We start from the raw sequence: 144,179 nt of genomic DNA, 5'->3' as shown, positions 1-144,179 counted from the left end.
AACACTAAAATGATGATGTTACATGTGGATGTAAAGTGCTCTGCTGGCGCACTACAGGTCTCATAACAGAAGGAGCACCATTGAACTTTTAGAGAGAGAATTTTGCTGGAATTGAAGTCGGGGGCCATGTGCATTTACAAACTTCCCATGGTGCCAGAACAGCAGAAGCCCCCACATGTGATACCATTTTGGAAACTACACCCCTCAAGGAACGTAACAAGGGTTACAGTGAGTACATTGACACCACACAGGTTTTTTGAACCGTGGGCCGTAAAAGTGAAAAATTAGATTTTTAACACTATAATTATGGTCTTACTCCATATTTTTCATTTTCACATGATGTAATAGAAGAAAATGGACCCCAAAATTTGAAGCTCAATTTCTCCCAATTAACCCCTTAGGGATTCAGCCCATTTTCACCTTAACCTCTTAAGGACCATGGACGTGTATACACATCCAATGGCCCTTAACCGGGTATGACGCGGGCTCCTGACTCGAGCCCGCGTCATACCACCCGGCCCCCAGCTGATTCCTGCAGCTGGGGGCCGGCGTTAATAGCCGACATGCGGGCGGCTGTTAACCCTTTAGATCGCCGCTTTCAAAGTTGACAGCGGCGTCTAAAGGTGCTTGTATTCAGCCCCTGGTGGTCCAGTGGGGTGGATCGCCCCCCCCGCAGCGCAATCGCGAGGGGGGGGGGGGCGCTTTGGTGGCGATCCACTCCTTCCACGGCGGCTCCGGCTCTCTGAATGATACAGCCTGACAGCCTCCTAAAAGTCCCCTAAGGGGACTAAAAGTGTAAAAAAAAAAAGGTTCAAAAAAGTTAATAAGAAAATTCTAAATCTTCATTTTCAACACTCGCATGTTCCTGTAGAGGCATTTTTTGAATTTTTACAAGGGGTAAAAGGAGAGAAATCCCCCCCAAAATTTGTAACCCAATAAGGAAATACCTCATATGTAGATGTAGAGTGCTCTGTGGGTGCACTAGAGGGCTCAGAAGGGAAGGAGCGGCAATGGGATTTTGGAGAGTGAATTTTGCTGAAATTGTTTTTTGGGGGGTGCATGTCGCATTTAGGAAGCCCCTATGGTGCCCGAACAGCAAAAAAAAACAAAACACATTGCATACTACTTTGGAAACTTCACCCCTAAAGGAACGTAACAAGGGGTACAGTGAGCCTTAACATCCCACAGGTGTTTGATGACTTTTCGTTAAAGTCGGATGTGTAAATTAATTAATTTTCAAATTTTTTTCACTAAAATGCTGGTTTTTCCCCAAATTTAACTTTTTTTTACAAGGGGTAATAGGAAAAAATGCCCCCCCAAAATTTGTAACCCCATCTCTTCTGAGTATGGAAATACCCCATGTGTGGATGTAAAGTGATTTGCAGGTGAACTACAATGCTCAGAAGAGAAGGAGCGCCATTGAGCTTTTGGAGAGAGAATTTGTTTGCAATGGAAGTCAGGGGGCCGTGTGCGTTTACAAAGCCCCCATGGTGCCACAACAGTGGACCCCCCCCCCACATGTGACCCCCTTTTTGAAACTACACCCCTCACAGAATTTAATAAGGGGTGCAGTGAGCATTTACACCCCACTGACATTTGACAGATCTTTGGAACAGTGGGCTGTGCAAATAAAACATTACATTTTTCATTTTCACAGACCACTGTTCAAAAAATCTGTCAGACACCTGTGGGGTGTAACTGCACAATGCACCCCTTGTTATATTCCGTGAGGGGTGTAGTATCCAAAATGGGGTCACATGTGGGGGGGGGGGTCCATTGTTCTGGCACCATGGGGGCTTTGTAAACAATTTCGGACACATTTTCTCTCCAAAAGCCAAATGGCGCTCCTTCTCTTCTGAGCATTGTAGTTCGCCCGCAGACCACTTTTCATCCACATATGGGGTATGTTCTTACTCATGAGAAATGGTGGTACACATTTTGGGGGGCTTTTTTCCCTATTTTCTCTTGTGAAAATGAAAAATTTTGGTTAACACCAGCATTTTAGGGAATTTTTTTTTTTCATTTTCCAATCCAACTTTAGCGAAAATTGTCAAACACCTGTGGGGTGTTAAGGCTCCCTATACCCCATGTCACGTTACGTGAGTGGTGTAGTTTCCAAAATGGTGTCACATGTGGGTATTGTGGCTAACTGTGTAAGGGTATATGTATATGTAGTGTTTTACTTTTTTATTTTGTGGTGTAGTGTAGTGTAGTGTAGCTTTTCAGAGTACATTCACAAACGGCAGAGGTTCGGAAAATTTTCTGCATCTCAAACTTGCAGAGAGAAACTCACTGTAAACCCCTGCCGTGTAAATGTACCCTGTACATTCACAGGGGGGGGGGGGAGGAGGGCAAACCTCCAGCTGTTGCAAAACTACAATTCCAATTTCAAGCATGTACGGTCTATCAGTGCATTCTGGGAGTTGTAGTTTGCAACCGCTGGAGGGACACTGGTTCCGAAACACAAATTTAGGTAACAAACTCAGTGTTTGTTTTGCATCCAGTGTGCTTTCAGCTGTTACAAAAAGCTACAACTCTCAGCATGCCCGGACAGCTGGAGGCATACTACTAACACTCCCAACATGCCCTTTGGTTGCCCGTGCATGCTGGGGTTGTGGTTATTCAACAACTGGAGGCACACTGTTTCACAACCAGTGTGCCTTCAGCTTTTGCTAAACTGCAACTCCCAGCATGTACGGTCTATCAGTGCATGCTGGGAGTTGTAGTTTGCAACAACTGGAGGCACACTGGTTGTGAAACACCGAGTTAAGTAACAAACTCCCAGTGTTTTGCAACCAGTGTGCCTTCAGCTTTAAAAACTACAACTCTCAGCATGCACTTACAGCCGAAGCGCAGTCTGGGACTTGTAGTTATGCAACAGCTGGAGGCACACTACTGCAACTCCCAGCATGCCCTTTGGCTGTCCGTGCATGCTGGGGGTTGCAGTTATTCAACAGCTGGAGGCACAAACTACCATGCACAAACTACCAAAGGGCATGCTGGGAGTTGTGCCTTCTGCTGTTGCATAACAGCCTTACTTCCTGCTGCTGAACAGTGAAGATCCTGCCTGCCATCACCGCCGCCTCCTCCGCTGCTGGAGCCCACATCCCACTGCCGATGCCTGGTATCGGGAGACCCACCCTTAGGTAAACACTCCCGGCACCTGCTCACACCTTTCGAAACAGGGGCGGAGCGGGTGCTGTTAGGGACACCCCCACAGCAGGCGTCCTGATCCCAGTGCCACCTCACTCCTGCTGCTAAAGGATGATAGGTGCCATCTCGGATGGCACCTATCATCCTTTTTTTCCGGGTCACCGGGGACCCGATTGACCCGGAATTGCCGCAAATCGCCAATCTGAATTGACACCCCCCCCCAGGCGGGATGCCGGCGAGCAGCAGGGACCGGAAATACTCGGTGTACAGGTACGCCCTGAGACCTTAAGGATCGGGGATGCAGGGCGTTTGCATATGACCTGCGTCCCCAAGAGGTTAAGAAAACACCCCATATGTGGACGTAAAGTGCTCTGCTTGGCGCACTACAGGTCTCAGAACAGAAGGAGCACCATTGGACATTTAGAGAGAGAATTTTGCTGGAATTGAAGTCGGGGGCAATGTGCATTTACAAACCTCCCATGGTGCCAGAGCAGCAGAAACCCCCACATGTGACACCATTTTGGAAACTACACCCCTCAAGGAACGTAACAAGGGTTACAGCGAGTACTTACACCTCACAGATTTTTTGAACAGTGGCCAGTAAAAGTGAAATATTTGATTTTTCGCACTATATTGATAGTGTTACCCCAAATGTTTCATTTTCACATGGGGTAATGGGGGACAATTTGTAGTGCAATTTTGCCTGAGAAATAAAATACCCCATATGTGGATGTAAAGTGCTCTGCAGGCACACTGCAATGCTCAGAATAGAAGGAGCACCATTGGGCTTTTGGAGTGTAAAAGTAAAAAAATTTGATTTTTAACACCGAACTGAATTGCTCATATTAACCAATTTATTTTTAGTTTCACAAATAGTTAGAGAAAAAACGCTCCACAAAATTTGTAGCCCAATTTCTCCAGAATAAGGAAATACCCCATATATGGCAGTACAGCACTATGCGGGTGCAAAACAGGGCTTAGGAGTGAGACAGCACCGATGAGATTTGAGGCCTAAAGTGGTGATTTGCACTGCAAAGGCCGAGGATCTGACATAAAATCTAAAAAAAAAAAAAACTGCAAGTGACCACAATTTTGAAACTACACCCACAAGGGGTACAGTGAGTACTTACACATGACAGGTTTTTTGAACAGTGGGCCATAAATAGAAAAAAAAAAAAATTTACACTAAAATGCTGGATTTAACCAATTTTTTACATTTTCACAAGGGTTAATGGGAGAAATTGGGTTACACATTTTGGAGGGCTTTTTCTCCTGACTATGGAAATATATCCACATATGGGTAACATGCTTGGCGGGCGCACAACAAGGCTCACTCAGAAGTCATAGAGGTCTGTTTGCATTTGAGGCCTATAGCATATCAGTAGCTGAGGGTTACATACATTCAGAGGAAAATACAAAAAAAGAAATACCCACATGTGACACTATTACAGAAAGTACATCCCCTGATGAATGGGTATAGGGGTAAAGAGGGCATTTTGAACGCACGGGTGTTTCCTAAATTTATTTTCCAGGAATGGATGAAGGGTAACATTTGAAATTTGCAATTTTCAACATATGCTCTGCTTCATCATTCTGTGAACAACCAACATGTGACTCCGAATTGTCGCATGGAAATACGACAGAGCTCATAAGGGAGAAATCTTTGCATTTGAGGCCGATGTTTCTTACAGACCTAACTGACATACATTCAGAGGAAAATGCAAGAAAGGAACACCTATATGTGTGCCTATTACCAAACAGTACACCCCATAGGGAAGGTGTATAGGGGTGAAATGGAGATTTGGAACAGACGGGTTATTCTGCCCAGCAGGTTTGAGAAACATTTACAATTTGCTTTCTGCCTGTCACTATATCTGAGAGTTCATTAGTGTGGTTAAGTTGTATTACACCTTGTTTTTCTTGACATAAGAATTCTGCCTTGTAGGTGGTGCTATGCATTGTGGGTTGTTGCAAGGCATTATGGGAAGAAGGGGCAGTCCTTAGTCTCCTGGACACAAGACCAGAGTTGCTCTAAATCTCTCCTTTCTAAAACTCCACCATCTGTGTAACAGCATATCTGGTGAGTAACTTACCTCTGTTACTAGGGCATTATATGTGTAGATGTTAGACTGTTAGCTAGCCATGCAATCCTATGTATAGGCAGGCATTTTGCCATGTGTTATGTAAGGTATGATACATGCAGTTGTTATATTTATACATGTACATATTGGGGGAAATTTATCAATGTTGGTGTAGGTAGAAGTTTTTTGTAGATCATTTTGGTTGGTCTCAATTTGGTGCAATTGCACAAAATTTACCATACTTGTGCAAGGCACATGATACATTTTGTGCAAAGTTCTAAATCTCCACACAGTTCTATTTGTACACCTGAGCTGCACCTCACAGGAAAAGTGGAGACAGGGATTTTGTTCTATTGCTTTGAGGCTCGGATTCAACTGAGGTTTTTTGTCCACCAGCAAAAACGCCAGAAAAACTGTCACAGCTTTTTCCTTCATTTTGTCAGTTTTTCTATTGTTTTTGCTGGTGTGTGGAAACAGTCATTTTTGTACCCTGTGGCATTTTTTTCACTGCCTTCATGGTAACACTCCATGGGTTGGATGCAGAGCGTCCACAGAGTGTAAGCAGGTAAGGAGTGATGTATAGCATATACATATACAGGTCATCATCGCAGTCTACTGAATCTGATGTAGTCCTCTGCATTCAGGTATCTGAAATGAGAAGAAAAGAAAAACAAGAAATATGGGTTAGTACATTTTTGCGCTCTCCCTTGGGGAGAGTGCACATAATGCATCGTGTTCTTAAACACGGAGCCTCCAATTGTTGCTAAACTGCAATTCCCATCATGGGGGGCTGTAGTTAAGCAACAGCTGGAGTCTCCCTGTTGTTTGGGAACACACTGCCAGAAAGGCTCTGTACCCATTATTCCAAAGGCATAATGAGAACAGAGTCAGGCCTGGACTATGTAGCTCTGCCCCCTAATGATGTCAGGAGTGAGACCCCCTTTTTATCTGTTCCTCTGCCCTTGGACTACTACTCCCATTATGGCACAGAGTCTGTCCCATAATGGGAGTAGTTGTAGTAGTTGACACTTGCACATCCCGCGGCTGCTGGACTCTTTTTGGACAGTTAGGACTACTACTCCCATCATGGACAGACTCCGTCCATGATGGGAGTTATAGTTCAGGGGCTGAGGTGCAGATGGTAGCAGGTCATTCTGCTGAGACCCACTGCAATCCGCATTTATTAAGTTAACAAACCGGCGGCACATTCGGCTCCACTGCGCACCCTGCCGGCTCCAGGCGGGGAATACTGTATACACTGTCATAATTGATAATCCCCGCCACCAGGAGATGGGAGCTCTGCTTGTTGAATACCGTGTTTCCCCGAAAATAAGACCGGGTCTTATATTAATTTTAGTCACAAAAACGCACTAGGGCTTATTTTCAGGGTAGGGCTTATTTATTTACCGTACAGTGTGTACATTGAACAACATGGCGGTTCCATGGTATTTAACGGTATTTACATCCCCCCCCATTATCATAATGTGATGCCCCCCCCCCCTCCAGTTCATCAGCCCAACGCTGCACCCCACATCGGGGGACTAATCGCATGTCACCCACGAGCGCAGCTCCTCTCCCCCTGCCAAATAATTATCAGCTGCTGTGCTGTAGTTTGTATTCCTGTGCCCGGGCTGCAAATATTAAAATACAAACTTTAACTTACCTTCGTCCTCTGTTCCCCCGCTGGTCCCTCCGCTGTTCTTGCTGCTTCCTGGTGTTGGGACGTCACAGAGCCTTCAGCCTATCACCGGCCGCAGCAATGTCCCGCCTCGGCCGATGATAGGATGAGCCGACTGTCATGTAAGAAGCCGGCCGGCTTCTTACATCACAGTGAGCTCAGTCTATTATCGGCCGAGGCGGGACATCGCTGCGGCCGGTGATAGGCTGAAGGCTCTATGACATTCCCATCCCCAGGACCGCAGCGAGAACAGCGGAGGATAGTGAGGCCAGTTCCTTAGCAACGGAGGACGAAGGTAAGTTAAAGTTTGTTTTTTAATATTTGCAGCCCGGGCATTGTCTAGGTCAGTGGTCTTCAACCTGCGGACCTCCAGATGTTGCAAATATTTGCAACATCTGGAGGTCCGCAGGTTGGAGACCACTGGTCTAGGTCTTATTATCGGGGGTAGGGCTTATATTGCAGCCCACCCCAATAATCCAGCTAGGGCTTATTTTCGGGGTAGGGTGTATTTTTGGGGAAACACGGTAGCTGTTCCCCAATCAGAGCTCCTGCCTCCCGGCAGCTGCAGCGGGTCTCTGGAGAATGACCTTCTGCGATCTGCCCTTCAGCCCCTGGACTATAACTCCCATGATGGGCAGAGTTTGGTCATGATGGGAGTAGTAGTCCTAATTGTCCCAAAGCTGGGGGACGTGCAAGAGCAGTTGTAGTACATGCTGAGGGATGGCACTTGCATATCCCCCGGCTGTGGGACTCTTTTGGGACAATTAGGACTACTACTCCCATCATGCAGAGACTCTGTCCATGATGGGAGTTATAGTCCAGTGGCTGAAGGGCAGATCGCAGCCGGTAATTCTCCAGAAACCCGCTGAGATCCACATTTATTAACTGCACAAGCCGGCGGCTTCACTGCGCTCCCCGCCTGCTCCTATACATGATGTCACATTTCATAATCCCCGCTGCCGGGAGATGGGAGCTCTGATTGGTTAATAGCTTTCCACCAATCAGAGCTCCCGACTCCCAGCGGTGGGGATTATGAATTGTGAGAGCTGTATGCAGGAGTCGGTGGGGAGCGCAGTGGAGCCGCATGTGCCGTCGGCTTGTACAGTTAATAAATGTGGATTGCAGCGAGTCTCTGGAGAATGACCCGGTGTGATCTGCCCCTCAGCACCTGGACTATAACTCCCATCATGGGCAGAGTTTTTCCATGATGGGAGTAGTAGTTCTTACTGTCCCAAAATAGTCCCGCAGCCGGGGGATTGCTTTTATGAAGAGGTGAGTAGAAGCCTTGACAGAGGAATGGCTGTGGATATAGTGTTTCTGGATTTTGCTAAAGCATTTGATACTGTCCCTCATAGACGTCTGCCAGGTAAGTTAAGGTCTTTGGGTTTGGAAATTTTAGTTTGTAACTGGATTGAACACTGGCTCATGGATCGTACCCAGAGAGTGGTGGTCAATGATTCGTACTCTGATTGGTCCCCGGTAATTAGTGGTGTACCCCAAGGTTCAGTACTGGGCCCGCTGTTGTTTAATTTATTTATCAATGATTTAGAGGAAGGTATTAACAGCTCTGTTTCTATCTTTGCAGATGACACCAAGCTTTGTAGCACGGTACAGTCTATACAGGATGTGTATAGGTTACAAGATGACTTGGATAGACTAAGTGTCTGGGCATTCACTTGGCAAATGAGGTTCAATGTGGATAAATGTAAAGTTATGCATCTGGGTACTAATAACCTGCATGCGTCGTATGTCTTAGGGGGGATTAAACTGGCGGAGTCACTGGTAGAGAAGGATCTGGGTGTACTTGTAGATCACAGACTACAGAATAGCATGCAATGTCAGGCTGCTGCTTCCAAAGCCAGCAGGATATTGTCATGTATCAAAAGAGGTATGGACTCAAGGGACAGGGACATAATACTCCCCCTTTATAAAGCATTGGTACGGCCTCACCTGGAATATGCTTGTTCAGTTTTGGTCGCCTGTACATAAAAGGGACACTGTGGAGCTGGAAAGGGTGCAGAGACGCGCGACTAAACTAATATGGGGCATGAAACATCTTAGCTATGAGGAGCGATTAAAGGAGTTACAGTTGTTTAGTCTTGAGAAGAGACGTTTAAGGGGGATATGATAAATGTATATAAGTATATTAACCCCTTAAGGACCGGAGGTTTTTCCGTTTTTGCATTTTCGTTTTTTGCTCCTTGCCTTTAAAAAATCATAACTCTTTCAAATTTACACCTAAAAATCCATATGATGGCTTATTTTTTGCGCCACCAATTCTACTTTGTAATGACGTCAGTCATTTTGCCCAAAAATCTATGGTGAAGCGGGAAAAAAAATCATTGTGCGACAAAATTGAAAAAAAAACGCTGTTTTGTAACTTTTGGGGGCTTCCGTTTCTACGTAGTACATTTTTCGGTAAAAATGACACCTGATATTTATTCTGTAGGTCCATACGATTAAAATGATACCCTACTTATATAGGTTTGATTTTGTCGGACTTTTGGAAAAAATCATAACTACATGCAGGAAAATTAATACGTTTAAAATTGTCATCTTCTGACCCCTATAACTTTTTATTTTTCCGTGTATGGGGCGGTATGAGGGCTCATTTTTTGCGCCGTGATCTGAAGTTTTTAACGGTACCATTTTTGCATTGATAGGACTTATTGATCACTTTTTATTCATTTTTAAATGATATAAAAAGTGACCAAAAATGCACTATTTTGGACTTTGGAATTTTTTTGCGCGCACGCCATTGACCGAGCGGTTTAATTAATGATATATTTTTATAATTCGGACATTTCCGCACGCGGTGATACCACATATGTTTATTTTTATTTTTATTTACACTGGTTTTTTTTTTATTGGAAAAGGGGGGTGATTCAAACTTTTAATAGGGGAGGAGTTAAATGATCTTTATTCACTTTTTTTTTCACTTTTTTTTTGCAGTGTTATAGGTCCCATAGGGACCTATAACACTGCACACACTGATCTTCTATGTTGATCACTGGTTTCTCATAAGAAACCAGTGATCAACGATTCTGCCGCATGACTGCTCATGCCTGGATCTCAGGCACTGAGCAGTCATTCGGCGATCGGACAGCGAGGAGGCAGGAAGGGGCCCTCCCGCTGTCCTGTCAGCTGTTCGGGATGCCGCGATTAGCCGCGGCTATCCCGAACAGCCCGACTGAGCTAGCCGGGAACTTTCACTTTCACTTTTAGCCGCGCGGCTCAGCTTTGAGCGCGCGGCTAAAGGGTTAATAGCGCGCGGCGCCGCGATCGGCGCTGCGTGCTATTAGAGGCGGGTCCCGGCTTCACTATGACGCCGGGCCCGCCATGATATGACGCGGGGTTACTGTGTAACCCCGCGTTATATCAGAAGAGCAGGACCAATGACGTACCGGTACGTCATTGGTCCTTAAGGGGTTAATGGCCCATACAAAAAATATGGAGAAAAACTGTTCCAGGTTAAACCCCCCCAAAGGACGAGGGGGCACTCCCTCCATCTGGAGAAGAAAAAGTTTAGTCTCAAGGGGCGACACGCCTTCTTTACCATGAGGACTGTGAACTTATGGAACAGTCTACCTCAGGAACTGGTCACAGCAGGAAAAATTAACAGCTTTAAAACAGGATTAGATACATTCCTGGAACAAAATAACATTAATGCTTATGAAGAAATATAAAATCCCATCCCTTCCCCAATATCGCGCACATCCCTACCCCTTAATTCCCTGGTTGAACTTGATGGACATATGTCTTTTTTCGACCATACTAACTATGTAACTATGTAACTACATCTACTCCCATCATGGGACAGACTCATGGGAGTAGTTGTAGTTTAGCAGTGTTGAGGGACGGCTCCTGCATCCCCCGAATGTCTTGGTAGAACATTTTCCTACGTGTCCTTTTTGATGGTGTATTTTAGCGTATAAAAAAACTTATTTGTGCCAAAAAATGTGTCTAAACAAAAAAAAAAAAAACACATGAGAAATTAGTATCCACTGCAAAATGCATTCCACAAAAAAATAGACTACTTGCTTTTTGCTCTATCAAAAATGATGCACAAAAAAGACGCAAAATAACTCACAAAGAAAAAGCTTCTACCACTAATGATAAATTTCCCCCATTGTTTGAATCCTTCTAGTTTTACCACTTATTACATCCTGTTGACCAATAAACCTGTTGAACTACAAAGAACAGTCCTCTTATTTGGAAGACAGGGATGGTTTATGCTGAATGTCAGATTACACACTGTGTGAACGTGTATGAAGACAGAATAGTAAAATAGATGCTAGTCACTTGCGATAGTGGATCTGACTATACGGAGCCATCAGCCCCGCAGTCCTACGCACATGATTGCAGCAGCTGCCACACAGTCAAAAGAAGTGAGAGCGTAGTCCCAAGCAAACACAACACGATCCAATCCACGCTGAAGTCCGTTCTCACCTAGACTCAGCCGGCAAAGAGTCATTAAGCAGCCAGCAACAGAAACACTATGTCCACTAGCCAGGCATTAACATGCAGGACAATGTCACGAGTGAGCCACTCTAGTAAATCCTCCATAAATGGCTGCTCTCGCCCGCGCAGAAGCTGAGGCTGCAAAAGTAAGGGCTTCATTTGCTGCACAAGAGATGCAACAAGACGTCACTGGAAAAAACTTGCAGCAGAGAAAGAAGCGGCAGCCACAATAGCCAAAGCAGAGTTCCTAGAAGCCATAGACTTTTCTGAATCTGAGAAACACAGCCAAGTACTTGGACCAGACTTAGATCAACAAGATCCAGCACAGCATGTCTCAGAATATGTCCACCAGCATCCCAAGACAGATGACAGCTATGATCCAGTATATCAGCCAGTGTACACAAAGTGTCAAAGACCCTACCTTGAATCACAGTACCTTGAGCAGGTCAGTGTGTGACAAAGCGATACTGACCACAACTACCGCTCTTCAGAACGAAAGCTACAACCTTCGCTTCGACTTAAAGGGAAACGCTTCACGTCAGAATGGTATTATACAGACTTCCCTAAGCCAGAAACTCTTAAAAGGTATGGTGACACACCACACACGCAGCATAACAACAGCACACTGGGTAGTATTGGCGCCAACCAAGCAGCCATGGACTTCGCTAAGTTCTCTGCTAAATGGGAACTGGTTCTCAAAGGACTTATAATGTTCTCCGATCGACCTGAGAACTACAGGTCATGGCGAGCATCCTTACAGAACGCCATACGGGATTTAGATCTTTCCTGTAGTGAGGAGTTAGATCTCTTGGTAAAATGGCTTGAAGGTGAGTCTGCTGAACACACCAAAAGGATCAGAGACATTAACATAAACCATCCAGGCAAAGGCCTAAAAAAACAGGGAAGATAAGAGTAGTATTCGACTCAAGTGCTAAGTGTGAAGGTGTCTCGCTAAACAATGTCTTACTGTCGGTCCAGACCTCAACAACAGACTTCTGGAGGTACTTCTACACTTCTGCAGAGATTTCGTAGCATTCATGGCCAACATATAACAGATGTTCCACTGCTTTCTTGTCAAGGAAGAACACAGAAACTACTTGAGGTTTTTCTGGTATCGCAACAACGACCCCAATGAGGACATCATAGAATACTGAATGAGAGTACACATTTTCGGAAAAAACAGTCCTTCCCCTGCAGTTGCTATCTATGGTCTCAGACATGCAGCCTGGGAGGGTGAAGCAAAGTATGGGTTGGATGTCAGATCCTTTTGTGGAAAAAGATTTATATATGGATGACTGTTTGAAATCTACACCCACAAATGAGACCACAGTCTCCTGAAAAGAGCTCAAGAGATGCTCGCTAATTTGAGGTTGCACAAAATCGCCTCCAACAGTCTTGAGTTAATGGAGGCCTTCTCACCCCAAGACCCCTCAAGTGGTCTAAAGGACCTGGATCTTAGCACAAACTCCCTTCCCATGCAGTGAAGCCTTGGTTTGTTCTGGGATTTAAAGGCAGACACATTCACCTTCCAAATCATCACGGAAGAAAAACCCTTCACACGCAGAGTCCTGTCTACTGTAAACAGCTTATATGATCCTTTAGGATTCGTAGCACCTGTTACCATCCAAGGTAAAATTATGTTAAGAGACTTCACTGCAGAAATGGCTTATTGGGATGATCCACTTCCCATGGAGAAAAAAGAACTGTGGACAGGTTGGAGGAAGTCTCTCGAAACTTTGTCCAACCTTCAGGTGGCACGACCATATGCTCCCGTGTCATCAAGTGAAGTCAAGATGCAAAGACTGCATATCTTCTGCGATGCTTCAGCCAAGGCAATTGCAGCCACAGCATACCTAAAGAGCATAGGCGTCAAAGAACAAGAACAATGGGTTTGTTATGAGCCGTACCAAACTGGCACTACTCCGTGAGCACACAATACCCAGACTGGAACTCTGTGCAACTGTGGTTGCAGTCAAGTTGACTGAACGTATAACAACAGGACTAAATCTGGAAATCGAGGAAGTAAAATTCTACACGGACAGTAAGGTAGTCCTAGGATACATTTGCAATGAAATGAGATGCTTCTACGCCTATGTCATCAATCGGGTGCTAAGAATCAGGAGATCCACTTGTCCTAAACAGTGGCACTATCTGTCCACACACCATGCAGACCTTGCGACTAGATCTGTCAAAGCAAGCCCCCTTAAGGACACAACATGGTTTACGGGGCCTGCATTCCTGTACCATTCTATGTTTTGCAACATCGAATCTGACTCGTTTGAATAGGTAGACACAGATGTGGATGAAGAAATACAACCTGAAGTATCTGTTATACGTACGGTGACCTCGGACCACCAACTCAAATCTCATCATTTTGCAAGGTTCTCCACCTGGATGTCACTTGTTCGTGCTATAGCCTGTCTTGTTCATGTAGCTCATACAAGTTAACATTACCTGTGAGCCAGAAGCCATGCAAAGGTTGGCATCACTGGCATTTACCATTCCAAATATGGAAAGGTCCAAAGACATAATAATTTGCACTATACATGGTGAATGGTATGCTAAAGAAATAGACTACCTCAGCAAAGGCCAAACAGTCTCCAAGGATAGTGCTTTGAAGAAATTGATCCCATCATTGACCAAAATGGGTTGCTAAGAATAGGAGGCCATCTATAAGAAGCCAAAGTGGAATTCAGGGAGAAACATCCTATAATAATTCCTGGACATCATCACGTCACGACTTTTCTCATGTGGCACCATCACGTTCAAGTGAAACATCAAGGCCGATTGTTTACAGAAGTGAATCTACGTGCTGCTGGACTATGGATAGTTGGAGCTAAGAGGTGTGTGAGCAAGCTCATCTTCAACTGCGTTACCTGTCGCAAACTTTGTGGCATGTTTCAGAATCCGAATATGGCCAGTCTTCCAACTGAGAGGCTCAGTACAGATCCTCCTTTCACCAATGTTGGTTTAGATGTATTTGGTCAGTGGCTACATGGCACACTAGAGCAGTGGTTCTCAACCTTTTTTGCCCAAGTACCCATTGACAGCCCATTCCCAAAAAATTGTACCCCCATATTAGAAACATTTTGTTGTGATTATAGTATAATTCATATGCTTTACTTTCCTCTATAACAGGCCCCCTGTTCCTCTCCCTATGTCCCCAGTCCCCTGATTTACAGGTGATGTCTTCTCTAACTGGAGTTGTTTACTTTTCTTTACTATCTGGCCTAGACCGCCATTAAGATTTCTCTCATACAAGACATCTCCATAGAACCAGCCAAACAAACATTTTAGGCTCCTTTCTGCAGTACAATACCCACCTCTTTACAAACTCCCCATGTTTATTGTCACACAGTAATAGTACCCGCTTTGCACCCCCATAAAGTTGTTAGGCCCCCTCTGTGCCAAATATAGCTGTAGGCCCCCAAACTGCCCCCATATATAGTTGTAGGCCAGCATACTGTCCCGTTTTGGTGCTCCTCTGGTCTGGGGACCTATTGCTATGGCTGATAGCAGTAGGTCCCTGGTCTGCAGAGGCAGTGGAGCAACAAAGATGATGGTAGTTACTGCCCACAGCAGCCCAGTGCCCACGTTTCCCCTTTACTGTCCTTCTGCTTCGCTCCTCGGTGCAGTGACATCAGCCTACCATTTCTTTCAAAGTGGTCCAGACCAGTAACCAATGGCTGTGGCTGCCATTACTGATTTTTTTTTCAAGTACCCCCTGGAGAACTACTAAGTACCTCTGGGGGCACTTGTACCCCAGGTTGAGAACCACTGCACCAGAGGTATTCACGCCAGGGCAGTCATGTTTACTTGTATGACCAGCAGAGCTGTCCATAGAGAAGTGGTTGAATCAATGGACACTTCAAGTTTCATAAATGCCCTACAATGTTTTATTGCCATCAGAGGGCCTGTGAAGCATATTCGTTCAGACAGAGGCACAAATTTTGTTGGGGCAGTGAAAGAACTTCAAGTTCCTTCCAACTTGGACACTACCAATGTGGAAAGATGCTTAACCCCTTGGGGACGGAGCCCATTATGACCCTAAGGACGGGAGCATTTTTTGCAAATCTGACCACTGTCACTTTAAGCATTAATAACTCTGGGATGCTTTTACTTATAAATTTGATTCCGAGATTGTTTTTTCGTGACATATTCTACTTTATGTTAGTGGTAAATTTTCGGCGATACTTGCATCCTTTCTTGGTGAAAAAGTCAAAAATTTCATTAAAAATTTGAAAATTTTGCATTTTTCTAACTTTGAAGCTCTCTGCTTATAAGGAATATGGATATTCCAAATAAATTATATATTGATTCACATATACAATATGTCTACTTTATGTTTGCATCATAAAATTGATGAGTTTTTACTTTTGGAAAACATCAGAGGGCTTCAAAGTTCAGCAACAATTTTCCAATTTTTCGCAAAGTTTTCAAAATCGGAATTTTTCAGGGACCAGTTCAGGTTTGAAGTGGATTTGAAGGCTCTTCTGGTTAGAAATACCCAATAAATGACCCCATTATAAAAACTGCACCCCTCAAAGTATTCAAAATGACATTCAGTAAGTGTGTTAACCCTTTAGGTGTTTCACAGGAATAGCAGCAAAGTGAAGGAGAAAATTCAAAATCTTCATTTTTTACACTGGCATGTTCTTGTAGACCCAGTTTTTGAATTTTTACAAGAGGTAAAAGGAAAAAAATCCTCTCAAAATTTGTAACCCAATTTCTCTCAAGTAAGAAAATACCTCATATGTCTATGTAAAGTGTTCGGCGGATGCACTAGAGGGCTCAGAAGCGAAGGAGCGACAATGGGATTTAGCAGAGTGAGTTTTTCTGAAATGGTTTTTGGGGGGCATGTCACATTTAGGAAGCCCCTATGGTTCCTGGACAGCAAAAAAAAACACATTGCACACTATTATGGAAACGACACCCCTCAAGGAACGTAACAAGGGGTACGGTGAGCCTTAAAACCCCACAGGTGTTTGACAACTTTTTGTTAAAGTCGGATGTGTAAATAAAATAAAAAATTCCACTAAAATGCTGTTTTTTCCCCAAATTTTACTTTTTTACAAAGGGTAATAGGAGAAAATGCCCCCCAAAATTTGTAACCCCATTTCTTCTGAGTATGGAAATACCCCATGTTTGGACGTCAAGTGCACTGCGAGCGAACTACAATGCTCAGATGAGAAGGAGCATCATTGAGCTTTTAGAGAGATAATTTGTTTGGAATGGAAGTCGGGGGCCATGTGCATTTACAAAGCCCCCCGTGGTGCCAGAACAGTGGACCCCCCCACATGTGACCCCATTCTGGAAACTACACCCCTCATGGAATGTAATAAGGGGTACAGTGAGCATTTACACCCCACTGGCGTTTAACAGATCTTTGGAACAGTGGGCTGTGCAAACAAAAAAATCAAATTTTTCATTTTCACGTACCACTGTTCCAAAAATCTGTCAGACCCCTGTGGGGCGTAAATGCTCACTGTACCCCTTATTACATTACATGAGGGGTGTAGTTTCCAAAATGGGGTCACATGTGGGTATTTATTTTTTTGGGTTTATGTCAGAACCGCTGTAAAATCAGCCACCCCTGTGCAAATCACCAATTTAGGCCTCAAATGTACATAGTGTGCTCTCACTCCTGAGCCTTGTTGTGCGTCCGCAGAGCATTTTACACCCACATATGGGGTATTTCCATACTCAGGAGAAATTGCGTTACAAATTTTGGGGGTCTTTTTTTCCTTTTACCTCTTGTGAAAATAAAAAGTAAAGGGCAACACCAGCATGTTAGTGTAAACATTTTTTTTTTACACTAACAGGCTGGTGTAGACCCCAACTTTTCCTTTTCATAAGGGGTAAAAGGAGAAAAAGCCCCCCAAAATTTGTAGTGCTTTCTCCCGAGTACGGAAATACTCCATATGTGTCCCAAAACTGTTTCCTTGAAATACGACAGGGCTCCAAAGTGAGAGAGCACCATGCGCATTTGAGGACTAAATTAGGGATTGCATAGGGGTGGACAAAGGGGTATTCTACGCCAGCGATTCCCAAACAGGGTGCCTTCAGCTGTTGCTAAACTGTTGCTAAACTCCCAGCATGCCTGGACAGTCAGTGGCTTTCCGGAAATGCTGGGAGTTGTTGTTTTGCAACAGCTGGAGGTTCCGTTTTGGAAACACTGCTGTACAATACGTTTTTCATTTTTATAGGGGGGACAGTGTAAGGGGGTGTTTATGTAGTGTTTTACTCTTTATCAGGTGTTAGTGTAGTGTAGTGTTTTTAGGGTACATTCACACTGGCGGGTTACGGTGAGATTCCCGCTAGGAATTTGCGCTGCGGCGAAAAATTTGCCGCAGGTCATACTTGAAGCAGGAAACTTGCTGTAAACCCGCCCGTGTGAATGTACCCTGTACGTTCACATGGGGGGGGGGGGGCAAACCTCCAGCTGTTTCAAAACTACAACTCCCAGCATGCACGGTCTGTCAGTACATGCTGGGAGTTTTAGTTTTGCAACAGCTGGAGGCACACTGGTTGGAAAACCTTCAGTTAGGTTCTGTTACCTAACTCAGTATTTTCCAACCAGTGAGCCTCCAGCTGTTGCAAAACTACAACTCCCAGCATTCACAGTCTGTCAGTACATGCTGGGAGTTGTAGTTTTGAAACAGCTGGAGGCACACTGGTTGGAAAATACTGAGTTGGGTTCTGTTACCTAACTCAGTATTTTCCAACCAGTGTGCCTCCAGCTGTTGCAAAACTACAATTCCCAGCATGACTGATCACAGAAGGGCATGCTGGGAGATGTAGTTATGCAACAGCTGGAGATACGCAACTACAACTCCCAGCATGCCGAGACAGCTGTTTTCTGTGTGGGCATGCTGGAATTTGTAGTTTTGCAACATCTGGAGTGCTACAATTTAGAGACCACTGAACTGTGATCTCCAAACTGTGGACCTCCAGATGTTGCAAAACTACAACTCCCAGCATGCCCAGACAGCAAACAGCTGTGTGGGCATGCTAGGAGTTGTAGTTTTGCAAGATCTAGAGGGCAGTATAGAGATCACTGTGCAGTGGTCTCTAAACTGCAGACCTCCAGCTGTTGCAAAACTACAAATTCCAGCATGCCCAGACAGCAAACAGCTGTCTGGGCATGCTGGGAGTTGTAGTTTTGCAACATCTGGAGGGCTACAGTCTAGAGACCACTATAGTGGTCTCAGACTGTAGCCCTCTAGATGTTGCTAGGCAACTACTCACCGGCTTCCGTCGCATCCGGGAGCCGTCCTCTTCTGCCGCACGCCGCCGCAGATCTCCGTCGCCGCCCGCCGATCCCCGTCGCTCAGCTGCCTCCGGAGGGGTAAGTGGACTCCGGTGCCGCTCCTCTTCATTTTCCCGTCCTGCCCCGCCTATTGTGGGTGGGCAGGACGGTAAAAATGAAAGTAAACCCCTCCGCCCCTGATCTGCTATTGTTGGTTGCGTCTAGACCACCAATAGCAGAGATAGGAGGGGTGGCAACTCTGCCACCTCACTCCTATTGCTTTAGGGGGATCGTGGGTGTCTTAGACACCCACGATTCCCCTTCTATTCCGGGTCACCATAGACCCGTAATGACCCGGAATCGGCGCAAATCGCAAGTGTGAATTCACTTGCGATTTGCGCCGATCGCCGACATGGGGGGGTCTAATGACCCCCCTGGGCATTTGCACGGGGTGCCTGCTGATAGATATCAGCAGTCACCCCGGCCCGGTCCCCGCCCGGCGCGCGGCGGGGGCCGAAATTCCCACGGGCGTATGGATACGCCCTTCGTCCATAAGTACCAGGACGCAAGGGAGTATGCATAAGCCCTTCGTCCCCAACAGGTTAAATGAACAAGGATGGACCTTTTATCCACCACATTCTTCTCACAAGGGCGGCGTCTGGGAAAGGATGATAGGGATAGCAAGGAAAATCTTGGATTCTACCTTCTTGCAGTTGGGGAGTATAAAACTCACACATGAAAGCTTGACCACCTTCTTGGCAGACGTTTCAGCTATCATGAATGCAATACCGTTGACTACCCTTTCCAGAGACCCTGAAGATTTTACCATGCTTACTCCTGCCATGTTACTTACACAAAAGACCAGCACTCTGAGTGCTCCTCTTGGAGATTTTAACGACTATGAGCTCTACAGATGACAATGGAGGCAGGTGCAAAGTCTTTCAAATGCCTTCTGGGACAGGTGGAGGAAACAGTATATCTCTACCCTACAATCAAGAAGGAAGTGTCAAACTAACAAGCCGAACATCAGACCCTGAGATGTCATGCTCATGAAAGACAACCAGTTGCATCAGAATGAGTGGCCATTGGGCCTCATCATCAACACATTCCCAAGCAATGAGGGGAACGTACGCAAAGTTGAAGTCAAAGTGTGGAAGCTTGGCGATTGCAAGTTTTATTCCTCAGGCCAGTGGCGGAACTTGTTTTGTTGTTTTCACCTGATCTACCTAGTAGTGGCGTCAGTTGATGCTAGGCGGGGAGTGTTCTGCCCAGCAAGTTTGAGAACCATTGCTTTCTGCCTGTCAATATATCTGAGAGTTCATTAGTGTGGTTACGGCACCATCTAGTGGTGTTAAGTTGTATTACACCTTTTTTTTCTTGATATAAAAATTCGGCCTTGGGTGGGTGGTGCTATGCATTGTGGGTTGTTGCAAGGCATTCTGGGAAGAATAAGGGCAGTCCTTAGTCTCCTGGACACAAGACCAGAGCTGCTCTACATATCTCCCGTCTAAAACTCCACCATCTGTGTAACAGCATATCTGGGGAGTCACTTACCTCTGTTACCAGGGTATTATAGTATCCAGAGCTGTGCAGTTGTTTGTCTTACTACTCAGGGAGTTAACTGTCTAGATGTTAGGCTGTTAGCTAGCCATGCAATCCTATGTAAAGGCAGCCATTTTGCCATGTGCTTCACTGTTATGTAATGTATGATACATGCAGTTGTTATACATGTACCTATACATATTGTTTGTATTATTCTAGTGTTACCACTTATTACAACCTGATGACCAATAAACCTGTTGAACTTCAAAGAACAGTCCTCTTATTTGGAAGACAGGGATGGTTTATGCTGAATGTCAGATTACACACTGTGTGAACATGTAGGAAGACAGAACACAGGTGTTGCCTAAATTTATTTTCGAGGAATGGATGAAGTGTAGTTTGGGGAAAATTCAGCATTCAGCAATCAGCATAATGCTAACATTTCCGAATGGCCTTGAACTGGGGACGTGTCATGGCCATACTGTAGAGCAGGGTCTGGTAGAGGACGTCTCCACTCCAGTATTGAAAGACACTGGTTTTTTTGACAAGGCCCATATGCAGCACAAGGCCCCAAAAGGTCCTAATTTTGGATGCATCAACTGGGAACCAGCCACTGGGCCTAGCCAAAACTGAGCCCGGGTTTGCAGCGTCGAACTGTTGGGTGTACAGCTTCGTCTGCTCAGCCATAAGATTGACAAAGTCGTCATTGAAATATTAACTAAAAATGTCTATTTCAGTGAACCCGATGATGTCAATCTTGATTCCTGGATCCCCAACAAACTCAGGAATATCGGGCTCGTGGTCCAGACAAGTTCACCAGTACGCGGCACCAGTGAACTTGGCTGGGGGTTTGACTAGTATGAGCGCCAGGGGGACTCAAATTAGCATGAGGCACAGGGTCAAGAGCAGAGGAGATTTGCGGCCTAGCATGGCAGCACTGCCTTAGTGGCTCATAATCACTAGATGAGGAGGACGAGGAAGAAATAAGGAAGGTGGGGTCTTCCTCATCCTCATTGGCGCTTTCAGAGTTGGAGGCAAGTAAGGAATATGCCTCCTCCGCTGAAAACACCCTGTGGACCATTTCCCTTCTCTAATGGGGGGTGAAGTATATGGATGTGTGGGGGGAAATTATTGGTGTGTGTGTGCTGCGTGTGGTTCAATAATACCTACCCTAACCCACCACCTAACAGAACAAAAATATAAAAATATAAAACTAAACTAAAAACTAAAAAAAAAGAAGAGTTTATTTTTAAAATTTTTTTTAAGGGACTTCTAGCGCAAAAAGCCCTGCTAAGAAAAAAAAAATGTGCTTACCTAATCAGTGGTGTGCGCAGAAGTCAGTGTGTGGGGGGGTCCGGCTACTCAGCCCAGAACAGTGGCTGGTGGCATGTACAAAGACCCCCACACTAAAGACCCGAAAAAAATGCTAAATCCTGAAAAAAACACCTTGAACAAAATATAATAAATCACTGACAGCGGTGGGGCAGGCCGCACACACAGGTACGGTCTGTCCACACTGGCCTGCTGATGGTGGCACGGACCGCCTAACTGGTGCAAAAAACGGTGCCAAGGGGTACTTATTGAGTACTGAGGAGGGGAGTCAGCAGCATAGGGCTCCATCCTGGTCACCAGATTACACAAATTGGGGATCAGAACGGAGAAACATGCTCCTTCCCCCTCCTCCCCATACTGCTGTGATTGGTGGGGTCACTACGACCGGCCAATCACAGCTGTCCTGGGGGGTAGCAACACTGCCACTTCTCAGGAGAGTACAGAGGGTGATTGGTGGTGTATATTACACCACTGGTCACCCTCCTTTTCCGGGTCACATGTGACCCCAATGACCCGGAATCGCTGCACATGCTTGGACGTCCGCTAAATGATTTCAGCAGGCATCTTGGTCCGTTCCTCGCCCGGCGAGCATCCGGGACCAGAATCACCGGAAACCGCCGGTCTGATTTGACAGCCGATTTCAGGTCTCAGGACCCCCTCGGCGATGTGCCGGGATGCCTGCTGAATGATTTCAGCAGGCATCCCAGTCCGGTCCCCAACAGGCGAGCGGCGGGGACCGGAAATCCGCAGGGCAAACCTGTACGCCCTGTGTCCTGAAGAGGTTAAAGGGTTTGCATGGGAACAGAAAACATGGCTGCTTTCTTCCAAAAAAAACAACACCACTACTATTTACTGGTTTCCTCTGGTATTTCAGCTCAGCACTACTCAAATGACAGCAGCTAAAATAACACCACACCTTGTCGACAGTTGTGGTACTATATATGAAAGAAAACTGCTGTTTTTCTAAACCTGTATAACCTCTTTAAAATTTACTATAAAATATCATCTACAAATAATGCAAACTTACTGACATTTCTCCTTTAAAATCCAGGGTCGTTCCAAGGCTGTTATGGAACTCGGATACTTCTCATCAGACTCAATGATCCAAACATTTATCATGCTTAGTGGAGGAAAACTTTCATTCCAAGGGTCCCTGATCCAAAACATTAAGGTTCAGTTCGAGCTGTAGACCAGAACAGGCGTGCCCAGCCAGAATAACATTTGCTGTAGAATATTTTCCATGATCAAAGCTAATATATTTAGGAAAAAGGTCAGCGAGTTTAGAAGTTCATAGGTTTGTTAAGATGTTTAGTTTCCTGCACAAGGAAAGGTTAGAGCAGTGGAGCTGCAATTTATACAAAGAACATAGCTAAATAACAATAGTTTGCACATTTCTAACATTAAAGATGGAAAATATAGCTCTTATATATACAATCTGTGGATGAACACCTATAGATTAGCCTGATAATTCAGATATCTAATCCATCAATCATGTGGTAGGAAATCAATGTAAAAGCATACAAACATACAAGTTCAGTGGAGGTTTAGGTAAAAAATGTGATCTGAGTGACATTCCCTACAAAGTGATAGTGAGTGTTAGTCAGGGTGGTCTGAGTAGATCACAACCCAGAAATAGATACTCCAACCTACTCATTTATGGTGTATCCACAGGATGAACCATAAATGTTTGATATGTGTGGGCCCCAGCTCTTGACCCGCATCTACATAAAGAGCATGGGTCCCTGAACCCCCTGCCATAAATGACTAAGGAATCCCTTCAGTAGATGGCCTCTCTGGTCACCACACCAGGTTTTACTTGCACAATATCCTCACCACTAATTCTGCTTTATACGGTCTATTCTAAATACAATATATTATGCTCAATAAACCTAAATATCTATAGTGCCTATATGTAATATATAGGTGCTTAACCCCTTGAGGACGCAGCCCTTTTTCACCTTAAGGACTGAGCCCTTTTTCGCAATTCTGACCACAGTCGCTTTATGCATTAATAACTCTAAAACACTTTTACCGAATATTCTGATTCTGAGAGTTTTTTTGTGACATATTCTTCTTTATTTTGGTGGTAAATTTTCATCGTTACTTGCATCCTTTTTTGGTGAAAAATCCCAAAATTTCATGAAAATGTTAAAAATTTAGCATTTTTCGTACTTTGAAGCTCTCTACTTGTAAGGAAAATGGATATTCCAAATAAATTGTATTTTTATTCACAAATACAATATGTCCACTTTATGTTGGCATCATAAAATGGACATATATTTACTTTTTGAAAAAATTAGAGGGCTTCAAAGTAGAGCAGCAATTTTCAAAAATGTCATGAAAATTTTAAAATCTGAAGGGACAGATGTTACAGAACTACAACTCCCAGCATGCCTGGGCAGTCTAGGCATGCTGAGAGTTGTAGTTGGCAACATCTGGAGGGCTACCGTTTGGGTACCACTGTAACAGTGGTCTCCAAACTGTGACCCTCCAGATGTTGCAAAACTACAACTACCAGCATGCCCAGACAGCCTTTGGCTGTCTGGGCATGCTGGGAGTTGCAGTTCTGCCTTCCTAGTGGTTGCCACAGTAAAGATCGCTTTACTTTCACTTTCATTCCCCCCCGTCGTTTCTCTACCTGAGCCGGGATCTCTGCAGTCTCCACGATGATCTTCGGTCCCCACGCCATCTTCAGGTAAGGTACCGGTCTCCATCTTCTCCCCCCGTTCTGCCCGACATCCACTGTCGTTTCCCTACCTGAGCTGGTATCTCTGCAGTCTCCACGATGATCTTCGGTCCCCACGCCATCTTCAGGTAAGGTACCGGTCTCCATCTTCTCCCCAAGTTCTGCCCGACTTCCAGGGGTGGGCAGAACGGGGGGTTGCCATGGCAAACCACTGTCCTGCACTGCCATTGGTCAGAATCAGTTCTGACCAATGGCAGGGGATAGGAGGAGATCACAGCACTGCAACATCACTCCTATCCCTCAGGATGATCGGGGCTGTCACTGACAGCTCTGATCATCCCTATTTTCCAGGTGATGGGGTCACCAGAGACCTGATCAGCCCGGAATAGCAGAAAATCGCATGTCTGAATCGACATGCAATTTTCTGCGATCGCCGACAGCAGGCATCCCGGTCCGGTCCCCAAACGGCTAGCGGCGGTGATCGGAATTCCCACAGGTGTAAGCATACGCCCCATGTCCTTAAGGACTCGGGATGCAGGGCGTATGCATATGACTGGCGTCCTGAAGAGGTTAAGGGTACGTTTTGCTGCTGATTTTCCTACACATTGACTTGAATGGGTAGAAAAATCAGCAACAGACAATTGGCAACAAAATATTCAGCAAAACATGCACATGTGAACGTATTTTAAAGGGAATCTTACAGCAGGGTCACCTGCACTAACCTAAATATACAGGTAGATAGTGGCCCTGATTTACTATTGTAAACACGACATGTTTTGTCGAGTTGTGCGCCAGATTCTGGCGCCTTGTGCAAGAAATTGTTTTGGCGCCAAAATTTGCACCAGAATTGAAAAAAAAAAACGGACTAAGGGTGCTTTCACACCACGTTTTCAGCCTACGGCTGCCGAATCCGGCTGGGGGAGGGGAAAACCATGCACTCCCGTACCCCAGCCGGACCGGCGCTGAAATCCATGACTTTAATGACTAATTTCTGCCCCGTATCCAATTTTGTGACTGGACCTAAAACTGTACTATACTACAGTTTTCGGTCCGGTCAGAAAACCGTGGCTGCAGTTACTCCAGTCGGCTCATTAAAGTCAATGGATTTCAGCGCCGGTCCGGCAGACATTGGCCAAAATCGTGTTGAGAAAGCACCCTAACTCTCCATTTTACTGAGAAAACCTGTAAAAGGGGCGTGGTCGCTGGGGAAAGTGGTCGTGGCTGCCAAAAGGGTCATCCCTGACATTTTGACAAAAACCCAACATATTTTCTAAGGCTTCCACAGAAAATGTAGTGGATTTGAGCTGAGGAAAACCCGACAGATCAGAGCATGTGCAAAAAAAGCAAAATGTAGGGAAAATTGCAAAGTGTAGGGAAACTTTCGTGGAAAAAAATTGTAGGGGATTAAAACCCACAAAGAAAACTACACAACATTCTTAGTTAATCAGGGCCAGTGTGGGTGATGCTGATTCAAACTCTTCATACCGGGTAAAAATTGGGACAGCTACTATTTTTTTTTTTACTTCTTAACTGCACTGAAGGCGGGCTGCTGAGTTATGTGCAAAACTTTCCCTCCCCCAAAATCACAGAAGTCAGACCCCTTGCAGTTAGACACTTATCCCCTATACTGTGGATAGGACTTAAGATTGTCTAAAGTGGAGTACCCCTTTAATGCTTGTTTTTCCTCTGACTGTAACTGATCAGTCGTTTAACTACTCCTATGGCCTGCTAAGTGACAATCGGTTGTGTCTAACTTTACCATTACATAGTTTCATTACACAGTTAATAAGTGTGGTAGCCCTTGGGGGGTGTATGGTAGTTTGGGTGTTGTTTAGGTAGATGAGGGGTTAAGGTTAACCCTATAGTTCGTGACGCCAGGCTGAGGGCTAGTATGCTGAGGTAGTTCTCCGGCCTATCGCCGCCCTTTCCAGTAACGATAGGTGCATACACAAAATGACTGAAGGTCCACAAGGTACTTGAACTTGGATAAACTTTACGGAAAGGCTTGCGGTACATCCAATGCACAATAACAGTCTTATGCAAACAGTCTCCATATAGTTCAGTGACTGACAGTTGTTGCGGACCTTGAATAGTAATACAAGTCTCTGAATTTAGGATAATTTGCGAAGATCCGTCCGGATTTAGGGGATAGATAAAGTCCGGTGATCTTGCAGAGTGCTTAGGGATTGATACACTCAGGATTCTGAATAGATCAGCCGTTGCTGCAAGGCTCGGGCCTAACTCACTGCGGAAGATAGCTGCGCAGATCCTGCTCATTTGACAACCCGGGAACAAGAGAGATGCTTACTGCTTGGCTGTGCAGGAACAAGAGAGAGAATCATGGCCGCCCCTCCCTTATATGGGCAGGGGCGGGGTTGTTTATATTGGTCCGAATATCTGTCACTCACCGTCACAAAGCATAGTGGGCGCAATACGTCACAGGGACCTCCAAAGGTCCTTAAGCAAAAACCATAGAGTTTACCTGATCACATGACCCGCAGGTCCTGCTACGCTCCGGACAGGTAATTAACTAGTTATATACATTAGTACTATTATATTTACATACATCCTGAATAAACTATTAGTTTAATGACTATCTAGATGAGAGGTGACAAGGGGCAAAATAGACAAAAAGGACCCGACATCCTAGGGACTCTGGCTATGGGGACCTATATACACAGGTACCGGATAGGATGCGGTACCGGGATACCACATAAGGTTAAAAAAAAAGAAGGATCAAGTTTAAAGAGGCACTGTCATTATGAAAAACTTTTTATATTTTGTAGTACTACTAATAAGAGGACTTTTTTAATCCCTTCATGACCCAGCTAGTTTTAGCCTTTATGACCTTTATGACCCCTTAACAACGAGCGCCGGAAATGTACGGCGCTGCTAAGTGTCACTTCGCGCACACAGCGCTGTACATTTATGGACCTCTGGACGCAGTGATCGGAATGGGATGACTGCTGATATCTATTAGCAGCCATCCTGGCATATCGCCCAGGGGGGTCCTGAGACCCCCCTTGTCGGCGATCGACGTGATTTGCTGGTCAATTCCCGATAGCCCAGAAAATAGGGATGATCAGAGCTGTCAGCGACAGATCCGATCATCCAAAAGGATAGGAGCGAGGTGGCAGAGGTGCCACCTCCTCCTATCCCCTGCGATAGGTCGATCAGCGAATCGCAGGGAAGGGGCAGGGGGGAGGGGGTCAAAGTTCAGATCCTTTGTCTGCCCGCTCTGGAAGTCCGGGCAGAGCGGGGCAAAGATGGCGGTGGCAACGGTTACCGAAGGGGGACAGCGGCATACAGCGGGGGACGGCGGCATACAGCGGGGGACCAGCAGCAGACAGCGGAGGACCGGCGGCAGCAGAATGCAGCAGTGAAAATCTGGTAAGTGATCTTCACTGCTGCATTCTAGTTTCACAACTACAACTCCCAGCATGCCCAGATAGCCAAAGGCTGTCTGGGCATGCTGGGAGTTGTAGTTTTGCAACATCTGGAGGGCTACAATTTTGAGACCACTGTATAGTGGTCTCCAAACTGTGCACTTCCAGATGTTGCAAAACTACAACTCCCAGCATGCCAAGACTGTCCAGGCATGCTGAGGGTTGTAGTTCGGCAACAACTGGAGGCACACTGTTTGGGGAACACTGCCTGTTTCCTAACTCAGTGTTTCCCAACCTGTGTGCCTCCAGCTGTCGCATAACTACAACTCCCAGCATGCATTGACAGACCATGCATGCTGGGAGTTGTAATTTTGCAACAGCTGGAGGTACACTGGTGCGGAAACACTGCGGTAGTCCATTACCTAACTTAGTGTTTCCCAAACAGTGTCCCGCCAGCTGTTGCATAACTACAACTCCCAGCATGCCCTGTCTGTCAGTGCATGCTGGGAGTTGTAGTTTTGCAACAGCTGGAGGTTTGCTCCCCCCCCCCCCCCCCCATGTGAATGTACAGGGTACATTCACACGAGCGGGTTTACATCAAGTTTCCCGCTTTAAGTTTAGCTGCAGCTAATTTTCAAGCACAGCTCAAACTCCTAGCGGGAAACTCGCTGTGAACCCCCGCCCATGTGAATGGACCCTAAAAAAACACTACACTTACACAAAATAAAGGGTAAAACACTACATATACACCCCCTACACTGCCCCCCCCCCACCCCCCAATAAAAATTAAAAGCGTCTCATACGGCAGTGTTAAAAAAACGGAGCCTCCAGCTGTTGCAAAATAACTCCCAGTATTGCTGAACAGCCATTGACTGTTCAGCCATGCTGGGAGTTTTGCAACAGCTGGAGGTACCCTGGTTGGGGAACATTGCTGTGTCCGTCCCTATGCAAATCCCTAATTTAAGCCTCAAATGCACATGGCGCTCTCTAACTTCGGAGCCCTGTCGTATTTCAAGGCAACAGTTTAGGGCCACATATGGGGTATTTCTGTACTCAGGAGAAATAGCACTAAAAATGTTGGTGTTTTTTTTTTCTCCTTTTACCCTATATGAAAAGGTAAAGTTGGGGTCTACACCAGCATGTTAGGGTAAAAAAATAAAAATGTTTACACTAATATGCTGGTGTTGCCCCATACTTTTCATTTTTACAAGAGGTAATAGGAAAAAAAGACCCCCAAAATTTGTAACGTAATTTCTCCTGATTACGGAAATACCCCATATGTGGGTGTAAAATGCTCTGCGGGCGCACAACATGGAACAGAAATGAGAGCGCACTATGTACATTTTAGGTCTAAATTGGTCATTTGCACAGGGGTGGCTGATAATTACAGCGGTTTTTGTTAAAGTTGTACGTGAAAATGAAAAATCCCTAAAATGCTGGTGTTACCCCAAAGTTTTTATTTTGACAAGGGGTAATAAGAGAAAAAGCCCCCAAAATTTGTAACACCATTTTTTCTGAGTATGGAAATACCCCATATGTGGATGTAAAGTGCTGTGCGGGCGCACTACAGGGCTCAGAAGAGAATGAGCGCCATTGGGCTTTTTGAGAGAGAATTTGGCTGGAATTGTATGCCATGTGTGTTTACAAAGCCCCCATGGTGCCAGAACAGTGGAAGTGCGACCCCATTTTAGAAACTTCACCCCTCACAGAATGTAAGAAGGGGTACAGTGAGCATTTACACCCCACAGGTGTCTGACAGATTTTTGGAACAGTGGTCTGTGAAAATGTAATTTTTCATTTGCACAGCCCACTGTTCAAAAAATCTGTCAAACGACAGTGGGGTGTAAATGATAAGTGCACCCCTTATTAAATTCTGTGAGGGGTGTACTTTCCAAAATGGGGTCACATGGGGGGGGGGGTCCACTGTTCTGGTAGCACGGGTGCTTTGTAAAGGCCCCCGATTTCTATTCCAACCAAATTCTCTGTCCAAAAGCCCAATGGCACTCCTTCTATTCTGAGTATTGTAGTTCCATACCATACACAGAAAAAATTGTGTTACAAATTTTGGGGGGGCTTTTTCTCCTATTACCCCTTGTAGAAATGAAAAATTTGGGATAACACAGTGAAAAAAATTAAAATTTTCATTCTCACGCCAAACTTTAGCGAAAATTCGTCAATCAGCTGTGGGGTGTTAAGGCTCACTATACTCCTTGTTAAGTTCCTTTATGGCCTATTATGGCACCATGGGGGCTTCCTAAATGAGACATGCCCCCCAACAACCATTTCAGCTAAATTCGCTCTCCAAAATCCCATTGTCGCTCCTTCCCTCCTGAGCCCTCTAGTGCACCCAGAGAGCACTTTACATCCACATATGAGGTATTTCCTTGCTTAAGAGAAATGGGGTTACAAATTTTGGGGGACATTTTTACCTATTATCCCTTGTGAAAATGAAAAATTTGAGGTTGTACCAGCATTTTAGTGAGAAAAATACTTTACATTCACATATGGGGTATTTCCATACCCAGCTGTCACGCCCCTTCCCATAGGCTTGCATTGAGGGGCGGAGCGTGACGTCACACAGGGGCGGAGGCGTGATGTCACACGTCACACGGGGGCAGCGGGACCCCCGCGATCAGGCATCTTATCCCCTATCCTTTGGATAGGGGATAAGATGTCTAAGCGCCGGAGTACCCTTTTAAGGTCAAAATGGGCTGTGTCTTTAAGGTGTTAAAGTATATTAGAAATATTTTTTATTTACCATAAGGATTGCAATAGCAAAAATGAGCTTTAATGAGAGTGACCATTTAAACATTCTTTTGCTTTTTTAGGACATTAGAAGGCTAATAATTTTATTAGAATTTTTTCAAATTTTCTATGAAGGTTCAAAATCACATTTTTTTAGGGACCACTTGAATTCTGAATATATGTGTGTGTGTATATATATATATATATATATATATATATATATATATATATATACATATATACACACACACACACAGACACACACACACACACACACACACACACACACACACACACACACACACACAGTATATACTCGAGTATAAGCCGACCCGAATATAAGCCGAGGACCCTAATTTCACCCCAAAAACCCAGGAAAAGTTATTGACTCAACTATAAGCCTAGGGTGGGAAATACATCATCCCTCCTGTCATCATCCAGACCCCCGTCATTAACACCCTCATCATCATTACCCTGTCATCATCCCCCCTTCATCATCACCGCCTGTCATCATCCCACATCCCCCCTTCATCATCACCGCCTGTCATCATCCCCCTGTCATCATCCCACACACCCCCTTCATCATCACCGCCTGTCATCATCCCCCTGTCATCATCCCACACACCCCCTTCATCATCATGCCTGTCAACATCCCCCTGTTATCATCCCACCCCCCCTTCATCATCACCGCCTGTCATCATCCCCCTGTCATCATCCCACACCCCCCCTTCATCATCACTGCCTGTCATCATCCCCCTGTCAACATCCCACACACCCCCTTCATCATCATCACCGCCTGTCATCATCCCCCTGTCATCATCCCACACACCCCCTTCATCATCACCGCCTGTCATCATCCCCCTGTCATCATCCCACACACCCCCTTCATCATCACCACCTGTTATCATCCCCCTGTCATCATCCCACACACCCCCTTCATCATCACCGCCTGTCAACATCCCCCTGTCATCATCCCACCCCCCCTTCATCATCACCACCTGTCATCATCCCCCTGTCATCATCCCACACCCCCCCTTCATCATCACCGCCTGTCATCATCCCCCTGTCAACATCCCACACACCCCCTTCATCATCATCACCGCCTGTCATCATCCCCCTGTCATCATCCCACACACCCCCTTCATCATCACCGCCTGTCATCATCCTCCTGTCATCATCCCACACACCCCCTTCATCATCACCACCTGTCATCATCCCCCTGTCATCATCCCACACACCCCCTTCATCATCACCGCCTGTCAATATCCCCCTGTCATCATCCCACCCCCCCTTCATCATCACCACCTGTCATCATCCCACACCCCCCTTCATCATCACTGCCTGTCATCATCCCCCTGTCATCATCCCACACACCCCCGTCATCATCCCACACCCCCCCTCATCATCATCGCCTGTCATCCTCCCACACCCCCCCTTCATCATCACCATCTGTCATCATCCCCCCCCCCTTTCATCATCACCGCCTGTCAATGTCTGAACAGTGGTGTTCAACCTGCAGACCTCCAGATGTTTCAAAACTACAACTCCCAGCATGCCCGGACAGCCATCGGCTCCCAGCATGCCCGGACAGCATCTGGAGGTCCACAGGTTGAAGACCACTGCTGCCTTCGTCATCATCCAGACCCCACACCCTTTAGTTTTGTACTAACCCCCCCGTGGCGGGAAGGAACGGTGAGCTGGTCCGGGCCATCTGTGCTGCAGGGACCGTCCGGTGGGGAGGGATAGTCGTTCCAGGCTGTCCATCTTCACCGGGGGGGGGCCTCTTCTCCTCGCTTCGGCCCCGGAATAGTGATGTTGCCTGGACGACGACGCACAGGGATGTTGCGCATGAACCTCCCTGTGCGTCGTCATCAAGGCACCGCCACTATTCCGGGGCCGAAGCACGGAGAAGAGGCCCCCCCGGTGAAGATGGAGAGCCCGGAACGACTATCCCTCACCACCGGACGGTCCCTGCAGCACAGATGGCCCGGACCAGCTCACCCTTCCTTCCCGCCGAGCGGAGGTGAGTACAAAACTAAAGGGGGAGGGGGTCTGGATGATGACGAAGGCCGCAGTGGTCTTCAACCTGCAGACCTCCAGATGTTTCAAAATTACAACTCCCAGCATGCCCGGACAGCCGATGGCTCGAGTATATACGGTATATATGCACACCACACAAACACACATATATACACAGTGGGGATCAAAAGTTTGGGCATCCCAGGTAAAAATTTGTATTAATCTGCATAAATAAGCCAAGGAAAGATGGAAAAATCTCCAAAAGGCATCAAATTACAGATTAGACATTCTTATGTCAACAAAAGTTAGATTTTATTTCCATCCTTTACACTTTCAAAATAACAGAAAACCCCAAAAATGCACAGTTAATATCTTGTACTGCCCCCTTTGGCAAGTATCACAGCTTGTAAACGCTTTTTGTAGCCAGCCACGAGTCTTTCAATTCTTGTTTGTGGTGTCTTTGGCCATTCTTCCTTACAAAAGTCTTCCAGTTCTTTGAGATTTCTGGGCTGTCTGTCACGCACTGCTCTTTTAACCCCTTAAGGACGCAGACCTTTTTCACCTTAAGGACTGAGCCCTTTTTCGCAATTAGGACCACCGTCATTTTACGAATTAATAACGCGAAAATGCTTTTACCGAATATTCTGATTCTGAGATTGTTTTTTTCGTGACATATTCTACTTTATTTTGGTGGTAAATTTTCGGTGTTAAATGCATCCTTTTTTGGTGAAAAATCCCCAAATTTCATGAAAATTTTGCATTTTTCTAACTTTGAAGCACTCTAATTGTAAGGATAATGGATATTCCAAATAAATTTTATTTTTCTTCACAAATACAATATGTCCACTTTATGTTGGCATCATAAAATGGACATACTTTTGCTTTTTGAAAAAATTAGAGGGCTTCAAAGTAGAGCAGCAATTTTCAAAAATGTCATGAAAATTGCAAAATCTGAAGGGACAGATGTTACAGAACTACAACTCCCAGCATGCCTGGGCAGTCCAGGCATGCTGAGAGTTGTAGTTTGGCAACATCTGGAGGGCTACTGTTTGGGCACCACTGTAACAGTGGTCTCCAAACTGTGACCCTCCAGATGTTGCAAAACTACAACTCCCAGCATGCTGGGAGTTGCAGTTTGGCCCCCCTAGTGGTTGCCACAGTAAAGATCGATTTACTTTCACTTTCAATTCCCCCCCCCCCCCCCACTGCCGATTCCCTACCTAAGCAAAGATCCAGCAGGCTCCAGCGAAGATCCCAGGTCCCCAGGCATCTTCTCCTGCAGGTATGGCCTCCATCTTCTTCCCAGAGCCCCTCGACATCCAGGGGCGGGCAGAACGGGGGGTTGCCATGGCAACCCCCTGTCCTGCACTGCCATTGGTCAGAACTCCGTTCTGAGTAATGGCAGGGGATAGGAGGAGATCGCAGCTTTGCGACCTCACGCCTATCCTTTAGGCTGATTGGGGCTGTTGCTGACAGCTCCGATCAGCCCTATTTTCCGAGTGATCGGGTCACCAGAGACCCGATCAGCCCGGAATTGGAGAAAATCGCATGTCTGAATTGACATGCGATTTTCTCCGATCGCCGACATGGGGGGGTCTCAGGACCCCCCTGGGCGATGTGCCAGGGTGCCTGCTGAATGATTCTGATGACTCTTCCAGGAAGACCATATTTGTACAAGTATCTCTTTATAGTGGAATAGTGTACCATAACTCCAGTGTCTGACAGATATTTCTGGAGGGATTGTGCAGTCAAATGGGTCTTGAGTTGTTTTTCTCACAATCCTGCAAGCTGTTCTGTCTGATATTTTTCTTGGTCTTCCAGATCTTGCTATAACTTCCACTGTTCCTGATGACTGCCATTTCTTAATTACATTCCGAACAGAGGATATTGACATCTGAAAACGTTTTGCTATCTTCTTATAGCCTTCTCCAGCTTTGTGAGTGTCAACTATTTTCAGTTTCAGATTTCTAGACAACTGCTTAGAAGAACCCATAGTGCTGATTGTTGGGGCAAGGTCAGATGAGTTTGGGCATTTAAAACCTTTAAGAGTGACATCATCTGATCTTCCCAGATGATGGTTGAGAACAATCCATGACACTGGCAGGTCTCAGCTTTGCAAAGGGGCAGTGCATGCTATAAATTCTGCAGGGTGCCCAAACTTTTGCAGACGCCATTTTTTTGTTTTCTGTTATTTTGAAAGTGTAAATCATGGAAATAAAATCTAACTTTTGTTGACATATTATAAGAATATCTAATCTGTAATTTGATTGGGGGACACACACCCCTCTGCTCAGGATCCCCATTGCGAAAGTTGCCATCGGCTAGTCAGATTTGACTAGCTGATAGTAGCGATCACGGTGAAGGCGGGGGGGGGGGGGGGGGTTCAACGAAACCACCCTAGGTCCCGAGTCAAGATGGCGGCTATTAGTGATAGCCACCATGTTACCGGGCGGCAGCGGACAGTATCTGCATGACGTACATGTACGTCATAGGTTGGGAAAACCTTCCCGGTCATGACGTACATGTATGTCATGGGTCGGGAAGGGGTTAAATATACATTTATTTAAAAAAAAATTACTAAAAAAATTAAAAATTTAAAATAACCGCCACTAGGGGTCATCTGTCTTTATGCAGACAGACTACTCTGTATTTTGCAGCATACTAAATACCGGCTGTAAAGTGTGTTGGTATCCAGTATAGGAGATCACCATTGGCCCACTACAGCCTTCATCTTCATTTTTACAATTAAAAGGGTTAAAGGGGTATTCCAGGCAAAAGCATTTTATCCCCTATCCAAAGGATAGGGGATAAGATGTCTGATCGCGGGGGGGCCCGCCGCTGGGAGCCCCCGCCGCTGGGAGCCCCCGCGATCTCCCTGCAGCACCCGCATGCTATGCGGGAGCTGCATCTCCAGTTGCGGAAAACTCCGGGTTTCCGGGACTGGGGACGTGACGTGACGTCCATTCATGTCTATTGGAGAGGGCGTGATGGCCGTCCCGCCCCCTCCCATAGACCTGAATTGAGGGGGCGTGGCATGACGTCACATCCCCAGTCTCGGAGGTTTCCGAAACTGGAGACGCAGCTCCCGCATTTAAGACATCTTATCCCCTATACTTTGGATAGGGGATAAAATGTTTTTGCCTGGAATACCCCTTTAATACATATGCACTCACAACCATCTTTCATTCTGTATACAGGGATGTATGAGGGCTAATTTTTCGTGTCGTGATCGGTAGTTTTTAATAGTAAAAAAAGTTTTTTAAGGGACTTTTTGATCACTTTTTATGAATTTTTTTCTGCTATATGAAGTGACTAAAAATACGCAATTTAGGACATTGGTATATTTTTTCCCTTTACGCCATTGACCGCGTGGTTTAATTAACATTATATTTAAAAAAGTCAGACATTTACGCACGTGGCAATACCACATATGTTTATTTTTTTTATAACAATATCTATTAATTAATTATTAGGTGGAGGGGAGGGGTTATACCCATGTATTAATTTTAAGATCTATATCAGGTGTAACGGAGATTCAAGTTAGGCCATTTAGCACTCCGCGGGCTTCTGGGTAAAAAAAATATTTAAATTAGCTCACCACACCACCTTCACAGGTAGTGTGTCCTGCAAAACAGCTCAGGCTCCATAGCCTCTCACCACAGCCAAGCCAGATCACCCTGCTCTGTACTGACGAGGGGCAAACACCCCGAAACAGCTGTCTGCAGATGGGTCCTCTTTCCTTCTGGAGAGAGTTCTGGCTTGGCATAAATCCCAATCAGTTCTGAGACTTCTTAAATGGAGCCTGAGCTGTTTTGCAGGACACACTACCTGTGAAGGTGGTGTGGTGAGCTAATTTAAATATATATATATATATATATATATATATATATATATATATATATATATATATGTGTGTGTGTATATATATATATATATATATATATATATATTATTTTTTTTCTCCCCATAGGGGACTATAACATGGAATCTTTTCATTCCTAACACTGATCAATGCTGAGCTGTTACACAGCATTGATCAGTGTGATCTGCACTTTGCTTTGCCAGGCTAGAGCAGCACAGAGAAGATCAGTTGGCACGGAGGCAGGTAGGGACCCTTCGGCATCATGTCAGGTGATGAGGACCGTGCGATTACCCGACAGTGGTCCCGATCACCCATAGCATACAACTGGCAACGTTAAATTGCAGGCTTTAGGTGCCACAATCAGCTTTGATCACAAGATCTAAAGTGTTAATCAGCTGTGGCCCCTGGCTGTTGATTCTAGCAGGGTGTCGTGCAATACTGAGCAGGATGACATCACAATCCTGTGCTGTAGCTGCCCCCCCCCCCCCTTCCCAGGACGTACCCATAAAAATATTAAGCCTTTCAGTACTTATCAGTGGCTGTATATTACAGATTAAAGGGGAAATCTGGTGGAAACAAGTGGAAAACAAATGTTTTCAAATCAACTGGTGCCAGAAAGTTAAACAGATTTGTAAATTACTTCTATTTTAAAATCTGAAGCCTTCCAGTACTTATCAGTTGCTGTATCCTACAGAAAAATGTGTGAAGTTCTTTCCAGTCTGACAACAGTGCTCTCTGCTGACACCTCTGTCCTTGTCAGGAACTGTCCAGATTAGAAGCATATTCCCATAGAAAACCTCTCCTGCTCTGGACAGTTCCTGACACGGACCGCAGAGAGCACTGTGGTCAGACTGGAAAGAACTTCACACATTTCTCTGAAGTATATATGTAGTATACAGTAGGTGATAAGTACTGGAAGGGTTAAGATTTTTTAATTTACAAATCTGTTTAACTTTATGGCACCAGTTGATTTGAAAACATTTTTTTCCCACAGGAGTTCCCCTTAAAGTTGTGTAGTTCTTTCCAGTCTGACCACAGTGCTCTCTGCTGTCCATGTCACTAAGGCTAGGTTCACACTACGGAATCTCCGGGCAGACAATTTCCGCCCAGAGATTCTGAGTGCGGCCAGTGCTGACTGAATCAGTCAGCGCTAGGACCGCGCAGACACTGCATTCTCCAATAGACTGCAATGTGTTCCGCAAGTATTTCTGCCTGAAGAATGAGCAACGCCATTCTTCAGGCGGATATTTCCAAGCGGATTTTCCATTCACAAATTCCGCTTCACAAATTCCGAAGTGTGACTTTGTGAACGGAAAACCATTCACTACACTATACATTTTAGTAAGCAGGATTTTTGCCTGCAATTTCAAAGCAGAATTGCAGTCGGAAATTCCGTAGTGTGAACCTAGCCTAACTATCCAGAGCAGAGGTTTGCTATGGGGATTTGCTCATAGCAAATCCTCACAGTTCCTGACAGACAGAGGTGGCAGAAGAGAGTGCGATTTACAAATCTATACAGTGCCCCCACCCCCCCCCCCCCGACCTACGATGGCCCCAACATACGATCATTTCAATATGTGATGGCCTCTCAAAGGCCAGCGCATGTTTAAGGCAGCATCAACAAACAATGCTTTTGTATGTCGGAGCCATCGCATAAATGGCAGCGCAGACTGGCAGCTTCAGATGCCGCTGGTTAGCCGTTTACGGTTCCCCCGTGTGCTGAGGTGACAATCACTTACATGTCCTCGGGGCTCCGGAGCGTCCTCTTCGGGATCCCCTGCATCGCCGGCACTCTCCTTCATTGTCATCACGTTGTCGCGCATGCTGTCCCATCTTCCAATAGGACGTGATGACGGCGACGGAGAGCGAGGATCCCAGGGAAGCAGAGACGTCCGGAGCGTCGGGGACACGGCGATAGCGATGGAGGGCGACATCCAGGGCAGCGGTGACGGGTCAGGAGCAGCGGGGACAGGTGAGTATAACTTCCTATACTTTCCATTGCACGGATCCCTCTACATGCGATGGTTTCAACAAACGATGGTTCCTTTGGAACGGATTACCATCGTATGTTGAGGGACCACTGTATAATGTTTTGGCACCAGTTTATTTAATGTTTCCACCAAAGTTAAATGCAGTGCATCCCAGCTATATGTCCCATCCTGTCAAAACAGGGATGCCAAGGTATACTGATACACTGCAGCGGGCCCTGTTCATTTCAGTGGCCCAAACACAGTCAGCTAGTATTTTATCAGCTAGACTCAATAGCGTGGTCTCCTTCACCACTGATCCAGCAAATAAAACATATATATGGCAAAATATGGCCAGAACTTGGTCACTAGCTGACTAGATTCAAGTCAATAAAGGGAATGGAGCTGACTGCAGTACATCCCATAATACAGAATCCTCCGTACAGCCAAGACTTAATGCTGCAGTGTGATCCTGGCCTTATGTCTCTCTTTTACTGTCTCCATTACATTCCATTTAATTTTACTGTATGCAAAAACATAGTATTGGGTATGCCAAAAAAAGTATATCTTATTGTGATAGCCTGGGGGAGCAGGGTATGGGGGAGTGTAGCTGTGCGGTGACTAAAGGGTGCTTATTACCCCTTGCTATTCGTGACGCCAGGGTGAGGGCTCCTCAGTAATGCTTGTCCTACCGCCACCCTTCCCAAGAGCGATAGGGAGGTAGATAATAATGGAATGTCCACAACCGGAGAGTTTGCTGAAACAGTTGTAACTTTTACTGAAGATTTTCTGCAAGCTTCATAACTGGAACAGTTGCTATACATGCAAGCTTCCTTTAGAGATTGACAAAGGTTGGGACTTTAGCAGTTTAGAGTCTTTAGGGTAATATGCGCTGTTCCACTGGATTTAGGGGATTTAGTTGCGGTCCAGTAGTCACGCTAGCTTTAGCGGGGGTAGTTTAGAACTCACGGTTTATTTCCGCTGAGGCCGGTAGGTTTTCAGGCCTAGCGTGGCTTTGCAAGTTGCGCAGATCCGTCCTGCTAGTCCGGCATCCAAGAGAGCAGCAACCCAAGAGAGCGATAATTGGCTACAGCTCCCTTATATGGGCAGGGGCAGGACTAGTGCTAATTGGTCCAATACTTGTGTCAGTCACCATTACAAAGGATTGTGGGCAACACGTGACCCAAGGACCTCCAAAGGTCCTCCAACATACTATAGAGGATATTAACATGGTCACATGACCGAAGGTCCTGCAACGCTAAACAAGGTAAGTACTATACATTATATTAAATATACGTTATTATTAAATATGTACATGTATTAACATTATAGAATTAGAGTAGAGAAGAGGCGACTAGGGGCTGTCCCACTTGGGGGACCCTACCTGAGCGTAGTTACTCTGACTTTGGGGACCACCACACTAGGTACGGTATGCAATACGGTACCGGGACACCACATTATGATCTGGTTTTGCTTTTTAAATTAATATTAAGTCAATAGGAAACTGATTATTCTGTATGCCATATGAAAAAAACCTCTAAATCAATATAAGGTGTAGGGGAAGTGCTATTTAAGACATAACTTTTAATATATGCTTGCTAAAACACACCAATATGTGCCAAGTGATTATACCCACATAAGAATAAAATCATGCGACACAGGATCTGTTAGGATCACCACCCATCTGGTGGATTTATCATGAATCAAATGTGTAGATACACACATTCAGACATGCATCTCTAATAGAAAATATAATTCTCAACGCGTTTCTACTCCAATCAGGAGTGTCCTCAGGAGAATATCTGAATAATAGAGATAATAGAAGTATCACATTTTTAAAAAAACGGTATTACTGAGTGACCCACGATACGGGGTGTCACTCAAAGGGTGTGATCTTTCCCAGCTGTAACAGGAGAATGTCGGCACGACCTAAAAAGAAGAAAACCAACAATACAGTCAGCCCAGTATACAGACTTGCACTAAATGTAGTTTTTGTAGGGCTGAAAGACTCACAGTCCTTGCCGTGGTTCCGGACACCTATGAATAAAATAATATATTCCTATCAATAAACAAGGTTCCGCTGTACCTGTAATGTAAATCTAGCATAACGCCGCTAGTATGCTGTACTCACTGTCAGCTGGTCTAGGTGCCGATCACAGGATCCCGGGAGGTGCGCAACCCGCAGTGGCGGGGAGCCGGTATAATTCAAACCGGCTGCGATGCGCTCACCTTCCGGGTCTCTCGGCGTCTGGCGTCATATCCTGGCGCCTACGTGTGACGTCGGCAGTGCCCGCCCCGCTCTGACGCCCACAGGGGGCGGGCGGAATGCCGAACTCACTACTATAGTTCAGGGCCGGATTCAGGTATGTATGGGAGTGATTTATTGCTAGTAATAGAGTATACTAACTCCTGTGTGACTGGTTATATGTTAATGAATGAACCAATGGGAATAGTAACAATAGTTGGTGTAGAAGTACCAAAATTGCAAATGACTCCTAAGAAGGGGTATATAAACAAAGGTGATCGTGAGCATGCCGCAGTGAATACGTGCCATTTAGAAATGAAATAGGCACCTGGTCCCTAAAGATAAGGGTACACATGCCACATGATCACGACCTTATAAACCCCTTGTACATGATGAAAAAATGCCCTAATTGGTCATATCTGAGAAAAAAATATATATTAATCCCAAAGGTTGGAACAGGAAAAACCCCAACCAAGAGCAGCCCATATACTCCTCTATTATATTATACTTCTTATTAAATTTATTTATATGTATAAGAAGTCAGCAGACGGATGTAGGGGACAACGCCCGAAAGAGAAATATTTTTAAATATTGGTCCCCCTTCTGATACAGGAGTGGTCCCCCTGGGATTCTAACCAAAATAGAGGAGGGATGTGGGTAATGATGGGGGCCTAGGGATCCTAAACTTGCCCTGCACTAACTTAGGCCCTATGTCCTAGGCGGTGTTATCGCCCTAATAAGGGCGGCCCCGCTCCCGTACCTCCTACTTGGCCTAGCTCTTACTAAGTAAGTATGGTGACACTAACTGGAAGACCCACTAGGGTCTCACCTAACTACCTATCCGTCACCAATGGGGGGGGAACCACATCACTTGCTGTAAGGGGACATCACAAAAAGGGAGCAAAACTTAATTGGTCATTGAGACCTCTAGGGTTCAATGTACCCATCTCAAAAATCCATCTACTCTCCCTTTGAAGGAGAAGTCTATCAAAGTTACCCCCTCTCGGAGACGGACGAATGAGCTCCAGTCCTAGAAACTTGAGTTGTGTACAGCAACCACTATGGACCAAATTCATGTGACGGGCCAGGGATGTGTCCCTCTTATGTTTGACATCACCAAGATGTTCCAATATCCGTTTTTTAAAAGGACGAAGCGTTTTCCCAATGTATCTCATATGACATGGACAAATAACCAGATAGATAACACCACTAGTATTACAATTAATGAAGTCACGAATCTTGTGCATCTTTCCTGTTCTCTCATTGAGAATCTCCCTAACTCTCAAAATGTTAGGACAGGCCTTACATCGTCCACAAGCATAAGTACCCTTCAAATTCGCCCTGTCCAACCAGGTGTTTCCTCCAGCGGTAGTCGGTGATAAGTAATTTGGCAGACTGGTTATCGGAGGCCAAGGAGGTATTCTCGGAGCGTGTGTACTCGCAGCCTAAGTACACGCCCTCCCTGAAAATTGCTCTTAGAGATCTTGTTACCTGTTATAAGGATTACGCTATTTCCTTTTGGGAAATCCAGACTTTTGAAAGTTATCTCAGACATAATATTGTTCCAAGAGGTCTCAGAATCCCAATTTTACCAGCACCTAGACTTAGGACTACAGCAGTCCTTAAAAGGTGGGAGTCTGAGGCTACGGCCACTTCACTCAAGTTCATTCAGATTTTGCTTGAGGAAGAGAAAAGTAGATTAACAATAGCAGAAAGCAAACTGAATGAACAGCGAGAAATAGTACTCAGATTCAAGGACGATCCAGAGTTTAACAACAAAGAGACACACACAAAAAACATATTAGAACGCTTCCAATATCAGCTAAAAGAAAGGAAGCACATACAGTTCATTAGAGATTTACAAGAATTCAGAGACAACAGAGCTTATTCTGTGTTATCCAGAGTTCCCACACCCCGTGAGTCAGAGACTGATATTTCTTCTTCAGATACCGAGCTAGGTGAAGGGGATAGAGGAACAGAGCGAGGTAGCCGAGGAGGTAACACCAATCGTGCACGAGGAGGTCGAGGTAATCCACGTGGACGGGGAAAATATAAAAAGAAATATAATAACTCAGAATGGTCAGAGAGGGATCACAGTCGAGATCCCTACCCCACCCGAGCCAGGGAACCCAGGATGTAAGTGACTCCAATGAATCAGCCTCTCTTCAGGTAATTAATCTGTCACAACAAAATTTGACTCCTGAACAAGTGGCGGTCCTCTCACGAGGACTTTCATTCATCCCGACTGTCCAATTTGACCTTTTCAATTGGGTGAGGGACCTCCACCTGTTTGGGCGTAAACTCAAATGGAAGAAATTCTTCAAGATGAGGGACAGAAAGGAGTGTATGGAACTAGGTATAGGTCTAAATGAATTGCCTGCGGCTAGAGACCTAGCATCACTACTGGAAGACAATCAAAGACCCGGAGGAGTAGGACCTTTTACTTCTTGTAAACTTAAAAGTAAAGTGTTTCCACCAGTGGGAGAGACTTCCTGCGTGGATGTGTTCTTGGATCTGGTGATACGAGATATTGAGAGCCTTGAAATTCCCCCCTTGCCTGCGGGCAGAACCAACTTCTCATATAATGAAAAACTGGCGATTAAACAACTTCAGCAGAATGAGCAGTTGGTTATTAAGTCAGCAGACAAGGGGGGTAATATTGTGGTTATGGACCGTACGCAATATATTGGTATGTGTAATAGATTATTGAATGATAGATCTACGTACGAAGTTATACCTTCTGATCCGACGACTAAATATAAAATTGAGCTTAACAAGATTCTTAAAGTAGCAAGAGAGAACAAACTCATTAATGATGCAGAATTTAATTTTTTGTCTCCAAAAACTGTCACTGTCCCCACCTTCTATGCCCTCCCCAAAGTCCATAAGGGGACCAATCCCCTTAGGGGCCGACCTATAGTGGCGGGCATAGGGGGTCTGGGACAGAATCTTGGTGTTTATGTGGACCAGATTTTGAGAGAGTTTGTATTTACATTACCATCCTACACCCGTGATACAATGGATCTCCTCAACAAAATTGAGGGGGTGCAGGTTGAGACTGGAGTACTATTGTCAAGTATAGATGTGGAAGCATTATATTCTTCTATTCCACATGACATCGGCTTGGCAGCAGTCTCGTATTTTTTATCACAGAGGGGTATACAACTGAGACCTCATAACGAGTTTGTTTTGGAGCTTTTGCGCTTTATATTGACACACAACTATTTCCTCTTCGACAGAAAATACTTCCACCAGCTCAGAGGGACCGCTATGGGGAGCCCTAGTGCCCCCAGTTATGCGAATCTCACTCTGGGCTGGTGGGAGGCCACCCAGGTTTTTGTCGAGGAGAGGGAATGGTTCAGTGAACGTGCCCTTATTTGGGCACGATTCATCGATGATATTTTCATCCTGTGGCAGGGCTCTGCCAATGAATTCGAGGAATTCTTGAGATTGCTCAACCGGAATGATTTAGGATTATCATTTACACATGAGTACCATGAGGCACATATTCCTTTCTTGGATATTTCTATTCATAAGACAACTGGAGGTAACTTACGTACCACTATTCATAGGAAGGGTACGTCCACGAACAGCCTCCTGAGGTGGGAGAGCTGCCACCCGGGACCCCTTAAAAGGGGCATCCCGAGGGGGCAGTATCTCCGCCTCAGGAGGAACTGTTCTGACAGGCAGGACTTCCTACGAGAAGCACAAGATCTAAGAAGGAGATTTAGAAACAGAGGATACCCTGACCACATATTAAGATCAGCCTATCAACATGCTTTGCACACTCCTAGGGAAAGCTTATTGACACCGAAGCAGACGGATGAGGGGGCACAGCCCTTAAGAGTTATTGCTACATTTGACCATGCAGCCCCGTTAATACGGAACATTCTCGTAAAACATTGGAGGATCCTACATATGGACCCTGATTTGAGTGATTCTATACCACTTGGACCACAGATCACCTATCGGAGGGGGCGAAATATAGGTGATCTGGTTACACACAGCTACTTATCACCGACTACCGCTGGAGGAAACACCTGGTTGGACAGGGCGAATTTGAAGGGTACTTATGCTTGTGGACGATGTAAGGCCTGTCCTAACATTTTGAGAGTTAGGGAGATTCTCAATGAGAGAACAGGAAAGATGCACAAGATTCGTGACTTCATTAATTGTAATACTAGTGGTGTTATCTATCTGGTTATTTGTCCATGTCATATGAGATACATTGGGAAAACGCTTCGTCCTTTTAAAAAACGGATATTGGAACATCTTGGTGATGTCAAACATAAGAGGGACACATCCCTGGCCCGTCACATGAATTTGGTCCATAGTGGTTGCTGTACACAACTCAAGTTTCTAGGACTGGAGCTCATTCGTCCGTCTCCGAGAGGGGGTAACTTTGATAGACTTCTCCTTCAAAGGGAGAGTAGATGGATTTTTGAGATGGGTACATTGAACCCTAGAGGTCTCAATGACCAATTAAGTTTTGCTCCCTTTTTGTGATGTCCCCTTACAGCAAGTGATGTGGTTCCCCCCCCATTGGTGACGGATAGGTAGTTAGGTGAGACCCTAGTGGGTCTTCCAGTTAGTGTCACCATACTTACTTAGTAAGAGCTAGGCCAAGTAGGAGGTACGGGAGCGGGGCCGCCCTTATTAGGGCGATAACACCGCCTAGGACATAGGGCCTAAGTTAGTGCAGGGCAAGTTTAGGATCCCTAGGCCCCCATCATTACCCACATCCCTCCTCTATTTTGGTTAGAATCCCAGGGGGACCACTCCTGTATCAGAAGGGGGACCAATATTTAAAAATATTTCTCTTTCGGGCGTTGTCCCCTACATCCGTCTGCTGACTTCTTATACATATAAATAAATTTAATAAGAAGTATAATATAATAGAGGAGTATATGGGCTGCTCTTGGTTGGGGTTTTTCCTGTTCCAACCTTTGGGATTAATATATATTTTTTTCTCAGATATGACCAATTAGGGCATTTTTTTCATCATGTACAAGGGGTTTATAAGGTCGTGATCATGTGGCATGTGTACCCTTATCTTTAGGGACCAGGTGCCTATTTCATTTCTAAATGGCACGTATTCACTGCGGCATGCTCACGATCACTTTTGTTTATATACCCCTTCTTAGGAGTCATTTGCAATTTTGGTACTTCTACACCAACTATTGTTACTATTCCCATTGGTTCATTCATTAACATATAACCAGTCACACAGGAGTTAGTATACTCTATTACTAGCAATAAATCACTCCCATACATACCTGAATCCGGCCCTGAACTATAGTAGTGAGTTCGGCATTCCGCCCGCCCCCTGTGGGCGTCAGAGCGGGGCGGGCACTGCCGACGTCACACGTAGGCGCCAGGATATGACGCCAGACGCCGAGAGACCCGGAAGGTGAGCGCATCGCAGCCGGTTTGAATTATACCGGCTCCCCGCCACTGCGGGTTGCGCACCTCCCGGGATCCTGTGATCGGCACCTAGACCAGCTGACAGTGAGTACAGCATACTAGCGGCGTTATGCTAGATTTACATTACAGGTACAGCGGAACCTTGTTTATTGATAGGAATATATTATTTTATTCATAGGTGTCCGGAACCACGGCAAGGACTGTGAGTCTTTCAGCCCTACAAAAACTACATTTAGTGCAAGTCTGTATACTGGGCTGACTGTATTGTTGGTTTTCTTCTTTTTAGGTCGTGCCGACATTCTCCTGTTACAGCTGGGAAAGATCACACCCTTTGAGTGACACCCCGTATCGTGGGTCACTCAGTAATACCGTTTTTTTAAAAATGTGATACTTCTATTATCTCTATTATTCAGATATTCTCCTGAGGACACTCCTGATTGGAGTAGAAACGCGTTGAGAATTATATTTTCTATTAGAGATGCATGTCTGAATGTGTGTATCTACACATTTGATTCATGATAAATCCACCAGATGGGTGGTGATCCTAACAGATCCTGTGTCGCATGATTTTATTCTTATGTGGGTATAATCACTTGGCACATATTGGTGTGTTTTAGCAAGCATATATTAAAAGTTATGTCTTAAATAGCACTTCCCCTACACCTTATATTGATTTAGAGGTTTTTTTCATATTGTTTATGCTGGGAGGCAAATTGACCCCTTGTAGGTCTATACAGTATTTTACATACTGCTTACATTATTTTATTCTGTATGCCATACAAGCAGCATCGATTTTTAGTATCCATTAAAGTATGTTTTTTTCCTATAAAATGTATATGTTACACAGACAGCAGTGGCACAGTGTCAATGCAGCCTTAGGGTATGTTCACACTGTGTAATTCCCGCTGAATTACGTTTTGTGAACATAAACATCAGCGTGAATGGGTCTTCCGTGAGACCCGTTCACACTGCGGAATTTCAGAGGTGGAATTGTCCGCCGCTGAAATTGTTCCGTGCAAAGAAAGAACATGTTCATTCTTTGCGCGGAAGTCCGCGAACACTGCATAGCTGTCAATGGTGATGGCGCAGTGCCGCGCGGTCCTACCGCCGAAGTATTGCGGCGGCGGCCGCCAGAATGAAATCTCCGCTCGCGGAGATTCCGTTCACAATCCATAGTGTGAACATACCCTATGGCCATGTTCACACAGCAGAATTTCCCTGCGTAAATATTCCGCCCCGGAAATTCCCCTGAAGCAGAATCCCATTGATTTCATTGGCTTCTGCCGCACCGTGCACACGGCAGAAACATCTGCACCTGAAATCTGATTTTGGCGTCTGCAGCAACAATAAACATGTTCACTATTTCTCCGGATTCCGCTCAGAAATCCTATTGCCGACTACGGAGACGACACTTTTTCGAAAAAGTCCTACTTCTGGCAGAGCGTGGAAATTTTGCGAAATTTCTGCCTGTTTTTTTTTTAGGCAGACATTCCTCAAATTTCCCGCTGTGTGAACATAGTACTAGGAGGATTACAGTGAACTATGGTGTGTAATCCCAATGAACATAATGGGACAAATGGTGTATTACTATTACAAGCTGTTTACCAGTGTTTCCCAACCAGACTGCCTCCAGCTGTTGTAAAACTACAACTCCCAGCATGCCTTTGGCTGTCCGGGCATTCTGGAAGTTGTAGTTTTGCAACAGCTGGAGGCACCCTGGTTTGGAAACCCTGCTGTATACACATGTATTCTGTTATGGAATACACATGGACATAGTATTATTTTCTTGTTGTATAGTATATCCTGCTACTGGTTTCCAGACAGTGAGTGGAAACGTTGCCGTTCTACAGTACTGTATATAAAAACGTATGGCAGGTGTGAACCTGACCGTACGGGGGCGCCCGTGCTGCGCTCTTCATGAGGTAACTTGGGGCACACATGCGTTGTAGTAAACGTCGCACTGTATTGCTCCTCGTGAGACAACGTAGCGCCTGATTCCTCGCGACTTCCTGCGTCACGGCTCCGTAATGTGTCTGCCCGCCCCGTGTGACAGGAAAACAGGAAGGAGGAAGCGATGTGAGGCCGGTGTTGTGTCTGTTGAGGAGGCGACCAGAACGGAGTCAGAAGCGGCCCCGGATTGATGAGTCCTCCCAACCAGTGAGTATCTGTATAGAGTGTGATATAGCGGCGGCCTGCAGGGAGCGCTCTGTGTGAGGGGGCTGCTCGCAGGCTGTGGGGTCCCTCATTGACCCCTGCTTCAGGAGCGGTAACGCGCTGTGTGTATACAGTCTGAGAGATGGGTCCTAGCACTGTGCTCACTAGAGATGAGCGAACTTACAGTAAATTCGATTCGTCACGAACTTTTCGGCTCGGCAGTTGATGACTTGTCCTTCATAAATGAGTTCAGCTTTCAGGTGCTCCGGTGGGCTGGAAAAGGTGGATACAGTCCTAGGAGACTCTTTCCTAGGACTGTGTCCACCTTTTCCAGCCCACCGGAGCACCTGAAAGCTGAACTAATTTATGAAGGATAAGTCATCAACTGCCGAGCCGAGAAGTTCGTGACGAATCAAGTTTACTGTAAGTTCGCTCATCTCTAGTGCTCTCTATGAACAAACAGGAGAGCTCTGTGTGACTCCAGGCAGCTGGTGCGGTCAGGTGGCATACACCACTTCATGTTACCATAAAATATACTGCCAAACCGGAAAAAATATCCATTCTTGTAGTCTCTGTCATGTTTTACTACTAAAGAATTAACCCCTTAACCCTCTAAGGACGCAGGGTTTTTCCGTTTTTGCACTTTTTTTTTCTTCACAACTTTTAAAAATCATAACCCTTAAATCAGTGGTCTTCAAACTGTGGCCCTCCAGATGTTGCAAAACTACAGTTACCAGCATGCCCGGACAGCTGTTGGCTTTCCGGGCATGCTGGGAGTTGTAGTTTTGCAACATCTGGAGGGCCACAGTTTGAAGACCGCTGCCTTACAGTTAGCTCCTACAGACTCATATGAGGTCTTTTTATTTTTATTTATTTACTTTTGCGCCACCAATTCTACTTTGTAAGACATCAGTAATTTTACCCAAATATCTACAGCAAAACAAAAAAAAATCAATGTGCAACAAAATTTTGAAGGAAAAAAAACCCAAAAAACATTTAGTAATTTTTTTGGGGGCTTCCGTTTCTACACAGTACATTTTTTGGTAAACATGATACCTTCTCTTTATTCTGTAGGTCCATACGATTAAAATGATCCCCTACTTATATAGGTTTGATTTTGTCGTACTTCTGGAAAAAATCATAACTACATGCAGGAAATTAATACATTTAAAAATGTCATCTTCTGACCCCTATAACTTTTTTTGTTTTTCTGCATACGAGGCGGTATGAGGGCTCATTTTTTGTGTCGTGATCTGAAGTTTTATCAGTATCATTTTTTGTTTTCATAGGACTTTTTGATAGTTTATTATATTTTTTATGGTATTAAAAAGGGATTAAAAATACGCTATTTTGGACTTTGGAATTTTTTTTACATGTACACCATTGACCATGCGGTTCATATTTTTATAGTTTGGACATTTACACACACGGCTATAACACGTTCATGTTATTTACATTTTTTTTTTTTTTTTTTAATGGGCAATTGATTCAAACTTTTATTAGGGAAGGGGTTAAATCATCCATTTTTTTCCCACTTTTTTTTTGCAGTGTTAGAGCCCCCCATATGGGACTATAGTTAGTTTTATTGGTGTATTTGCTTCTTAATGATGTTTGGAATTGTGTTGTATAATCTATATATATATATTTTTTTTATAGTGTCAGAGGACCATTTATCCAGCACAAACTCTCTTTATGGGCCGCCAGACACCAGCCACTCAAATGAAGAAGAACCTCTCATAGGAGAGCACCAACTCAAAAAATACTGTTCTTCTAAGCCAGTGGACCATTATAATGGGACATATATTATATTTTTTATACTGGGAGTGGGTTCCTCACTCCCCTGGAATTTTATTTGCACGGCAAAACACTATTGGATATACAAGCTCAGGAACTGTTCAGATTTCCCAGTCATAGAGAGTTCAGATAGTTCGGACTTGGGTGTAAGTATCACTTAATATTTATGTGACACCTGGAGTAATTTTTCATTGCATTTTTATTGAAGGGGTAAACTGGCGGCTTCAGTTACAGCAAATTGCACACAGAAAAAAAAACCTCCAGTGTACCCTCCGATCTACGATGGCCCCAACATATGATCAAATCGACATACGATGCTTTTTTATGTCAGGGCCATCGCATTAAGTGCTATACGGCAGCGCAAAATGCTTAAGCTGCTGCCGGATAGCAGCTTAATGTTCCCCGCGTGGTGCGGTAAGTATTACTTACCCCTCCACGATGCTCCGGGTCCAGCGCTGGTCTTCCGGTGTCTTCTCGGCCCTCTCCGATGACGTCCATACGCTGCTGCGCACGTCATCCAATGGGAATGGCGTATGCAGCGGCGTAATGACGTAGCTACGCAGGCCCAGTAAGGCCTTGCAGAAGACAGCGGAGGACCGGAGAAGACAGAAGAGGACCGGAGAAGACAGAAGAGGACCGGAGAAGACAGAAGAGGACCGGAGAAGACAGAGGAGGACCGGAGAAGACAGCGGAGGACCGGAGAAGACCAGGAGAGCCCAGCGGAGGTCACCATCGGGAGCGGCGGGGACACCATCGGGAACGGCGGGGACAGGTGAGTACAGCTTCTTATACTTTACATTGCACGAATCCCTCAACATACGATGGATTCGACAAACGATGGCTCGTTTGGAACAAATTACCATCTTATGTTGAGGGACCACTGTACCTTATTTTTCACATATACCAGAAAATATTTGCTCACAAATCAAAACATGGTGCTGATCTTGAAATCCACAACATGATCATTCTGTTCTAGACATTCTTTAGATTTCTACTGTGCAATTCCCTGTGTACTGGTGTTTGGTTCCCGTAATAATTAGCAGAAATGTAAATGGGGCTCCAGGCTATATTACAGAATATACCAAATACGTAATTATATTTTCATGTTTAATATATATGCTACAAAACTGTAAATTAAGCCTTGGCTATATTTCTAGGTGCAACAGTATGCTAGCTATGTTATAGTCTGCTGTGCCATATGCCTGAGGTTTGTTTTGCACAGCAGCATTATATATATAATATATATATATTTTTTTACCTCAATGCTTTACTTTCTCCCTTTTTATACAGTACTGGGAGCGGGGCCGCAGTAACCAGGCATGGCCACTATGCCGTGAGCTGAGCCAACTGCTTCCGGCCCTGTTTGGAGTACATATGATCCTTAACATATGCCATCAATGTGTGGAATTGGAAACACCTTTAAAGTGGTCATAGTTTGATAGAAAAAATATTTGGTTATCTCCCAGTTATGGCTGAACAAAGCAATATTCCCAAATATTGAGGGAAAACAGTAGTGGGTATCTCAGCAGTTAAGCGCCAACAAGCTAAATTGTATCATCTTTTCATAGGAGATGGGTCATTTATGACATTCAGAAGTGAACTGCCAGATTTTAGGGAATAGGAAGATCTCCAGTATAAGTGCTGCTTTATATTCATTGATTATATCCTGTTGAGCGACATCTGACGTGAGAAGTGGCTGTCTGGTTTCTCAGTCACTAAAGAAGCTGTGCTGTTGTTGTTATGGGTAGAACTATAGAACATTTGACATTTTGGAAAATATGCTTATTATTAGTTGGTAATATAGAGGTTGTTCGAAGCTTTATTAACCCTTCGAAAAAATTATTCAAAACTAAACTGATATACAGAACAAAATGGACCCGATAAAAACCTTAAAGGGGTACTCCGGTCCTAGACATCTTATCCCCTAACCAAAGGATAGGGGATTAGATGTATGATTGCGGGTGTCTGGCCACTGGGAACTGTCCAGAGTACGAGCAAATCACCATAGCAAACCTTTCATGCTCAGGACGGTTCCTGAGACAGACAGACAGGTGTCAGCAGAGAGCACTGTGCTCAGACAGAAAAGAACATTTCAACTTCAGCAGCTGATAAGTACTGGTAGGATTAAGATGTTTTTTTTAATAAAAGTAATTTACAAAACTGTTTAACTTTCTGTAGCCAGTTGATATGAAAAAAAATAGTTTTTCACCGGAGTACCCCTTTAAAGGGGTTGTCAAACAAAAATTCTTATAACCTATCCCGGAACAGGCCCCGGCTCTCAGAGAGAGTGCACACTGTAGATGGCACATGCTCCATTAATTTGTAAAGGAGTGCTAACGACAAGAGTTCAGCACTCGGCCCCTTACTGGAGATAGAGGATAAGTCAATTTTCGCTGGACAACCTCTTTAACCCCTTAAAGAGGTATCTTGGCTCTTCATATTTATATTTTTTTTAAATCAACTGGTGCCATAAAGTTAAACAGATTTGTAAGTTACTTCTATTTAAAAATCTTTACCCTTCCAGTACTTTGTAGCAGCTGTATTCTACAGAGGAAATTCTTTTATTTTTGAATTTCTTTTTTGTCTTGTCCACAGTGCTCTCTGCTGACACCTGATGCCCGTATCAGGAACTGTCCAGAGCAGGAAAAAATCCCCATAGCAAACCTATGCTGCTCTGGACAGACAAGAACAGAGGTGTCAGTAGAGAGCACTGTGGACAAGACATAAAAGAAATAAAAAAAAAAAAAGTATTTCCTCTGTAGAATACAGCTGCTAAAAAGTACTGGAAGGGTAAAGATTTTTTAATAGAAGTAATTTACAACTCTGTTTTAACTTTCTGGAATCAGTTCATTAAAAAAAAGTTTTCCACCGGAATACCCCTTTAATTCAAAATTTGTTACTTTCAAAAAGTGGAAAAAAATTAAAAAATAGCGTAACCCTGGTCTTGCCACAGCTACTTATTTTTTTTGTCTTCAGCCTGCTTCTCAGACAACCACTTAGAGTAGGACCTGCCTGTTTAGCCAGTCACTGGCATCTGTGTCCCTTCTTGGTCAGTTATTGGCAGGTCAGCAGGTCCTGATCCAAAGCTCTCATTATGAGCAGTGGAGGACTGGAGAGAAAAAAAAGAAACACTTGTGGGTGGACCCTGTAAATTATATATTTTTTTTGTTTTGACATTTTTAAATCCTTTATTCATTATTTTTTTAAGAGCTGGTATACCACTTTAATAATGATACAGTCATTTTTCGTGTTTCCTCCTAAGAGCTATAACTCTTACCAACTGAGTTGTATGAGGGCCTGTGGAGTTATTAATGGCATCCACCATAAAATAAAATGCAAAACAAATTGTTTTTTTTTAAATTGCACAATTTGGTGGGGCATTTGTTTTTTCACAATGCAATAAAATTCCATGATAACTTTTTTCTGTGGGTACACAATGAACAGTGCCAGGCTTATGGCACCATTCACTGTGTAAAGTGGGGCGCTGATCGGTAGGGCATGCCAGGTGGAAACCTCCTGTAAGGGGTTAAATAGATTCTTCCTATACAATGTAAGGATTTAAAGGGGTACTCCGGTGGAGAACAAATGTTTTCAAATCAGCTGGTGCCAGAAAGTCATAATGATTTGTACATTTCTTTAATGAAAAATTTTAATCCTTTCAGTACTTTTCAGCTGCAGTATACTACAAAGAAAGTTGTGAAGTTCTTTCCGGTCTGACAACAGTGCTGACACCTCTGTCCGTGTCGGGAACTGTCCAGAGCAGGAGCAAATCCCCATAGCAAACCTCTCCTGCTCTGGACAGTTCCTGACATGGACAGAGATGTCAGCAGAGAGCACTGTGGTCAGACTGGAAAAGAAAACTACACAACTTTTTCTGTACTCTGGACAGTTCCCGACACGGACAGCAACTGTACTGGAAGGTTTAACATTTTTAGATAGACATAATTTACAAATCTGTATAACTCTCAGGCACGAGTTTATTTGAAAACTTTTGTTTTCCACCAGAGTATCTCCCCTTTAAATTCATCTGACTGCTTACCAGGTACCGTTCTGTAAATGTAAAGCTTTACTTTTTTCATAATATAAAAGCGTAACTTTTGATTACAAAAAATAAATGATAAAAATCCTTCATTCCTAGGGCACCTGTATTATATTAGAGCATAAGCCTGATGTGTAAGGCTTTGTCCACATACCGTATATACTCGAGTATAAGCCGAGTTTTTCAGCACGATTTTTCGTGCTGAAAACACCCCCCTCGGCTTATACTCGAGTGAACTCCCCCACCCGCAGTGGTCTTATACCTGCGGACCTCCAGAGGTTTCAAAACTACAACTCCCAGCAAGCCCGGGCAGCCATCGGCTGTCCGGGCTTGCTGGGAGTTGTAGTTTTGAAACCTCCGGAGGTCCGCAGGTTGAAGACCACTGCGGCCTTCAACATCATCCAGCCCCCTTTCACCCCCTTTAGTTCTGAGTACTCACCTCCGCTCGGCGCTGGTCCGGTCCTGCAGGACTGTCCGGTGAGGAGGTGGTCCGGTGGGATAGTGGTTCCGGGCTGCTATCTTCACCGGGGAGGCCTCTTCTAAGCGCTTCGGGCCCGGCCTCAGAATAGTCACGTTGCCGTGACAACGACGCAGAGGTGCGTTCATTGCCAACGTACTTCTGCGTCATTGTCAAGGCAACGCCTCTATTCCGGGCCGGAAGCGCGGAGAAGAGGCGCCCCCGGTGAAGATAGCAGCCCGGACCACCTCTTCACCGGACCACCTCCTCACCGGACAGCCCTGCAGGACCGGACCAGCGCCGAGCGGAGGTGAGTACTCAGAACTAAAGGGGGTGAGAGGGGGGCTGGATGATGTTGAAGGCCGCAGTGGTCTTCAACCTGCGGACCTCCGGAGGTTTCAAAACTACAACTCCCAGCAAGCCCGGACAGCCGATGGCTGCCCGGGCTTGCTGGGAGTTGTAGTTTTGAAACCTCTGGAGGTCCGCAGGTTGAAGACCACTGAGGGCGAATGATGAGAAGAGGATGATGAAGGGGGGGTGTGGGGATGATGAAGGGGGGTGGGGATGATGAAGGGGGGGGGGGGTGTGGGATGATTACAAGGGGATGATGAAGGGGGGATGTGTGGGATGATAAGGGGATGATGAAGGGGGGATGTGCGGGATGATAAGGGGATGATGAAGGGGGGATGTGTGGGATGATAAGGGGATGATGAAGGGGGGATGTGCGGGATGATAAGGGGATGATGAAGGGGGGATGTGCGGGATGATAAGGGGATGATGAAGGGGGGATGTGTGGGATGATAAGGGGATGATGAAGGGGGGATGTGTGGGATGATGACAAGGGGATGATGATGAGGATGTTAATGACGGGTCTGGATGATGACAGGGGGGGATGAGGTATTTCCCACCCTAGGCTTATACTCGAGTCAATAACTTTTCCTGGGATTTTGGGTTGAAATTAGGGGTCTCGGCTTATACTCGGGTCGGCTTATACTCGAGTATATACGGTAATAATAATTTTTTTTGCCTTTGTTTAACATATATGCCAGGAAAAGCTCCAACATATATGTTATATGTATAAAGTGGGGGTACACTTTCCTCAAGTCTGGGCTTGATTGTCACCAATAAATGGGTGTATATAAAATATATGTAAAAAATGATGTAGATCTAGTGAATTAATTTAAAACAATTTATTATTACAATGATAGTGCTTGTGGTGTCCTTTGTGGGGCCCTTACATCGGACTTGCCACAATAAGCAAGGTAGTGAATGTTTAAAATAATTCATACAATGAAATAATATACAGGGTAAAAAAGTGCTGGTATCCCAGAGTGGCAAATAGTCTGTATCGCTTATAGATGTATGCATGGAGATCGTGCCTTGTATGGTTGATTACAAATAGTCTGAGTAGCAGTGTCTCTGTATAGCTCGTATCTGGTCAGGATACTGCATGCGGCAGCTTGTTGGTAAGGTGTTAAAATCAATGCGCTCTATGGCGCTGGGGTTTCCTTGTGTGTATCCCACTCTACCCTGGCGGCACAGGGATAGAGTCTCTTAATTGTAATCCTGTGGGTGCATGAGGCTGCGTTCTGCAGTGCTGGAGGTCCCTCAAATGTTAAACACTACCCCGGCGGCACAGGGAAAGTTTTGAGTGGATTTGGGGATTTGGCACACACTGCCTGGGTTCACACTATGATTTGTAACTACGGTTCCCGTATACGGCTGGGAGGAGGGGGGGGGGGGGGCTTAATCGTGGTGCCCGCACTCAGCCGTATTCGGGAACCGTATTTAATGCATGTCTATGAGCCGACCGGAGTGAACCGCAGCCTCCGGTCGGCTGCTTTTTCGGCCGTATGCGGTTTCAGACCGTAGGCAAAAACGCGGTCGACCCCTTCACCCTCCTGTTTTTTTATTTATTGTACCACTGTAGTCAGATATTTTCCTAACTAAGGCTAGGTTCGGATTGCCGTTGTGCTCTGTTTGGCTCTTAATATATTAACATGGTATTTTACAGGAGTTGAGCAGAAAAAAAAGATCGTCCGTACAGTATTATTTTTTTTTTTTTTTGTCTCCACTCAACTCCTGTCCTTCCATGTGACAAAGCTTCCTTTAGATGAGCACAGAGTATTGACAGAATGCATGATGCTGTAAATATCCCCTTGCTGGAGAATAATATTTGGGAGTTTTTAGATATTTACATCTGATGCTAAATATTTCTCACCTTTACTTTAGTTACTTTGAAAAATAACATAACATTTCTGTATATAGATGTACAGCTATACTGAATGATATTAAAGGTAACCTTGAGAAGTTTATCTTCTTTCCATTGTACTAAGTGAAGGAACGCGAACGCTCCGATAGAGCAAAACTTGGACCATTTGTATTTTCCACAAGAGTGGTCCAGAGCTCCACTACTGGGACAGAGTGTGCTGCAGAAAAAAAGCTACATAAACATATAATATAGTGAATGCACAGTTATAATTGCATTTTGTCTAGAAGTGGGGGTTTATACAGCAATTTACTTTGACAGCAAATTGATGTTGACCTAGGACAAAGGTGGCGCCCATGCAGATTAATGCATGACCAGATCACATCCTTTCACTCACATAGAAAGAGTCCAGAGCAGGGGACCACCCTATTGTAATACAGTTTAGGGATTGGAATTAGCTAATTGGCCAATCCAGTCTCTGTGGTAATCAATTATTTTTCCAAATTCAACCAGGGCAACGTCTGCATGGAGTTTGTATGTTTTCCCTGTGTTTGCATGGGTTTCCGCTGGGTACTCCAGTTTCCTCCAACACTCCAATGAAAACATAGGGAGTTAGATTGTGAGTCCCAACAGGGACAAGGACCAATGTGATAATCTCTGTACAGCACTGTAGGGTACGTTCACACGTACGCAGATTTGATGTGAAGGATTTTCTACTGCAAATCTCAATGTAAACTAAATGACTGAGCACAGCTTCTAATCTTTAGTTACAAATCCTGTGCATCAAATCTACACAGGATCCTGTACGTAATTGACCAGGCCTTTATATGTAAATATAGTCATGGTTGAGTAAATGGGATATGTTGTTGGGGGGTTGACAAGATATATGCAGTGGTGTGAATGTTTTCCATTGTACAGATTTATTGTGTTTGTGCATTGCAATATGATTCATACAAGGATATGCACATCCCAGAAGCTTCTTAAGTTTTCTACATAGTGTTCAATAGTGCTCACATATTCTGCAGCACTGCACACATATTGGGATCAATAACATGAATTTTCTTTTTCCTGACTTAAGAGAAAAGTGAATCAAACAGGGTCTTGGGCTTTGTCTTCCAGCCCTGGATTTAAAGCCATACTAGTATTAAGTCAGAACACAAAGGCAAAATTTAGCACATGAACTAAAACATTACTGAACATATTCCTATTGCTTAGGACAGATTGTTATTCCCATAATGAAAATTGTTTATGACCTTTTATGGTTCATTTAACTTTTATTACGTCAATAGCCAGCGTTAAGAAGCATGTTCCTGTTATTCAGCCTGTCTCAAACAGTAGGGCATTCAGAAGTCTGGGACAGATCCCTTCACTGAAGTCTTCTCCCTCCCCTTGTCAGCTGCCTACGCACCACCATTTCTTGAGATGGCCAAGTTGTTTAGTTTAAGATATTATGTAGGCCAGATGCATAATAATGTATAGTCCTAATAAAAATAATTGCTAATGTAACATAGTAATATTAAAATGTCAATTTCTCTTGTCATTTTTTTCAACCTTGAACTATGTAACAATAATTTTCTTAACCTTTTGTCTTCCAGGACTACTTTGAGAGTTACTTTTCCATTGCCACAGCAGTACCATCAGTGCCATGCCTCATATTAAATTTCTACCTTGTAAACAGGTAAAGTCTACATAAGCTGGATCTGACATTTTATTACTTTTGTTTTTGTGTTCCCAAAGATTTTTAAACAATAAAAATGATGGTGACATTTGTGGGCTCAAACACAACCGGATGGTCCACTGCACAATGAATGCCAACAGGTCCCAACAGATCCTATTGATTTTAAAGGGGAACTCTGACAAAAAAATGTGCCATGCTGCCCTGGTTGCCATAATAATAATAATCATAATAATTTATCCCTAGATGATTGTCTGATTTCCATTTATTCGCAGGATTTAAACAGAGAAAAAAATACTGCTTGCAATTTTTTTTCTTATCTCATGCCTTGCTATTTTGTGGCATTCTGCAAGCGGAGCTCCACTGCAGATATGAGTCTAACCTTAACCCCTTAAGGACCAGGACAATCTTTGTTTTTAAGTTTTTGCTTCTTCTCCTTTGCCTTTCAAGAACCATAACTTTTATTTCTTTATCCACAGAGCCATATAAGGGTTTTGTTTTGCAGGATTAATTGTACTTTGTAATGGCACCCTTTTATTTTACAATTAATTATATAGTGCGAAATCAAAGAAAAATTGTGTGGAATGAAGGCGTGCTGGATTAGCAGAATTACTATGGCAAGCACTTTACCAGGCCTCTGGCTGCCATAGTACATTATTACATTGCATGGGTAGTGATTGGGCACTTAACAGGAGCGGCACTTGTAATTTAGCCTTTTTAATGCTGCTATCGATAACCACATTTAGGGGTTAAATGACCAACAGCACCCACCATCTGTAAAGCGAGTTCGGCTCCTAAGGGACAAAAGTGTGCAGCCATAGTTTTGCATTTTCAGCTCAAGGTAAAGAATATAAGTGAGATGTTTATCAGAAAATTATAAAGTAAAAGAAAAGTTTCCTAGTCTTGTTTTCTTTCTGTGGTTTATTTCCCTATTTACCTCTTTGGAGAGCACCCCATCTTTCCTTGCAGTTTTTGATAGGTTTGTATCCCAGACAGCTCATTATCTGCACTGATGGTAAGACATGGCGATGCACTTAGACCTGGATCTGCATTCCCTCAGCACAGGTTATTAACATCCTGCGGCTGTCACAGGAAAAAATGTCTTAAAATAGGTATTGAGCCCAGAAGTGCAAGGAGGGGGCTTAAAAATAACACCTAGTAACAGTGTCATTGCGCAAAGCAGCAAATCAAGATATGGCCTAAAGTTTTTTTTTTTTCCCTATACACAACATTACAAGAAAGAATTGTATTTATTTACTAGCTATAATTGACTGTCATTAAAATGATGGAAGTGTCATTCTGTGCCCAGGCACACACTGACTCACAGAAAAGGTAAGAAAATGTAATTACCATTTAACTCCTTACTTAATGGTAGGTCCCAGCTAAGAGAACACATATCTTACAACAGCTCAGACAATCATAGAGGAATACCTAAAAAACTGGTTTGGGTGCAGTATAGGTGTGCGACCTCCTTAGACCACAGCTTTATGGATCTATTTAGAGCTGAACCAAAGTTGCGTAACTTTGTAAATGGTGTTAATCTCTAGTATTGATCTTGATTTATAGTGTCTATGATAGTTCATGGCCAAAATACTGTCTGTATATTCTACTGGTTCTTGTTGAAAGCAGTTTACATGCAGATCCCCTGCAGTTCAGCTGTTGTTCACATGAATAGAAGGAAGAATAAAAGGTGACACCATTACATAGATATGATGTGAGGAGGCCATTTACTGGTCAGAGCTCCCCCTCTCACTCTCCCTGCACGTTAACCTCTGCACATGCCACAAAGAGTGCCTAGAAAAGTCCATAGGAACGCCTGCATCGGCCACAAAAATTGCCTAGAAAACTCCACAAAAACATTAAAGAGAATCTGACAGCTTGAAACCCATGCAAAATCCAATATACCGGGTTAACGTGAGGATGAAGAACTTTAAAATATTTCTCTTTTTGGTGTCTTCTGTGCAGAGTTCTGTCCTTTTTTATTCATATTTCGCTTTGGCGTGCGATGGAGGCGGGGAGCGGGCTCGCCCATCTGACCTGCCTCATAAATATTCACTCCCTGGCCTACTCCTTCCATGAATATTATCTACAGTGGGGAGAAAAAAGTATTTAGTCAGCCACCAATTGTGCAAGTTCTCCCACTTAAAAAGATGAGAGAGGCCTGTAATTTTCTTCATAGGTATACCTCAACTATGAGAGACATAATGAGAAAAAAAATCCATAAAATCACATTGTCTGATTTTTAAAGAATTTATTTGCAAATGATGGTGAAAAATAAGTATTTAGTCAATAACAAAAGTTTATCTCAATACTATGTTATATAGCCTTTGTTGGCAATGACAGAGGTCAAACGTTTTCTGTAAATCTTCACAAGGTTTTCACACACTGTTGCTGGTATTTTGTCCCATTCCTCCATGCAGATCTCCCCTAGAGCAGTAATGTTTTGGGGCTGTCGCTGGTCAACATGGACTTTCAACTCCCTTCAAAGGTTTTCTATGGGGTTGAGATCTGGAGAATGGCTAGGCCACTCCAGGACATTGAAATGCTTCTTGCAAAGCCACTCCTTTGTTGCCCGGGCGTTGTGTTTGGCATCATTGTCATGCTGAAAGACCCAGCCACGTTTAATCTTCAATGCCCTTGCTGATGGAAGGAGGTTTTCACTCCAAATCTCACGATGCATGGCCCCATTCATTCTTTCCTTTACACGGAACAATCGTCCTGGTCCCTTAGCAGAAAAAACAGCCCCAAAGCATGCTGTTTCCAACCCCATGCTTCACAGTAGGTATGGGTGTTCTTTGGATGCATCCTTTCTCCTCCAAACATGTTGAGTTTTTACCAAAAAGTTTTACTTTGGTTTCATCTGACCATATGACATTCTCCCAATACTCTTCTGGATCATCCAAATGCTCTCTAGCAAACTTCAGACGTGCCCAGACATGTACTGGCTTAACTCCTTAACGACGAAGGATGTATATTTACGTCCTGCGTTGGCTCCCTCGATATGCCGCGGGGTCACGTGGTGACCCCGCCTCATATCGGGTCGGTCCCGGCGGCCATCAACGGCCGGGACCGGCGGCTAATATAGGACATCACCGATCACGGTGATGCCCTGTATTAAGCCTTCATACGTGGCGATCAAAGTTGACCTCCGTGTCTGAAGCGAAAGTGAAACTATCCCGGCTGCTCAGTCGGGCTGCTTGGAACTGCCGCAATGAAATTGCGGCGTCTCTAACAGCTTACAGGACACAGGGAGGGACCCTACCGGCCTCCTCGGTGTCCCATCGGCGAACGGCTGCTCAGTGCCTGAGATCCAGGCAGGAGCAGTCAAGCACCGATAATACTGATCACAGGGATGTTAATACATGCAAGTGATCTGTGTAAAAGGTCAGTGTATGTAATGTTATAGGCCCCTATTGGGGCTATAATATTGCAAAAAAAAAAGTGTTAATAAAGAACATTTAACCCCTTCGCTAATAAAAGTTTTAATCACCCCCCTTTTTCCATAAAAAAAATAAGTGTAAATAAAAATAAACATATGTGCTATCGCCGCATGTGTAAATGTCCGAACTATAAAAATATATCGTTAATTAAACCGCATGGTCAATGGCGTACACGTAAAAAAAAATTCCAAACTCCAAAAAAGCTTATTTTTGGTCACTTTTAATACCATTAAATTAATACAAAGTGATCAAAAAGTCCGATCAAAACAAAAAGGGTACCGCTAAAAACTTCAGATCACGGCGCAAAAAAATGAGCCCTCATACCGCCCTTATAGGGGTCAGAAGAGGACATTTTTAAACGTATAAACTTTCCTGCATGTAGTTATGATTTTTTCCAGAAGTACGACAAAATTAAACCTGTATAAGTAGGGTATCATTTTAACCGTATGGACCTACAAAATAATAAGGTGTCATTTTTACCAAAATATGCACTGCATAGAAACTGAAGCTCCCAAAAGTTACAAAATGGCGTTTTTTCTTCGATTTTGTTGCACAATGATTTTTCTTTTCCGTTTTGCCGTGGCTTTTTGGGCAAAATGACTGTCATTGCAAAGTAGAATTGGTGACGCAAAAAATAAGCCATAATATGGATTTTTAGGTGGAAAATTGAAAGGGTTATGATTTTTAAAAGGTAACGAGCAAAAAAACAAAATGCAAAAACTGAAAAACCCTGCATCCTTAAGGGGTTAAGCAGGGGGACACGTCTGGCGCTGCATGATTTGAGTTCCTGGTGGCATAGTGTGTTACTGATGGTAGCCTTTGTTACTTTTGGTCCCAGCTCTTTGCAGGTCATTAACTAGGTCCCCACCCTTGTGGGTCTTGTGATTTTTGCTCACCATTCTTGTGATAATTTTGACACCACAGGGTGAGATCTTGCTTGGAGCCACGGATCAAGATAGATTATCAGTGTCTTGTATGTCTTCCATTTTCTAATAATTGCTCCTACAGTTGATTTCTTCACACCAAGCTGCTTGCCTATTGCAGATTGTCTTCCCAGACTGGTCTGCAAATTTTGTTTCTGGTGTCCTTCGACATCTCTTTGGTCTTGGCCATAGTGGAGTTTGGAGTGTGACTGTTTGAGGTTGTGGACAGGTGTCTTTTATACTGATAAGTTCAAACTGGTGCCATTAATACAGGTAAAAAGTGGAGGAACGTGGAGAAAGTTACAGGTCTGTGAGAGCCAGAAATCTTGCTTGTTTGTAGGTGACCAAATACTTATTTTCCACCATAATTTGCAAATAAATTCTTAAAAAATCAGACAATGGGGGAGATTTATCATTGCTTTTAGAGCATTTTTTGTCTATGTTCAGGCGCAAGCAGCATATTTTGAGACTTTTATGCGCCTTTTGATATAGACAGTTTCACTCTCTTTGCTTACCCATAGAACTTTTTCTTTATGACTATGCAGTGGTCACTTATTTATCATTTGCGACTTTTGTCAAAAGTCGCTATTTTGTGCGCAAAGGTAAATTTTTAGGCGCAAAGCTACTCCACCTACCAGTAGGCGTGAGAATAATTTCTACCTTCCACAATTAAACCTTTAACCCCTTCCCGCAGAATCCCGTCTATAGACGGCGAATTGCACAGGTCCTTTGCGCATTCCGCCGTCTATAGGCGGCATTCAGTTAACCCGGCGATGCACGTCATCGCACAGGTTAACTGGCAGAAGTCCCGCTTTTACCAGCGGGGGACAACTTCTGCTAGCCCCACCCCAGGGCCAGGGATCCACCGATATCGTTTTTTTTTTAGGGCTGATACAGATAATCTGTGACCTTTCAGGCCGATAACATACCGATATTGTGTGCCTCCAGCTGTTGCATAACTACAACCCCCAGCATGCATGGACAGCCAAAGGGCATGCTGAAAGTTATAGTAGTGTGCCTCCAGCTGTTGCATAACTACAAGTCCCAGCATGCTCTTCTGTCACTGCATGCTGAGAATTGTAGTTTTGCAACAGCTGGAGGTTTGCCCGGCTATGCACTGACAAGTACTTGCCAGTGCATGGCCAGTATTTGTCAGTGCATTCGCATACCAACACTCAACCCAGGCCTCTGGTTGTTGGTCTGACTCTTTTTTTTTTTTCTTTAGAAACTGTGTACGTTAGACAACTTTTCACGCTAAAGAAGAGCTGCACCATATTCATCATTATGCTGCACATTATTGATGAATAAGGCGCACGCTAGTCAAAGTATAGACAAAAGGTGGAAATTTGATCTAAAATAGACCTTTCTTGATAAATCTCCCCCAATGTGATTTTATGGATTTTTTTTTTCTCATTATGTCTCTCATAGTTGAGGTATACCGATGATGAAAATTACAGGCCTCTTATCTTTTTAAGTGGGCGAACTTGCGCAATTGGTGGCTGACTAAATACTTTTTTGCCCCACTGTATGGGGAGTTTCCCTTAAACGTGAAACATTGTATAGACATAATATATAACAGTTGATAAATGAAAGTGTTAAGTACACTGATTGTATGCTTCAGTTCTCTTCTTTATTAGGGGACCGTGTGTTGCGATTCTCTGCTATATCAAAGGGCCCCTTCTTCTCGTGGAAAAGAGGGTTCACATTCCAATAGATGTATGACTTTTGGGTGATTGTTGGTGTGCGTAGGACTCTTGCCCCTATGGACAGTCATTTGTAAATGCTTTTACTTGCCATACAAATAAGTCTCGCTAAACAATTTTTTTTTTTCTTCTAGGATTTCATCTCAGACCAGAGTACTGTCATCCTTAGTTGTCATGCTGCTCATGTTTATATTTACCACAGTGCTGGTTAAAGTAGATACTTCATTCTGGACTCAGCAATTCTTTGCTCTAACTTTGATATGTGTAGCGATTCTCAGCGGAGCATCAAACATCCTCACGGCTAGTGTTTTTGGTGTAACAGGACGTTTCCCAATGGAACACTCCCAATCATTAATATCTGGTAAATATTTTTTTTTTATATATATATATGGAAATGTGGAGCATTAAAGTAGCCATGTCATGAGATAACACAAAAACATGTCAAAAATGTTGATCAGTTTGGGGTTATTTCGTCAGACCTCTGCCAATTACCAGAACTATTCAGGAGAAGCATACAGTTATGTGCTTCACTTTCCAGCTCTCTGTAATCTCTGTCTCACTGCACAAGACAGGATCCATTATAAGTCTATCTATGAAGCTTGTCTCATGCAACGAGATGGAAAAGGCAGTGACTTGGGGTGAGCAAAGCATAACCGTGTGCTTCTCTTGGTATGTGGGGATGTGAACACTCACATCCTCGCGGTCAAAACCTGCAACATGTCAAAAGTGTTTTTTTTTTTTTTTTTTTTTTTTTTTTTTTTTTTTTTTCTAGCAGTGAAAACACAAACCTATAAATCAGTTTACTGCAGCAACTCCAAAAGTGTAGAGGTCAAGTGATTTGGGCATAACCTGTTTGAAAAGTACAGAGGGTGCTAATGTGTATGCATATAACCCAAGATACTGCAGTGTTCTCTTGGATAAGCTTAAACAGCTGATCCAGTTGAGGTGCTTATATTTGTACTTCTACTGATCAAAGATTGGTGGCCTTTACTAATAAGCCATCATTTTTGAAACCTGCATAACCCCTTTAGGTTTTCACTTACTGGAATAGGGTTGCAGAGCAGCACCTTATCCACCTGCAGTGAATGGGATGCGATGTTACACCAGACTACAGCCCCCTCGTTCTTAGGATTTTAGGGGTTCCTAGAGGACAGACCCATTTGGATCATGAAATGATGACATAAGTTGGGAAACCCCTTTCATGGGAATACTAGTATTAATGTGTCAGAAGAGAGAAATCATCTTTTAGATCTTTACACCTAAAAGAGCAAGTAAAATTTGATAAAAATTTGTAGCGTTCCCAAATGATACTGACCACACCTTCTCATGTGCAAGTAATACACTGTTCAAAAAAATAAAGGGAACACTTAAACAACACAATGTAACTCCAAGTCAATCACACTTCTGTGAAATCACACTGTCCACTCAGTAAGCAACACTGATTGGCAATCGATTTCACATGGTGGAAATTATAGGCAATTAGCAAAACACCTCCCAATAAAGTAGTGGTTCTGCAGGTGGTGACCACTTCTCAGTTCCTATGCTTCCTGATTGATGATTTGGTTACTTTTGAATGCTGGCGGTGCTTTCACCCTAGTGGTAGCATGAGACGGAGTCTACAACCCACACAAGTGGCTCAGGTAGTGCAGCTCATCCAGGATGACACATCAATGCGAGCTGTGGCCAAAAGGTTTGCTGTGTCTGTCAGCGTAGTGTCCAGAGCATGGAGGCGCTACCAGGGGACATGGAGGAGGCCGTAGGAGGGCAACAACCCAGCAGCAGGACCGCTACCTCTGTCTTTGTGCAAGGAGGAGCAGGAGGAGCACTGCCAGAGCCCTACAAAATGATCTCCAGCAGGCCACAAATCTGGATGTGTCCACTTAAACGGTTATAAACAGACTCCATGAGGGACCGACGTCCACAGGTGGAGGTTGTGCTTACAGCCCAACACCATGCAAGACTTTTGGCATTTGCCAGAGAGCACCAAGATTGGCACATTCGCCAATGACACCCTGTGCTCTTCACAGATGAAAGCAGGTTCACACTGAGCACGTGACAAACGTGACAGTCTGGAGATGCCGTTTAGAACGTTCTGCTGCCTGCAACTTCCTCCAGCATGACCGGTGGGGTGGCATTTTTTTTGGGGGGGGGCGCCTCACAGCCCTTCATGTGCTTGCCAGAGGTAGCCTGACTGCCATTAGGTACCGAGATGAGATCCTCAGACACCTTTTGAGACCATATGCTGGTGTGGTTGACCCTGGGTTTCCGTCTAATGCAAGATAATGCTAGAACTCATGTGGGTGGAGTGTGTAAGCAGTTCCTGCAAGAGGAAGGCATTGATGCTATGGACTGGCCCGTCCGTTCCACAGACCTGAATCTGATTGAGCACATATGGGACATCATATCTTGCTCCATCTGTTACACCACAGATTGTCCAGGAGTTGGCAGATGCTTTAGTCCAGGTCTGGAAGGACATCCCTCAGGAGACCATCCGCCACCTCATCAGGAGCATGTCCAGGCATTGTAGGGAGGTCATATGGCCACGTGGAGGCCAAACATACTACTGAGCCTCATTTTGACTTGTTTTAAGGACATTACATCAAAGTTGGATCAGCCTGTAGTGTGGTTTTCCACTTTGATTTTGAGTGTGACTTCATATCCAGACCTCCATGGGTTGATAAATTTAATTTCCATTGATAATTTTTGTGTGATTTTGTTGTCAGCACATTCAACTATGTAAAGACAAATGTATTTCATAAGATTAGTTCATTCATTCAGATCTAGGATGTGTTATCTTAGTGTTCCCTTTATTTTTTTGAGTAGTGTAGTTGATAAGAATGCGCAGTTCCTAAATGATACTGAGTATACCTTCTCATGTGCAAGTAATTTTTTTCTATAATGTTTTAAAAGCAAACTCTTGTCACACTTGCCTATAAGTATAATGGTGTGTTTACATTTCACATTTTTATTGTATTTCTGCCACAGATATTCACCTTTTTTTATTTTTTTTTAAATCTTATTCCCCACAACAAAAATGCTATGAAAACACACGACCAGACCCTGGCCGCACACAGAAATATAATTTTTCATCCAGAGAGATTTCTTCATGGTACTCATGTTACACATAGTCACAATGCTGTTAGTTTTGCCATTTGAGCATTTTTCGTGATTCAAAGAATTATTGTGAGGAAGCAAAACTAGGTAAAGAAACCTAGAGAAACATGTTTTCCTATATTGAGCAACACAGCTGGTAGCCACAGCCTCTTGTTTTGGTGATAGCCTCATATTAACCCTGTCAGTGCACTCTGCGTGTAACTTGGTCCCTGAGACATGGCAGTGATTTCATATTTTCGGCGCAGACTTTTAGCTTGAATGGTTGGAATATTATTAAAAACAATGTTTTATTTTTACTTTTGTTACCACCATATAATAGAAATTTGTTGTCTAGAGCGGCTCTGGTTAGTTTATCGTGACCTTCCGTTGCCTGTGCTATGTTATTATTTTGTTCAATATTCCTTAACCCCTTTAGGACCCATGACGTACAGGTACGTCATGAGTCCGCTCCCGTTCTATAACGCGGGGCCACGGTCATAGCGGGTGTTAGAGGCCGGTACCCGTGGCTAATAGCGTGCAGCACTGATCACGGTGCCGCTCGCTATTAACCCTTTTAGACGCGGCATTCAAAGTTGAACGCCGCCTGTAAAGTGAAAGTAAAACTATGCCGGTTAGCTCAGGGAGCTGTTCGGGATCGCCGTGGCGAAATCGCGGCATCCCGAACAGCTTACATGACAGCCGGAGGGTCCCTACCTGCCTCCATGCTGTCCGATCGCCGAATGACTGCTCAGTGCCTGAGATCCAGGCATGAGCAGTCAAGCGGCAGAATCATCGATCAGTGGTTTCCTATGAGAAACCACTGATCAATGTAAAAATCTGTGTGTTCAGTGTTATAGGTCCTTTATGGGAGCTATAACATTGCAAAAAAAGTGGGAAAAAAAGTGAATAAAGATCATTTAACACCTTCCCTAATAAGTTTTGAATCACCCCCCTTTTCCCATTTAACAAAAAAAAAAAAAAACTGTGTAAGTAAAAATATGTGGTATTGCTGCGTCCGGAAATGTACGTATTATAAAAATATATTGTTCATTAACCCCTTAAGGACAATGGACGTACTCCTACGCCCCCGTTTCCCAGTCCTTAAGGACCAAGGATGTAGGAGTACGTCCTGTCCATTCCCGGCCCCCCGCCATTAGCCGGAGGGGAGCCGGTGCCCGAACGATTTCAGCAGGCATCGCGGCATATCGCCCAGGGGGGTCATTATGCCCCCCCATGTCGGCGATGGCCACAGATCGCTGGACAATTCAGTCCAGCGATCTGCGGCGATATCGGGTCTCCAGTGACCCGGTGACCCAGAATTACTGGCAGAGACGGCCCCGAACAGCCATAGCCAGCAGGCGTGAGGTGGCACTGGTGCCACCTCACGATCGACCTGATTCGTCGGCCGGTTTACCGGCCGACCAATCGGGGCGCGATGCTCCGGGTGTCACTCCCGCAACCCGCTCCGCCCCTCTCCCGTAGGACGTGAGCGGGTGCGGAAAGAAGACCCCTGGTGCTGGAGACCCCGATCCCCGGGGTCAATGTTGGGATCGGGGCCCCAGGAGCAGCGACAGCGGCGGCGAGGGACTGACCTGATGCGGCGTGGAGCAGCAGCAGAAGGTGAGTGACAGCCTCCTGCTGTTGCTAAGCAACAGCTCCCAGCATGCAAAAAGGGCATGCTGGGAGCTGTAGTTATGCAACAGCAGGAGGCAGACCACCACAACTCCCAGCATTCTCTTATGGGCATGCTGGGACTTACGTTTTTTTCTATGGAAAAGTGTACCTTCAGCTGTTGTATAACTACAACTCCCAGCTTGCACAATCAGCTAAAGTGCATGCTGGGAGTTGTAGTGGTGCATCTGCTGGTTGCATAACTACAACTCCCAGGATGCCTGTTGGCTGTCGGTGACTGCTGAGAGTTGTAGTTTTGCAACAGCTGAAGGCACACTGAGTTAAGTAGCAAACCAGTGTGTCTCCAGCTGTTGCATAACTACAATCCCCAGCATCCCCAGCCATAGTAGTATGCCTCCAGCTGTTGCATAACTTCAAGACCCAGCATGCCCTTCTGCTGTCCGTACATGCTGGGGGTTGTAGCTTTTGCAACAGCTGAAGGCACACTGGTTGCAAAACACTGAGTTTGTTACCAAACTCGGTGTTTCACAACCAGTGTGCCTCCAGCTGTTGCAAAACTACAACTCCCAGCATGCACTGATAGACCGTACATGCTGGGAGTTGTAGTTTTGCAACAGCTGGATGTTCCCCCCTCCCCAATGTGAACGTACAGGGTACACTCTCACATGGGCGGAGGTTTACAGTAAGTATCCGGCTGCAAGTTTGAGCTGCGGCAAATTTTCTGCCGCAGCTCAAACTGCCAGCGAGAAACTACTGTGAACACCCGCCCGTGCGACTGTACCCTAAAACACTACACTACCAAAAAATAAAATAAAAAAAACACTACATGTACACATACCCCTACACAGCCCCCCTCCCCTCCCCAATAAAAAAGAAAAACGTCTGGTACGCCACTGTTTCCAAACGTAGCCTCCAGCTGTTGCAAAACAACTACTCCCAGTATTGCCAGATAGCCACTGACTGTCTAGACATGCTGGGAGTTTTACAACAGCTGGAGGCCCCCTGTTTGGGAATCACTGTAGAATACCCATATGTCCACGCCTATGCAAATCCCAAATTAGGCCTCAAATGCGCATGGCGCTCTCACTTTGGAGCCCTGTCGCCTTTCAAGGCAACAGTTTAGGGCCACATATGGGGTATCACGGTACTCGGGAGAAATTGTGTTACAAATTTTGGGGGGTATTTTCTGCTATTACCCTTTTTAAAATGTAACATTTTTGGGAAATCAAACATTTTAGGTAAAAAAAAATTTTTATTTTGTTTTTACATATGCAAAAGTCGTGAATCACCTGTAGGGTATTAAGGTTCACATTACCCCTTGTTACGTTCCCCGAGGGGTCTAGTTTCCAAAATGGTATGCCATGTGGTTTTTTCTTGCTGTTCTGGCACCATAGGGGCTTCCTAAATGCGGCATGCCCCCAGAGCAAAATTTGCTTTCAAAAAGCCAAATGTGACTCCTTCTCTTCTGAGACCTGTAGTGCACCAGCAGAGCAATTTTCACCCCCATATGGGGTGTTTTCTGAATCGGGAGAAATTGGGCTTCAAATTTTGGGGGGTATTTTCTGCTATTATCCTTTTTAAAAATGTAAAGTTTTTAGGAAACCAAGCATTTTAGGTAAAAATTTCCAAAATGGTATGCCATGTGTTTTTTTTTTTTTTTTTTTTTGCTGTCCTGGCACCATAGGGGCTTCCTAAACGTGACATGCCCCCCAAAAACCATTTGTCGCTCCTTCCCTTCTGAGCCCTCTACTGCGCCCGCTGAACAATTAACATAGACATATGAGGTATGTGCTTACTCGAGAGAAATTGGGTTTCAAATACAAGTAAAATTTTTCTCCTTTATCCCTTGCAAAAATTCAAAAATTGGGTCTACAAGAACATGCGAGTGTAAAAAATTAAGATTTAGAATTTTCTCCTTCCCTTTGCTGCTATTCCTGTGAAACACCTAAAGGGTTAAAACGCTGACTGAATGTCATTTTGAATACTTTGGGGGGTGCAGTTTTTATAATGGGGTCTTTTATGGGGTATTTCTAATATGAAGACCCTTCAAATCCACTTCAAACCTGAACTGGTCCCTGAAAAATAGCGAGTTTGAAAATTTTGTGAAAAATCGGAAAATTGCTGCTGAACTTTGAAGCCCTCTGGTGTCTTCCAAAAGTAAAAACTCATAAATTTTATGATGCAAACATAAAGTAGACATATTGTATATGTGAACCAATTTTTTATTTTGAATATCCATTTTCCTTACAAGCAGAGAGCTTCAAAGTTAGAAAAATGCAAAATTTTCATTTTTTTCATCAAATTTGAGGATTTTTCACCAAGAAATGATGCAAGTTACCATAAAATTTTACCACTAAGAAGAATATGTCAAGAAAAAACAATCTCAGGATCAGAATGATAACTAAAAGCATTCCAGAGTTATTAAAGTTTAAAGTGACAGTGGTCAGATTTGCAAAAAACGCTCTGGTCCTGAAGGTGTAAAATGGCCTGGTCCTTAACCCCTTCAGGACGGAGCCCATTTTGGCCTTAAGGACCGGAGCGTTTTTTGCACATCTGACCACTGTCACTTTAAACATTAATAACTCTGGAATGCTTTTAGTTATCATTCTGATTCCGAGATTGTTTTTTCGTGACATATTCTACTTTAACATAGTGGTAAATTTTTGGTGAAATCCTTTTTTGGTGAAAAATCCGTAAATTTGATGAAAAATTTGAAAATTTAGCATTTTTCTAACTTTGAAGCTTTCTGCTTGTAAGGAAAATGGATATTACGAATACATTTTTTTTTGGTTCACATATACAATATGTCTACTTTATATTTGCATCATAAAATTGATGAGTTTTTACTTTTGGAAGACACCAGAGGGCTTCAACGGTCAGCAGCAATTTTCCGATTTTTCACAAAATTTTCAAACTCAGTATTTTTCAGGGACCAGTTCAGGTTTGAAGTGGATTTGAAGGGTCTTCATAGTAGAAATACCCCATAAATGACCCCATTATAAAAACTACACCCCCCAAAGTATTCAAAATGACATTCAGTCAGCGTTTTAACCCTTTAGGTGTTTCACACGAATAGCAGCAAAGTGAAGGAGAAAATTCACAATCTTCATTTTTTACACTCACATGTTCTTGTAGACCCAATTTCTGAATTTTTACAAGGGGTAAAAGGACAAAATTTTTACTTGTATTTGTAGCCCAATTTCTCTCGAGTAAGCACATACCTCATATGTCTATGTAAAGTGTTCGGCGGGCGCAGTAGAGGGCTCAGAAGGGAAGGAGCGACAAGGGGATTTTGGAGAGTACGTTTTTCTGAAATGGTTTTTGGGGGGCATGTTACCTTTAGGAAGCCCTTATGGTGCCAGAACAGCAAAAAAAACCCACATGGCATACCATTTTGGAAACTAGACCCCTCGGGGAATGTAACATGGGATAAAGTGAACCTTAATACCCCACAGGTGTTTCACGACTTTTGCAAATGTAAAAAATAAATAAAAAATTTTACCTAAAATGCTTGTTTTCCCCCAAAAATTTTATTTTTAAAAAGGGTAATAGCAGAAAATACCCCTAAAAATTTGAAGCCCAATTTCTCCCGATTCAGAAAACACCCCATATGGGGGTGAAAAGTGCTCTGCTGGCGCACTACAGGTCTCAGAAGAGAAGGAGTCAAATTTGGCTTTTTGAACGCAAATTTTGCTCTGGGGGCATGCCGCATTTAGGAAGCCCCTATGATGCCAGGATAGCAAAAAAAAACCCACATGGCATACCATTTTGGAAACTAGACCCCTCGGGGAACGTAACAAGGGGTTAAGTGAACCTTTATACCCCACAGGTGTTTCACGACTTTTGCATATGTAAAAATTTTTATTTTTTTTTTACCTAAAATGCTTGTTTTCCCAAAAATTTTACATTTTTAAAAAGGGTAAAAGCAGAAAATACCCCCCAAAATTTGTAACACAATTTCTCCCGAGTACGGCGATACCCCATATGTGACCCTAAACTGTTGCCTTGAAATACGACAGGGCTCCAAAGTGAGAGCGCCATGCGCATTTGAGGCCTAAATTAGGGACTTGCATAGGGGTGGACATAGGGGAATTCTACGCCAGTGATTCCCAAACAGGGTGCCTCCAGCTGTTGCAAAACTCCCAGCATGCCTGGACAGTCAACGGCTGTCCGACAATACTGGGAGTTGTTTTGCAACAGCTGGAGGCTCCGTTCTGGAAACAGTGGTGTACCAGACGTTTTTCATTTTTATTGGGGAGGGGAGGGGGGCTGTGTAGGGGTATGTGTATATGTAGTGTTTTTTACTTTTTATTTTATTTTTTGTGTTAGTGTAGTGTAGTGTTTTTAGGGTACAGTCGCACGGGCGGGGGTTCACAGTAGTTTCTCGCTGGCAATTTGAGCTGCAGCAGAAAGTTTGCGGCAGCTCAAATTTGCAGCCCGATACTTACTGTAAGCCTCCGCCCATGTGAGTGTACCCTGTACGTTCACATTGGGGGGGGGGGGGACATCCAGCTGTTGCATAACTACAACTCCCAGCATGCCCGTTGGCTGTCGGTGACTGCTGAGAGTTGCAGTTTTGTAACAACTGTAGGCACACTGGTTATGTATCACTGAGTTTGTGACCTAACTCAGTGTTTCACAACCAGTGTGCCTCCAGCTGTTGCAAAACTACAACTCCCAGCATGTACGGTGCATGGTGTACGGTGACTGCTGAGAGTTGTAGTTTGCAACAGCTGGAGGCACACCGGTCGTGAAACACTGAGTTAGGTAAAAAAAAACTCTGAGTTTCACAACCAGTGTGCCTTCAGCTGTTGCAAAACTACAACTCTCAGCAGTCACCGACAGCCAACGGGCATGCTGGGAGTTGTAGTTATGCAACCAGCAGATGCACCACTACAACTCCCAGCATGCACTTTAGCTGTTTGTGCAAGCTGGGAGTTGTAGTTATACAACAGCTGAAGGTACACTTTTCCATAGAAAGAATGTGCCTCCAGCTGTTGCAAAACCATAAGTCCCAGCATGCCCATAAGGGAATGCTGGGAGTTGTGGTGGTCTGCCTCCTGCTGTTGCATAACTACAGCTCCCAGCATGCCCTTTTTGCATGCTGGGAGCTGTTGCTAAGCAACAGCAGGAGGCTGTCACTCACCTCCAACGATCCTCGCCGCACAGGTCAGTCCCTCGTCGTCTCCGCCGCCGCAGCTGCTCCTGGGGTCCCGATCCCAACAGGGGCGCCGGGGATCGGGGTCCCCAGCACCGGGGGTCGTCTTCCCGCACCCGCTCACGTCCTCCGGAAGAGGGGCGGAGCGGTGCGGGAGTGACACCCGCAGCAGGCGCCCTGATTGGCCGGCCGGTAATCCGGCCGACGAATCAGGGCGATCGTGAGGTGGCACCAGTGCCACCTCACCCCTGCAGGCTCTGGCTGTTCGGGGCCGTCAGAGACGGCCCCGAACAGCCAGTAATTCCGGGTCACCGGGTCACCGGAGACCCGATTGACCCGGAATCGCCGCAGATCGCTGGACTGAATTGTCCAGCGATCTGCGGCGATCGCCGACATGGGGGGGCATAATGACCCCCCTGGGCGATATGCCGGGATGCCTGCTGAACGATTTCAGCAGGCATCCGGCTCCGGTCCCCAACCGGCTAGCGGTGGGGGCCGGAATTCCCACGGGCGTATGGATACGCCCTCGGTCCTTAAGGACTCGGGATTCAGGGCGTATCCATACGCCCTATGTCCTGAAGAGGTTAAGGGGTTAAATGGCGTACGGGCAAAAAAAAGTCCAAAATAGGACTTATTTATAAATTTTTTCATGATATAAAAAGTGACCAAAAATGGTAACGCTAAAAACTTCAGATCACGGCGCAAACAATGAGCCCTCATACCGCCCCATACGTGGAAAAATTAAAAAGTTATAGGGGTCAGAAGATGACAATTTAAAACGTATACATTTTCCCGCATGTAGTTATGATTTTTTTCCAGAAGTTCGATAAAATCAAACCTATATAAGTAGGGTATCATTTTAATCGTATGGACCTACAGAATAAAGATAAGGTGTCATTTTTACCGAAAAAATGTACTGCATAGAAACTGAAGCCCCCCAAATTTACAAAATGGCGTTTTTTTTTTTATTTTGTCTCACAATGATTTATTTTCCCGTTTCGCCGTAGATTTTTGGGTAAAATGACTGACGTCATTTCAAATATGAATTGGTGGCACAAAAAATAAGCCATCATATGGATTTTTAGGTGCAAAATTGGAAGAGTTATGATTTTTTAAAAGTAAGGAAAAAACAAAAATGCAAAAAACGAAAAAAAAAAAACGGGTCCTTAAGGGGTTAAAAGCCAGGCATATGTTGTATATAAATTTTTACTGGTAGATTGCGGTGTTCTGATAAAATATATGCTATACATTTTTTTGCAGTTTTGTGATGTGATTGAAGGCTAAATACTCTAATTTCCTAATATCATAGCTTCTGTAGTAATTATTCATGGGTAATTTATTCATAGTTCCATTAATAACTCTGTATTGTGGAATTTGAATTCAAAGAGAATTGTACCATAACAGCCAATTTTTATATATGTAGCTTGATCCTTATGTCATACTTCCTTCAGAATTTTGTTATCCTACCAAAAGTTGATAAGAATTACCGTAGTGTATTCACATGTCAGAATTTCAGCATGCGGAATTCCTCGTCAGATTAAAGCCCAATAGACTTCAATGGGATTCTGCACTCCCATTCCCACTTCAGAATTTCTGCATGGAATCCGCACCCATTCTGCACGAAATCTGCACAAGAAACCACCCAAATTAATGCGGGCGCGGAATTGCTGAGGATGTGCAGAAATTCTGCCATGTGATTATAGCCTTAGAGTGAGATAGGAGTTTGGCTGCAGGATCAGACTACACTGGGTTTGTTTGTAGTCTTACCTTGGACACCATTAGTTATAGACACAAACCAATTGATTTCCAATCGACCCCATTTAAAATATTTAAAGGGCTACTCCAGTAGTAAACAAAAGTTCTCAAATGAACTGGTGCCAGAAAGTTACAGATTTGTAAATTTACTTCTGTTTGTTTAAAAATCTTAATCCTTCCAGTACTTATCAGCTGCTGTATTCTCCAGAGGAAGTTGTGTAGTCTTTCCAGTATAACCACAGTGCTTTCTGCTGACACCTCTGTTTGTGTCAGGAACTGTCTAGAGCATGAGCAAATTCCCATAGCAAACCTGTGTTACTTCGGACAGTTCCTGGAAAGAACTATACAGTTTCTTTGTAGTATACATCTGATTAGTACTGGAGGGATTAAGATTTATAAATAGAAGTAATTTACAAATTTGTACAACTTTCTGGCACCAGTTGATAACATTTTTGTTCCACCGGAGTACCCCTTTAAACAATTTTGAACTTTTTAGAGGTTATTTCACAGGGAGGGGGAGGCTGAGCTAAAAGCATCATCTATTTCCTTATCTATCTAATGGTGTCACTTTTCGATTCATTACTGTCTGCGATGATGAGGAGGGCACTGCTGGAATGTGATCTGTACAGAGAAGGAAGTCTTAGCTTAGTTCTAGGCTTAGTAGGCAGAATAAAGACTGCAACATTTTTTAAATGTAGATCATAAATTCTTAAAATGAAGGCTTTTTTTATTTTTTCACACCATAGGCCTTTTTTTGCTAATACATTCCCTTTTAAACAAGTGGCTAGGATTCATTGTATGTTTATTTATGTCCAACAGTGGGGTAAGTCTGCGCTTAAAAATTATTAGTAAAGTTGTGAAGCAACATACCTGGAATGGCACTGATGGGCAGAAGAAGCAGGGCAGCCATTGGCATGTAGTATGTCCTTGCAGTCATCCGTGTGTTTTTCTAATGACAAAGACTTTTCTGGGATCAGCTTCATTTGCATGTCTGATCAGTTAGTAATACATTTTTATGAATGATGAGTCCCCTGCAGGATTTTATATGGTGTTGTTTTGTTCTGTGCTTCTATTCTCACTCCTACATTTGTCAAGTCAACAGACACTTAGATTATTTATTATTTGTAAATCTCTCCCTCAGGAAAGAAATGGGACATTTTAATGCATTTGTTTTAGATTTTGGCACGCCTCATATTTGCCCCATGTTGTGAATATTTATATATATATATATTTTTAATGACTTCAAAAATAAAATTCCCTGGAAAACAGAAGCATTTCTATGCGGGCAGTCATATAAATATCTATGATCCATATGTGTGTAATGGTAGGACCTATTTAATATACTGTATAAGAAGTCATTAAATAAGCTGTACTTAGTAGCTACCTTTGTAACTGTCCTAACTCAAGATAAAAAAAATATATATATATACATGATGTATAAATGCCGTGCATGGTCTATGTCCGAATACTGGAGATAAGTGAATTGCGGGTTATATCCCATTGTAATGATCTCCTGGAGTGAGGAGAGCTGTCACGAGGCTTCAGTCATCGGTTTGTGGGAACAGCCTAATAAATAAAGCTATTAAATAACTTTCCATGCACTTGATGTTAGCTGTTTTACATTACTGTTATAGCGCTCTTAAAATAGTTTAATATAATATTTTTAACACTAAAACTGTTTTCCACCAGGCACTTTTAATAGAAATGTACAGTATTTAGCAATATAGTGTAGGTTGAGCAGTTTCTACGAAAATTAATAGAATCATGTAACAACTACTACTGATACATACTTCAATGCATCATTTACTTGAAGGACTTGCCTCTCGTATCTAGAACACTTCCCCATGTGATACAACACAATGGAATTTTATCATTACATAATTTGGTTAAAAAAACCTCTTACATGACTTGCGCCACATTTATAGACATTTTATAGATAATATTTTTGCCTCATACTAAAAAGAGACATGACTTATCTGAAAGATTGTGTGGCTTTACATTTCATGGTTATGTAAGAATGCCTATGGTGTTTTTAAGGTCACAATGTGCAGCTGGGAATATATATGTGATGTATGCTATCCCGGTTTACAGTTAAAGGAGATGAAGCTGAAAGATTCTTCCAGGAGTTATAAATGGTAGATACACACAAAGGTGCTCGTTGGTTATTGGTTGCAGTTCGGATCATTTACAGATCATAGATATTAAGTAATTGACTCAGTACCTGGTGATCAACAGCAGAAGCCCAGCAGGAAGTGACAACCAGGCCAGGATTATAAAAACATCCCATCCCAGCAGCGGCATCTAGGTGGGAGCTCATCCAATATCACCCCGCGATTGTGACTGCTGGAGCTAATAGCTGCCATGGCAGCTGGGTGGCTAACATAGGCTCAAGGCATGCCATGGCTATATGACTTAGCCACGGCATAATACATTGCCTGTCACCTTAACACCTTAACGACCCAGCCCATTTATACCTTAAGGACCCAGCTATTATTTGAACATCTGACCACTGTCATTTTAAGCATTAATAACTCTGGGATACTTTTACCTTTCATTCTGATTCCGAGAGAGTTTTTTCATGACATATTCTTCTTTATGTTAGTGGTAAATTTTCGCTGATACTTGAATAATTTCTTGGTGAAAAATTCCAAAATGTGATAAAAAAAATTGAAAATTTAGCATTTTTCTAACTTTGAAGCTCTCTTGAGTAAGGAAATGCCTCATATGTGGATGTCAAGTGTTCGGGCGCAGTAGAGGGCTTAGAAGGAAAGTAGCGACAATGGGATTTTTGAGAGTGAATTTTGCTGAAATGGTTTTTGGGGGGCATGTCACATTTAGGAAGCCCCTATGGTGCCAGAACAGCAGAAAAACCCCACATAGCATACCATTTTGGAAACTAAACCCCTCAAGGCATGTAACAAGGGGTCCAGTGAGCCTTAACACCCCACAGGTGTTTGACGACTTTTCGTTAAATTCGGATGTGTAAATGAAGAAAATTTTTTTTCACTAAAGTGCAGTTTTTTCCCCAAATTTATCATTTTCTCAAAGGGTAATGGGAGAAAATGCCCCCCAAAATTTGTAACCCCATCTCTTCTGAGTATATAAATACCCCATGTTAGGATGTAAAATGCTCTGCGAGTGAACTGCAATGTTCAGAAGAGGAGTCACATTTAGCTGAAATGGTTTTTGGGGGGCATGTCGCATTTAGGAAGCCCCTATGGTGCCAGAACAGCAAGATAAAAACATATGGCATACTATTTTGGAAACTACACCCCTCAAGGAACGTAACAAGGTGTTTGGCGACTTTTGTGAAAGTTGGATGTGTAAATGAGAAAAAAAAAATTCACTTAAATGCAGTTTTTCCCCTCAAATTTTACATTTTCACAAGGGGTAATAGAAGAAAATGACCCCCAAAATTTGTAACCCCAGTTGAGTATGGAAATACCCCATGTGTGGTCATCAAGTGCTCTGCTGGCGCACTACAATGCTCAGAAGAGAAGGAGCGCCATTGAGCATTTTGAAAGAGAATTTGTTTGGAATGGAAGTCGGGGGCCATGTGCGTTTACAAAGCCCCCCGTGGTGCCAGAACAGTGGACCCCCGCACATGTGACCCCATTTTGGAAGCTACACCCCTCGCAGAATTTAATAAGGGGTGCAGTGAGTATTTACACCCCACTGGCATTTGACAGATCTTTGGAACAGTGGGCTGTGCAAATGAAAAATAAAATTTTTCATTTTCACGGAGCACTGTTCCAAAAATCTGTCAGACACCTGTGGGGCGTAAATGCTCACTGTACCCCTTATTACATTACGTAAGGGTTGTAGTTTCCAAAATGGGGTCACGTGGGGGTGGGGTCCATTGTTCTGGCGCGCTAAGGGGGCTTTGTAAACACACGTGGCCTTCAATTCCGGACAAATTTTCTCTTCAAAATCTCAATGGTGCTCCTTCTCTTCTGAGCATTGTAGTTCGCCCGCAGAGCACTTTACATCCACATATGGGGTATTTTCTTACTCAGAAGGAATGGGGTTACACATTTTGGGGGGGCTTTTTTTCCCTTGTGATAATAAAAAACTTAGGGCAACACCTGCATTTTAGTGATATATTATTATTTTTTTTTTTCATTTTCCCATCCAACTTTAATGAAAATTTGTCAAACACCTGTGGGGTGTTAAGGCTCACTATACCCCTTGTTACGTTCCGTGAGGGGTGTAGTTTCCAAAATGGTGTCACATGCGAGTATTAATTTTTTTGCGTTTATGTCAGAACCGCTGTAAAATCAGCCACCCATGTGCAAATCACCAATTTAGGCCTCAAATCTACATAGTGCGCTCTCACTCCTGAGCCTTGTTGTGCGTCTGCACAACATTTTACGTCCACATGCATTACAAATTTTGGAGTTCTTTTTTTGCTTTTAACGCTTGTGAAAATAAAAAGTATGGGGCAACACCAGCATGTTGGTGTAAAAATTTTTATTTTTTTTACACGAACAGGCTGGTGTAGCCCCCAACTTTTCCTTTTCATAAAGGGTAAAAGGGAAAAAAGACCCCCAAAATTTGAAATGCAATTTCTCCCGAGTACGGAAATACCCCATATGTGACCCTAAACTGTTTCCTTGAAATACGACAGGAAGTGAGAGAGTGCCATGCGAATTTGAGGACTACATAGGGATTGCATAGAGGTGGACATATGGGTATTCTACGCCAGTGATACCCTAAAAACACTACACTAACACATAATAAAAGGGTAAAACACTACATATAAACCCCCTTAAACTGTCCCCCCCCCATTAAAAATGAAAAATGTATCGTACTGCAGTGTTTCCAAAATGGAGCCTCCAGCTGTTGCAAAACAACAACTCCCAGCATTTCCGGACAGCCACTCACTTTCCAGGCATGCTGGGAGTTGTTTTGCAACAGCTGGAGGCTCCGTTTTGGAAACACTGCCGTACAATACGTTTTTTATTGGGGGGACAGTTTAAGGCGGTGTGTATATATAGTGTTTTACCCTTTTATTATGTGTTAGTGTAGTGTTTTTAGGGTACATTCACACTGGTGGGCGTTTACGGTGAGTTTCCCGCTAGGAGTTTGCTCTGCGGCGAAAAATTTGCAGAAAACTAACTGTAAACCTGCCCGTTTGAATGTACCCTGTACATTCACATGAGGGGGGCAAACCTCCAGCTGTTTCAATACTACAACTCCCAGCATGTACTGACAGACCGTGCATGCTGGGAGTTGTACTTTTGCAACAGCTGGAGGCACACTGGTTGGAAAACCTTAAGTTACCTAACTCAATATTTTCCAACCAGTGTGCCTCCAGCTGTTTCAAAACTTCAACTCCCAGCATATACTGATCGCCGAAGGGCATGCTGGGAGATGTAGTTATGCAACAGCTGGAGGGCTACAGTTAGAGACCACTGCACAGTGATCTCCAAACTGTGGCCCTCCAGATGTTGCAAAAGTACAAGTTTGGCCGTGCCGTCCATCTTCGCTGCTGGGACCATCCAACTAGTGATGCTGGAGCGGAGAAGAGGGCCTCCCGGTAAAGATGTACGGCCCAGACCGGCTCACCCTCCCCACCGGAATGCGGACGGTCCCTGCAGCTACTAAGCAACATGACCGATAGAAAATTGGGGAGGTGAGTAGACAATGAGGTGAACCTATATGATGACAGAGGGGCGGTCTGGATGATGATAGGGGGAATATAGACTGGGGGGTGATGATGCCAGGTGGGTTACTCGGGGGGTGATGAAGACGGGGGTCTGGATGATGACGGGGGGGGTTGACAGGGGGGGTCTGGATGATGACAGGGGGGATGATGTATTTTCCCCCCTAGGCTTATACTCGAGTCAATAAGTTCCCAGGTTTTGGGGGTAAAAGTAGGGGCCTCAGCTTATATTTGGGTCGGCTAATACTCGGAGTATATATATGGTAATAAGGTATACATACCTCAAAATTGTTAGTTTATGAAAGACAACTCAAGCTATTGTACAACTGCATCATCCACAATAAAAAAAAATTATGCTTTTTGAGATGATTTAAAAGGGGTTAAAACATAGTTGCCTTGATAATACTCATTAAGGGAATATCTACAAACAGAGCAGTCCTTTTTACAGTACTTGAGCTTTCATAGATTCGGTGGATTAACAGATTAACAAACAAGAAAAGGAATCAAACTTCACAGATTGACAATTCTTCTTTTCAATGCCTAATACTAAATGTACTAGTATAAGAGGCACTTCTACTAATATTTATTGTGTTCAGTAGAATTGAGTTTAATTCACTATAATGAGCTGTAGTGATGAAGAAAAATGTAAGGGTTTTCTAATCCCACTGCAAAAGTACTTGTCACAAAAAAAATAAAAAAATAAAAAAAAGATGTCTAGAATAATATAAAAAAAAAATAGCTCATCATGAAGAGGGATTACGTATCTGTATGTTAGCATGCAAAACTTTTGGTACATTCAGGATAAAAGCAGCCTCAAATAAATCGTGCTGAGAAAACAAGTATCCATTTTTTTTTTTTTTGGTTATTTTTTGCTTATTTAAGGATTGGCTGGAGACTGAACAGTGAGGAAAGGATTCTGGTGAAGCAAGCTGCCTCTTAGCTAAATCAGCCTAATCTCTGCTTCCAAACCCACTTGTGTTTCTTTTGCAGTAAGCATTCAATAAAAGATTACACAAAATAGATGTTTCCTTGGATATATTGGGATTGTTTTATTTTTAAGGCCTTGTTAAAGAGAACCTGTCATCAGATGTATAACGTGCCGCAATGGGTTCTATGTGGTAAAATGTTCTTTCTTACCATCCCCTGGAGACATATGTGCAGGGATGGTGGGGATATGAAGTTAGAAAGTCCCCCCCCCCCCCCCACGGCCCCATAAGTACCTATACTCACCCAGTCCTGCTGCTCCGGCTGTAAACACGTCCCCTCAGCATGATTGATAGCCCGGCCATGCCCTGTATCATTCCGTCTGCTTAGGCAGAAAAGCAGTGATGCGGGCTGTCAATCACACTGAGGAAGTGCGATTGCAGCGGGACTAGGTAAGTATAATACGCTTAAAATTAAGCATAAAATATGCTGTGGATCTGTCCATGTGAACCTACCCTTAAAGGGGTTCTCGGTGCTTACACATCTTATCCCCTATCCAAAGGATAGGGGATAAGATGCCTGATTGCGGGAGTCCCGCCGCTGGGGACCCCCGGGATCATGCACGCGGCACCCCGTTTGTAATCAGTCCCCGGAGCGTGTTCGCTCTGGGTCTGATTACCGACGACCACAAGGCCGGCGGCGTGTGACATCACGCCTCCGCCCCCGTGTGACGTCACGCTCCGCCCCTCAATGCCCCTCCGCCCCCTCCCATAGGCTTGCATTGAGGGACGGAGCGTGACATCACTCAGGGGCGGAGGCGTGACTTCACATGCCACCGGCCTTGTGGTCTTCGGTAATCAGACCCGGAGCGAACACGCTCCGGGGACTGATTACAAACGAGGTGCCGCGTGCATGATCCCGGGAGTCCCCAGCGGCGGGACTCCCGCGATCAGGCATCTTATCCCCTATCCTTTGGATAGGGGATAAGATGTGTAAGCACCGAAGAACCCCTTTAAGCAGTGTTCTCCTCATCATTGCTTGTAGGATTAGAGAGAAAGGTGAAGCCAGTATTTAGGGAAGATAGGATCAAGCCATTATTAATAGGTAATGGTCAGAGCGCAGCCTCTCTAATTGTAAGCTTCTCTTTTAAGAACATTAATGCATAGATTCTGCACATTTCCACTATAGCCTCTTATTTTCATATGTTACGCCACAAAATAATATATATATTTTTTTTTTTAGGCCAGGCAATGGGAGGCACAATCAGTGCTTTGGCAGCCATTTTGGACCTGTCCATAGCATCTAATGTTACAGATAGCGCTCTTGCTTATTTTCTAACTGCCGATGTCTTCATTCTTATATGCATTGTTGTGTATCTGATCCTTCCCAAGATAGAGTACTCCAGGTAAGATTTTAATGTTGTACCATATCAGTAAAGCATTAGGATTGAAGTGTTGCCTGCATGTATGAGTGGTGATCGTGTTTTCAATAGGTTTTCACTGTTTCTTCACTGTAATTGGAAGATAGGCTGAATCCAGATACTTGACTGATTAGGATATTCTAACCGAGAATCCATTCCACTGAGGGTGACATTGAAATAAACATTAAACCTTGGAATGACTGATGATGTTAAATCTTTACAGTTTGTTTACTATTTGCTTTCAATAAGCACAACATTAATACCATATAGTTAGTTCTCAATACATTATAGCACTTTGAGTGCTGGGGAATTACTTTCCATGTTGAAAAGGTTTTTTTAGGGCCCTGTGCAGTTATCAACACCTAATGTCAAAAGAAGCAGCATTCTTTACATTAGTAATTTAATGGTGCGTGTAGCAGTACCTTGCATGTAACACAGCTAGAGAGCACTGGTAGAAAAAAGTGCAGTACATGTAGCACAGGTAGAGAACAATACAGTGCATGTACCACAGGTAAAGAGCAACTCAGTGAATGTACCACAGTTGTAGAGCAGTGTATGTAGTGTAGGAAGAGAGTAGGGCTACACGATATATCGCAAAAGCAATCGAATTGCGATTTTTGCTTTTTGCGATCTAGCTTTACGCAAGGGGGAGGAGAATGTGGCAAGGGGGGAATGTGGCAAGGGGGGAATGTGACAAGGGGGGGGGAGAATGTGACGGGGGGAATATGACAAGCGGGGATGTGACAAGCGGGAGGAGAATGTGACAGGGGGGGAGGAGAATGTGACAAGGGGGAGATGAGAAATAAGCGGTGGGCATAAAATGGGTAGTTAAATGTGAAATGGAGGCGATTGGACATGAAATGGGGGGATTTCACAATTTTTTTTACATTTTTTTTATCGCATTGCATCGCATATCGAAATCGCTCATTTTCCCCATATCGTGCAGCCCTAGTAGATAGCAGTTCAGTGAATGTGGCATAAGAGTACAGTATATGTAATACAGTGCATGTAGCTAAGGTAAAAAGGAGTACAGTATACATAATGTAGGTAAAGAGAAGTCCAGTAAATGTAGCACAGGTGTAGAGCAGTACAGTTTATACAGAAGTATTACAATATACATTAGTAGATTGTTGGTTGTAGTCTTTAAAGTGTTACTGTCATTAGTAAGAAAATTTAAAAAAATGCTTAAATCAGTGTAGTAATGTGCCCTAAGACCTGTATTAGGGTGTTTCATCTTTCCAAAGATGTGATTTTCATATGACTTTGCTTACACCCCTAGTCTCAGTGATGTAAAAGATATATATATATGCAAAAATTTCCTCAAGATTGGATAATGTTTAGGGGTTGCACACATTGATCACTTTTATCTCCAAACTAGCAAAATTTCTAATATTAAAGGGGTAGTCCAGTGGTGAAAAACTTATCCCCTATCCTAAGGATAGGGGATAAGTTTGAGATCGCGGGGGGTCCGACCGCTGGGGCTCCCTGCGATCTCTCTGTACAGGGCCCCGGCTCTCCGGCCAGATAGCGGGTGTCGACCCCCGCACGAAGCGGAGGCCGACACGCCCCCTCAAGACATCTCTATGGCGGAGCCGGAGATTGCCGAAGGCAGCGCTTCGGCTCTGCCATAGAGTTGTATTGAGGGGGCGTGTTGGCCGCCGCTTCCTGCGGAGGTCGACACGCCCCCTTCCCGCGGGCTGTCGGGGCTCCGTACAGGAGATCGCAAGGGGCCCCAGCGGTCGAACCCCCCCGCAATCTCAAACTTATCCCCTATCCTTAGGATAGGGGATAAGTTGTTCACCACTGGGTCACCACTGGACTACTCATTTAAGTGCTTTGTACTAATGGGCTTCTAATGTATTTTTTCAACCAAACCAATGAGAACCAAAAGAGTAATTTGGCTGCTAGAAAAGTTTCCTAGTGGTGAGTTTTTAGGAGCTCAATTCCCTTCAAAGGAACAAGTACTTTTCATTTTTATTTACCATCACAAGGAAATGAAAAAAAACCTTTTTGGGTGCTGCTAAATCTACCAATACTAAACTACAGGAAGTGTGAAGGAAAGCAAATATCCCTGTTAAGACGGAGGAGAAAATAAGTTCTGGTATACAGAAGCTGTACAAAGAATACCAAAATCTGGGTGAAGAGAAAGTGAGAAACACGAATAAAGCAAATGTGAAATGGGGAATTTGGAAAGTGTATCCCAAGAAGATAAAGAAAGCGTATCCCAAGAAGATAAAGAATTTCTTAGGTCACAAAGAGAAGATCGTATGAGTTTGTCAATTAGTGGAGTAGACAAGGTTTTTTCCTTGAAAATAAGAACTGTGGGGGAGATTTATCAAAACCTGTCCAGAGGAAAAGTTGCTGAGTTGCCCATTGCAACCAATCAGATCACTTCTTCCATTTTTAACAAGGCCTCTGCAAAATGAAAGAAGCGATCTGATTGGTTGCTTCAGGCAAAGTAGCAACTTTTCCTCTAGACAGGTTTTGATAAATCTGCCCTTAAGTGTACAAAAGACAAAAATGATTAATATAAGAATAAACATTACAAAGCTATCACTGAAATCAATAAGACAGTTATACTGGAAGACTCGTCTCCATCATCATCAGCACCTAGTGACGAAGAGGCAGAGTTTTCGCCTCCAGCAACTATAAAATTACGTTTACGTAAACCTCTTGATTAGACACTCACGTCTACTTGGGATTGAGAACAGCCATGTGATTGCTCTTAAGGTGGTCAATAATATGGCAGAAAGAAGAAATGCTCTGATAAAAAAAAAAAAAGTTTAATGAATCGGTCAGGGGCGAACAACAAAAACAATTCTTGTTGAGGGTAGTCATGCATCACAGAAAAGTCGTAACCAAGCGAACAAAAGAAGGGATTGCATTGTTCAACATTGATTAATATAACACCTGTTTTTCATATTATACTAACTATTAATCTTAGTGTCTAGTTTTAATATTATTTTAACTTTGATTTCTAGTTTTCCCAATAAAAGTAATTAACATTGAAAAATGTTATTTATTGCCAACTTTTACAAAACTGATCAAAGTGTGCAACCTCTAAATATAATCAAATCTTCTTGAAATTTGTCATATATATATATTGTATCATTGAGACTCTGGGCATAAGCAAAGTCTGCAAAAATTTAACATTTTATTTTTTGCCTTACAAAATGAAACACCTTAACCTGTATGCATAATATTATGTGTTAATGTGTAATATTTAAAATACCTTTTGATCTATGTATTGCTCTGATGAGTCTGTATTATTCTGGGAGGTCGGGGGGGGGGGGGGGGGAGGGCATTTTCCCTGGTGCGTGATGAGCTCCTTCCCTCTCCCCTGTTATGAGGTCTGCACAAACATTTTTCCATTTGCAAAGTTTTCTACCTAAATGTGTGCTTTTTATAACCCTAAAGCAGCCATGTGGAACCTATATGGTGCATATACACAAGAAATAGGTTTATAAAATGTTGTATATATAAGTAAGCACTATTCCTTTTAAAAATATATTTAAAAAAATAGTGAGGGATATATATCTTATATACTGTTACAGCATAAAAGACCATGTGCATATGTAAAAGCAAAAACTGAAGACTGTATCTGTCTCAGTATAATATCCAAACACACCTATATATGAAAAAAAACTAACAGGTAAATGTTCGTGATAGATAAAATTGGCAAAAATCAACTGCACAAATCGAGGAATCAATTCACACTGTCACTGGTATTTCTTTGTGCGTTAAATATGGTACTTGAGGATGATGGAACATTTTTCACAATCCTTTGTTGTAAGTCCTTCAGTATCCAGAAGTCTATATGTGTATAGATGATTATCCATGATGCAAGAAGGGGGAATAGCGGGAGACTGCCCGGCTGGGGGCGTCTCTATCGCGCTACACGCTGCTGAGAAGCTGCCTCGTTGACTATTCTTTCCAACGCGTTTCAGAAACTTAGATCGGTTTCCTTTTTCTGGGAACAGCCGAAGGAAACAGATCTAAATTTCTGAAACACGTCTCCTGCTACTCCCCCTTCTTGCATCGGGGATTATAACCATTTATACACACACAGACTTCTGAATACTGGAAGACTTATAACAAAGGATCGTAAAAGCATATGTCCTACTTTTATATAAATCTGTTGCAAAGTGAAAACCACAGGCCGAAACTCTTGAGTTTCACTCTAAGATGACTTCTGACACAGTTTGGTCATGCTTGTTCCTTCAGAAACCAAAAGAGAAGTGTAATTCACAGACAAGAACAAATGAGCATTTTTACAGACAGATGACTAAGCAGTGTTTCTCAATAAGCAGCATCTGAGCCAGCTTTATAGAGGTGCTGAACTCAAGCACAAAGACTATCAGGGTTCTACAACTGTGTATATGTATGTATATGTGTGTAATATATATACATATATACACAGTGACTTGCAAAAGTATTCACCCCCTGACTTTTTTTGTATTTTGGTACATTACAGCCTTAAGTTCAATGTTTTGTTAATCTGAATTTTATGTGATGTATCAGAACACAATAGTCTAAGTTGGTGAAGTGAAATGAGAAAAATATAAATAAAACTATTGTTTAGAAATAGAAAACAGAAAATTGCCATGTGTGTATGTATTCACCCCCTTTGTTAGGAAGACCATAAAAAGCTCTGGTGCAGCCAGTTACCTTCAGAAGTCACATAATTAGTGAAATTATGTCCACCTGTGTGCAAGCTTAGTGTCACATGATCTGTCGTTACATATACACTTTTTTGAAAGGCCCCCGGACGTTGCAACACCTAAGCAAGAGGCATCAGTAACCAAACACTGCCAAGAAGACCAAGGAAATCTCCAAACAAATAAGGGACAATGTTGTTGAGAAGTACAAGTCAGGGTTAGGTTATTATCCTGTTAAGGACCCAGGGCGTACCTGTATGCCGAGTCCGCTCCCGATCTATAACGCCGCGTCTAAAATGAAAGTGAAACCATGCCGGTTAGCTCAGGGAGCTGTTCGGGATAGCCACGGGGAAATCGCGGCATCCCGAACAGCTTACAGGACAGCTGGAGGGTCCCTACCTGCCTCCTCGCTGTCCGATCGCCGAATGACTGCTCAGTGCCTGAGATCCAGGCATGAGCAGTCAAGCGGCAGAATAATCGATCTTTTTATTCACTTTTTTTTTTCACTTTTTTTTTTTTTGCAGTGTTATAGCTCCCATAGGGACCTATAGCACTGCACACACTGATCTTTCACATTGATCACTGGTTTCTCAAAAGATACCAGTGATCAATGTGAAAGATCAGTGTGTGCAGTGTTATAGGTCCCTATGGGACCTATAACACTGCAAAATAAAAAGTGGAAAAAAAAAGTGAATAAAGATCATTTAACCTCTCCCCTATTAAAAGTTTGAATCACCCCTCTTTTCCCATAAAAAAAAAAGTCAGTGTAAATAAACATATATGGTATTGCCGCGTGCGGAAATGTCCGAATTATAAAAATATATCCTTAATTAAACCGCACGGTCAATGGCGTGCGCGCAAAAAAAATTACAAAGTCCAAAATAGTGCATTTTTGGTCACTTTTTATATCATGAAAAACTGAATAAAAAGCGATCAATAAGTCCTATCAATGCAAAAATGGTAACGATAAAAACTTCAGATCACGGAGCAAAAAATGAGCCCTCACACCGCCCCATAGGCAGAAAAATAAAAAAGTTATAGGGGTCAGAAGATGACAATTTTAAACTTATACATTTTCCTGCAAGTAGATATGATTTTTTCTAGAAGTCCGACAAAATCAAACCTACAGAATTAGGGTATCATTTTATTCGTATGGACCTACAGAATAAATAGGTGTCATTTTTACCAAAAATTTACTGTGTAGAAACAGAAGCCCCCAAAATGGCTTTTTTTTTCCAATTTTGTCTCACAATGATTTTTTTTTTCGGTTTCGCTGTAGATTTTTGGGTAAAATGACTGTCACTGCAAAGTAGAATTGGTGGTGCAAATAATAAGTCATCATATGGATTTTTAGGTGCAAAATTTAAAGAGTTATGATTTTTTAAATGTAAGGAGGAAAAAAACAAAAATGGAAAAACTCTGGGTCCTTAAGGGGTTAATACAGGGATATTCGTTTAAAGGGAAACATGTAAATGTGTTGGAATGGCCAAGTCAAAGCCCAGATCTCAATCCAATCGAAAATCTGTGGTCAGAGTTAAAGATTGCTGTTCACAAGCACAAACCATCCAACTTGAAGGAGATGGAACAGTTTTGCAAGGAGGAATGGGCAAAAATCCCATTGGTAAGATGCGGCAAGCTCATAGAGACTTATCCAAAGTGACCTGGAGCTGTGATTGCCGCAAAAAGTGGCCCTACAATTACTTAGGGGGGTGAATAGTTATGCACATTGAGGGACATTTACTAATCTTTTACTATGTAGTCTGGTTTTTACCCTGTTTTTTTCTACTTCATTTTTGACTATGTGCGACAAATTTGCTAAATTGTCACAACCTTAATAAGTTTGGCGCACGTAGGCAAAAGAGGGAAATTTACTTCACGTAGTAGAAAAAATAGTCTGTTCCTTTTTCCTGCTGTCTGAATAGGTTTGGCTGCTAGGTTTCCTTCTGGATCTTTTGTTTTTGAGGATTTTTTTGCTTTTCCACCACATCTAAATAATTCAAATTATTGTGTTTTTATTGAGAGTTCCTGAGAGCAGATTGGGGAAAACTTTAGAGAGTGCATTTGTGATAAAGTACAGGAAAGGTTTAAAACCCTGATACCAACATATTTGGCCCTGAACGCCTTTCAAAAAGAGTAATGGACGTTTTCCTACTACCTAGGTAGGCTGGGTAAGCTAAGAATTACCTTGGGTACATTTAGTCGAGTTTTTTGCTTAGTGCAACTTTTTTGCGACTGTCGCACGTAGTAAATACGTGACCACTGCAAGTCAAATTTGGAAACCTGCTTAAATAATGCGGGAAACTGAAAAATGCACTTCTTGATCTCCAGAACAAAAGTCGCACGGGAAAACCCGTAGGCGCAGTAGCGACAATTTTGCGACAAAAATAGTAGGAAAAATCTGACTAAAAGGCTTAGTAAATGTCCCTCATTGACTTTTTCTGTTATTTTGTCCTATTTTTTTGTTTCACAATAAATAAATAAAAAATGCATCTTCAAAGTTGTGGGTATGTTCTGTAAATAAAATTATCTAAATCCTCAAACAATCCATGTTAATTCCAGGTTGTGAGGCACCAAAATACGAAAAAAGTGAAGGGGGGTGAAAGGCACTGTGTGTGTAATTATATATATATATATATATATATATATATATATATATATATATATACACTGTACATAAGGCAAAATAACATCAATACTGTCGCCATTGTAGCTTGTATAAATGTGAGCGTACCACTAGGACAGGCACTTCGTATATTGCCATATCATAGCTTAAATGGATTGATTGGTTGGTTGAACATCCTTGTTTTACTCCATTGAAATATGGCATCCATGCATACAGTGCATAAGTGGAACAGGTCAACCTGAGCAAGCAACTCTCAGATGGTAGTTGCTAGTGGCTGCATAAGCAACTATTATCTGCCCTCCCCCCCCCAAGGTGTCAGTAAGGCTGCTTTGCACAGCATTATCTTTGTAGTGTGGCTTCATTGTGCCAATTACTTCACTACTATGACACACACCACTGTCTGCATTATCCCTGTGTATGAGGAAAACCAAAGTAAGTTTTTCAGGTTCTGCACCTCCTGCTGAAAAGTCATGATGAAGTGGGCCCTGTTCCAAGTATTGCTATGGGGTCCCAGTTCTGTCAGGTTTCAGTTTTTTACCATGTATAATTAAGAAGTACATTATACGTTCACCTATGGAAATACTGGCAAGACAGAGCATTACACCACGGTGAACTGGGTTTTACAGTTGTCAGTTTCCAGGGAACCCCTTACCACTACTTTCTTACTGCATTCTCTCACTTTTGGAGGACATAACTCTAATATTACACCTGATAAGAAATATGCAGGAGAGGAATGTGTTTACATGTAAAAATGTAGAAAACAGTAGTTCATTTATCTTAGAACAGGTGTACAGTCTTTCAATAAAATAGGATTTAGTATTTTTTTTTTTTTTGCTGAATTTCAATAAATATTCTCAAATTAATATATTTTTTTCTGTAATTGACTCCTCTTCATCAAATTATTCTTTTGAGTCCTAGAGCTTTACTGGGGAGTAGAGGGAGAAACCCGCTGTAGTTCATTTTGTTGTCAGTAGATGGCATTACACTGCTTCTCTGCTAAAAATATACAGTGTGAAGAGCGAGGGAACTGAATCTTTGTAACGTTTTGCACTTTTGAATTCATACTTGTCTCACTTCAGTGATAATAATGAACTGCTCAGATATAATTGTATGACTCATTATACACTGCTCAAAAAAATTAAAGGAACACTTAAAGGAGAACTTCGGGATTGAAAAATGTATCCCCTATCCTAAGGATAGGGGATAAGTTTCAGATCGCGGGGGGTCCGACCGCTGGGCCCCCCCCCCGCAATCTCCCGTACTGGGCCTCGGCTCTCTGGTTAGAGAAGGCGTGTTGACCACCGCACGAAGCAGTGGCCGACACGCCCCCTCCATACACTGCTATGGGAGAGCCGGAAATTGCCGAAGGCAGTGCTTCGGCTCTCCCATAGCAGTAAATGGAGGGTGCGTGTCAGCTGCCGCCTCGTGCGGTAGTCGACACGCGCTCTCTATGCAGAGAGCTGCGGCCCCGTATGGGAGATCGTGGGGGCCCCAGCGGTCGGACCCCCCGCAATCTGAAACTTATCCCCTATCCTTAGGAAAGGGGATACATTTTTCAATCCCATAGTTCTCCATTAACCTGTTGGGGACCATGGACTATGGATATGCCCTTGCTTCCTGGTACTTAAGGACAAAGGGCAGACCTGTACGCCCATGGGAATTTCAATCCCTGCCGCTAGCCGGACGGGGATTGGAACAGGATGCCTGCTAAAGTCATTCAGCAGGCATCCCGTGCAAATGCCTGGGGGGGGCATCAATTCAGATCGGAGATTCTGGGCTGATCGGGTCTCTGTTGAGCCGATAGCACAGAAAATAGGGTTGATCGGAGCTGTCAGAGACAGCCCCGATCATCCTAAAGGATTGGAGCGAGGTGGCAAGGGTGCCACCTCTTCCTATCCCCCTGCGATTGACTGAGCAGGACTAATCGGTGAATTGCAGGGCATGGGCGGGGGTGAACGTTCATTTCCCCCACTCTGCCCGCCCCTGGATGTCGGCGCAGAGCAGGGAAGATGGCGGCAATGTGCAGGGGGCCTGTGGATGCAGCGGGGACTGCCGGCGCCGGTTACCTGGCTTCACGCGGGGGCCATGGACCGGCGGCTGACAGGAGGCACAGGCAAGTGGAGGCAGTGGCGGCGGTTTCCCAAATGCAGTAGTGAAGATTGCCCAAACTGTCCAGGCATGCTGGGAGTTGTAGTTCTGTAACATCAGTTTGGGGACCAAGTGGTCTCAAAATTGTTCTCCTTCAGTTGTTGCATAACTACAACTCCCAACATGCCCTTCAGCTGTCTGGGCATGCTGGGAGTTGTATTTAGTATTGCAACAGCTGGAGGCACACTGGTTGGGAAACACTGAGTTAGGAAACAGACAGTAGTGCGGAAACACTGCGGTAGTCTGTTACCTAACTTGGTGTTTCCCAATCCAAACCAGTGTTCCTCAAGCTGTTGCATAACTACAACTCCCAGCATGCATGGTCTGTCAGTGCATGCTGGAAGTTGTAGTTTTGTGTACAGGGTACATTCACATGGGCAGGGGTTTACAGCAAGCTTCCCGCTTTAAGTTTTGAGATGCGGCAAATTTTCCGCTGCAGCGGGAAACTACCCGTAAACCCCGGCCCGTGTGCATGTACTCTAAAAACACTACACTAACCCTAAATAAAGAGTAAAACACTGCATATACACTATACCCTTACACTGTCACCCCCACATAAAAAGGAAAAACATCTTGTACGTCAGTTTTTCCAAAACTGAGCCTCCAGCTGTTGCAAAATAACATCTCCCAGTATTACCGGACAGCCTTTGACTGTCCAGGCATGTGGTGAGTTTTGCAACAGCTGAAGGCACCCTGTTTGGGGAAAACTGACGTACAGTATTTTTGGTGGAGGTGGCAAGTGAAACGCTTGCATCCAGGTACACCCCTATGAAAATCCCCAATTTAGGCCTCAAATGCGCATGGCGCGCTCTCACTTCAGAGCCCTGTCTTATTTCAAGGCAACAGTTTAGGGCAACATATGGGGTATCTCCCCTACAAATTTTAAGGGGCTTTTACCCCTTATGAAAAGGTAAAGTTGGGATCTACACCAGCCTGTTAGTGTAAAAAAAATTTTTTTTTTACACTAACATGCTTGTGTTGCCCCATACTTTTCATTTTCATAAGAGGGAAAAGGAAATTAAAGACCCACAAAATTTTAAACACAATTTCTCCTTAGTACGGAAATACCCCATATGTGGACGTAAAATGCTCTGCGGGCGCACAACAAGGCTCAGGAGTGAGAGTGCACCATGTACATTTGAGGCCTAAACTGGTGATTTGCACAGATGTGACTGCTGGTTACAGCGGTTCTGACATAAACACAAAAAAAATAATTACCCACATGTGACCCCATTTTGGAAACTACACCCCTCACGGAACGTAACAAGGGGTATAGTGAGCCTTAACACCCCACAGGTGGCTGACAGATTTTTGAAACAGTGGTCCGTGAAAATGAAAAATTTAATGTCAAACGCCAGTGGGGTGTAAATGCTCACTGCACCCCAGGGGTGTGGAAATTTAAAAAAAAAACTACTTGTCCAAGGGACTAAAACGGAACACAATCTACTTGTCCCTCAATAAAATCTACTTGTCCTGGTAGATGAAATAATTTCAACCAAAATAGTCTGATCCCCCCACTAGACCACCAGGGATGGATATAAGATCCTTTAGACACTGCTGACAGCGATGATCTAATGGGTTAATAGGTGATCGCAGCATGTCAGGATATTAGCGGCCGGAGAGCTGTAGATCCTTTTACACCAGAGCCAAGCCCAGAAAAGTCTAGATGTAACTTTTCGATCACCTTATAAAAAATTTCTCATATGAAGTGACCAAAAATTAGCAATACTGGACTATTATTTACATTTACACCGTTCACCGTACGGTTTAATTAACATTATATTTTAATAGTCTGGACATTTCCACATGTAGCGATACCACTTATGTTTATTTTTGTACATTATTTTTATTTAAAGAAAATTGGACACTTTTATTAGGAAAGGGGCTTATTCACATGTATACGTACTTAAAATATTTTAATCACTATTTTTCAGTCTCAATAGGGACTTATGTGTTACTGGGGGGGGGGGTGTCTGCTTCTCCAGTTTATGTGGTGCATTTTGTGTCAGAAAATGCTGGAAGTTGCATTTAGTTACTAGATAACTACAACTCCCAGCATGCCCTGATACAGCCTATGGTTCTGTGGGTGTTGCAGCATGTTGCACTGTATAGTACAGTTAAGGTTATTGTGGGACATGCTGGGAGTTGTAGTTTTGGTTTGTGTCAGCTGCAGAGCCATAGGATGTGTCAAGGAATACTGGGAATTGCAGTTAGTAACTACACCACCCAGCATGCCCTGATGTAGCCTATGGCTCTGCAGCTGACCCGAACCAAAACTACAACTCCCAGCATGTTGCACTTTATAGTTCTACAGTTTAGGTTATGGTCCAACATGCTGGGAGTTGTAGTTTTGGTTCGGGTGTGTTTGTGTGCATCCGTGGGGCTCTTGGTCGTCGGCTGAGTATGAAGGGGGCGGGATTCTGGGGGTGCAATTTAGTGCGGATGCCACTAAAAATAAATAAAATTAGATGGCACAACTGCCCTAATGCCCGACGTGACAGTCCGCTCCTATACAAAACATTCATGCATACACATATCATACATGCACCAGCCACTGCCCCCATATCATACATACACACACCCCCGCCACTGCCCCCCCCACATTATACATTACATACACACATACTACATATACACCATGATCACCCTACATATACACCATACATATGCACACATCATACATACACCTGCCGCTGCCCACCCCACATCATACATCACATACACACACATCACACATTACATACACATCACATAGACAGACATCATACACACATCACACATAGACATCATACACACATACACTCACACCATACATATGCACACATCATACATACACCTGCCGCTGCCCACCCCACATCATACATCACATACATACACATCACACTTAGACATTATACACACACATCATACATTACATACACATCACACATAGACATCATACACACATCATACATTACATACACATCACACATAGACATCATACACACATACACTCACACCATACATATCCACCAGTGTTTCCCAACCAGGGTGCCTCCAGCTGTTGCAAAACTACAACTCCCAGCATGCCCAGGGCATGCTGGGAGTTGTAGTTTTGCAACAGCTGGAGGCACCCTAGTTGGGAAACACTGATATACACCATACATATGCACACATCATACATACACCTGCCGCTGCCCCCCCATCATACATACACTCACACCATTCATATACAACCACCCTTCCTGCCGCCGCCTGTATTCTCGGTCTCCTCACCTGATCCGGCCATGAATGGACATCAGAGCTGTAGTCCCGGCCGGTGTGAGGTGAGATTTCCGTCCTCCCCCTCCCCCTTCCCCCCCCCTGCTCTGTGTTTTCCCCGTGCAAACAAGCAACCTCCCTGTGGTGGATTAGGTCCTGTGGAGACAGATCAGGGGGAAGGGGAGGGATAGAGCTGTGTGCAGGGGATGGAGCTGTGCACGGAGCTGTCTACATCCTTTCTCTCACCCTGCTGTGTCTTCTGAGCTGCGTCCTTCATCCTCCGGGAGGGGAGATAAGGGGGCTCTGCAGTCAGCTGGAGGCCGCCGCCCCCTCCATACACTCTGAGCCCGGTGTGAGGTGGAGACTTCCATCGGCTCCTGCGCCTCACACCGACATTAAAGAAAAATAAGGGGGAAGTCGCTCTGTCCCTGCTAGCCCGATACAGGGCTAAATCTATAAACAATTCACCTGCCTGGCACCCAAAACTACTTGTCCCGGGCGTCGGGCTATAGGATTTCCACATCCCTGCACCCCTTGTTATGTTCTATCAGGGGTGTAGTTTCCCAAATAGTTTGCCATGCAGGGTGTTTTTTTGCTGTTCTGGCACCATGGGGGCTTCCTAAAATGTAATATGCCCCCCCCCCCAAAAAAAAACAAAAAAAACATTTCAGCAACATTTTCTTTCCAAAAGCCCAATGTCGCCCCCTCCCTTTTGAGCCCTCTAGTGCACCTGCAGATCACTTTACATCCACATATGAGGTATTTCTTTACTTGAGAGAAATGGGGTTTAAAATTTTGGGGGTGCATTTTCACCTATTACCCCTTTTGGGGTAACATCAACATTTTAGTAAAAAAAATTAAAATTTTCATTTTCACGTCCAACTTCAACGCAAAGTCGTCAAACACCTGTGGGGTGTTAAGGCTCACTGTACCACTTGTTACATTCCTCAAGGGGTGTAGTTTCCCAAGTAGTACACCATGTGGGGTGTTTTTCGCTATTCTGGCACCATAGGGGCTTCCTAAATGCGACATGCCCCCCAAAAACCATTTCAGCAAAATTATCTCTCCAAAATCCCATTGTCGCTCCTTCTCTTCTGAGCCCTCTAGTGCGCCCACAAAGCACTTTACATCCAAATAGGAGATATTTCCTTACTCGAGAGAAATTGGGTTACATATTTTGTGGTGCTTTTTCTCCTTTTGCCCCTTTTAAAAATAAAAAATATGGGTCTACAAGAACATTTTAGTGTAAAAAATGAAGATTTTGAATTTCCGCCTCCACTTTGCTGCTGTTCCTGTAAAACACCTAAAGGGTTAACAAACTTTCTGAATGCCATTTTGAATATGTTCAGGGTGCAGTTTTCATAATGGGGTCCATTATGGGGTATTTCAAACATAAAGACCCTCAAATTCATTTCAAAACTGAACTGGTCCCTGAAAAAGTCAGATTTTTAAATTTACTTGAAAAATTGGAAAATTGCTGCTATACTTTTTGAAGCAATCTGGTGTCTTCAAAAAGTAAAAACATGTCAACTTTATGATGCCAACATGAAGTAGACATATTGTATATGAGAATCAATATATAATTTATTTGGTATGTCTATTTTCCTTACAAGCAGAGAGCTTCAAAGTTATAAAAAATGTGAAATGTTAAAATTTTTCATGAAATTTTGAAATTTTTCACCAAGAAATGATGCAAATATCGACGAAAATATACCACTTACATAAAGTAGAATATGTCCCCAAAAAAACTCTCTCTGAATCAAATTCATAAGTACAAGCATCCCAGAGTTATTAATGCTTAAAGTGATAGTGGTCAGAATTGCAAAAAATGCTATGGTCCTTAGGGTCAAAATGGGCTCGGTCCCCAAGGGGTTAAACACAATGTAACTCCAAGTCAATCACACTTCTGTGAAATCACACTGTCCACTCAGAAAGAATCCCGGATTGACAATCAATTTCACATGCTGTTGTGCAAATGGAACAGAAAACAAGTAGAAATTATCAGCAGTTAGCAAGACAACCCCAATAAAGGAGTGGTTCTGCAGGGGGTGACCACAGACCACTTCTCAGTTCTTTATGCTTCCTGGCTGATGTTTTGGTCACTTTTGAATGCTGGCAGTGCTTTTACTCTAGTGGTAGCATGAGGTCTACAACTCACAAGTGGCTCATCCAGGATGGCACATCAATGCCAGCTGTGGCAAGAAGGTTTGTTGTGTCTGTCAGCGTAGTGTCCAGAGCATGGAGGTGCTTCCAGGAGACGGGCCACTACATTAGGCAAGGAGGCAAAAACCCAGCAAGGAGGACCAGGAAGAGCCCTGCCAGAGCCCTGCAAAGTGACCTCCAGCAGGCCAAATGTGTATATGTCCACTCAAACGGTCAGAAACAGACTCCATGAGGGTGGTATGAGGGCCCGACGTCCATAGGTGGGGTTTTGGCATGCAGGATGTTTGGCATTTGCCAGAGATCACCAAGATTGGCAAATTTGCCACTGGCACCCTATGCTCTTCTCAAATGAAAGCAGGTTCACACTGAGCACATGTGACAGATTTGACGGAGTCTGGAGACGCCGCGAAGAATGTTCTGCTGCCTGCAGCATCCTCCAGCATGACCGGTTTGGCAGTGGGTCAGTAATAGTGGGGGGTGGCATTTCTTTGGGGGGCAGCACAGCCCTCCATGTGCTTGCCAGAGGTAGCCTGACTGCCATTAGGTACCGAGATAAGATCCTCAAGCCCCTTGTGAGACCATATGCTGCTGTGGTTAACCCTGGGTTCCTCCTAATGCAAGACATTGCTAGACCTCATGTGACTGGAGTGTGTCAGCAGTTCCTGCAAGAGGAAGGCATTGATGCTATGGACTGGCCCGTGCTGTTCCCAAGACCTGAATCCGATTGAGCTCATCTGGTATATCATGTCTCACTCCATCCACCAACGCCACGTTGCACCACAGACTGTCCAGGAGTTTTAGTCCAGGTCTGGGAGGACATCCCTCAGGAGACCATCCGCCACCTCATCAGGAGCATGCCCAGGTGTTGAAGGGAGGTCATATGGCCACATGGAGGCCACACACACTACTGAGCCTCATTTTGACTTGTTTTAAGGACACTATATCAAAGTTGGATCAGCTTGTAGTGGGGTTTTCCACTTTGATTTTGAGTTTGACTCCATAGCCAGATCTCCATGGGTTGATAAATTTGATTTCCATTGGTAATTTTGTGTGATTTTGTTGTCAGCATATTCAACTATAGAACCTATATAGATGCACCAAACTGACACAGTATTATGAATAAATATAAATCTTTATTATAATCAGATAAGATAAAACATGATAAAAAATCAGCAGCAGTTAGAAAGAAAACGACTCCGAACACAGATATTAGATAATGTCCAATAGGCACATGGAATGGCACATAAGTATAGGTATACAATACTCAATGAAAAGTGGACTTAAAAGCAAGCCACAATATATATATATATATATATAAAGGATACACCTAAAGATGCCTCAGTAAACCCAGTACACTAATGTAAACAAAAAGGACATATAAAGAAGTATAGCTAGTATAGTGTCATTTGCCCAGTGCTATCGGCAGTATGAATACAGGGAGACAAGGATGTTGACCATACATATCTAAGGGGAAACAAACCACCTCGGTAAAAGTTGGAGCATCGGTTGTCCCTGAAAAAAGTTTTATTAAACATATAAGACTGTCCATGCACCTAGCCAACTGACACCCAGCTATACTTACAAAGGTCAGGAGCCTACCCCTACGTCGTTTCGCTCACTCGCTTCCTCAGGGAGTGTCATATGGAGGGTAAACGGAAGTTTATATACATGATATAGTTACATAGTTAGTACGGTCGAAAAAAGACATATGTCCATCAAGTTCAACCAGGGAATTAAAGGGTAGGGGTGTGGCGCGATATTGGGGAAGGGATGAGATTTTATCAAACAAGTTCTATATGAATTAAATACCTGGTACAGCTGTGCGCGCTGTAAGCGTGGCATGTAATGGTCTGCGCCATCTTGTTTTCAACCGCGCATGCGCACGGCACCACCAGAGTGCGTACATGTTGACGTCACCACGATGGTAGCGGGCGCACGCGCAGTGAACACAAGAAGCTAAAGCTGGTAAGGGAAAATCCAACGCATGCGCAGACAGGTAGTTAAGCTGCGCGTGCGTGGAGAAGGTAAGCCCGTATTCAACGGGCCCATATAACCTAGTAGTGGTAATATGGGGAGCGCTATATTAAGAACATAGACAACACAGACCACATGTAGTGATGACAAGAATGTGCAGAGTGCTCGTGCCCAAAATAAAATAAAGTGATCATGCTCGTGAAGACGTGAAACGTAATGAAAAACACAGAGTAAGATGTAGTAGTAATATCACATGATGAGGAATAAATTTATAAAAAATGACACATAAATATATAATAAATAAAGTGCATATGTGCATATGCAAATAAGTGAATGTAAGTGTATCCATGTTGGGTGTACTTATTCATATATATGTGTAAAATGAATAGGTGAATAATGAAGTGTATTACAAAAATATTTATAGTAATAAATAATCACAATGTGGTATTGAATCGATGCATATAGTCCCGCGCTGAACTCAAAATCATTTCATTTCAGGTACCTGGCACTTCATTTCAGGTACCTGGCATGTCTGCGGATTTTGAGTTCAGCGCGGGACTATATGCATCGATTCAATACCACATTGTGATTATTTATTACTATAAATATTTTTGTAATACACTTCATTATTCACCTATTCATTTTACACATATATATAAATAAGTACACCCAACATGGATACACTTACATGCACTTATTTGCATATGCACATATGCACTTTATTTATTATATATTTATGTGTCATTTTTTATAAATTTATTCCTCATCATGTGATATTACTACTACATCTTACTCTGTGTTTTTCATTACGTTTCACGTCTTCACGAGCATGATCACTTTATTTTATTTTGGGCACGAGCACTCTGCACATTCTTGTCATCACTACATGTGGTCTGTGTTGTCTATGTTCTTAATATAGCGCTCCCCATATTACCACTACTAGGTTATATGCGCCCGTTGAATACGGGCTTACCTTCTCCACGCACGCGCAGCTTATCTACCTGTCTGCGCATGCGTTGGATTTTCCCTTACCAGCTTTAGCTTCTTGTGTTCACTGCGCGTGCGCCCGCTACCATCGTGGTGAAGTCAACATGTACGCACTCCGGTGGTGCCGTGCGCATGCGCGGTTGAAAACAAGATGGCGCAGACCATTACATGCCACGCTTACAGCGCGCACAGCTGTACCAGGTATTTAATTCATATAGAACTTGTTTGATTGGTCGATATCATGTATATAAACTTCCGTTTACCCTCCATATGACACTCCCTGAGGAAGCGAGTGAGCGAAACGACGTAGGGGTAGGCTCCTGACCTTTGTAAGTATAGCTGGGTGTCAGTTGGCTAGGTGCATGGACAGTCTGATATGTTTAATAAAACTTTTTTCAGGGACAACCGATGCTCCAACTTTTACCGAGGTGGTTTGTTTCCCCTCAGATATGTATGGTCAACATCCTTGTCTCCCTGTATTCATACTGCCGATAGCACTGGGCAAATGACACTATACTAGCTATACTTCTTTATATGTCCTTTTTGTTTACATTAGTGTACTGGGTTTACTGAGGCATCTTTAGGTGTATCCTTTATATATATATATATATATATATATATATATATATATATATATATATATGTATTGTGGCTTGCTTTTAAGTCCACTTTTATTGAGTATTGTATACCTATACTTATGTGCCATTCCATGTGCCTATTGGACATTATCTAATATCTGTGTTCGGAGTCATTTTCTTTCTAACTGCTGCAGATTTTTTTATCATGTTTTATCTTATCTGATTATAATAAAGATTTATATTTATTCATAATACTGTGTCAGTTTGGTGCATCTATATAGGTTCTCTAGTATTTTTGGGCACCGAACAGTGGTCTATACCTTGTTTGTTTTTGGCCTCAATTTATTGGTTTATATAGCATATTCAACTATGTAAAGAGGAAAGTATTTCATATAATTTAGTTCATTCATTCAGATCTAGGATGTGTTATCTTAGTCTTCCCTTAATTTTTTTGAGCAGTGTACATATTTTGCTTTTAACTCTCAATGGTCAGGGTATGTTTACACCTAGCAGCTACAATGGGACTTCTGCCCTGTCATACAGTTTTACCACATATATGCATGATTTTTAAATTGATTCTCCGGATCCAAATACAGTGGCTTAGTATGGTGGAACAAGGAAACATCCATTTTCTGTCAGCCATTCTGGGGTCACAAAGAGTGGTGGTGTCCAGATATAATGCATGGACATAAAGGGGTTGTCTGATGATACAGATCCTTTTTTTTTTTTTTAAAGTCCTCATTTGTGTGTTTGAGGTGGGGGGGGGGGGGGAGGTGTGGTTAGGTTACCTATCTGCTTGATTCGCTGTCATTCAAGTGGAGTCTGTGTTATTGCTGAATTTTACTTAGGTCCCGCTTAGCCAACCACATTCTTTTTTTTTAAAGTTTTTTATTTTGCCATTTTCAAACTGTTAATACAACAACTCACTGGGAGTACAACAATAATACAATCCACCACGGGAAGTGAACACAGCAGAAGGGGGAATACGAAGCAGAGCGTACTGGGTCCTTTCAGGAGTATAGTCAGCATAGCATGTCTTCGTAAATAGGCATCTCTGTAAGGCTTCAAGGCAGTAAGGCAGTGTCTGCTCCATCATCCCCGAGGAAGCACACAGCCCTCAAGGAACAAACAAAAACATACACATCCCACACACACTCCAGTGCCCCCACCACTTTCAACAGAGCTTCTACTCAAGGAACATTAATCTGAGCCAACCACTCTGCCCAGGGAACCAGCAGAATCTGCCAGCAAAAGCCATGGCATCCAAATCCTATCACATTTCTTCAGGCTTTTCCAACTAATATACATAGCCTGATAATGGGGCACACCAGATTAATCCACCGTGAAAGTGGAGAGGAATCCTTCCAAGCCATTACCATCACTTTACATGCACAGAATAGGAGAAAGCGAAAGAGAATGCGATGATGAGCATCCGACAACACATCGTTAATAAGTCCCAATAAACAAACCAAAGGGGTCAGAAGAAAGGGGAACTCCAGTTAATCAACCAAGAATGTCATGACTTCCCGCCAAAAGGGGGCTATACACGGACACGACCACACCGCATGTAAAAGCGTACTCACAACAGAGATCGGAGGGTGACCCTTATACGTTTCAATCATTCGGGGGTATAGTAAAGTGGCAGAACAAATCTAGCACTAATAACGGTGTGATAATACGTCTTTTCTACTTCCTTCCGGTGCTCAGGGAACAGGTCACGAACATCCGCCACCCACCTCTCATACGCCAAACCAAAGGGACTAGGACCCACAGATTGTAACAAAGCATATGCTTGTGTGAGGGGTTTACCTAGATCAGTAGTGCCCAATAGCAGTTCCACTTCATTAAAGGTAGGCGTAATCACCAGGGAGCCAAACTGCAATTGGACCGCATGTCTCAGTTGGAGATACCTAAAAAAGGCACTCCTGGGAACATTATAGTGAGTCTGCATCTCAGGGAAGGAGAAGAAGGACAGGTCTTCTCCAAACAGGTGAATCGCACATTTTACCCCAGTAGCCAGCTCCCTGAAACCTGTAAAAGTGAGACAGATTGGGATTCCCCCACAAGGGTGACCTGGGGGAGTTCACAGGTTAAGGAAAACGCCCCAACACCCTGGACCATACTGCTGCCATGGTATTAATAGGCAGCAGATAAGAGGAGGAGGAAGTGTACCTATAAAGGGAATTATTAAGGGTTTCATAAGAGCACCAGCAAGGGCAGTGCCTACATTGGATAGATCCAGGTTGATCCAGCACGCTGCATACACCAACTGTGAGGCAAGAAAGTAGTTAAATATATCGGGAACAGCCAAGCCGCCCCTGGACTTAGGTGCCTGGGGCAGAGCCCTACCGTGGTTTGTTTTGCAAGTAGAAGGATCTCAGAAGTGTCCCCAAGCGCTTATAATATTTTTGAGGGAGGGATAAGGGAGACCGGTGAAACGGGTAGAGGAATTTAGGAAAGTAGATAATCTTAAATATATTTATCCTACCCGCTAAGAAGAGATGCCCAGGACCTCAACCTATCTTCAGTGCTACTTGAGAGAGGGTCCAAATTAAGCGGAAGGTAGGTTGGCAGAGAGGCGGAGACACTAACACCCAGGTATTTAAACCTATCCACCCACTGAAGACCTCCAGGCCGAGCAGGAACTTTGTGGGCCAACCACATTTTGAGGTGGGTCACTACTATGACCAGTGATCTGGCTGAGTGGGCATTTCCTGTGTCCATCGACACGGAGACCAGAATGTGGAGATCAGCAAGGACACAGGAACTGTGGGAATGGTGTCTGTAAGGGTGAGGTCAGTTCTATAGTACTTTCCATCATGTTAACTGACCCCTCTTGTTGTAGCCATGTTTTATCTTATATATCTAAGATCACAGTTTGGTAAGCTCCGTAAGTACTTCTATTCACTGCACGCTATTTTACTTCCTTAGACATTGCTGGTATCTATTGTAGAATGCGAAGGTGATTCCATTTTTTTTTAACATTAAAGGAATTCATAATATTTTCCTCTGATCTGTGGAAGTACATATAATGTACTTACATAGTTACATAGTTACATAGTTAGTACGGTCGAAAAAAGACATATGTCCATCAAGTTCAACCAAGGAATTAAGGGGTAGGGGTGTGGCGCGATATTGGGGACGGGATGAGATTTTATATTTCTTCATAAGCATTAATCTTATTTTGTTCCAGGAATGTATCTAATCCTGTTTTAAAGCTGTTAATTGTTCCTGCTGTGACCAGTTCCTGAGGTAGACTGTTCCATAAGTTCACAGTTCTCATGGTAAAGAAGGCGTGTCGCCCCTTGAGACTAAACTTTTTCTTCTCCAGACGGAGGGAGTGCCGGGGGACGAGGGGGCACTTACTGTAGAGAAGCCGGGATGCTCAGCTATTATACATTGTTTTGTGTCAAATTTGGGATTTGTGTATTTGCTGTGAAGAAGAAAATAGCGTTTAGTGAACATTCTGTAAGTGTGGTGATTCCATCATCTTTGCTTGTGGTTTTATGAAAGCTGGAGGCAGATCATACATTATCCACCATTCTCAATAAGTGATACTCACAGCTCCCCTGTGCCCCTCCCTACACAATGACATTTACACAGGTCACAGAGCTCTTTCCCGTAGAGGCCAGCTCCAGGAAACTGGTTCCAGTGGTCCATGTGGCTGCTTTAAAACATATCTCTGAATGCTGTTAACATCAGCTTAGGGAAGAAGGTGGCCCTCATAATTATGTTTATAAAATAGAATTAAAAAATATTAAAACGTGACATATAGGTACCTTGTTGTGATTAGTAAAAGAATATAGTTAATACTTTCCTTTTAAAATGTACTATGATTAAGAAAAACCTGGAATTCTTCAGACATTTAGTATTTGTTGCTTCAAGAGGAGGTGTACGATTTTAAAGATGTGTAATTTAATATATGCCTTTTATTGAGCTTACTAGTTGTTGAATGTTAGTTTCTTCATTCCGTTTTGCATGGTTCGCAACTTTAGCTGATGAATGAAAATATGAGTGATTTGTTGTTTGTAACAGATAATGGATACATGTTTCTTTTGTGTTTATACATATCATATTTGAATAACTTTTATATATTTTTTAAAAGCTATTACTTGAATTTGCTTGAAGAGAGACCAGACATTTCACAAGGTGAAGGTTCTGAGGAGACAGTCGAAGCTACTTCAACCAAGACAAATTCTCCACCAATACTTCCCATCCTGAATAAAGTCAAATTGCTGGCTGCATGCTTGTTTTACACATTTTTCATAAGTATCATCATTTTTCCAACCATCTCTGCTGGAATTGAGTCTGTCGACAAATATTCAGGTAGTGTTTGGACTAATAAGTACTTCACTCCCCTGACATGTTTCCTGACATATAACTTTGCTGACTGGAGCGGCCGGCAGATCACTACATGGGTACAAAGCCCAGGACATAACAGCAAGATGCTGCCAATACTGGTTTTCCTTCGAACCTTTTTTATCCCCCTATTTATGTTCTGTAACTACCAGCCCAGAAAACATATTTACCAAGTTTTCTTCCAGAGTGATGTCTATCCAATCATTTTTATCACTCTGCTTGGATTCAGCAATGGTTACTTAGGAACACTTGCCATGGTGTATGGTCCTAAGGTGGTCCCCAAGGAATTGAGCGAAGGCACTGCAATTGTAATGTCTTTCTTTTTAGGGCTAGGGTTAGCGATAGGTTCTGCTTTCTCCTCACTCGTTCACTTAATTTGAACAAAATGTTATAACATTATTCGGTATAGTTTTTATCTAGAGACTTTGAAATGAAACACAGTCAGTTCTAAAAAAAACTTCTAAAGTTTTTAAAGGTTTATTTGTTCACTTGTTTGTTTTACTTAAGGATCAAATAGTCCAATCATATAAGGCATTAAAGAGAATACTTTTTCCTTTGAAGCAAAGCAGTTGCCATTCTATGATGCTTTGAAGACAAGTATAGTATGAAGACAGGTCTGCTCTCCTATTAACACAATGGCACAAAAGTATATTTTGTCATTTGGCATAGTAATACAGCAAACCAACATATAGAGAGTCCACTGCATTTATAAGTTGAGCAGTGTTCTTGTTACCAGAGATTTATTGGCTGCCATGTAGCAATATTTACAGTCATTGCTAGGGTGCAGTGACTATATGAAATATACTAGACTTATAACTATCCCCTTCTATTTAATCAATGACTCCTATATGCCAATTATGTTGTACTATTTAGGCTTAGAGCAAACCTGTCTTCATACTATTCTGCATTTAAACGAAGCAGCATAGTCCAATGACAGATATTCTTCAATTTTGCTTTTGCAAAGGTATTACTGTGTTGTTCTTATTGTTAAAGCTGACCAATTTGTTGGTTGGATTTTATACAGTAACACCACTAGATGTGGTGCTTTATCAAATCTGCTGGAAACAGATCCCTGTGTTTTTGGTTACAGTATATTTACGGTATATTTAGAACTCAAACACTTTTGAATTGAAGTTAAATCTGTTTCATGTCTTGTTTAATTGTAGAAACTAACAATTGTGCATGTTTTAATAAATTTCATGTAAACATAGCACAGGATAGGATGCTTATATGGACATCCTAAATGGGGCACCATGGGATGGTGAGATCCCAAAAATAAAACTAAGCTAATTTTTTCGTCAGATGGGTACAGTTAGAACGGTACAAAATTTGTATGGTTTTTGTTACTTTGTTTTACTACTTTAAACTAAATTACAAACTTAATGGGGTACTTCAGGGAAAAAAAATTATATATGCTCCAAAGCCACCACAATATGTTTCCTGTAAACCACCCTACCTGATATGCATGGTTCCTGTGGCTCTGTTGTCTTTTCTGGCTGCTTGATATTCTTTGCCATCCTTCTCTCCCCTTGCCTACATCTCCCAGCAATCATTGCAGCTCTGCCCTATCAGCACCTATCCTCCTGCTCTGAGCAGCAGAGTAAGATTCAGTGTCTGATTGGCTGAGGCAGCACTAAAGAGAGCATGACTCATCAGTGCAGTGCAGAAGCCATATGGTCTGTCTTTCTCAGGAGCCTTGGAACTGCTTTCCGAGAAGGATTTGGACAAAGACAGAGTGGATGGCTGGATGATGTCATTCCCTCACTTTAAGTGATAACTAAAGAGGGGAAACTGCTCTATATTTCTACTGAATTATTGATTTTTAGACAATTCAATGGGTTGATGAGAGGGAAAGGATGGGATATGGGTTTAGTTCTCCGGAGTACCCCTTAAAAAAAATTGTTTTAAATGCCATATTCTGACCCATGTAAATTTTTTTTTTTTCATTCTATAAAGATGTTAGGCTTTTTTTTTTGTTTGTCTGTTTTTTAATCTGAAAAATGAGAAAGGGCATGATTTAAATGTTTATTATGAAAGGGGTTCATGTTTTTTTTTAAAACCACATTATGAATTATTTGTTTACACTTTTTTTTCGTTCCTCTATGGGATTTGTATGAGCAATTATTTCATTGAATATACACCTTAATTGTCCCATTCCGTAATTATTCATCAGGGGTAATCAAGGGGTTAATGGATTCTATGGAGTTTCTGTCATGTAGCACTACTTTGGCCAGAATTTTCATTAGCATGCTTTGTTCCCAATGGAATAAAAGGTAGGTAGTATCAAGCTTTAGTACATGATCAGTAAGCAAACCAAAACAAGGAAAACACGTACTACACACAAATACAGCAGACAGAAAAGAAAGAAAAAAATAGTTGGATTGCCAGAATAATATGTCCTATAATTTTGACCCCTACTTAGGACAGGCAAAAGCACAGAATATTATCTTGGATTCAGATTCCCTTGGACATGCAAGTCCCATGAACATTTACATTTTTTTTTAATTTTTTTATTTTTTTATTTTTTTTAAATGCATTTTTTTCCCCACATTTTAGTTTGTTAATTGTATGAGTAACTTAATGCCTCTTGACCTCTGGGGTTACATCCTGGATCATTAGGAAAAGGGGGGTGATTTATCAAAACCTGTGTAGAGGAAAAGTGGTGCAGATGACTATAACAGTCAGATCCCTTCTTTCTTTCTTTTTTAAAAAGTCCTCTGAAAAATAAAAAAAGCAATCTGGGTCCTATGGGCAACTGCATCACTCTAACTCTAGACAGGTTTTGATAAATCTTCCCATTAATCTTTTGACACTTCCTCCATTTTTTTGTGTACTCAATAATTTGTTTAATTCCTTCTTAAATTTAAGGTATGCTGCTTATATTCCTTTATTACAGATATAAATTGAACTATGTAGTCATGATGTCCAAGCATTTATTACATATGATCTTGGGAAGGTCATATGACCGAAAAGGCTTGCCAACTGTTTTGAAAATTGTTTTCCAAGCTGCTTGGGAATATTTAAATTTGTACTCTATTAGAGATGAGTGAAGTTACAGTGATTCGATTCGTCACAAACTTCTCGGCTCGGCAGTTGCTGCCTTTAGCCTGCATAAATTAGTTCAGCTTTCCGGTGCTCCGTTGAGCACTAGATGCTCTCCTAGGACTGTGTTCACCTTTTCCAGCCCACTGGAGCACCTGAAAGCTGAAATAATTTATGCAGGCTAAAGTCAGCAACTGCAGAGCCGAGAAGTTTGTGACAAATCGAATCACTGTAGCTTCGCTCATCTCTATACTCTATGCACTGCTTGGTTCAACCAGGTCCCATTTTTCTGCTGTTTTTTTTTTTATTAATTTTTTTTTATGGTGATTTACTCTACCACACTTACGTAACTTCTGGTGTAAAGAAAATAAATGCAGTTGGTAGGGGTTTGACATAAGATGTGATTCTCCATAATTTTTCATCAAGCACTCAAGCCATTTTTTTTTTTTTATATTCATGAGTTATGATATTGTTCAGTATACCTTTACAGACAGCTTTCATCTCAGAACACTACCTGAATGACATATCAGACAAATGTATCCATGTGCACCAATCTGTAAATAAAACTCATGTAAAGGAATGTGTCCACAGGAATTTCCTCATATCTAAACAGCTTATGCTAAGTATCCTATGTTTAAAGGGGTACTCCACCCCTAGACATCTTATCCCCTATCCAAAGGATAGGGGATAAGATGTCTGATCACAGGGGAGCCACCACTGGGGACCACGTGATCACCCCCCCCCCCCCCCCCCCCCGGCACCTCAGCAGCCCGGAGCTAAGTTTTCTTTCAGGCTGATAGCGGGCGGTGCAGAGGACGGGGCCTTGTGATGTGTGTCCCCCCCCTCCTCGTAACGCCTCCTCAATGCAAGTCTATGGAAGGGGCATCACACCCACTCCCAGACTTCTTATCCCCTATCCTTTGATAATATTTTTTTGGGGTGTGGTTATGGTCCACCATGACAACCTTCTGCAAATAAATTGGTATCTGATCTTTCATTCCATCTAGTGGATGGTGTAAAAACATTTTCGGCTCGTCACAGATCCGTTCACAGAAGGTAAGTGCTTTTTAAAACCAATTCCATTGTGCCTAAAACACATCACATGCAGACTTTTATTTTTATTTTTTTTGCATTAGGACCAAGTTGAGCAGCAGATGCATCAAAATGCTGGACCCCAGAATTTAATTTCACTGCTCATTGCTGGAATGTGTGTTGAAGAGTAGCAAGTTCTCTTCAGCTTGGTTGGGTCAGATAAAGTATTACTTTAGACAGAAGGTAATTGGATTGTGAAATAGACTGCGGTGAGATGTAGCAGACACTCTGGCAGCATTAAAACGATTCAAAAACAGTTTAGATAAGTACGGAACATAGAGATCACTAACTAGAACTGCTGCCACAGCAGAATGATGACCTATTCTTCTGGGGACCTTAAGGGAAACGTGGGCATTTAGAATTGAAGTTTTGTCAGGTTAACGCTGCAGATTTTCAGTTGGTAAAGGTGGCTTTTCACCTTTGGAATAGTTTCCATGGAGAATTTATTACTTCATGGATGAATTAAGGGCAAATGGTTGTTAAAGCCCGAATAATTTATTGTAACTATATAGCTATTAGAGTGAATTAACACACTGCAGAATATTACTGTATAATACACAAATCCTATCCATATTTAGTTGGAGGGGACACTGCAGATGTTGTGAACCACAGCATGTCATTAGATGCATTACAAATCTTTAACTTTCGTAGAGAAAAATCTGCACAGATCCACAACCAAGCCCACATGTAACGTGTGTTTTGCTGCAAATGTGAGAGATCCGAAACAGTAATTGTATACAGCGTTTAACTAAACCTAACTTTAAATAGAGAATAGGGTTACAGATGTGCTCTATCTGTATGTCCGAGTGCTAGGTCCGATGAAGACCCTGACTTACACCAATAATTTTGCAAAGCAAAATGCCATATTGAATGAATAGAAAGTTAGACAAAGCGCTTAAGGATCTGGAGCAAAAAGTATGGTTATGATTGAATATATCATAACCATGGTGCTTAAATCTTAGTTTAAGACTCAGAGTGTTGTTTTGGAAGAGAGGCAGTTGAAAGAGAGTTGTAAAACAGGAGATATCTGCTGTGTGGAGTGAATCTGTGGAGCTGGAGTGACTTGTGTGAGTACTTACATTTGCACATAGAGGGATCACTGATTCGAGGGATGACTGACTAATTTTAAACATAGAGGGATGACTGACTAATTTTAAACCGCCTTTTTCACTTTTTTCCCCCTCTACTCTGCCTCTAGGGGGAGGGGTAGATGGTCACAGGTACTTAAATCTTAGTTTGGTACTCAGTTCTGAGCTTGCTCGGTCTGAGTGTTGCTTTGGAAGAGAGGCAGTTGAAAGAGAGTTTTAAAACAGGAGTTTGAAAGCAGGAGTTTGAGATCGCTGTGAGTGTTACTTTGTGAAATCCCCATAACTAGATGGCCTCCTTGTTGGAAAATGCAGTCCGGTGTACATCTTACGTGATGCATGCAACCCTTGAACAGCAGTGTGAGGGTGCATATTGTTGTGCGAGATGTGTACAAGTTCATTTGGAAGCCTCAATCCTGCATCTAGAAGAGCAACTGGCAACACTGAGACGCATTGACAACTTGGAGAGGAGTCTCTCTGGGGTAGAGGTGGGGGACGATAGTGGGACGGAGGTGCAGGACAGTCAGGGAGCTAGCTGGATTGGTTAGAAAACGGGTAGAGGGAAAAGTGTCAGGGAGGCTAGTCCTGATCTGGCACACCCCAACAAGTTTGCCCCATTGGCAGATGAGGGGGATGCTATTTCAGAGCTAGCAGTACTGCAGCAGGACTTTGCCTTTGACAGCCAGGGGGGTGTCTGCTCCAGTAAGGAGGAGTGGAGTGCAGGGCAGTCCAGACAGGTGCAGGTAGTGGGGGACTCAATTATTAGGGGGACAGACAGGGAGATCTGTCACAAAGACTGGGATCGCCGAACAGTGTGTTGTCTACCTGGCGCTCGAGTTCAGCACATCGCGGATCGTGTTGACTGGTTTCTGGGTGGGGCTGGAGAGGACCTAGCAGTCATGGTACATATTGACACCAATGAAAAAGTAAGAGGTAGGTGGAGTGTCCTTTTAAAAATTATTTCAGGGACTTAGGTCGCAAACTTGAGGCAAGGACCGCCAAGGTAATAATTTCTGAAATATTACCTGTACTACAAGTGGCTTAGAAGCTGGTGTAGGAAGGAGGGGTTTGGGTTCATGGAGAACTGGGCTGACTTTGCTTTCGGATACTGGCTCTACCGTAGGCACAGGCTGCAGCTCATTGGGGAGGGTGCAGCTGTGCTTGGGGAGAAGATGGCTAGAAGGGTGGAGGAGTGTTTAAACTAGGGACTGGGGGGAGGGAACCTACAACGTAGAGGGGAAAGATAGATTATTAATGTACCTGGGGGTGGAGCGGAGGGAGGGGTTAGAATAGTAAATAGGGATAGGCTTCATAGGAATAAAAAACATACACCATTGAATTGCATGTTGACTTCACTAATTCCAGAAGTCTGTCCAATAAAACTGATGAACTGGAGTTGATAATGTCTGAGAATTATGACATAGTGGGTATAACAGAGACTTGGTTGGACAATAGCTGTGACTGGGCGGTCAACATACAGGGTTATAGTCTATTCGGACAAAACGGAAAGGGGCAGGAGTTTATCTTTATGTGAAATAAAGTCTGAAGGCCGCACTGCAGGAGGATATACGGGAGGGAAACAATAATGTGGAGTCATTATGGTTAGAAATATATGGAGATAAACATAAGATCAATTACTAAGGCAAATAAACAAGGCAGCAAATCAGAATGAGGTGATAATAATGGGTGACTTTAACTATCCTGATATAAACTGGGAGACTGAGACCTGTGAATCTCATAAATGAAACAGGTTTCTGACTATAGCTAAAGACAAATATCTGTCCCAAATGGTGCAGGGCCTGACCAGAGGGGGCGCCCTACTAGACTATTAACCAACAGACCTGACAGAGTAACTAAGGTAGAAGGATACCTAGGAAATAGTGATCATAATATAATACATTATAACTTGTTCTTCAATAAGGGACCCTCGTGAGGGGCCACAAAAACAATGAACTTTAGGAAGGCAAAGTTTGATCAACTCAGAGAAGCCCTTAACAATATAAAATGGGATAATGTCCTCAAAAACAAGAATACTGACACTAAATGGAAGGCTTTAAAAAAAAAAAAAATCTTAAATTCTCACTTTAAGAGGTATATACCTTTATGGGAATAAAAGGGTCAGGAATAAAAGAAAACCAAAATGGATGAATACAAATGTTAAGGGGGAAATAAATGACAAAAATAAAGCATTTAAACTACTAAAACAAGAGTGCAGTGAAGAAGCATTAAAAAATGTAAAATTATGTTAAAAAAAAAACAGATAAAAGCCGCAAAAATATAGACAGAAAGACTCATTGCCAAAGAGAGTAAAACTAACCCCAAATTGTTCTTTAACTATATAAATAGCAAAAAGGTCAAAAATGAAAGTGTGGGCCGTTTAAAAAAGGTTGAGGAAGAAATTATAGACGGGGATCAGGAAAAAGCAAATATATTAAAGGAGTACTCTAACCTAAATCTTTTTTACACCATTAGGTAGGATTTACAAAGTTATATAAGACTCCCAATTACCTCCATTGCCTTCTGCGTAAGGATCCATGTGTTTCTGTGTATCTGGAAGTGCAGCCTCCCTCACAGCATTATGCCTTTGTTCCACAGTATGTGCGTGTCAGCGGCCATTTCTGAAACGATACGTCATCGTTTCTCCTTTCCTCCCCTCAGTTAGCCCTCCCCATCCAGTGCTCCTATGTGACTCCCCAAATTGCATATTCATAATGCTGTACGTTTACTCAGCCGACATTCGCTGGGCCGAGTAAACGCCTATTTAACCTTCCTCCTCTGGCGAGTCGCGCGCATGCGCACTCGCCAGCATAGAAGGACCGGACATGTGATTTTGTTCAACCAGTAATATAACAGATAGTTACGCCGCCGTAACTGTCTGTTCTATTCACAAAGCATCCTACGCCAATACTGCAGTGGAGTATTGGCGGAGGCAGAGTGGGAGGAGATGGAGTAGTGGCAGGGGGTGGGGATCGCAAGAAGGGGAGGCAGCTTGGGGCGTTACATATTATAATTTGTGGGGTAGGGAACAGGAGTGAGGGAGGGGTTGGGAGCGGAAGAAGAGGAGTAAGCATGCTGGGAAAACGTCATTGCTGACGTCACGGCCATGCTTACAGTACCCGGAAGTGAGCAAAATTACCGGGAAGGATTGCAGGATAACGGCTGGACCGATTTTGCTGAGCAGGACCTCTAATGCAAGGTATTCAAGAGCACTTCGCTATGGTGCCATTTTTTTAAATATCAGAGTACTCCTTTAAACAAATTCTTCTCCACTGTATTCACCGAGGAAAATGAAATGCCAGGTGAAATACAGCACGATAAGGTAAACTCCCCAGTACAGGTCACCTGTCTAACCCAGGAAGAAGTACAGTACCCCCTACAAAAAAATCTAACCCGTGTTCTAAAGGAATTAAGGGAATTTATATTCAGGGACTCTATAGTAACAGGGACTGTTCCCCAGGACTGGCGCATGGCAAATGTGGTGCCAATATTTAAAAAGGTTTAAGGTTTAACCTCCGTTGTATGTAAATTGTTTGAGGGTTTCCTAAGATATGCTATTTTGGAGTATCTTGATAAAAATAAATGTATGACTCCATATCAGCAAACTAACCTGTCCTGTCAAACTAACCTGATCAGCTTTTATGAGGAGGTGAGTTCCAAACTGGACCAGGGGGAATCGCTGGATGTCATATATATGGATTTTTCCAAAGCATTTGATACAGTGCCACAAAAGATTGGTGCATAAAATGAGAAGGATGGGACTGGGGGAGAATGTATGCAAGTGGGTAAGTTACTGGCTTAGTGATAGGAAACAGAGGGTGGTTATTAATGGTACTTATTCTGATTGGGTGACTGTTACAAGTGGGGTACCATAGGGGTCAGTCTTGGGTACTGTTCTATTTAATATATTCATTAATGACCTTGTAGAGGGGTTGAATAGTAAAGTAGCAATCTTTGCAGATGATACTAAACTCTGTAAAGCGGTAAACACAAATGGATCTGGATAGGTTGGAGGTTTGGGCTGAGAAGTGGCAGATGAGGTTCAACACTGATAAATGTAAGGTAATGCACATGGGGAAGAAAAAGCCGGGCTGGGATTATGTATTAAATGGGAGAACACTTGGGACGACGTGGAAAAGGATTTGGGAGTCTTAGTTAACAGCAAATTTAGCTGTAGTGACCAGTGTTGGACAGCTGCTGCCAAGGCAAATAAATTCATGGGGTGCATCAATAGGGGCATAGATGCCCACGTAAAGAAAATAATTCTACCGCTGTACAAATCACTAGTCAGACCACACATAGAATACTGTGTAAAGTACTAGGCACCAGTGTACAAGAAATATATAGTGGAGCTGGAGAGGGTGCAAGGACGGGCAACCAGAGTAATACGGGGAATGGGAGGACTACAGTACCCAGAAAGATTATCAGAATTAGGGTTATTTACTTTATAAAAAAGAAGGGTTAGGGGTGACCTAATAACTATGTTTAAATATTTCAGGGGACCGTACAGAGATCTCTCCCATGATCTATTTATTCCCAGGACTGTATAACAAGGGGGCATTCTCTAGGTTTAGAGGAAAGAAGGTTTCTACACCAGCACACACAGGGATTCTTTACTGTAAGAGCAGTGAGACTATGGAATTCTCTGCCAGAGGAGGTGGTCATGGGGAACTCTGTAAAAGAGTTCAAAAGGATCTTGGATGCATTTTTTTTTGGAGAATAACAACATTACAGGTTATGTATACTAGATTTAGAGGGACAGAATGTTCATCCAGGGATTTATTCTGACTGCCATATTTGGAGTCAGGAAGGAATTTTTACCTCTAGTTTGAAGGTTTTTGGCTTTCTTCTGGATCAACTCAGTAGGGACTCATTAGGGATATAGGTTGAACTTGATGGACTCTGGTATTTTTTTCAACCTTATGAACTATGTTACTATGTTACATACTTATTACACCAGATCCTTGAGCGCTTTGTCCACCTTTCTATTCATTAAACCTAACTTTAAAACTATTGATTCATAATTTCTTCGTCTGTGGGCAAATGTACAAAATAAACAGGGATCAAATAATTTTTCTGTTACTATGTATCCAACACACACCCAAAATGTGATGTGAGTGGAGCCCAAGTGTAGCCGCTTAGTACATTTATCTAATGGTCTAAAATAAAGTGTACAACATTTAAAATTGACTTACTATATGGTATAGTATATGGTATAGTTTTTACTGTTGGCCGTAATTTTTTTGTAAAGTTTCTGCTTTTTTGTTTAATTTTTAGGTACAATTTATAAATTCATAACATTGTGATACACATGGCAACTGATGGATTATCAGCATTAAAGATAAACTCCACTACCCTGCAACAGATTCACTCTAGTGTCAGGTTACAGATCATAGAGATTAAAGCATGAGGATAATGGCATCAGAACAAGGACACTATTGTCTGTGAATCCTTGTAATAGACAGAATACAAGGTAAAGTCCACTTTAAACTGACATCATATCTAGTGCGTGGATCCACATATTTACACAGTGGAGACATTTGTAGGAAAACAAGCTTAAAGGGGTATTCCAGGAAAAAACTTTTTATATATATCAACTAGCTCCAGAAAGTTAAACAGATTTGTAAATTACTTCTATTAAAAAAATCTTAATCCTTCCAATAATTATCAGCTGCTGAAGTTGACTTGTTCTTTTCTGTCTGGCCATAGTGCTCTCTGCTGTCATTGTTTATGTGTAGTTGTATATATGTGTGTTAAAAATATGGAGAGATTAGTATTGACTGTTCAGGACAACATCTGCCATGAGGCGAATGCAGCACTCATGGCCGTATCTGCCATGAGGCAAGATAAGTATCTTGCCTCAGGCAGCAGATTCTCCTGAGTGGCAGCATGTTCCAGGGTGTACTACCTAGCATCTTATGCTACACACCATTCCCCTCCTCTCTTTTTGTTCTTTACGGCTGGCTTCATTTACTCCATGAACTGCAAATGACAGCTGGACACAGAACTGGAAATGTAGTAAGTATTTGTAATGGTATTTCTACTATATGGGGGTATACAGTGCACTTTACTGATACTATTATACACTATTGATTTTATACATTTCAGTGGGGGCACCATTTAAATTTTTGTCTCGGGCAACAGAAAAGATTGAACCCTGACACCACTCCATGGAATCATTGGCATTGGTCCTGTTTGCAGCAGATAACTCATTGGACCAATGATTTTTGACCACATGTATTTGTTGTTTTTATCTATTTTCCATAATCTTTTAACATAAAAAAATCCTCATTGATCATAGTAGAATTTTTTTTGTTTCAAAATGTCTTCACTTTGCATTGTTTGTTGTCATGGTGACAAACTTTGTTTATGACATACAGAAGAATGTTCCTCATACTTATTGAAATGACGCCTGTCATCCTAAGGCTAGGTTCAGACTACGGAATCTCCGGCCAGAAAATTTCCGCCCGGAGATTCCGGGTACGGCCAGCGCTGACTGAGTCAGTTGGCGCTAGGACCACGCGGACACTGCAGTTTCCAATAGACTGCAATGTGTTCCGCGCGGATTTCCGCCTGAAGAAAGAGCAACCCCTTTCTTCAGGCAGAAATTTCCAAGTGGATTTTCCGTTCACAAATTCCGCTTCACAAATGCCGAAGTGTGAATTTGTGAACGGAAACCCATTCACTACACTATACATTTTAGCAAGCAGAATTTCTGCCTGCAATTTCAAAGAGGAATTGCAGGCGGAAATTCCGTAGCCTGAACCTAGCCTAAATGATCCGAAAAGTGGATGATATACATTTTGTCCACACATTGCTTTATTAATGTCAGTGTAAAAGACAGATTGAAAGCTGGCATCCCAGTTTCATATAAAATCAGAGGCCTATGAAGGTGCCGTCGGGCCTCATACAAGTCTTATGGCTATTCGGCTATGGACATTTTTTTTTTTTTTAATCATATTACATTTAATTTTAGCAATTATAAACAAACAATAAAACACCACCCCATCCTCTCCCAGAAACCCTCCCCCATAACACCACCCACCCCTCCCCCCACAAACATAACAGTCCAACAACCCAACGGAAGTCCAAGTTGTTTAAGGCAATTCATAACTAAGAGATGGTAATACAGTTGCGTACATCAGAAAATGACATAACGTTTTCACATTTTATTTTCACCATATTTTTGTTTTGTTTATGTATTTTCTAATTTTCCGTTTTATTTTCTATATAATCCTGAGATATTACAATTTCCATTCAGGCCACTAGGCCTAAAACCAAGCTGAAATAACTGTACAGATTACTTCCCAGCAGTGCCCTGCTTATCATCACAGAAAGGAGTAGGTGAAAAGAGACACCAGTACATTAATAACAGAGGTACACGTAATAGCTGTTGCTCACAGATCAGCTCCCCCCTCCCTGTACAATGACCTTTGGAAAAGTAAGAATGCCCAGTAACGTTTCCAATTAATGTGAATAGGATAGGGCCTGTCTTTTGTTGCCTATGTGCAAGGGTCCGGCCGTAAAGCATATTACAAAATGCTAGTAATACAGCTCATGCAAAATTTCAGCCTCCATAATAATGTACAAAAAATGTAATTAATAAAATTATGATCAGAAAACAGAAATATATTAGAACAAACTTTTTTTTAAAATAATAAACCATGGAAAATGACCTAGTCTTTGATTAACTTGTGACAATTGGCAAAAAGATGACAGGAATTTGATGTCTCCTTTGCTTCCTCTTTTTTTCTCTTAACCCCTTAAGGACTTGGGCTTTTTCCATTTTTTTAATTTTCAATTTTTCCTCCTTAACTTTAGAAAATCATAACTCTTTAAAATTTACACCTACAATTCTATATGATGGCTTATTTTTTGCGTCACTAATTCTACTATGTAATGACATTAGTCATTTTACCCAAAAACCTACGGTGAAAAGGGAAAAAAAATCAACGTGTGACAAAATTGATGAAAAAAAGACACCTTATCTTTATTCTGTAGGTCCATATGGTTAAAATGATAACCTACTTGTTGATTTTGTACTATTTCAGAAAAAAAATCATGAATACATGCAGGAAAATTTATACGTTTAACCCCTTAAGGACCCGGGCTTTTTCAGTTTTTTCATTTTCAATTTTTCCTCCTTAACTTTAAAAAATCATAACTCTTTAAAATTTTCACCTAAAATTCTATATGATGGCTTATTTTTTGCGTCACTAATTCTACTTTGTAGTGACATTAGTCAATTTACCGAAATATCCACGACAAAGCCGGAAAAAAATTCCTTGTGCGACAAAATTGAAGAAAAAATGCCATTTTGTAACTTTGGGGGGCTTCCGTGTCTACGCAGTGCATTTTTCGGTAAAAATTACATCTTTATTCTTTAGGTCCATATGGTTAAAATGATAACCTACTTATATAGGTTTGAGTTTGTATTACTTCTAAAAAAAAAAATCATAACTATATGCAGGAAAATTTATACATTTAAAATTTTCATCTTCTGACCCCTATAACTTTTTTATTTTTCAATGTATGAGGGCACATTTTTTGTGCTGTGATCTGAAGTTTTTATTGGTGCCATTTTTATATTGATCAGACTTTTTGATCGCTTGTTATTTATTTTTTCATGAAATAAAAAGTGACCAAAAATACGCTATTTTGGACTTTTTTGAAAAATTTTTGCGAGTACGCCATTGACCGTGCGGTTTAATTAATTATATATTTTTCTAGTTTGGACACTTCCGCATGCAAAGATATTACATATTTTTATGTACACAGTTTTTTTTTTTTTTTTTTTTTTTTTTATGGGAAAAGGTCGGTGATTCTTAATTTTATTAGGGAAGGGGTTAAATGATCTTAACTTTTTTTCACACTTTTTTTTTGCAGTGTTATAGCCCCCCCTGGTGGCTATTACACTGAACATACCGATCTCATACACAGATCATTGCTGTGCATTGACACAGCAAAGATCAGTGTTATCGGCAGTCAATTGCTCAAGCCTGGATTTCAGGCTTGTAGCAATCAATTGCCGATCGGACGCGACGGAGACTGGTAAGGGGACCTCTGCTCGCATTCTAGCTGATCGGGACATCGCAATTTTCACCGCAGTGGTCGCAATCAGCCCCGACTGAGCTGCCGGGAAGCTTTTACTTTCATTTTAGACAGGGCGATCAAGTTTGAACACCGCTTCTAAAGGGTAAATTTTTTCTAAAGCCGAGGAACGTGCTCTCGAATCACCCAAAGTGCAAGAAAAAGTGCAAACGTGTTACACTAAAAAAAACGTGCACAAAGGATGCGGTCTATCGCAAGCCCCTCTCCGATAGGAGAGAGGCCCCCCAACAAACCTTACCCTTCACCTCCGGACCAAAAGGTACCTGCGAGGTTCCAGGTTCGATGTCCCTTTTCGCCGAAGCTACTAGGGGACCACAAATGCTCCCGGCATCCCCCTTGGCGTTAGCCAAGGTATCTGCCCGCAGAGCCGATAACGGTAGGTACCCTGCCAAAGCAGGAGTACCCGGGGTGTTTGCAGGGAGGTGCGGAACCTAATGGCCACACACACCTCCCCTAGACCGCCAGGAGGGACACCCAGAAGGGCTACCGCATCCTGACAAATCCTGTGAACACACAACACGCAAAAAGTGACACAGTGAGACAAAAAGAAAGAAATAAGTGAATGTGTGCAGATATACTGCCCGGACATCCGTCCGGATCTATAAAAATTTCTCTGATCCTAGCCAGAAGGCAGGGAATCAAGAGATGAGTGCCACAAGGTGAAGAGATTATGGTGCCCATGCTTCAACTCAGTGAGCCAGTATTCCCAGTGAGTTTCGGCACCTCGGGGTCACCACTCCCCCCCCATACCGGCGTTACTGCCCACCACATGAAAAACTGATAAGAACAGATACTACACTTGATCTTAGCCAAAAGGCCGAGAAGCTTCTAAAGGGTTAATTTTTTTTAATCTAAAGCCGAGGAACGTGCTCTTGATTCACCCAGAGTGCAAGAAAAAGTGCAAACGTGTTACACTAAAAAAACGTGCACAAAGGATGCGGTCTATCGTAAGCCCTTCTCCGATAGGAGAGAGGCCCCCCAACAAACCTTACCCTTCACCTCCGGACCAAAAGGTACCTGCGAGGTTCCAGGTTCGATGTCCCTTTTCGCCGAAGCTACTAGGGGACCACAAATGCTCCCGGCATCCCCCTTGGCGTTAGCCATGGTATCTGCCCGCAGAGCCAATAACGGTAGGTACCCTGCCAAAGCAGGAGTACCCGGGGTGTTTGCAGGGAGGTGCGGAACCTAACGGCCACACACACCTCCCCTAGACCGCCAGGAGGGACACCCAGAAGGGCTACCGCATCCTGACAAATCCTGTGAACACACAACACGCAAAAAGTGACACAGTGAGACAAAAATAAATAAATAAGTGAATGTGTGCAGATATACTGCCCGGACATCCGGCCGGATCTATAAAAATTTCTCTGATCCTAGCCAGAAGGCCGGGAATCAAGAGGTGAGTGCCACAAGGTGAAGAGATTATGGTGCCCGTGCTTCAACTCAGTGAGCCCATACTCCCAGTGAGTTTCGGCACCTCGGGGTCACAACTCCCCGAGGCACAAAAGTACCTCGGCTCTAGACCCTCTCAGCCTCATGGCGAGACCCGGAGGGAACAGGTCACATCGGGGCAGCCGTCGAGCTGATTCCTCAGAACCAGCCCCGGAAAGCCCTGGTACACCTGCATCCTCCATGCAGCACCCATCCCCACCAGCATGAAAACTGATAAGAACAGATACTACACTTGATCTTAGCCAAAAGGCAGAGAAGCTTCTAAAGGGTTAATAGCATGCGGAACAACGATCGGTGCTGCACGCTTATTAGCCCAGGGTCCTGGCTGTCGTTAGCCGCCGGGACCGACCCGTTATGACGTGGAGAGAGAGAGTTCTGGCTTGGCAGTAATCCCCATTAGCTTTTTATATTCCGTAACTGGAGCTAAGCTGATACCAGGGAACATCGTCTGAAAAGGTGATGTAATGAGCTGATTTGCATATTCCCCTACCCAGAATGCCTGCGGAGTGCTTAGTGGCCCTTGAAAGCTCCGTCACACCAGGAGTGGTGAACTCTCCCTGAGTTAAACACTCATCCCGTTTAGTTGGTCTAAAGCCCCTCATCTCAGCCAAGCCAGATTACCCTGTTCTGTACTAATGAGGGGCCAGTACCCCAAAACAGCTGTCTGCAGCTTCTCGGCCTTTTGGCTAAGATCAAGTGTAGTATCAGTTTTTCATGCCGGTGTACCGTAATGCCGGTATGGGGCTGGTGGGGATGAGTGCTGCATGGAGGATGCAGGTGTACCAGGGCTTTCCGGGGCTGGTTCTGAGGAATCAGCTCGACGGCTGCCCCGATGTGACCTGTTCCCTCCGGGTCTCGCCATGAGGCTGAGAGGGTCTAGAGCCGAGGTACTTTTGTGCCTTGGGGAGTGGTGACCCCGAGGTGCCGAAACTCACTGAGAGGATAGACTCACTGAGTTGAAGCACGGGCACCATAATCTCTTCACCTTGTGGCACTCACCTCTTGATTCCCGGCCTTCTGGCTAGGATCAGAGAAATTTTTATAGATCCGGCCGGATGTCCGGGCAGTATATCTGCACACATTCACTTATTTATTTATTTTTTTGTCTCACTGTGTCACTTTTTGCGTGTTGTGTGTTCACAGGATTTGTCAGGATGCGGTAGCCCTTCTGGGTGTCCCTCCTGGCGGTCTAGGGGAGGTGTGTGTGGCCATTAGGTTCCGCACCTCCCTGCAAACACCCCGGGTACTCCTGCTTGGCAGGGTACCTACCGTAATCGGCTCTGCGGGCAGATACCTTGGCTAACGCCAAGGGGGATGCCGGGAGCATTTGTGGTCCCCTAGTAGCTTTGGCGAAAAGGGACATCAAACCCGGAACCTCGCAGGTACCTTTTGGTCCGGAGGCGAAGGGTAAGGTTTGTTGGGGGGCCTCTCTCCTATCGGAGAAGGGCTAGCGATAGACCGCATCCTTTGTGCACGTTTTTTTAGTGTAACACGTTTGCACTTTTTCTTGCACTTTGGGTGAATCGAAAACACGTTCCTCGGCTTTAAAAAAAAAAAAAAAAAAAAAAACAGCTGTCTGCAGCTTCTCGGCCTTTTGGCTAGTACCTGGCAGGGGAGATACCATGATCGCTACGGTCTGAAGAACTCCAAGCATTGTGGTAGAGATTTTGCGTAGTACGATTGCAGTACTTTTCGTTCTTATTAGAATCGCATTTCTCTAGAGCATACCACCTGAAGATCGTCGCCTGCCTCGGAACATCTGAGGAAGGAGAAGATCTTGAAGACTGCAGCTCCGGAAGAAGCCGACGAAGAACCTGGAAGAAGGGAATCGGCGGTGAATTCCGGAACAGCGGCGAAGAGGAAGGCGGCGCAGAATCTTTTCGAAGAAACTCGCTGCCTCTGGAGAAGGATTTGCATAGCTCCTCCCATCGGGACCGGATCTGCATAGCTCCTCCCACCCGGGAAAGAAGACTTTGCGAAGCCTCTCTCCACAAGCAAGCAAGGAAGCGGAAAAGAGCCTGCTGGAAGAAGCCATGGCCTAAACCAGCAAGTCCACCCAGGAGGCTGCAGGGCAAGGCCTGGAGGTCCAGCCCCAACCACAGCAAGCTTCAACCTTCACCACGGCAAGGCAGAAGGGCGGCAGAATTCCTAACCTGGAAGCTCCAACCCTGGAGCCCTGGATGAGGCAGACTGTTGCCTTGAAGCTCAAGCCCGTGGACGGAAGGGTGCCGGACATGTCCCACGACGTGTTCTGCAAGAAGATGCTGGCGGATCAAGGCTTCCCCACGGCTGACACCCTGGGAATAGCAACCTTATTTTCGGGAATCTTCTACATCACCTTTGCCACCATTGGGACCTGTAGAAGATACTCTCGCTTTGTGGGCAACTGCCTTATTCAAAGAGAGGAGAGGCGGGTGACGGTCTCAATGCGGAACCCACACACCCCAGGCACGGACATCTCGACCTTCCTGAAGCGCTTCTGCACCGTGGTGAGGGAGCCCACCCGCATCCTGAACTCACTCGGATACTGGACCTGCAAGTGGTCTGTGGTCGTCAGACTCAACAAGAACCCTGCTTCTCCAGACGGACTACAGCACCTGCCAACGACATTTTCCTTGGGCAACTCCACAGGACTTATCTTCTACCCGGACATGCCGCAGACCTGCAGGAGATGTGGCAAGATGGGCCACGAGGGCAAGGACTGTACGGAGGATGCCTGCAGGTATTGCCGTGTGACAGGTCACACGACCAAGGACTGCCCCAAGAGCAAGACCTGCAACCTCTGCGGACTGGCAGCCCACAGCTACAAGGACTGCCCCCAGAGGGAGAGAACATGGGCATCTGTGGCAGCGAGAGCACCGAAGCCAGCCCCAGCTCCGGAGCCAACACCACGGATGGCCAAGCCGACCAAGGAGGGTAAGAAGGCGAAAGCCACCACCCCACTCATCTTCACTTCGAGAGCAGTCAGAAAGGTGTCGTACTCTATGGTCCCCTGCTTCTTCTCTGATCACAGGGCCATTCGATTCCGGGGGACTCTGGGCCATGGATTCCCACCTGGCCCAGGCTCCTGGAAGTTGAATTGTGCCCTGTTGGAGCAGAGGGAGGTCATGGAGGAACTTAGGGATGCGTACCTTGTATGGCGAAATGACAAATGTCTGTTCAAGTGCATCAGCGATTGATGGGAATATGTTAAAGTCGAATTCCGTTGTTTCTTTCAGGCAAAAGGCAGACAACAGGCGTGTGCGAAGAAGTGGGACTTGAGGAAACTGCAGCGCGAGCTGTGGTCCCTGCAGGACCTGCTCCAGTGTGGCTGGGACGTCAGGGAGGAGCTGGAGGAGACCAAAAAGAGCTTGAAAAGGCACTTTGAGGAGGAATCTAAGCGAATCGTCTTTCGTTCCAAGGTGGAGAACCTGGAGAAGGGTGAGAAATGTAACTCTTTCTTTTTCAGGAAGCTCCATGCCGGCCACACGCCCCTGACTGAGCTACGAGATGAGACCGGACACATGAGGAGCGGCAAGGAGGAAGTGATGGGGGTCGTCCACGACTTCTACAGCAACCTCTACGCCCCCAAGTCATCCGACCCCGAAGCCGCCGAGAGGTTCCTGTCAGGTGTCACTAACGTTGTTGATCCCGCAGGTGCGGCGGCTATGGACGATCCCTTGACGGTGGGGGAGCTGCTCTCTGCCGCTAAATCCTTTAAGCCCGGCAGGACCCCGGGCAGTGACGGTCTCCCGGCCGAGCTCTACGTAGCGCTGGGTGACCTGATCTGTCCGGACCTGTTGGAGGTGTACGAGGAGATGGTAGTGGGGGGCAGAATGCCTCCGTCGTTGAGGGAAGGGATGATCACGATCTTGTATAAGCGGAAGGGGGAGAGATGTGACCTGAAAAACTGGCGTCCCATCTCTCTCCTGAACGTGGACTACAAGATCCTCGCCAAGGTGCTGGCCAACAGGCTGAAACCTGTCATGGGGCAGATCTTCCATCCGGACCAGACCTGCAGCATTCCTGGCCGCAGGATTGCTGACAGCCTTGCCCTTGTGAGAGACACGGTCCATTACATCCAGGACCGCGGGGGCCGCGCCGCCCTGGTCAGCTTAGATCAGGAGAAGGCGTTCGACCGTGTCTCCCACGCATTCATGGACAGGGTTTTGCGCAGGCTGGGTCTGGGGAAGATGTTTTGCTCTTTTGTTAACGTTATGTATTTTGACATTTACAGCACGGTGTTGGTGAACGGCTGGAAGACTGACCCCTTTTCTATTCTTTCAGGGGTTAGACAAGGCTGCCCTCTTTCACCTCTCCTTTTTGTTTGTGTTATAGAGCTCTTCGCTGAGACTATCCGGCAGAATGGAGAGATCAGAGGGATCACCGCACCAGGACCAGATCGCCACGAGGTCAAGTGCTCGCTCTACATGGACGACGTGACAGTCTTCTGCGCTGACCAGCGTTCGGTGACTGCACTCGTCCAGACCTGCGAGGACTTCGGCAGAGCTTCGGGGGCAAAAGTCAACTGCGGGAAGTCGGAGGCCATGCTCTTCGGGGAGTGGCACCTGGCTTCTTCCGCCCCCTTCCCCTTTACGGTTAAGCCGGACTTCATTCAAATTCTTGGAGTCTGGTTCGGGAAGGAAGGAGCGGCCCTTAAGTCTTGGCAAGACCGACTAGGAAGGATAAACTCGAAGATCGGACTGTGGAGCTCCAGAAAGCTCACGATGGAAGGCAAGGCACTTGTCCTGCGGAGTGAAGTTTTGCCTGTGCTCCAATATACCGCACAGGCCTGGCCTCCCCATACCACCGTTTGCAAGGCCATCACCCGGACAGTGTTTGGCTTCGTCTGGGGCAAAATGGACAGAGTCAAGAGGACCGTGATGTACAAGGAACCCCGCAAGGGTGGGAAGGGAATACCCGACATCCCCGCTCTGCTGAGGGCCTCCTTTGCATGTGTCACGGTGCAGCGGACTCTTGTTGAAAAGACTGGCTCAGCGGGCAGGTCCATGTCTCGCTTGCTTCTCATGCCCCTCTGGAGACAGCTGGGCTGGGACAAGTGGGACAGCTCCATCCCTTACAACTGGAACACTCCCTGGTTCTATGGGGATGTTGTCCGGTTTGTGAGGGAGCACCAGCTGGAAGGACTGAAACCCGACCTATGGAAGCCGAAGACAATCCACAAGCTCATCCGAGCTAAGGACTTGACCGAGCTGGTTCCGGGACTCCCCGCAGCCACTGCAGAGACAGTTTGGAACAATGTGGCCTCAAAGCGGCTTACCAATGGACACAAGGACTTGTCGTGGATGGCCGTCATGGGAGGTCTCTCTCTCAGGTCATTCATGCATGCCCGCAACCTGTGCAAGACCCGATACTGCCCCCGTTGCCCCTACGTGGAGGAAACATCTTTCCACGTGTTTTGGCATTGCCCCTTTGCACAGGGTCTGTTGGACGCCCTAGAACATGAACTCAGAGACTCAGTGCCCAGGAGCTGCCTATCGTACCATTCGGTGCTTTACGGCCTGTTCCCTGGGACCCACGACGTGGAGGCCATCCAGGAGGCCTGGCGCCTTATGAACTGTTTTAAGGACGCAGTGTGGCTTGCCAGGAACCGCCTCGTGATCAACAGGGAAAACATGTCCGTCCGGGACTGCCGCAGGTTCATCAAGAACCTGCTTAGAGACTATTCCATCTTGGACAGCTCGGCCGTTGATGAGGAAGAAGAGGAGTGAAGACCCCTCTCCTTCTCCCATGTCTCCCTGAAGATACAGCCCAACAGTTTGGCCCTGTGATCCGCCCCCTCCCTACCCCCACATAGTCGCCCACACCCCTACCCCGATCACAGATTGTATTATTTGGTTTTTGTTTGATCTCTTGTGCCTTTCTAATGCAGGATTGAGCTGAATGTTAGAGTAGCATGGTGTGCGATGTATAGCTTAGGGAACCTTTGCTGTGTATTGTACTATCATGCTTTGTGTGACTGTAATTTATTGTACGACTTGTAATGACTGAACGGAAAATAAAGCTCTTTCAATCAAAAAACAGCTGTCTGCAGATGAGAGAGAGAGAGGTGTGTGTGTGTGTGTTCTGGCTTGGCATTAATCCGATTAGCTTTTTATATTCCGTAACTGGAGCTATGCTGATACCAGGGAACATCGCCTGAAAAGGTGATGTAATGAGATGATTTGCATATTCCCCTATAATATATACCCTGTTCCAAAGTATGCAGATTCTATTTGAGTGTCACAAAGATTAAATATTTTGTTTTTCAGTTTAACTTATGGATGGCATTGTATCTCGGGGCTCTTTTGATCACTGAAAACAATCTCGGACACCTGTGATAATTAGATTGCCAAGTGAGCCCAATTTAAGGAAAAACTACTAAAGGTGGGTGTTTCACATTATTAAAGGGGTACTCCGCTGCTCACCATTGGGAATATACTGTCCCGAACGCTGGAGCTGGCATCGGGAGCTCGTGACCTCATAGCCCCGCCCCCTCATGACGTCACCCCACCCCCTCAATGCTAGCCTATGGGAGGGGGCATGACAGCTGTCATATGCAAGTAGTTTACAATCTCGGACACCTGTGATAATTAGATTGCCAAGTGAGCCCAATTTAAGGAAAAACTACTAAAGGTGGGTGTTTCACATTATTAAAGAGGTACTCCGCTAGTCAGCATTTGGAACAAACTGCCCCGAACGCTGGAGCTGGCATCGGGAGCTCGTGACCTCATAGCCCCATAAAAAATGGACTGAGTCCTTAACCCCTTAACGACGAAGGACGTATATGTATGTCTTGGTGCGGCGATACTACGCGCACCAGGACGTACATTTATGTCCTGTACATGACCGCGAGCATCGGAGCGATGTCTGTAATAACCGAAATCTGCGATCGCGCGGATGTCTGTCATTAACCTCTCAGATGCCGTGATCAATACAGATAGCGGCAGCACATCTACTTTTTATGCTGATCTGATCGCCCATGGCACGGACGCGGGGATAAGATCAGTTAACATGGTGGACAGAGGTCCCCTCACCTGCCTCCGCCACCTTCCCGGCTTCTTCTGCTCTGGTCTGAGATCGAGCAGACCAGAGCAGAAGATTGCTGATAATGCTGATCAGTGCTATGCATAACACTGAACAGTATTAGCAATCAAATGATTGCTATAAATAGTCCCATATGGGGACATAAAAAGTGCAAAAAAAAAAGAAAAATTTCCCTCCCCCAATAAAAATTTTAAATGTCCCATTTTCCATTTTATCCCCAAAAAGTGTGATAAACATATTTGGTATTGCCGTGTGCGTAAATGTCCGAACTATTAAAATTAAATGTTAGTGACCCCGTACGGTGAACGTAAAAAAAAAAAATTCCAAAATTGCTGCTTCTTTGTCACGTTTTATTTAAAAAAAAAAAATTATAAAAAAAATGTATAAAAGTTTTATATACACAATTGTGATAGCAATGAAAATTACAGGTCACGGCGCAAAAAATTAGCCCTCATACTGCTGCTTATACAGAAAAATGAAAAAGTTATAGGTGGTCAAAATAGAGGGATATTAAACATACTAATTTGGTTAAAAAGTTTGCAATTTTTTTTAAAGCGCAACAATAATAGAAAAGTATTTAATTATGGCATCGTATTAAAGGGGTATTCCGGGATTTTTTTTTTTATTTGACTATGCTACAGGGGCTGTAAAGTTAGTGTAGTTCATAATATAGTGTCTGTACCTGTGTGTGACGGTTTTCTCACACTTCTTCTGTGATTTTCACCCCACTATTTATTTTTTACCAGCATACAAAATTACTGTTGTCTCAAATTTTTCCCAGCTTGCAATGCGGCCGAGACCTGACTCACTAGTCAGCTGATGACAGGGAGCCTGTCTGCTTCAATGGGTGGAGGGATCAATCTGCAACTAATGCAACAGCTGGAGGCACCCTGATTGAAAACCACAGGTCTGCAGCTCATTTATGTTTCAATGGCTGATGTGTGGGAAGGAGGAAAATAGAATTGTGGGATTTGTAGTAAAAAAAAGAACAGGAAATACAAGTTCACAAAAAGCATGTCCATTACTGTCTGCCAGGTATGTACTAAAAATCACCTTATGGTGAATAACCCCTTTAATCGTAATGACCCACAGAATAAAGAACATATGTCATTTTTACCGTAAATTGTACAGCATGAAAAGGAAACTTTCTTTTTAATTCCCCCCACACAAATAGTATTTATTTGGTTGCACCATACATTTTATGGTAAAATGAGTGATGACATTACAAAGGACAACTGGTCTCGCAAAAAAACAAGCCCTCATACTAGTCTGTGGATGAAAATATAAGAGAGTTATGATTTTTAGAAGGCGAGGAGGAAAAAAACAAAAATGCTAAAATAAAATTGGCTGCGTCCTTAACCTGTTAAATGGGTACTCGTGGAAAACTTTTTTTTTTTTTTGATGAACTGGTGCCAAAAAATTACTTGCATTAAAAAATCTTTACCCTTCCTGTGCTTTTTAGCAGCTGTATGCTACAGAGGAGATTCTGTTCTTTTTGAATTTCTTTTTTGTCTTGTCCATAGTGCTCTCTGCTGACACCTAATGCCGTATCAGGAACTGTCCAGAGCAGGAGAAAATCCCCATAGCAAACCTATGCTGCTCTGGACAGTTCCTGACATGGGCAGAGGTGTCAGTAGAGAGCACTGTGGACAAGACAAAAAAGAAATTCAAAAAGAACAGATTTTTTTTTAATAGTAAAGTCATTTACAAATCTGTTTAACTTTCTGGCACCAGTTGACTTATAAAGACCTATAAAAAATGTTTTCCACCGGAGTACCCCTTTAAGGACCAAGGGCGTACCTGTACGTTCTGGGTCCTTTCCCTTTCTATAATGCGGGGCTCATCATAGCGGGTCTGGCACTGCCTCTATCAACAGCCAGGACTAGTGGCTAATAGCGCGCGGCACCGCAATCAGGTCACTTTTTTTTACATAAAATGATTAAAAAGTGATCAAAAAGTCCGATCAATACAAAAATGGTACTGCTAAAAACTTCAGATCACGTGCAAAAATTAGCCCTCATACCGCCCCGGACGTGAAAAAAGTTATAGGGATTAGAAGATGAAAATTTTAAACGTATACATTTTCCTGCATGTAGTATAATTTTAGTCGTATGGACCTCTAGAATAAAGAGAAGGGTGTCATTTTTACCAAAAAACTTACTGCATACAAACGGAAGCCCCCAAAAGTTACAAAATTGTGTTTTTTCTTAAATTTTGTCACACAATGATTTTTTTTTTCAGTTTCGTCGCAGACTTTTGGGTAAAATGATGGCACAAAATTGGTGGCGCAAAAATAAGCCATCATATGGATTTTTTTAGGTGCAAAATTTCAAGAGTTATAAATTTTTTAAAGGTAAGGAGGAAAAAATGAAAGTGCAAAAATGGAAAACCCCTGGTACTTAAGGGGTTAAGGTCAAAATGGGCTGGGTCCTTAAGGTGTTATTAGTTGATAACATGAGTATCATGCTGAGTGTTATTTACATCAATTATTGAGGTAAATGAGAAAAATAAAATAATTTGGAACAGGGTGTATATATACAGTACAGACCAAAAGTTTGTAAACACCTTCTCATTCAGAGTTTTCTTTATTTTCATGACTATAAAAATTGTAGATTCCCACTGAAGGCATCAAAACTATGAATTAACACATGTGGAATTTTAGACATAACAAAAAAGTGTGAAACAACTGAAAATATGTCATATTCTAAGTACTTCAAAGTAGCCACCTTTTGCTTTGATTACTGCTTTGCACACTCATTCTCTTGATGAGCTTCAAGAGGTAGTCACCTGAAATGGTCTTCCAACAGTCTTGAAGGAGTTCCCAGAGATGCTTAGCACTTGTTGGCCCTTTTTGCCTTTACTCTGCGGTCCAGTTCACCCCAAACCATCTCAATTGGGTTCAGGTCCGGTGACTGTGGAGGCCAGGTCATCTGGCGCAGCACCCCATCACTCTCCTTCTTGGTCAAATAGCCCTTACACCGCTTGGAGGTGTGTTTGGGGTCATTGTCCTGTTGAAAAATAAATGATGGTCCAACTAAACGCAAACCGGATGGAATAGCATGCCGCTGCAAGATGCTGTGGTAGATATGCTGGTTCAGTATTCCTTCAACAGTGTCACCAGCAAAGCACCCCCACACCATTACACCTCCTCCTTACCAGCACACCTGTGAAGTGAAAACCATTTCAGGTGACTACCTCTTGAAGCTTAACAAGAGAATGAGTGTGTAAAGCAGTAATCAAAGCAAAAGGTGGCTACTTTGAAGAACATAGAATATGTCAATTTCAGTTGTTTCACACTTTTTTGTTATGTATATAATTCCACATGCATTCATAGTTTTGAGGCCTTCAGTGTGAATCTACAATTTTCATAGTCATTAAAATAAAGAAAACTCTGAATGAGAAGGTGTTTCCAAACATTTGGTCTGTACTGTACATATATGTAATTATAAGGGGTAATGGTAACTATAGTTTTGTTTTTTTTAAGGACCCAGCAACATATTCATTTTTATTTTATTTATTTATTTTTTTCAAATTTTTTTTTCTTAAACTCGAGAATACCCCTTTAAGTTATTCCTTAACCCCTTAAGGACCAAGAGCGAAACTGTACGCCCGTGGGAATTCTGGTCCCCGCCGCTTGCCAGGTGGGGACCGGACCGGGATGCCTGCTGAAATCATTCAGCAGGCACCCCGTGCATACCCCTGGGGGGGACCCCCCCCCCCCTTATTGGCGATCGCTGTGATTCGCCGGTTAATTCTGACTGGTGAATCACGGCTTTTCTTGGCTGAGCGGGTCTCTGGTGGCCCAATCGCCCAGAAAATAGGGATAATCAGAGCTGTCAGAGACAGCCCGACATCCTGAAGGATAGGAGTTGAGGTGGCAGGGGTGCTACCTCCTCCTATCCCCTGCGATTGGCTGGTCAGGACTGACCAGCGAATCGCAGGGGTGGGGGGTTACAGTTGAGTTCCCCTGCTCTGCCCGACCCTGGAAGTCCGGGCAGAGTAGGGAATATGGCGGCGACAGACAGTTGCGAGGGCCAACGTGGTGGGGGGACTTGCGGAAGATACCTTAGAACCAGCGGAAGGTAGCGGGAGACTGGGGACCAGCGGCAGGCAAGTGGAGACAGTTGCGGTGTCAGAGGCAGCAGTGAAGATCGCTGAAGATCTTCACTGCTGCTTCTTGGAGTTTCAAAACTACAACTCCCAGCATGCCCACACAGACTTTTGCTGTCTGGGAATGCTGGGAGTTGTAGTTTTGCAACATCTGGAGGGCCACAGTTCGGAGACCACTATGCAGTGGTCTCCAAACTGTCCTTCCATATTTAAACCACACACAGCTTTTAACAATTATCTGCCAGCTATTAACCCCTTCCCGCTATGGGACATATGCATACGTCCCTGCGATCTTCTGCTCTACCGCGGGCAGCTCAATCACAGCCGGGGACCCGCCGCAGCTGCCGGAGCCGCGATTGCGCCGGTCCTGGCAGCATTAACTGATGCCATGGTAAAACCTGATTACGGCATCTATGGTGTTGACAGGGGGAGGGTGCTCCCCCTGTTTACCAATAGCGGCGCCGTAATATGATCACGGGTCGCCGTTGGTTGGTATGGCAGCAGGAGGTCATATGATGACCTCCTGTATGCCAGCTACGGGAGCCTGTGAGATCCAGCCACAGGCTGCAGCATGTGCAGAATATCAGACTATACTGTGCTGCAGTATAAATCTGTTGCAGCATAGTATAGCATGTAAATAGTGAAATAAGAAAAAAATGCCCCAATAAAAGCCCTGTATTGTTAAAAAAAAATAAAAAAATCATGTACATACTAGGTATTGCCACGTCCGTAATGATGTGTACTATAAAGCTATAATGTAAATGATCCCGCACGGTGAACGCCATAAAAAAGAAAAAAGACCACAAAATGTGGCACTTTTGGTGAAAATAGCGGAATGAAAAAGATCAAAAGGTAGCACGTAGAGAATGAGAATCGCTCCGCTCAGAAAAAGCGTTCTAGAGTTGTTATCATTTAAAGAGAGACACATGTCAAATTTAAAAAAAGAGCCTGGTTAAGGTAAAAAAAAATTGGTCCATCCTTAAGGGGCTAAAGGAGCAGTGCAGCGAAGAATAACTTTATAGATCACAGGGGGTTTGAGCGCTGGGACCCCTGGGGATCTCCTGAACGGGCCTGACACCCCCTTCATGTATCTCAATGGGGTACATGGAGGGGGTGTGTTGGCCGGTGCTCCGTACGGGCGTTTAAACGCCCCCTTCCAGCACACTGCCGGGCCACCGTTCGCAGGGGTCCCAGCGTTAGAACTCACCGCACTCTATAACTTATGCCCTATTCTTTGGATTTAGATCACACTGTCAAAACTTACAGCGGCATCTAAACGGCCTTTATGTGCATCACTGGTGGTGCAGTTTTTCAGTCGCATTGTGGGGAGGTGATTCATTTTAGCTTTTATGGCAGCTTAAGTCCTCTGTAGCTGCCAGGACTCTTCCTATGGCAGCCTCTAGCACCAGGCGGCCTCCAGGTGTTGCCAAAACTACAACTCCCAGCATGCCTGGACAGCCAAAGGCTAATCTGTATGAGCAATCCAATGATTAACTCATACAAGTCCCATAGAAGGATTAAAAAAGTGTAAATGGTAGATTGCAAACATGTTTTTAAAAATATAAATAAACTTTCATAATAAAAGTTTAAATCACCTCCAATAACAATGTTTAACCCCTTAAGGACGCAGCTCATTTTCACCTTAACTTTTCATTCTGATTCCAAGATTGTTTTTTCGTGACATATTCTACTTTATGTTAGTGGTAAAATTTCGTCGATACTTGCATAATTTCTTGGTGAAAAATTCCCAAATTTGATGAAAAATGTGAAGATTTTGCATTTTTTTTTACTTTGAAACTCTCTGCTTATAAGGAAAATGTACACCCCCAATAAATGTTATATTGATTCACATGTGCAATATGTCTACTTTATGATTGCATCATAAAGTTGACATGTTTTTACTTTTGGAAGACATCAGAGGGCTTCAAAGTAAAGCAGCAATTTTCCAATTTTTCACAAAATTTTCAAAATCTGAATTTTTCAGGGACCAGTTCAGTTTTGAAGTGGATTTGAGGGGCCTTCATATTAGAAATACCCCACAAATGACCCCATTATAAAAAACGGCACCCCTCAAAGTATTCAAAATGACATTCAGTAAGTGTGTTAACCCTTTAGGTGTTTCACAGGAATAGCAGCAAAGTGAAGGAGAAAATTCAAAATCTTCATTTTTTTTATACTGGCATGTTCTTGTAGACCCAGTTTTTGCATTTTTAGAAGGGGTAAAAGGAGAAAAATGCTCCTAAAATTTGTAACCCAATTTCTCTCGAGTAAGATAATACCTCATATGTGTATGTCAAATGTTCGGCGGGTGCAGTAGAGGGCTCAGAAGGGAAGGAGCGACAATGGGATTTTGGAGAGTGAGTTTTTCTGAAATGGTTTTTGGGGGGCATGTCACATTTAGGAAGACGCTATGGTGCCAGAACAGCAAGAAAACCCCCACATGGCATACTATTTTGGAAACTACACCCCTCAGGGAACGTAACAAGGGGTACAGTGAGCCTTAAAACCCCACAGGTGTTTGACGACTTTTCGTTAAAGTTGGACGTGTAAATTATTATAATTTTTTTCACTAAAATGCTGGTTTTCCCCAAAATTTTACATTTCTACAAGGGGTAATAGGAGAAAATGCCCCCAAAATTTGTAACCCCATTTCTTCCGAGTATGGAAATATCCCATGTCAAGTGCTCTGCTGGTGAACTACAATGCTCAGAAGAGAAGGAGCGCCATTGAGATTATGGAGAGAGAATTTGGTTGGAATAGAAGTCAAGGGCCTTGTGCATTTACAAAGCCCCTTGTGGTGCCAGAACAGTGGACCCCCTCACATGTGACCCCATTTTGGAAACTACACCCCTCACGGAATTTAATAAGGGGTGCAGTGAGTATTTACATCCCACTGGCATTTGACAGATCGTTGGAACAGTGGGCTGTGCAAATGAAAAATAAAATTTTTCATTTTCACAGACCACTGTTCAAAAAATTGGTCAGACACCTGTGGGGGGTAAATGCTCACTGCACCCCTTATTACATTCCATGAAGGGTGTATTTTCCAAAATAGGGTCACATGTGGGTATTTATTTTTTTGCGTTTATGTCAGAACCGCTGTAAAATCAGCCACCCCTGTGCAAATCACCAATTTAAGGCCTCAAATGTACATAGTGCGCTCTCACTCCTGAGCCTTGTTGTGCGCCCGCAGAGCATTTTACGCCCACATATGGGGTATTTCCGTACTCAGGAGAAATTGCGTTACAAATTTTGGGGGTCTTTTTTTCCTTTTACCTCTTGTGAAAATAAAAAGTATGGGCCAACACCAGCATGTTAGTGTAAAAAAAAATTTTTTTTTACACTAACCGGCTGATGTAGACCCCAACTTCTCCTTTTCATAAGGGGTAAAATGATAAAAAGCTCCCCAAAATTTGCAGTGCAATTTCTCCCGAGTATGGAGATACCCCATATGTGGCCCTAAACTGTTTCCTTGAAATACGACAGGGCTCCGAAGTGAGAGAGCACCATGCGCATTTGAGGACTAAATTAGGGATTGCATAGGGGTGGACATAGGGGTATTCTACGCCAGTGATTCCCAAACAGGGTGCCTCCAGCTGTTGCTAAACTCCCAGCATGCCTGTACAGTCAGTGGCTGTCCAGAAATGCTGGGAGTTGTTGTTTTACCCTTTATTTTGTGTTGGTGTAGTGTAGTGTTTTTAGGGTACATTCACACTGGTGCAGGTTTATAGTGAGTTTACCGCTAGGAGTTTGCGCTGCCGCAGAAAATTGGCCGCAGCCCAAACTTGAAGCAGGAAACTTACTGTAAACCTACCTGTGTGAATGTACCCTGTACATTCACATGGGGGGGGGGGGGGCAAACCTCCAGCTGTTGCAAAACTCCCAGCATGTACTGACAGAACGTGCATGCTGGGAGTTGTACTTTTGCTACAGCTGGAGGCACACTGGTTGGAAAACCTTCAGTTAGGTTCTTTTACCTAACTCAGTATTTTCCAACTAGGGTGCCTCCAGCTGTTGCAAAACTACAACTCATGTACTGATCACCGAAGTGCATGCTGGGAGATGTAGTTATGCAACAGTTCGAGGTGCGCATCTACAACTCCCAGCATGGCGAGACAGCTGTTTGGGCATGCTGGGATTTGCACTTTTGCAACATCTGCAGGGCCACAGTTCAGAGACCACTGCAGCGTGATCTCCAAACTGTGCCCCTCCAGATGTTGCAAAACTACAAATCACAGCATGCCCAGACAGCAAACTGCTGTGTGTGTGGGCATGCTGGGAGTTGTAGTTTTGCAAGATCTGGAGGACTACAGTTTATAGATCACTGCAAAGTCATCTCCAAACTGCAGCCCTCTAAATCTTGCAAAACTACAAGGGTATGCTGGGAGTTGTAGTTTTGCAACATCTGGGGGGGGGGGGGGGGCTAGAGTATAGAGAGCGCTGTATGTGGTCTCCAAAATTTAGCCCCCTCCCAGATGTTGCTAGGCAACTACTCACCGGCTTCCGTCGTCTTCATCAGGGATCCACGAGGGAGCCGCACGTCATCGCCGCCGCCGCAGCCGATCAAGTAAGGGACCTCCACCGTCGCCGCTGCCGGTCACGCTACAGTTCCCCCGTACTGCCTGGAGTACCGTCGGTGGGCAGGACGGGGCAACCGAACTGCCCTCCGATCTGCTATTGGTTGTCGCTTCTTGACGACTAATAGCAGGGATAGGAGGGGTGGCACCCCTGCCACCTAACTCCTATCCCCTCAGGGGGACTGGACACCCCCGATCCCCCTGATTTTCCAGGTTACCTGACACCGGTATGACCCGGATCCGCCGAAAATCGTCGGTCGGAAGATCGTCGGCATGGGGGGGTCTCAGGACCCTCCTGGGCATATGCACGGGATGCCTGCTGATAGATATCAGCAGTCATCCCGGTGCGGTCCCCAACCGGCTAGCGGCGGGGACCGGAATTCCCACGGGCGTATGCATACGCCGTACGTCCTTAAGAGGTTAAAGGAAATCTGTCACCTGCCTTAACCTGTCGGTACCGACAGATAGTGCAGGTGACACTGATGACAACGGTACTCACCTTGTCCCGGTCAGTGGCAGGGATCTCCAGTAATCTCCTGTTTTAGCTCCAGCTCCGGGCACTGTCTTGGGGCACGCACAGAGCTTAATGACGTCACTGCTGCTGTTCCCGGGACCCAGAAGAGAGCAGCAGTGGTGACCTCACTAAGCTCTGCCCATGCCCCAAGCCGCTGCTGCTCTCTTCTGGGTCCCGGGTCCTAAGAACAGCAGCGGTGACGTCATTAAGCTCCACCCGTGCACCAAGAGTGCCCGGAGCTGGAGCTAACGGAGGAGATTACAGGAGATACCCGCCATGGATCGGGACAAGGTATGTACCGTTGTCATCAGTGTCAATGTAAAAAAAAAAAAAATATTAAATTGTATTAAAAAAATCATACAGATGAAAATTCCATCCGATTTTCAATAAAAATCTGATCCTGTTTTTAAAATTAATATCTATGCCAATAGCAATAAAGTTTTATATATTTGAAGTGTAATGGTATGGACAATAAAGCTTTAATATTCAATGCAGAAAAGGGGCGTGTTTAGAGAGTGGAGAAAGAGATAGGAGCTACTTCTGATTCTGTGAGAAAATCCTTGTGTGTTAATGAGCTAATAAGCTTGATTACCTCGTTACTTGTGAGATTGAGGATGCTGCAATGGAGGAGGCAAAAGAGACTACATATGAAGTCTCAGCAGCGACATTATTGGGTACATCCAGTAAACCTTGTTCGTCAGAAGCATGGGGCTTTTCACAGCCTGTATACCTAGCTTTGCAGATATCGGAGAAGTTTCAAGACTATTTTCGAATGTCTGCTGAAAGTTTTGAAAACCTACTGCAGCTAGTTGGAGCTGACATTCATCGTCTGGATACTAGATTTCGAAGATGTGTGTCTGCACTGGGAAAGACTAGCTGTAATCCTAAGGTAATATATAAACTGTTGCCTTGGAATACTGGCTCTGAAGTGAGAGAACGCCATGTACATTTGATGCTTAAAATAGGGATTTACACAGGTGCAGACCTGGATGCAATCTTCTTTTCAATTGCCTCTTCCACCACAAATACCCTGCAGGAGTGTTTCCCAAACAGGGTACCTCCAGCAGTTGCAAAACTACAAGCATGCATGGACAGTCAGTGGTTGTCCGGCAATGCTTGGAGTTGTTTTGCAACAGCTGGAGGCACCCTATTTGGGAAACACTGCTGTACGAGATGCTTGTAATTCTTATGTGTGTGTGTGTGTGGGGGGGGGGGGGGGGGGGATGTGATGGTGTAGTGTTTTACCCTTTATTTTGTGTAATGTAGTGTTTTTAAGGTACAGTCACATGAGCATGGGTTCTCAGCGAGTTTCCTGCTGGGAGTTTGAGCTGTGGTGGAAAATTTGCCTCAGCTCAAACTTGTATCAGAAAACTGTAAAACTCAATCTCCTATGGTGGAGATATATCAAGACTTGTATAGAAGAAGAGTGCTGCAGTTGCCCATAGCAACCAAACTGGTTTCTCATTACCAAAAAAAGACTTTGCTAAATACAGTACCACTATTCCTATATGTATGTTTTTCTTTCTAAAAACGTTTTTATTCATTTTTTGTATATCGTGGGTGTGCCTTTTATATGAACAACAAATGAGAAAATCTTTGTACCTATTCTTTATACACAGATACCTTGCCACTGGGGAAAGTTTTAGCTCCCTGCATAACCAGTTTCGTCTTGGCAAGTCGACTATTTGCAGCATCGTCTAGGAGACGTGTCAGATTATATGGGCGAAGCTGCAACCACATTATTTACCACATCCCACCTGTGACCAGTGGTTGTCAATAGCTTCAAAATTCTATGAGGTGGCAAACTTCCCAAATTGCATAGGAGCAGTGGATGGGAAACATATTCATATCAGGAAGCCTTCCTATTATTTCTAGAGATCTGCTACAGATTTAGGCTAAGTTTCCACTTAGTTTTTTGACAACTGCCACTGCAGTTTTTGACCCAAAGCCGGAAATGTATTAAAAAGGAATAGGACATATAAAGCAAGAACTTCTCCTCCCTTAGGCTGGAACTCCACTGAGGTTTTTTTTTCCCGCACTGCGTTTTTTTCAGTGAAAAAGCCCCAAGGCCAGTTGTTAGCTGCAAGTCAATAGTAAACTTCAAAATGCCAGATTCACTTGGCGTTTTTCAGTTTGGCGTTTTTTTTTTTATCCGTTTGGCGTTTTTCAGCAATTTCGGGCTCAGAGGCTGGATTTTCAAATCTCCCAACAAACATTTTGCGTTTTTGCAGGCGGTTTGTATTCTTTTTTGGACTTTAGCGATGCTAAAAAATTATGGAGATACCTTTTTATTAAAATTTCGTAGGGTAAAAAATAAAAAAGATACAGAAGTGATGGAAAAATTGTATCTAACAATGTATCTTTTTTATTACGAAATGTTTATAAATGATCAATTTATGTGAGCGGATAAAGCACTAAAAATGTAGCCGACAATAATAAAAATGTCGTGTGTGTGTGTTTTTCACTTTTTTTTTTTTTTTTTTTTTAGGTAGTACTACTACTCCCAGCATGGAACACACTGTTCCATGATGGGAGTAGTAGTTACCTTAACTAATTGATCGGTAAGTTATCTTCTCTGTGGCCTTCTAAAAGCTGCAAAACTACAACTCCCAGCATGCTCAAACAACCAAAGGCTGTCTGGGCATGCTGTGAGTTGTAGTTTTGCAACATCTGGAGGGTTACAATTTGGAGACCACTGTGTAGTGGTCTCTAAACTGTGGTCCTCCAGATGTGGCAAAACTACAACTTTCAGCATGCACTGACTGTCTGGGCATGCTGGGAGTTGTAGTTTTGCAACATCTGAAATGGCACAGTTTGGAGACCACCATACGGTGGTCTCCAAACTGTAGCCCTCCAGATGTTGCAAAACTACAATTCCCAGCATGGCCAGACAGTTAGGGATGCTGGGCGTGTAGTTCTGCAATATCTGGCCCTTCATATGTTGCAGAAATACAACTCCCAGCATGCCTGGACAGTCTGGGCATGCTTGGAGTTGTAGTTTTGCAACATCTGGAGGGCTAAAGTTTGGAGACCACTACTTAGCGGTCTCCAAACTGTTCTTCCCCAGTTGTTGCATAACTACAACTCCTAGCATGCCCAGACGGTCCAGGCATGCTGGGAGTTGTTGTTCTGCAACATATGAAGGGTCAGTTATTGCTGAACTACATGCCCAGCATCCCTGACTGTCTGACCATGCTGGGAATTGTAGTCTGTTTTCTAACTCAGTGGTTCCCCACCAGTGTGCCTACAGCTGTTGTAAAATTACAACTCCCAGCATGTACGGTCTGTCAGTGCACTCTGGGATTTGTCATTTTGCCACAGCTGAAGGTTTGGGGCGCCCCCCCCCCCCCCACATGTGAATGTACAGGGTACAATCACACGGGCGGATTTACAGTGGGTTTCCTTCTCCAAGTCTGAGCTGCGGCAAATTTTCCACTGCAGCTCAAACTCCCAGCGGAAAACTTACTGTGAACCCCCACCTGTGTGAATGTACCCTAAAAACACTACACTACACTAACAAATAATAAAAAGTAAAACACTACATATACACCCCCTTACATGTCGCCTCCCCCCCCCCCCCCCAATAAAATGAAAAACGTCTCATACGGCAGTGTTTCCTAAACGGAGCCTCCAGCTGTTGGAGGCACCCTGTGTGGGAAACACTGCTGTAGGGTTTTGGTGGAGACCAGCCCCATCCTTGTAACCGGGTCTGCCCCTATTGCAAATTCAGAGCCCTGTCGTATTTCAAGGCAACAGTTTAGGGCCACATATGGGGTATTTCCGTACTCGGTAGAAATTGCACTACAAATTTTGGGGCAATTTTTCTCCTTTTACCCCTAATGAAAAGGTAAAGTTGGGGGCTACAACAGCATGTTAGTGTAAAAAAAAAATTTTTTTACACTAACATGCTAGTGTTGCCCCATACTTTTCATTTCCACAAGAGGTAAAAGGTGAAAATGACCCCCAAAATTTGTAACACAATTTCTTATGAGTACGGAAATACCCCATATGTGCGGACGAACTACATGGCTCAGAAGTGAAAGAGCGCCATGTACATTTGAGGCCTAAATTGGTGATTTGAACAGGGATGTCTGATCGTTACAGCAGTTCTGACATGAACGCAAAAAAAAAAAAACACCCACATGTGACCCCCTTTTGGAAACTACACCCCTCATGGAACATAACAAGGGGTATAGTGAACCTTAACACCCTTCAGGTCTTTGACAAATTTTCGTTAAAGTTGGACATGAAAATGAAATGCTGGTGTTACCCCAAATTTTTCATTTTCACAAGGGGTAATAGGAAAAAAGGCCCCGAAAATTTGTAAACCCATTTTTTCTGAGTATATAAATACCCCATATGTGGAAGTAGAATGCCCTGCGGGCGAACTACAATGCTCAGAAGAGAAGGAGCGCCATTGGGCTTTATGAGAGAGAATTAGGCTGGAATTGAAGGCTACGTGTGTTTACAAAGCCCCCATGGTGCCAAAACAGTGGACCCCCTCCACATGTGACCCCATTTTGGAAACTACACCCCTCATGGAATGTAACAAGGGGTACAGTGAGCATTTACGCCCCACAGGTGTCTGACAGATTTTTTGAACAGTCGGCCGTAAAAATGAAAACCCCCAGTGGGGTATAAATGCTCACTGCACCCCTTGTTCTGTGATGGGTGTAGTTTCCAAAATAGTATGCCATGTGTTTTTTATTTTTTTTTATGTTCTGGCATCATGGGGGCTTCCTAAATGCGACATGCCCCCAAAAACCATTTCAGCAAAATTTGCTCTCCAAAAGCCCAATGTTGCTCCTTCCCTTCTGAGCCTTCTTGTGCACCCACAGAGCACTTTACATTCACATATGAGGTATTTCCTTACTCAAGAGAAATGGGGTTACAAATTTTGTGTGGGGCTTTTTCTCCTATTACTCCTTGTGAAAATAAAAAGTTTGGGGTAACACCAGCATTTCAGTGTAAAAAATCACATTTTTCATTTTCACGTCCCACTATAATGAAAGTTTGTCAATCACCTGTGGGGTGTTAAGGCTCACTATATCCCTTGTTACATGCCTTGAGGGATGTCGTTTTTAAAATAGTATGCCATGTGGGTATTTTGTGCTGTTCTGGTACTATAGGGGCTTCCTAAATGCAACATGCCCCCCAAAAACCATTTCAGCAAAATTTGCTTTCCTAAAGCCAAATGGGACTCCTTTTCTTCTGAGCATTGCCCGCAGAGCATTTTACGCCCTAACATGGGGTATTTACATACTCAGAAGAGATGGTATTACAAATTTTGGGGGGCATTTTCTCCCATTACCCTTTGTAAAAATGGTAAGGCACACTGGACCCCTTGTTACGTGCCTTGAGGGGTGTAGTTTCCAAAATAGTATGCCATGTGGTAGACATTTTTTATTTGTGAATCAATATATCATTTATTTGGAATGTCTGTTTTCCTTACAAGCAGAGAACTTCAAAGTTAGAAAAATGCAAAATTTTCAATTTTTTCATAAAATTTGGGGATTTTTCACCAAGAAACGATGCAAGTATCGACAAAAATTTACCACTTACATGAAGTAGA

At 43.7% G+C, this 144,179-nt stretch overlaps 1 protein-coding gene and 2 pseudogenes across 1 annotated transcript; 1 reads left to right on the top strand and 2 right to left on the bottom strand.

Moving 5' to 3' along the window:
* The first annotated feature begins 47,715 nt into the window (after positions 1-47,715).
* SLC29A3 (solute carrier family 29 member 3) lies at positions 47,716-109,784 on the top strand. The gene is made up of 6 exons (XM_056530721.1): positions 47,716-47,987; positions 49,641-49,924; positions 58,079-58,161; positions 64,359-64,585; positions 83,694-83,856; positions 106,348-109,784. Coding segments are annotated over exons 1-6 (1,392 nt in total). The 5' UTR covers positions 47,716-47,986; the 3' UTR covers positions 106,982-109,784.
* Positions 109,785-121,636: 11,852 nt separating this feature from the next.
* LOC130283566 (U2 spliceosomal RNA) lies at positions 121,637-121,757 on the bottom strand (annotated as a pseudogene).
* A 725-nt stretch (positions 121,758-122,482) lies between these two features.
* LOC130283573 (U2 spliceosomal RNA) lies at positions 122,483-122,642 on the bottom strand (annotated as a pseudogene).
* Between the last annotated feature and the right edge of the window lie 21,537 nt (positions 122,643-144,179).

The sequence above is a fragment of the Hyla sarda genome, chromosome 7 (genome assembly GCF_029499605.1).
Source record: "Hyla sarda isolate aHylSar1 chromosome 7, aHylSar1.hap1, whole genome shotgun sequence".
In the NCBI taxonomy this organism is placed as follows: domain Eukaryota; kingdom Metazoa; phylum Chordata; class Amphibia; order Anura; family Hylidae; genus Hyla; species Hyla sarda.
Note: the sequence above shows the minus strand (reverse complement) of the source record. Positions and strands in the feature narration are given on the sequence as shown.

What these genes read in the sequence shown, in the direction of transcription:
- SLC29A3 (XM_056530721.1), top strand. An exon ending in CAGATAGTTCGGACTTGGGT is followed by an intron (nt 49,925 to 58,078) that starts GTAAGTATCACT and finishes TTTGTCTTCCAG; the next exon opens with GACTACTTTGAGAGTTACTT. An exon ending in CCCAAGATAGAGTACTCCAG is followed by an intron (nt 83,857 to 106,347) that starts GTAAGATTTTAA and finishes ATTTTTTAAAAG; the next exon opens with CTATTACTTGAATTTGCTTG.